General features: G+C 42.4%; 9 protein-coding genes across 21 annotated transcripts; 4 read left to right on the forward strand and 5 right to left on the reverse strand.

The window, feature by feature from the left end:
* Positions 1 to 14706: 14706 nt before the first annotated feature.
* mmachc (metabolism of cobalamin associated C) lies at positions 14707 to 18438 on the reverse strand. 2 transcript variants are annotated; one of them, XM_028588240.1, is made up of 5 exons: positions 17946 to 18438; positions 17469 to 17666; positions 16564 to 16716; positions 16255 to 16431; positions 14707 to 15382 (listed from the first exon to the last, which is right to left on the reverse strand). In XM_028588240.1, exons 1-5 carry the CDS (start codon positions 18033 to 18035, stop codon positions 15206 to 15208), a joined length of 795 nt encoding a protein of 264 aa, XP_028444041.1. In that variant the 5' UTR covers positions 18036 to 18438; the 3' UTR covers positions 14707 to 15205. The 2 variants fall into 2 exon arrangements, with proteins under 2 accessions (XP_028444041.1, XP_028444042.1); XM_028588241.1 differs by having other exon boundaries at positions 18008 to 18050.
* Positions 18254 to 28730, forward strand: LOC114562019 (cingulin-like protein 1). Of its 4 annotated transcripts, none has more exons than XM_028588238.1 (12): positions 18254 to 18355; positions 19175 to 19252; positions 19546 to 19588; positions 19785 to 19945; positions 20083 to 20164; positions 24443 to 24626; positions 24813 to 24886; positions 25014 to 25090; positions 25218 to 25318; positions 25448 to 25536; positions 25655 to 25795; positions 28514 to 28730. In XM_028588238.1, exons 2-12 carry the CDS (start codon positions 19187 to 19189, stop codon positions 28684 to 28686), a joined length of 1191 nt encoding a protein of 396 aa, XP_028444039.1. In that variant the 5' UTR covers positions 18254 to 18355; positions 19175 to 19186; the 3' UTR covers positions 28687 to 28730. The 4 variants fall into 4 exon arrangements, with proteins under 4 accessions (XP_028444039.1, XP_028444036.1, XP_028444038.1 ...); XM_028588235.1 differs by lacking the exon at positions 18254 to 18355 and adding an exon at positions 18400 to 18824; XM_028588237.1 differs by lacking the exons at positions 18254 to 18355; positions 28514 to 28730 and adding exons at positions 18401 to 18824; positions 25922 to 25948.
* A 2399-nt stretch (positions 28731 to 31129) lies between these two features.
* On the reverse strand, positions 31130 to 40792 carry LOC114562124 (mucin-2). Its single transcript, XM_028588397.1, has 5 exons — positions 40540 to 40792; positions 36767 to 36961; positions 35061 to 35606; positions 33737 to 33894; positions 31130 to 32901 (listed from the first exon to the last, which is right to left on the reverse strand). Exons 1-5 carry the CDS (start codon positions 40607 to 40609, stop codon positions 32857 to 32859), a joined length of 1014 nt encoding a protein of 337 aa, XP_028444198.1. The 5' UTR covers positions 40610 to 40792; the 3' UTR covers positions 31130 to 32856.
* Positions 40793 to 43535: 2743 nt separating this feature from the next.
* Positions 43536 to 78738, forward strand: LOC114561980 (importin-13-like). 2 transcript variants are annotated; one of them, XM_028588166.1, is made up of 23 exons: positions 43536 to 43702; positions 44052 to 44138; positions 56620 to 56745; positions 56907 to 57263; positions 58260 to 58513; positions 61424 to 61564; positions 62024 to 62165; positions 62849 to 63015; positions 63284 to 63404; positions 64581 to 64728; positions 64883 to 65064; positions 65334 to 65360; positions 65968 to 66102; positions 70234 to 70386; positions 71387 to 71467; positions 71575 to 71712; positions 72440 to 72536; positions 74573 to 74625; positions 76268 to 76334; positions 76498 to 76556; positions 76730 to 76819; positions 76961 to 77142; positions 77256 to 78738. In XM_028588166.1, exons 1-23 carry the CDS (start codon positions 43682 to 43684, stop codon positions 77350 to 77352), a joined length of 2925 nt encoding a protein of 974 aa, XP_028443967.1. In that variant the 5' UTR covers positions 43536 to 43681; the 3' UTR covers positions 77353 to 78738. The 2 variants fall into 2 exon arrangements, with proteins under 2 accessions (XP_028443967.1, XP_028443968.1); XM_028588167.1 differs by having other exon boundaries at positions 43536 to 43623.
* A 1910-nt stretch (positions 78739 to 80648) lies between these two features.
* On the forward strand, positions 80649 to 94007 carry pfas (phosphoribosylformylglycinamidine synthase). 2 transcript variants are annotated; one of them, XM_028586748.1, is made up of 28 exons: positions 80649 to 80889; positions 81774 to 81896; positions 82065 to 82200; positions 83861 to 83966; positions 84065 to 84263; positions 85742 to 85847; positions 85992 to 86132; positions 86606 to 86730; positions 86816 to 86944; positions 87049 to 87186; positions 87748 to 87876; positions 87967 to 88040; positions 88130 to 88286; positions 88392 to 88453; positions 89020 to 89181; positions 89337 to 89573; positions 89662 to 89892; positions 90119 to 90299; positions 90606 to 90689; positions 90923 to 91078; positions 91327 to 91446; positions 91545 to 91690; positions 91770 to 91977; positions 92279 to 92370; positions 92460 to 92574; positions 92662 to 92811; positions 92999 to 93139; positions 93383 to 94007. In XM_028586748.1, exons 2-28 carry the CDS (start codon positions 81776 to 81778, stop codon positions 93691 to 93693), a joined length of 3957 nt encoding a protein of 1318 aa, XP_028442549.1. In that variant the 5' UTR covers positions 80649 to 80889; positions 81774 to 81775; the 3' UTR covers positions 93694 to 94007. The 2 variants fall into 2 exon arrangements, with proteins under 2 accessions (XP_028442549.1, XP_028442550.1); XM_028586749.1 differs by lacking the exons at positions 80649 to 80889; positions 81774 to 81896; positions 82065 to 82200; positions 83861 to 83966 and adding an exon at positions 84395 to 84408 and having other exon boundaries at positions 84246 to 84263.
* A 42-nt stretch (positions 94008 to 94049) lies between these two features.
* si:dkey-183n20.15 (RING-HC_RNF170 domain-containing protein) lies at positions 94050 to 102303 on the reverse strand. 7 transcript variants are annotated; one of them, XM_028586752.1, is made up of 10 exons: positions 102020 to 102303; positions 101730 to 101780; positions 100069 to 100196; positions 99077 to 99185; positions 98253 to 98367; positions 98045 to 98071; positions 97598 to 97703; positions 95855 to 95928; positions 95654 to 95764; positions 94050 to 94950 (listed from the first exon to the last, which is right to left on the reverse strand). In XM_028586752.1, exons 4-10 carry the CDS (start codon positions 99103 to 99105, stop codon positions 94606 to 94608), a joined length of 807 nt encoding a protein of 268 aa, XP_028442553.1. In that variant the 5' UTR covers positions 99106 to 99185; positions 100069 to 100196; positions 101730 to 101780; positions 102020 to 102303; the 3' UTR covers positions 94050 to 94605. The 7 variants fall into 7 exon arrangements, with proteins under 7 accessions (XP_028442553.1, XP_028442555.1, XP_028442554.1 ...); XM_028586754.1 differs by lacking the exon at positions 101730 to 101780; XM_028586753.1 differs by lacking the exon at positions 100069 to 100196.
* Positions 101366 to 113897, forward strand: hook1 (hook microtubule-tethering protein 1). The gene is made up of 22 exons (XM_028586750.1): positions 101366 to 101639; positions 103430 to 103515; positions 103934 to 104006; positions 104522 to 104572; positions 104745 to 104877; positions 105194 to 105261; positions 105514 to 105576; positions 107093 to 107176; positions 108671 to 108834; positions 108922 to 109062; positions 109546 to 109747; positions 109870 to 109980; positions 110106 to 110193; positions 110420 to 110486; positions 110581 to 110721; positions 110899 to 110983; positions 111250 to 111281; positions 111378 to 111460; positions 111569 to 111669; positions 111810 to 111911; positions 112013 to 112081; positions 112191 to 113897. Exons 1-22 carry the CDS (start codon positions 101595 to 101597, stop codon positions 112347 to 112349), a joined length of 2148 nt encoding a protein of 715 aa, XP_028442551.1. The 5' UTR covers positions 101366 to 101594; the 3' UTR covers positions 112350 to 113897.
* Positions 113898 to 115038: 1141 nt separating this feature from the next.
* LOC114561300 (cytochrome P450 2J6-like) lies at positions 115039 to 118591 on the reverse strand. The gene is made up of 9 exons (XM_028587238.1): positions 118360 to 118591; positions 117867 to 118032; positions 117629 to 117781; positions 117376 to 117536; positions 116885 to 117058; positions 116651 to 116792; positions 116332 to 116519; positions 115667 to 115808; positions 115039 to 115477 (listed from the first exon to the last, which is right to left on the reverse strand). The coding sequence occupies exons 1-9, from the start codon at positions 118549 to 118551 to the stop codon at positions 115302 to 115304; spliced, it is 1494 nt and encodes a 497-aa protein (XP_028443039.1). The 5' UTR covers positions 118552 to 118591; the 3' UTR covers positions 115039 to 115301.
* Positions 118592 to 123519: 4928 nt separating this feature from the next.
* On the reverse strand, positions 123520 to 126732 carry LOC114561302 (cytochrome P450 2J6). Its single transcript, XM_028587240.1, has 9 exons — positions 126550 to 126732; positions 125954 to 126119; positions 125704 to 125859; positions 125491 to 125627; positions 125190 to 125366; positions 124958 to 125096; positions 124091 to 124278; positions 123841 to 123982; positions 123520 to 123743 (listed from the first exon to the last, which is right to left on the reverse strand). The coding sequence occupies exons 1-9, from the start codon at positions 126730 to 126732 to the stop codon at positions 123568 to 123570; spliced, it is 1464 nt and encodes a 487-aa protein (XP_028443041.1). The 3' UTR covers positions 123520 to 123567.
* Positions 126733 to 140795: the final 14063 nt, after the last annotated feature.

Below are 140795 nucleotides of genomic sequence, written 5' to 3' on the forward strand. Positions count from 1 at the left end.
TCCTGCCTCTGCCTCTCTCTCTCTCTCTCTCTCTCTCTCTCTCTTTGTCTTGTCTTTGGCTTCACCTCCTTCCCTTATCTCCTCTAGTCGGTTTTGGCAGGAACAGCGGTTTTATTATCCAACCTCACCTCTGCCAGGATGGGTCAGATACTGCAGTGGAGCCGCCTTCACATGGCACTTAATGTGGAGAGAGGAGGAAAAAAAAAAACACAGCTGAGGGAGGTAGAAAGAGTGACACACAGGAGGAGAGTACTGTAAATGAAAGGGGTTCAGCATAGCAGCACATGGCGTACAGTGCAATTGGTGTTTGTGCAAACGTAAAGTAGCTTAAGTGCATTTGTGTGCTGCAGCCCCACTTGGTTAGCGGTGCGTCACTGTGGCTGTGGGCTTTCTCAGGAGGGATGGTAGACTAGACATGGCACGCCGATGCCAGAATGCCAGTCCTGGTCTCTGCTGCCAGCTCCAAGGAGCCTTAATCGATCCTGACAGCTCAGTGTGTCAGCAGGTCACACCAACACACTGAGGCAGAGGAACAAGGACAAGGAACTATTCCAATCGGATAAAATGTGCTCTTCTCCTTTAACCATTTGTAACAAGAATACAAATAGTAAGAATATAAAAATGATGTGGCCTGCTATTTGAGTAAATATTCGCCTACAGCTATCAAGCCCAGGCCTTCCTATTCAGAGAGAAAATGGACTGAGAGTGTGGCTGTCTGTCTCGGCTTGTTTGGAAATTCCTTTGATGCAGTTTATCCAACTGATTATCGCTGCAGCAGCGTTAACTTCAACAAAAAATGGCTCCACTGGCTAAATGGATGATCACGACTCTGCAATACATTTCCAGAAAAACTAAACTGCTTACTATTGCGTTTTACAAATTGGACCCAGACACCAGCACAGCTTAGAGGGTAGTGCTCAGGTAAAATCAGGGGAATTCCCCCTTTGAGACAAGTGTTACCTTGACTTCAGCTTGAGGATGAGGAAAGTTTACGTCCAGTGACAAATAGAATCACAGTGTTTTTAAAAAAAATACACATATATATATATATATATACAATATACAAACATGCAAGAGACATTCAAAAGACACGCATACGTGAGGTATAAAACAAGACAAATGGCAGACAAATCTGCAGTCCCAGAGATTGTAATGACAAGTGAATCATGGCGTAACAAAAGACACAGTACTGTTTGTGCCCCAAGCTGGTCTGAAAACGATGGACAAAATGTCCCCAGCAGACGTTTGGCTTCCTGACCTCGACCTACTGACCCGCTGATTGGCCATCTGACGGCAAATCTCCCTCCAGGACTGAACCTTTGAACTTGTAGAGAAATGGGGGGGGGGGGGGGGGGCGAGGATGGCAGAAGTGGCATGCTGCCTGCGCGGTTATTTAGAAGTCCCATAAAACAGGATTCCCACAACTCACCACACCAGCAGGAGGACGACAGGGAGAGAATAGCAGTGAGAGGAGCAAACTGATGTGTAGGAAGGAAACAGGAGAAATCAGATTTCACACAGACCAAACTGTGTCACTGTGATTTTCATCCTCCGTTCAGTGTCAGGGCTGAGCTCGGATGTGACACACAACGGCAACAATTTCCAGATTTGTTTCTTTGGATCTGACTCTTTTACTCAAAGCCAAAGATCCCACTTTCCCTCTTCAGCAGGTTGTCAAAGGACGAGCGTGTATCTGTGCTGAGCGGCAGGAGAAGGTGAACCAGCCTCAGATTAAACCTCAGAATAGCAGCTCAGTGCTCCTGTAATAGCGCTCGTCTTCCTCTGAGAGTAACAGCTCATTACCACAGGACTTCCCCCAAGGACCCCACCCTCTCCCCCCCACATCACCAGCGCCTCACCCCTCTCGACACGACCTCACCCCCTGAGATGGAGAGCCCCCACATTGTGACGCATATCCACGTAAATACACCCCCCTCCTCCGCATACACTGCTAACCTTAGTCATCTCAAAGTAACTCCCATACCTCCTCCTGCTTTTGTGTTTTACCTTCCTCTCCACAATCCCTGCAGTTGCCACCACCTTATGTCAGACTTTTGACCCATCTTTCTTCCAACTAAACCAACCCGCACAGACACACACACACACACACACACACACACACACACACACACACACACACACACACACACACCCTCCAACGCCTCTGTTCCCCTCTGTTCCCTTGCAGGGTGGCTTTTGTCGACACCTTTCCTGATTTGGACATATTTGATGAGAATTCCCCACCTCAATCTCTTGTTTCCCTACTTAACCCTCCCAAGGGCTTCCCAGATCTGCTCTGACTGACACACACACACACACACACACACACACACACACACACACATGCCCACAGTGACGCAGACACACAGACAAAAACACACAAAAATGACAAGATCGTGCTGGCTGTGATGCACACACCGGCATACAAGCGTGCACGCGCACACGCTCGCTTCGTTGTAGCCTTAATGAGGTCTCATCACGTCTTTTACTTTCTCTCCTCCTCTCTCTGCTATCTCTTTTTCTCTTTGTCAAGTGTCATAATTTTTTGCACCGAGGTGTCAAATTAAAATATTAGCTCAGACAAGTAATTGAACTCCTTTTGGAATGTAGATCAACATAATAGACCATTTTCTCAGTCGTGTTTTGACAGTGTATGAGACGCTTCAAAGACATACACAAACAAACTCTGGGAAGTCATTAATAAGTTGGTCTCGCCATGAATATAAAGTGTATTTTGTTCTTCTCTGTGAGAACCGAAAGAGAAGGAGAAGTCCTGGATATGGATACAGCTACAATTTGGGGTCTCACCATGAAGGGCAGGGCCTGGATATGGAGCACCTGTGCATGAAAATATACAACGAATCCAACAAAGGTCATTTGATATGGCACTCTTGCCATCTGCCATCCTCTCTGTGAGCTGAGGGTTTAGGAATGGGCTGTGGAGCCAGCATATGAGGGAATGACCACTGTCAGGCCAGGCTATAGATCGATAGAATTCAATAATGAATCACAAATGGGAACAGTTTGACATTTTGAGAAACACACTTATTACACACACTTACTCGTCAACAGAAAAGCCAGTCGAAATGTCTCCCCGTGTTGGTCCAAAAAGTGCCACAGAACACACCAAAGAGACGAGACTTAATAAGCCTCCATAACAGCAGGCAGCGCTAATCTGTATTGTTGCCCAAAAAAATGAAAACCGGCAGCTGATTGGACAAACGCGTCACATGGTTTTGTTTTCACCGGAAATTCTAAGCCAGACTGTCATGGCGGCTCGTCCAGAATACGATCTCATATTGTACTAAAATAGTTCACTGAAACATGTTTCTGAAAACATTTTAAGCGAGAAATAGGCCGTGCAGTTGCTGAATCTGTCTTCATTTCAGCTCAACAAAGGTCAGTTTAGAAGCTTTTCGTCAAATTTTGAGAGACTCTAGTCACGCTCATTCCGCTCCCCGTTTCCGGGTGAGTCCCGACTGCCCTGCCGCCGACTGAACATGTCAGGTCGGCCAAAATGAACGTCGACAGCCCCCCAGACTGACGACGGCACGGGACACACCGAACAGATTTGAGTCACTGACCTCGCCAGACTGTCCAACGGCCGATTTTTGGCCCTGCGTGTCCCGGGCTTTAGGGGAGAAGATTGATACTTGGACCTGGACAGGTTGGAGGAGGCCCTAATTGTAGAGCAGAAGTTCCCATGATTGAAATGTGATTGGAAAAGGAACACCAAGCGAGGGTCACCTGTTCAACCTCTGAGACATGTCAAAGCATTTACAGCACGCTTACCTGGCATTTTTGTCTAAACACAAATAAAGCATAGATTCTCACATGCCCTTTTCTCAGAAACTGCTTGTTCTGCACTTTGCGGGGCTGGTTATAGTAGCTGTGTTGATGTGATGGATGGCCTCAGGAGACACTGAATATAGCCGAGTAGAAACCCACTCAGAGGAAACGCACACAGCCGCTGGAGCTCCGCACGCAGTCGAGCAGGTACAGCTGACGGCTTTGAAATGGACAACACGGTGGCGTGTGCACGTCTGTCTGCTGCAGAAAAAAAATATTTGAATAACAGCAACACTTGCAATGTAAAGCGTCCTCCCTCACTATCAATTCCCCTGTCTCAGGAGGACAGAAACTCAGTTACTCACAGTACTCTGCAACTCCAGCCCATTTACCCCTTCTGTCCAAGTCTGGGGTGGGCTGATGAGTTTGGCTGTGATCGTTATTCCTTCCCAGGGGAAACACAAAGAGCAGATTACTCTGTCTCTTACTATTATCTACCTTGTACGTTCCTATCTTTAACAACCTTCCTGAAGAGATATACCTACATGGCACAAACCCTATTCTATGACTTCAAATGAACTAAGAAGCTACTATTGTGTTACTATGTGTTTTGGGGTAAAACCACTTGAAGTAACAACTATTTTTGACATCAATTTGTGACATGAGTAGGCTTTGATGAACTTACTTTAATAAAACCAGGGGAGGAAGAGGATAGAAGGCAAAGACAGAGAAAAAGAGAGAAAGACCTTGTAAAAAGCAGGGTCAGATATCATGCTGGAGGCTGCAGTTTAAAACTGCCATTTTTGGATCAATACAAGAGAGAGCAGAATAAAAGATGGGAAGAAAGGGAGAAGAGAAGAAGACATATGATGCTGTGTTTCCTCTCCTCCACATGGGCCTCCCTCTTTTCACTGAGATGGTTAGCTATCGATTGGACATAAAAACTGAGTGCGTGCGAGCGCGTGTGTGTAATACAAACCCTCTCTCGCCTTGTTTGCAGGGGAGATTTTTTTGGAAACTCCAACAAGAAATCCAACAGCTTCAACAACTTCTTCTCAGTTTTTAATGAAAATTAAAGCAACACCAAAGATTCTTTTGTACCTTAAAATAATGTTTCCAAAATCATTTCAGTTGTTCATCAACTCGTAACAGGGTGAACGGCACTTCTGCATTCGCTTTGCGGCCCTCTATCTGCTAAAACCGCACTATGCAAATTTGCCAGATCGGGTAGCGGATCTGTAGTTCAAATGAGAACAGTTATGGACAATTCCGCTTCCAACCTGTAGGGGGACCAAAGAGGACAAGTGCTTTGTTGTTGCTTTAAAGGTCCCATGACATGGTGCTCTTTGGATGCTTTTATATAGGCCTTAGTGGTCCCCTAATACTGTATCTGAAGTCTCTTTCCCGAAATTCAGCCTTGGTGCAGAATTACAGCCACTAGAGCCAGTCCCACAATGAGCTTTCCTTAGTATGTGCCATTTCTGTGTCTGTAGATATTGAGGAGGAGAGAGGGGGGGGGGGGCAAGGTGGAGGGTGGGGGTGTGGCCTTGGCCAACTGCCACTTTGCTCGTTTGAAAGCCATGATGTCTCTCTCTCATGGGTGGGCCAAATTCTCGGGCGGGCAAAGCAGAGAAAGGGGAGGTAACCTTTCCCCTTATGACCTCATAAGGAGAAGGTTCCAGATCGGCCCATCTGAGCTTTCATTTTCTCAAAGGCAGAGCAGGATACCCAGAGCTCGGTTTACACCTATCGCCATTTCTAGCCACTGGGGGACCATAGGCAGGCTGGGGAAACTCATATTAATGTTAAAAAACCTCATAAAGTGAAATTTTCATGCCATGGGACCTTTAAGAGAGCCTTGATTAAATGGTCTCCTCTTAACGTTGCTGTTTATGTTTGGATGACATGTGAAAATCTCTACTCTTTTGATTTTTTGAAGATTTTGATTTTTTGAAGATTTGAAGATTTTTGAAGATTTGGACTAGACACTTTTTGGGGAGAGGAAAACGTCCTAAGAATAGCCTTTCTACTTTACAGCATTCTAATAAATGTGCTGGTTTATCCCTCTCTAACTTCAAACTTTATTATCTGGCTTTTCACTCACTTAAAAAAATCTGTGTATTGGATATTGCCTGGTGAAGAGTAAGGAATTCACCTTGTTAATATTTTACCTAAAGAAGAGCAATTGTCCTCTGGGACCCACTATGTCTCACACTGAAAAACATTTATTTATTCCATGCATGCTCCATGACTTATCACCAGTTTGGAATTTACTGGATCCTCCCTTAGTATTCCCTCCATGGGATTCCAGGGGTTAACACATTTTAAAACACGTGTATACCTCTAGAACCATCATTATAGATATGCTTTAACAGTTAAAGGATATTAATAATAAGAAAAACCTGTCACTCCCAACCATAGACTGTATAAAATGATACAAATATATACAAATTAAAAGTGCACATTAGTGGTATATGCAAAACTCTTTGCTATTATCTTTAATCCATTATCATCAGCTGAGGCATACAAATAGCGCCGGTGTCGGAAGAATCCCTCTCTAAGGTGCCTTGCAAGAAGGGATATTACGTAAGGTAGGTAAAAAAAAAAAAAAAAAAAAAAAAAAACTCATTCATTTATCTGAAGTCGCTCTTTGAGCATGGGTTGTTGGCCTTACAAAAAGGAGATGAGTTCTCTTCCGTCACTCCAGATGATAAAAGAGAGATAAGTCATGTCTGTGAGCAAAAGTGCTGATGGATTTAGCGCAGTGAGAGCCATCCCAGGGTAAAGCATTTGCATGCTGCAGTGAATTGCTTGTAAGTAGAACTTAGTCATATACTGTATCTATCCTGCACACACACACCCACCCTTCAACACACACATGCACGCACACGCACACACACACACACACACACACACACACACACACACACACACACACACACACACACACACACACACACACACACACACACACACACACACACACACACACACACACACACACACACACAGGTTACAGGCACCAAAACAAATCAGACCAAAACAGATAAAGTAAGATGTTGTGTCATTCCCTTTGGAAACTGCCTTTATCTCTCATGCACTAATGGGATAGAAATCCCACTAGTCTGTGAGTGCCACTGTGTCATGATGATTGTCTTGAGTTAAAAAACTAAAAGCAGTCAACTTAGCTTTACTTATTAAATATTTCCCTTGTGAATGAAAGAAGTTATGTTATGTCCTTTTGTTTCATTCTCATGCAATTTTGCGTCATGGTGCATTTCCATTCATCATAAACATCACCTGAAGAAAGCATTCATTTAAATTAAGGAATGAATCAACAATATAATTCAGTGATGAAGTATGACCATCTGAACTTGTCTGAAGCTATGCTAGCAACTTTGTAAGGCTGTCCTTAGGTACAGCGGTGCTTTGAGCTAAATGCTAACATTAGTTCAGTATACTAAAACTCTCCAAATATGGAAATTTCCTGCCTTTCTGTTTTTTATCTTATGAAAAGTACATATCTTTGGGGTTTCGGACTGACAAAACAATGCTTTTAAGTACACCACCTTGGATTTTGAGAAACTGAAATTTTTCACTATTTTCTGACATTTTATAGACCAACCGATTAATCAACTAATCTATAAAATAGGCAGATTAATCGATACTGAAAATAATTGTTAATTGCAGCCCTACAATCCATCTCTCCAGTTGTTGAGATATTTAAGTCAGGGACAAATTGGTGGGCTGACATTGCCATCCCCAGCATGGTCACAAATTGGCCAATTGGATATCCCAAATAGAGGGCAAAACCCCAAAAAACAACTTTGGAGTTAGTAAATGAGTCAATTCTAGCACAAGTCCATGTCTCTTTAAAGCTGAAATGCTGTAACTATCATATCAAAGCCATCTGTAATTTAAATGCTCACACTGGTAACTATTTTGTAAGGGCTGCCAGCTAAATGTAGGAGTAGGGCAGAGTGCTTTCTTTGTGTTGTGTCAGATTCAAGTGCTCTCAGAAGTGCGCTCCAGCTGCGTTCAGCACTGGCACTCCATTTATAAAAAAGTGCATTGAAGCGTGGGAGGAGAGCATTATGTTTGGACAATATTTCAGATAGCATAAACCACGGCAATGTGTTGCTTAAATAAGTGAGCAGAAAGGAGATGTCTGTGTGCGTAGTTACACAAAAAGACACACAAAGACACACACACACAATGTCCTGGCCTATAATCGTACCTATTTAAAATGCTAATTTCCTCTCTCCCACAGGTACCTAACTGTGGTTGAAACTAAATTGCTCGCCATAGCAGGTCATTCTGAGCCTAATGAATTTATCTGTTCTCTCCCGTAACACTTATCGACGTGAACGGTGGACGACAGGAGCACAGAGTACCTGAGGGTTTGAAAGCAAAGCCTGCAACGTCTTCTTTCTTTCTCAGATGGATTTCCACATCAGCCCGTGAATATTTTAGTATGTGGCTTGGATGAGGCTTTGACCTGTGACCATCTCCATTACAAGGGATAGTTAACTTAGTGGTGCTCACTGACACTAAACTACCAATCAGATCAAAATCACCTGTCCCCCCCAGTCGCTCCACACCAGCCCACTTCTGACTTTAAGGTCAAGCACCAAACAGGAGCAGCACTTAACTCCATATGATGGGGATTTATAACATGCATTTCTCCGTGCATCTGCATGATATATTGATTTGAAAATAAACTGGATAACAGACATACAATGTAGAGGAAATGTAGCACTCAGGATGGAGATCATTTACATAACAATATATCAACATGTGTATTTTCTCAGCCTGTAGCACTCTCCAATAATGTTCTGGTCCACTCGGGATGTAAAACATGGAATGCATGATGGTGTGGGTGGAAGGTAGGCACACATAAACACACACACACAACTTGATGCTTTAGGCCAACAAGTAATTCTTAACCTGATTCCCAAGATCTTCTTTGGTTTATAGTGTCCAGCAGCAGAGATCAGTCTGAAATGCTTCAATCCACTGCATCTAAACTCAATAAACACAGTCTGTTCTCGATGTTCACTGGTGTTCAAATCAGTACAATACACTTTAACTCAACATAGTGAGTGGGAAAAGTGTACCAAGTCTATTAACTAAATTGTCAAAGATGTCTTCGCTGCCTATCTAAACCATGCTATTACACTGGATCCCACACACACTCACACAGACTGCCACGGACCCCACAGAGAGTAATGATAACTGCGAGTGAGGATAATTTTCCTCCATAGCCCGGCAACACGACACCACAAACCGGTCTCTCTAGGGGGCAGGAGAGACGTGTGAAGAGGAGAAGTGAAAGGGAGCGAGGCAAACAACGGAGGGAAGGTAAGAGGCCACAGGAGGACATTTAGCACTAAAACGTGACCAAACATTTTCCACAGGGATCTTTGCCATCATGCAGAGCAGAAAACAGAAGGAAAGAAATACTTTAAGAGATGGATAATGTTTCTTGCGGGCAAAGCCAAAGTAATAAGGAGCTGATTTCGTATAAGTGACAGATTTAGAGTTCCTCGGCAGCTGTAATGTAATACTTAATGCACACAGCAGCAATAAATTAGCTCATAGCAGCGTGTGAGCTTTTACCACAGCAGCCCACAGGCACACGAAGGATGGAGCTAATTGCAATCATTCAGTAGGAAGCAGGAAGGAGCGAGAAAGCCCCTGCTCTGTCTGAAGTAACTTTAAGTCTCCTGTTTTTCACTATAAACAATCAATCGACCCTCTCACTCAGTTGACTAGACCTCTTCTCATGCACGTTTGTGGGGTTTTGGTTCTTATTTCTCTGCTGTGTGCAGTTTTAAAGGTGTGTTGAACACTGCTCAGCTCAGTTATTGGATGTCTCTGGAATCGAGTAGCATCTCCATTCAGAAATGAGTAAATCCACAAATAAACATTTCCAAAAGATTGATTCATTGAAACAATCAAACTACGTAAGTTGCCTATTTCTAAAGTTGCATCAACAAAGATGAAATCAAACTTCTGGTCGACACACATCTGAGTGAATAGAAATGTGCCACGAAAGGCCTTTTTACAACTTTTTTTTTTTTTTGCATATGTTGTAGTACTCCCCAACAACTGTAAACAGACTTTTTTGATGTGCAAAATCAGTGGAGTTCCCTTTTAGGAAAGGGGAAGAAAAACAATACCATACATTTTTTTAACCCTTGGAAAAAGGACTGCAGCTTGTCAGACTCAACGCTGACATTACAGCAGGTCTATAACACACATTGTAAAAAGAAATAACACATTCTTTCCTATTTCTTATTTCCATCTTTCATTTAAATACACTCAAGGGTTTTACAGCCTTGCTAGGTCTGGGATGACCAGCAGTTTATGGTGGTGAATGCTAGCTGGTGTTAGCTAATTTTAGATTGCTGTACAACTGACATTACCGAGTCAGTGTGTTGACTAATTGTGCTACTGTTACACTATGTTTTACCAACAACTATCACACAATTGTCACTTGTGGGGATACCGTTTAGTCAAACTTACAGAGGCTCGCTTTGACTGATTTCCTTACAGGCCAGCTGAAGCTGAACTCCTACAGGCCGTAACTGAAGCACAAGATGTAGTGCGTACTGTAAAACAACCCGAATGTGTCTACCAAGAAATAAAGGTTATCTCACAAAGGATCTTATGTGTCTCCTGTGTCATCTTAGAAGCCTTAGAAATAAACTGCAGAGAGGTGCAATGGGACTGTCTCTGCTATAGATCTATACCGTGAGGCTGCGATTCTCCTAGTTTTCTTTTCCAAAGGGTTACATGTATCACATTCTCCGGGGAATGAAGCCCGGTGGATTATGTAAAGGAAACCTTAGCTCGGGCTAATCCTTCCCTCCTGTATGACTTACACGGTTCTTTGATGCTTGATTTATAGTGGAGACGGTGGGGAGTCAGGTGAATGTTGTTGTGTTGCTAAGAGCAACCGGAATAATACTTTTCATTCACCATCGACACGGACAAACTGTGTGGGACATCTGCGGCCACGTACAAACCTTATACTTAATCAACACGAAGAAAATGACTGCAACATTTTAAGTATACCAGAGAGTAAGTAATTATATACATTGTGGACATAGCTGGGAGCTTGCTATTGGCGTTTTCCACTATATGAACAACAAGCCCCGTCATGCCTGCTGCACATTATCGAGGGAATTGAGGGTCTTCTGTTTGCATGTAGTCTCAGCGGCCAAACTCTCAAAAATCATTATATTTGACAGACTAAATGAGCTGTGTGTCATGTTCAAAGCACGTCTGTGTCTGTGGGAGAGATAGAGGGGGTGAGTGAGATTAGAGAACATTAAGCATTATGGTAAATAATGTCATGCATGGGATTCATCAGATGTTGTCATATTCTAATACATTTGATGTTTTTTTTTATTTTTTATAACAAGTTAATATATGCGCTGAGCGCTTGTGCATGTGTAAAAAAAAAAAAAAAAAAAAAAAAAAAAAAAGAAAGGAGGGATTTCTAGTTTAATTGCCTCGGTTGATAATGAGATAATCGGACAGCCCTCTACCCCTCTGTCCTTGGTTGACCACTCACGCTCCCATTGGCCTCCGCAACCAGAGCCAACAACTGATTGGCTGCGGGGGAATGCTGAGGCAGAGGACTAGTTAATTATGCTAATCCATGAAACTGATAAGGAGACGGTTTAAAAAAAATGTAAAACCTCTGGAAACACACGCACATGCTCTGGCAGAGACAGGCTCTGTGAGATCAGAACAGAACCGTAATTAAGCTCTTTCCTCTTTCTCATGGATCTCCATATCTGTAATATTCAAGAACTCAATGTTTCCAGTCTCCATTTATTCCCTCAATTTCAAATACCATAACAGTCCTGTTAATGCTAAATTCTGAATTTGACTAAATTCCCTGGATGCTGGACTTTTCCTCCCCCAACTCAGTGCTCAGTTCCTCCTCTGTTGCTGGTATGCTGCTGGCCTTTCCCCTCTCATCTTGTTAACTGATGTCTGTGGGCGGATAACACTGCTTCACTGATCCACATCTCATGACACACCACTCATCTTTCTTTTTCTTCTTTTTTATCTCTGCCCAAAACTATCACAGCGGCACCCGATAATTCTTTCTGTGCACATAACAGGTCATTATTGTCTTTGGATTTTGGATTCTAGTAAGCAGAGTTTTAACATCATTTCTCCTACTTATACTCCTCTAAACTTTTATTTTACGATCAGCAACCGTGCACAGGCTTTTATTGGATTTACAAGCCCCTTTTGATGTGGGATCTTTCTCTTTTTAATCTTTTATTACTTAACACTTTGGCAATATAGTCTTTGTTACACTCATGCCAATAAAGCATATTTAATTCACTAGTTGACTGCTCCATGCAGCATTTTCTAATCTCTCTCTAATCTGTTATGTTCATTGCTTAGGGATTCTTTTGAGGAAACGGTGTATAGTAATGCTGGTAACCTTCTGTGTCCCACACCAGTCAGAAAGCAAAACTGCGTCTGCAGTCCAGCAAAAAGCCAGAAAGCAGCAGAGCTCGGCAGTGCAGCTCTGCCTTCCAGAACTCGTGTTGCACTGTGGAGACAGTTGAGGATACTAAACCAAGGGGAAAAGAGGGAGCTAGATCGTCAGAGCATCCCCCACTACTAATCCCATGTCTTAGTGCTTCTTTCTCTGACATGCGGCCTAAATGTTCCACCTCTAGATATCAGTGTATTCCAGGTAAAGCTGGTGAGGCATGCTATACTCACCTCAGAGTACAAAGCTTACAGCCTTCTCACCCACAGCAACAGAGACCTGGAAACGACAAGAAGGTTGGCTTCTCACTCGGACAGATTTTTTATTTTTTTCCCAAAGAAGAATTATCCCTTCACCTTCCCAATGGCATCAAAAGGAGTGAGAAAAGGATGCACATGATGCAAGAGAGACAGCGAAGAAGATAGAAACCAAACGCTTTCTGTGCCAAATATATTTGCTGTGGTAAACAGCCTGAAAAATGGTACCTTAATAAATATAACCCAATAATATATATACACAATATAATTCCGCTTCTTAGACTTAACTCTGCTAAAAATGCATCATACCTGTCATGTAATTTGAATGTACTAAAAGAAAATTAAGAACTAAGTTATTTGGATGTGACTTGTGGTGGGACAGAGAGTAAACTGCAGAGTTAACTGGCTTCAAGGCGTACACAAAGAGAAAGAGAGAGAGAAAGAGTGAGGGAAAGAGAGGTGGGATAGTGCAATAGTGGAGGGGGATAGGGGAGAGATCGAGTAGCTGAGGGAGTGTAATTAACTCCATGGTCTGCCTCTCTGCAGGCCTGCGGCATACTGCTCTAAAATGCTGATTCAGTACACAGATAGACAGAGTAGCATGGTGAGGGAGAAGGGGGTGAGGAGAGGAGGGATGCAGTAAGAGAGAGAGAGAGAGAGAGAGAGAGAGAGAGAGAGAGAGAGAGAGATGGGGTGTTTCAAACTGAAATGTGAAATGAAGCGATAGCTAGCTCAGTGGGACAAAAAGTCCCAAATGATAAAAGCAAAGAGTAAACGGTGAAGGCAGGAGCGAGAGTGAAGCTGCTTAAATTAAAGTAATACATTAAAGATCTGTTATATAAGATTGACTTAACAGTTACAGAGGGTAGATGGTATACTTTGTAACGTGAGGCAGGTTATCTGCAGTCTGCGCTCGACTCTGATGAGCGCTGTAGATTCAGATGCTTCAGAGGCAGCCGTGCAAAAGCTCACTCTGCGTTATCGAGAGAACAGTGACATCTAGAGGCGTAACAATGGATTCGGCCTGCTCTGAATTTGCACTGCAGAACTGCTTTTAGGTGCAGTTACCTACTTTGCTCCTGTATCTAACCCCTCACTGCTTGGTGGAGCTGCCCAGTGCACATGTCTACTGGTTGTACCTTTGTTGAAATGTAAAAATGGAAGAAATACACCTGACAAACAGAGTGCGTCCTGGGTCACAGTGCTGCGTGGGGTGACGATTTACTGAAAGAGGGGTTAGTCACAGTTGAAAGTAGTCAGTCTGTCACCAGGCCGGGGAGTGGTGATCCATCTATAATGCATCAAGCTCAGTGTCAGGTAAACTGGAGACAAGGTCCCAACAATGGAGCCAATAAATACTGCAGAGAGAGGAGATGGATGGATGACACTAATACTTTTCATTCAAAGAATACTAAACAAACGTGCGGTTATCATTTTACAGATAGCTGGGCAGATTTGATTTAAGTAACAATATAGATGAAATAGTCGTGACCGAAAGAACGAGACCCAGGGTACGAAATGGGTTTTCCTCAGGAGGGTGGCTGGCGTCTCCCTTAGAGATAGGGTGAGAAGCTCAGTCATCCGTGAGGAGCTCGGGAGTAGAGCCGTTGCTCCTTTGCGTCGAAAGGAGCCAGTTGAGGTGGTTCGGGCATCTGGTAAGGATGCCCCCTGGGCGCCTCCCTAGGGAGGTGTTCCAGGCACGTCCAGCTGGGAGGAGGCCTCGGGGAAGACCCAGGACTAGGTGGAGGGATTATATCTCCAACCTGGCCTGGGAACGCCTCGGGATCCCCCAGTCGGAGCTGGTTAATGTTGCTCGGGAAAGGGAAGTTTGGGGTCCCCTGCTGGAGCTGCTCCCCCCGCGACCCGACACCAGATAAACGGACGAAGATGGATGGATGAATGGATATAGATTAAATATGAAAAGCACTGATTAATATGACCAACAGTCATTTTCACTTTCACTATTTTGCAAAACCTGTTGACGGCTCTTATGTGTTGGGTTGAAAGCAAAAAAACCTCAAGAAATGAAAAACAATTAGAGGTAGGTGAAAACATAATGTCAATAATGGGGACACCATCAAATCAAATCCTTGGAGTCATAAATGTCTGTATTGTTTATTTGTATGACTTCACTATTAAATTAAATTAAATCTAGAAATTATTAGATAAAAAAAGTGTTTGTCCTCTTTATGATAAAAAAAAAGTAAAGATACAAATTCAAGACAGGATGGTGATACAGCGTTGTTTTTTTTTTATATTGTGTGAAATTATACAATGTGCAAAGTGAAAGTCACTGTTGCTACTTAAACGTCTGCAGTTTGTGCGTTACAGTATGACACGAGCAACTAGGATAAAAAGTGCATTCTTTAAAAGAATTTGGTTTAAACACCCACACACACACAAGGTTTGCGACAGCAGCAGCAATAACGTATACAATACATTTGAGTATTTTCCGGTTTCCATGAGATGACACGGGAGCTGCTTGTACTCAGTAGTGTGAACAAAGCAATACATGTTCATATGAAAAGTCCCTGAAAAGTATCCCTTGTACCTTTAAAAGCTTCCACTAAAACCTTACAAAGCTTAGCGGTGGCGGCTTGGGCTCAGAGACGATGTGCAGCACTTCCACACTTCAGCTGTTTTCAGCCATGTGAGCGGCGGAGGTCGAATCAGGTTGATCGCTCTCCCTCGGCGGGAAGCCCCAAGTCTTGAGCAGAGCAAACCGCTGAGCAGGAGGAGTGGAAAAGTAGTCCTTCTGTTTCTGAGAGTAGATCTGGACTGGACGGATGATGTCTCTGTAGGCCCAGTCCTAATGGTGCAAAATGTCTCCGATTAACTTTGATTTATCATATATTTATTTATATAATAAAAAAAAAAAAAACATCAAAACATTAACCGGTACAGTGTTTAACGTCAGGAAAACGTATTTAGAATCACACAAGCAATCTTATTCTACCAAAATCCAGGTTAAATTTGGACCCATGAGGGGCAGCCTCTAGCTCACCCAGTAAGAGCATTCGCCCCATGTAGGTCCTGCAGTGGCGCGAGTTCAAATCCGACCTGCTGCGTCCCTTCCCTCTCCCCCTTTCATGCCTATCCACTGTCTTTATGTAATAAAAAGGGAAAAGCCCCAAAAAAATAATCTTAAAAGAAAAAATAAAATAAAATTAGGACCCATGGGAAAAGAAAACCTCCACAGATGGTCTCCCATCTGTCTGGAGGATTTTACGACATGAAATGGTTTGGTGTCCTCTGGTGTCTATTTAATGCGTGAGCCACAAGGTATTATGGACCACAGTGAGGTTCTGTACCTGCCAGTAAGGCTGTGCAATTAATCAAAATTTAATTGTGATTATGATTTTGGCTCCCAACAATCACAAAAACAGAATAATCGAGAAAAACTATTATTTAGCTCATTACGTTTTGCAAGTAAACTCTTATTTTCCTCTTGTGTTCTGAATGAAAAAATAAAGTTTCAATAGGAAAAGTGTTAAGACAAATTTCACAGATGTATGTGTTTTTTTTACTGTTGAGTTATTTAACTTTTACCACTGTTTTTTTAAGTTCAATAATTGCAACATCTTTCCAGAAGTTAATGAGTAATCGTGTCAAATGATCGTGATTTCAATATTGACCGAAATAATCGTGATTAGGTTTTTTTCCATAATTGAGCAGCCCTACCTGCCAGTGAAAGTTAAAAGCCTCCAGTAGCTGTATCCTGCCCTCTCTCGAAGGCACACAGTCAGGTGGATCAGGCTGCACCATCTCAGAGTCCACCGTCACGCCTCCGAACACCAACAGGGCTCTGATGGCAAACCAGCCCCCGAACCTCGGATGCACACACACTCCGAACATCTTCTGCAGGTAACAGAGGGAGAGGCACAAAACACAGGTGAGCAGACTAGAATGGAAACACTGCACTACAAAACATCTATCGCAACTGTTGGGAGTTTAATTACACAACAATTCCTTATAAATGCATGGCGTTACTTTTTCACCCCAGGGATGGTCTCTGACATCAGACTGTTGGTAGTAGAAAGCTGCTCCAGACACATGAGCCGCAGTCTGCGCCAAGAACTTTGGCTTCCTGCTGGGCAGCAGCTCGTAGTCATACCTCACATCCACCTCCTGTCCTGGGAAACACTGCAGGGCAGGGAGAGGAGACGGACATATTTAGGTGTCACAACCTAATCATGAAAATAGTTGGAGTTGCAATCCTATCCCTAACTGGAGTTAGGCAACATATGGCGTGAGACAATCAGAGATTTTCCATTACAGTTTCTAGTCTACTAGAACTAGTCAACTTTTCACTAGAGTTTCCACACAATTCAACACTATATATGCTGATATTGTAACATAAAAAGTACATATTCAGTAATAGAAGATTGAAAACATAATGGCCCACCCATGTCCCAAACCAAATTTAAAAACGTGCTTTTTGTCTGTCTGCCGCACTCACTCACACACACACACACACACACACACACACACACACACACACACACACACACACACACACACACACACACACACACACACACACACACACACACACACACACACACACACACACACACACACACACACACACACACACACACACACCTATCTTTGTGGGAACCCGTCATTAACATAATGCATTCCCTAGCCCCTTACCCCAATCTTAACCATCACAACTAAATGCCTAACCTTAACCCTTACCCTCAACCTAACCATAACCTAATTATAATCCTAAAACTAAAGTCTTAACCCTCAAACAGCCCTTTAAACTTGTGGGGTCCAGCATTTTGGCCCCACAAAGCTGTCGGGACCCCACAAGTATACTGGACTCCCGGTTTTCGGACCCCACGAATATAGTTAAACAAGCCCACGCGCACACACACACACACGCACACCTCGGAGACAGCAGAGGAGACGCAGTGTTTGACACACTGGTCTATGGGGTCAGACAGCTTCTGGCAGCCCCTCTCCTCCATGAAGGGCAGGAAGGCTTGTTCAAACATAGCAGGAGTGCTGAGCACCACCAGGGCCAGGCTGGCATCTGGGTAAGCCAGGCGCAGGGAGAGAGGCAGCACAGAGTTATACCACCCAACCTGTGAACATGGTGGGACAGTGTCACAGGCAGAAGCACACGTGCAGTAACAAACTAGTATCTCTATATAACATTCAAACTAATTTAGCTGGATTGTTTAAACAATAAACCGGCTTTTGATATTAAATCATTTTACCACCATAATTATATTTACTGACTTTTGTTTTTAACTTCCTAGCTAGCCGGTAAACAGGTTAAAGTATTACATTGTATTTCTCACACGTTGAAGCCCTTCTTGCTGTTAAGGCTACACACAAGAAATGAATTAGTGCATCAATACCTTTAGAGGGTAGACTTCAAATCCAACTTTTGCTAAAGAGTCCTTTAAAAGCGCTGTTTTACCTTCCACATTGGCCGTGGAAGCCGCCATTGTTGCATGTCAACACAAAGCTAAGGATTGTGGGATACGGTGTTCTTTGGTTTATCAATATCAGAAATTAGGTTAGACTTGTTTTTTTCTGCAGTGAATGGTGACAAAACTGATGCATACAATACAATATACAATGCAGTGTGTTTGGAAGAAATTCTACTCTAGCACTTCACCTATATTGTGCGAGTAAAGAATATTACGAATATAGTCACTATCTAGCTAGCTACTACAATACCCAGAATACCCCTGCGCCCAAGTCATACGCAATCACGTTACTGTTATGGGCTCCTGGATTTAAAAGTGGAGTCGCAAGGTTTTCTGTGAGTAGCCTTCTGCTAAGTCAGCTAACATAAACGTTTGTATCGTTCTCCTTAAACATTATTTATTCTGTTTTCAGAGACAGGTTCTATGTCATATTCAGAAGGTTACATTACTCAGTGTCTGGGAAACGGCCAATAATAATTTTGCCAACCATGACAGTAACGTAACGTTGTGAACGCTGTCACGAAAAAGAACGTAAAGCTGATGCTAACGTATAACTGACATTAGCTTAGGTTAACAATAGGAGAACATTGGCTATTAAACGTTTACTAAGTGACAACGCTCCCCCCCTCTTTGCTTTATCTTGACGGGTTTATTTAGTGTTTTGCTATATCTTGGCAGCCAGCATGTCGTTATCTACTCTACAAGGTTCCTTGAGCAGTGGGTTGTTGCGTCGCTTCCAGTTTTTAATTGTATCTGTTCCTGGAAGCTTGAGAGATGTTCCCCACTGGCCTGGAGATCAATAAAGTAGGCTGAGCTCATTACATTATCAGAAAGCCTGTACCTCGGCTACATTTACCTAAGTAGCAGCTGATAAGCGTCACTACAAACGTGCATTTATCCAGGCCTGCTGTAATGTAATCTCACACAAGGTGTCAGAGATCTCTACTAGGTTGTTAAAGCCACAAAACACTTCTGAAGTTACTGGTATCACCCTACCGCGGTGGGGGTTTTGATGTGGTAACGACACTGTCAGGCAACACAACACTGTCTTGCATGACGTTTTTTTAAAAAAAATTTTATATCAAGGATCAAGAATTAACCGACTAATGCTGATGAATGATGCATTTGACAACTTGATGCACTTCTTTTTTTAGTTCAACTCCAACATGAACTGGGACAATCAGCTGAGCTCTATCCTGTCCGGAGCAGATAGCAGCGTTGCAAAGATGAGGGTGAGTAGATACAAATATCTAGCCTTGCTGGAAATAACAGACACTAATAATCTAAAGAGTGTGTGGTCTAACGGTACATGTAGGCATATTTTGTTTTGCATCAGTGAAAGGGAGTATACAACATAGGAGAGCCTTCACTATGTGGCCTTGTGGTCTAGTAAGTTGTCATTAACTGGAGCTATCTGTAGATGGCAGTAAAGCTCCACTAAACGTTTAACAGGGTAATTTAGTCATACTGATAGTGAGAGTTTGGAAATTCCCTACTGTTTGAAATTATTTGTATGTATCCACAGGAGAGACTGACGTCACCAGGGAAATTTGCCAAAGGAGACGAAGGTGGGTGAACTATGTGTTGGTTTCTGAATATGACTAGGCCTATAAGGGGAAATTACCTTTGTGTGTGTAACTTCCACCCTTTTAACCTTCACAGTAAAGTGCAGATAAGGATTGTAGGGACAGTGGTTTGAACTCCTTTTGATTTGGGTTAAAGCCGTTTTTGAGCAACCTCCCTCACATGCCTCATCCTCTCCAGATTTCTTTCCAGTGAGGGAGAGGATTCGTGATTCAGATTTGGGCCCTCCTGCTCTTCCTCCTCGTGCCCCCCTTCTCCGACAGCCTTCCCCATCCCTCAGTCCATCTGTTCAGTGGGCAGATCTAGCTGCTATCCAGTCACAGCTCCAGCTACAGAGCCAGGTGTGTGAATATTTGTTTAACCGAGCCAGGTGTGCGAGATCAAATATAGTTACCACAAAGTAGTCAAATAGTATGCGATGTATTATAGTGTTGTTGACAGAATTCACAGTTTTTTTTTTTCCTAATGTGTTTTAAAGGCAATAGAGTCTCTCACCAAGAAACTCCATGATGTGGAAAGGGAGAGACAGTCTCAACAATGTCACATCCAGACACTACAAGGTAACCTACTGCACCATGACTACTTACCTCAGATTATACTGGGTCACATTGTCCCCTCAAAAATACAACACTATTATTGTCAACTAGAAGAAAGGCATTCTTATCAGGTTCAACACTGCTTAATGTGGTCACACCCAAACTAAGTTAACAGGTTGCATTTGAAAAATAAACAGAACCCAGTCAAGTATCTTTAGAGCTGCAGCGTTTCAACACCTATTCATCTTTGACACATAAGTCTGTAGCTTTCAAAATATATTGTGTTGTTTAATTGAACCGTTAAGCGTGAAAAACAAGTTGATTTGATAGTCAAATCCAATTTCCACTAACCGATTTTTTTACAGTCCTTTTTATTTTAAATCTTATTGGTGCCCTCATATCAACCGCTCTTGAATTCTGTCTTAATTTTTTATTTTCTCTCTTCCTTACCTTCTAACCTTATTAAAAAAAACTTCAGCAAGGCTTCTAACAAAACCAGAAAAGTGACCAAAAACACACTTTTACTAATTGGCTGACCTCTTGTTTTAGTTTTTTTACGTTTTCAGTATCTTATAAAACACTTTGGATCAGCTGTGTTATAGTTGAAATGCTATATATACTGTATGTAAATAATTGTAGAGAAAAAAAGACAAGGCAATTCCAGCCTCTGCTGCTACTACTTATGCATTTAGTCTGTTTAAATGGCACACATGGGCATTATGGCTCAAAACAGGAACAATGTCTCTATTTTTAGTTTGCATTAAATACACTTTGATCCATTTTCACTATGATTACTGCTTTCATTTAGCTTATCTCAGGGGAGAAGATGGGGAGTGGAACCAGTAGCAGAATCCTCAATGCATCTTAGTCTCAGTTTTGTGGACCCTCAGCACTTACAGCATCACTAGCAAGAGATAGAAACTACCAAGTTTTTCTGACATGGTCATATTGGTTGACATTAATTATGCTAAGATGTCATATTTTTTGGGGTCGGGTGCGATGCCACATGGGTGGCAGTGAAGGTCAGGGGCCTCGACGGACCAGACCCGGGCGGCAGACGCTGGCTCTGGGGACGTGGAACGTCACCTCTCTGTGGGGAAGGAGCCGGAACTGGTGCGGGAGGTGGAGCGCCCGGTTAGATCTGGTGGGGCTTACCTCACGCACAGTCTTGGTTCTGGAACCATACTCCTGGATAGGGGTTGGACTCTTTTCTTCTCCGGAGTTGCCCAGGGGGTGTGAGGCGCCGGGCGGGTGTGGGGATACTCACAAGCCCCGGCTGAGCACCGCTGTGTTGGAGTTTACCCCGTGGACGAGAGGGTCGCCTCCCCACGCCTGCGGGTTGTGGGGGGAAAACTCTGACTGTTGTTTGTGCATATGCACCAAACAGGAGTTCGGAGTATTCGGCCTTCTTGGAGACCTTGACTGAGTCCTGCATGGGGCTCCAGTGGGGGACTCCATTGTTCTGCTGGGGGACTTCAACGCACACGTGGGCAATGATGGAGACACCTGAGAGGCGTGATTGGGAGGAACGGCCTCCCTGATCTAAACCAGAGTGGTTGTTTGTTGTTGGACTTCTGTGCTAGTCATGGATTGTCTATAACTGAACACCATGTTCGAACATAGGGATGCTCATAAGTGTACCTGGTACCAGAGCACCCTAGGTCAAGGTCAATGATCGATTTCATAATCGTTTCATCTGATCTGAGGCCGTGTGTTTTGGACACTCGGGTGAAGAGAGGGGCAGAGCTGTCAACCGATCACCATCTGGTGGTGAGTTGGGTCAGAGGGTGGGGGAAGACTCTGGACAGACCTGGTAAGCCCAAACGTGTAGTGCGGGTAAATTGGGAACGTCTGGAGGAGGCCCCTGTCCAACAGACTTTCAACTCACACCTCCGGGCGGAGCTTTTCGTGCATCCCTGTGGAGGCTGGGGGCATTGAACCCGAGTGGACAATGTTCAAAGTTTCCATTGCTGACGCCTTCGGGCGAGGAGCTGTGGTCTTAGGGTCTTAGGTGCCTCAAGGGGCGGTAACCCACGAACACCGTGGTGGACACCGTGGTCAGGGAAGCCGTCCGACTGAAGAAGGAGTCTTTCCGGGATATGTTATCCCGGAGGACTCCGGAGGCAGTTGCAGGGTACCGAAGGGCCCGAAGGGCTGCAGCCTCTGCCGTGAAAGAGGCAAAGCAGCGGGTGTGGGAGAAGTTTGGAGAAGACATGGAGAAGGACTTTCGGTCGGCACCAAAGTGCTTCTGGAAAACTGTTCGCCACCTCAGGAGGGGGGAAGGGAACCATCCAAGCTGTGTACAGTAAGGATGGGACACTGTTGACCTCAACTGAGGAGGTAATAGGGCGGTGGAAGGAGCACTTTGAGGAACTCCTGAATCCGACTAATACGCCCTCTATGTTAGAGGCAGAGCTGGAGGATAACGGGGATTGTCGCCGATTTCCCAGGCGGAAGTCACTGATGTAGTCAAACAACTACACAGTGGCAAAGCCCCGGGGATTGATGAGATCCGTCCAGAAATGCTCAAGGCTCTGGGTGTGGAGGGGCTGTCCTGGTTGACACGCCTTTTCAACATTGCGTGGAAGTCTGGGACGGTGCCAAAGGAGTGGCAGACTGGGGTGGTGGTTCCCCTTTTTAAAAAGGGGGACCAGAGGGTGTGTGCCAATTATAGGGGTATCACACTTCTCAGCCTCCCTGGTAAAGTCTACTCCAAGGTGCTGGAAAGGAGGGTTCGGCCGATAGTCGAACCTCGGGTTGAGGAGGAACAATGCGGATTCCGCCCTGGTCGTGGAACAACGGACCAGCTCTTCACTCGCAAGGATCCTGGAGGGAGCCTGGGAGTATGCCCAACCGGGTCTACATGTGTTTTGTGGATTTGGAGAAGGCGTATGACCGGGTCCCCGGGAGATACTGTGGGAGGTGCTGCGGGAGTATGGGGTGAGGGGTCTCTTCTCAGGGCCATCCAATCTCTGTACAACCAAAGCGAGAGCTGTGTCCGGGTTCTCGGTAGTAAGTCGGACTCGTTTCAGGTGAGGGTTGGCCTCCGCCAGGGCTGCGCTTTGTCACCAATCCTGTTTGTAGTATTTATGGACAGGATATCGAGGCGTAGTCGGGGGGGGGGGGTTGCAGTTTGGTGGGCTGGGGATCTCATCGCTGCTCTTTGCAGATGATGTGGTCCTGATGGCATCATCGGCCTGCGACCTTCAGCACTCACTGGATCGGTTCGCAACCGAGTGTGAAGCGGTTGGGATGAGGATCAGCACCTCTAAATCTGAGGCCATGGTTCTCAGCAGGAAACCGATGGAATGCCTTCTCCAGGTAGGGAATGAGTCCTTACCCCAAGTGAAGGAGTTCAAGTACCTTGGGGTTGTGTTCGCGAGTGAGGGACAATGGAGCGGGAGATTGGTCGGAGAATCGGGCGCAGCGGGTGCGGTATTGCATTCAATCTATCGCACCGTTAGACGAAAAAGAGAGCTTAGCCAGAAGGCAAAGCTCTCGATCTACCGGTCAGTTTTCGTTCCTACCCTCACCTATGGTCATGAAGGCTGGGTCATGACCGAAAGAACGAGATCCAGGGTACAAGCGGCTGAAATGGGTTTCCTCAGGAGGGTGGCTGGTGTCTCCCTTAGAGATAGGGTGAGAAGCTCAGTCATCCGTGAGGAGCTCGGAGTAGAGCCGCTGCTCCTTTGCGTCGAAAGGAGCCAGTTGAGGTGGTTCGGGCATCTGGTAAGGATGCCCCCTGGGCGCCTCCCTAGGGAGGTGTTCCAGGCACGTCCAGCTGGGAGGAGGCCTCGGGGAAGACCCAGGACTAGGTGGAGGGATTATATCTCCAACCTGGCCTGGGAACGCCTCGGGATCCCCCAGTCGGAGCTGGTTAATGTTGCTCGGGAAAGGGAAGTTTGGGGTCCCCTGCTGGAGCTGCTCCCCCCGCGACCCGACACTGGATAAGCGGACGAAGATGGAGATGGTCATATTTTATTCCTTCCTTGATGTGTTTTGCGTTGTACCTCAATTGCACATTGCTTGGAAACACATGTTTGCTAAATGAATACATGTACAATTATCTATTGATGTATACGATGATGCCTCACCACTGTTCTAAGTTTTGGATCCCGCTAAAGGTCTCTCTCCCCTGCTTTCTCCGCTCACTGCCCACCCTTCTACTGTCTGGAAAAAGCCAACTCAATCAGCCAATTCATTTATAATTAAAGACAATAAATAATTTGGATTTGTCCTCAAGGCTGCTAAAGGAGAGAAAAAAAAAATCCCTTCTTCGCAGTAACTTATCTTATTTTCCAGAGGAGGTTCACAGGCTGCGTGAGGGGCTGAGGGAGAGGGAAAGCGAGAGGGCGGATTCGAGGAGGGGACAAAGTCCAGGAGCAGAGAGAAGGATGGAGCAGTGGAGGAGAGAGGTTGGACGTGAGCTGAGCAATCTGCGGGGACACATCACCAGAGCCACGTCGCTAGGCAACCTGGAGGAGAGGTGCATCAGGGGTAGAGCTGGGTGGGGGTAACTGCTGATAGGTCCAATGTTTTCACTTGGGTTGCTGCTAGTAAGGTGTCTGGGTGACATTTTCATTTCAGTTATGACAAATAATGAAATAACAAAAACAACTTCATCACCACCACGTCTTTTTATTATTATTATTAATTTTTTTTTTTTTTACAGTTTCAGCTCAAAGCTCCGCAGAGAGGAGCTGGAACACCTGCGGAGAGAAGTTGACCAACTGAAAGCACAACTAAGTGAGCCACGTACACGCACATAACATCATGCCCTCTCATTGATTCTGCACCCCATGCTGGCATCCAAAGCAAAGGCAAGCACAGTCTTGTTCACAACGTCGGCTCGTTCTACTTTTTCTCTTAACAGGGAGACAGGGGGAGGATGTGTTCCTCCAGCAGACCGAGGCCAGAGAGACCAGGAGACAGTACGAACACAGCTGCAAGGTATACACACACACACACACACACACACACACACACACGTTGTATCACGCAGGTTATGTTTGCTTCTGCATGTGTGCTTTTGTATTCCTTCAGATCCTTAACCTTTCCTTTTGTGTGCTTTGATCAGACACTGGAGGAGCTGACAGACAGCTACAGAACTCACAGCACTGATCTGGCAAAGACTGTCTCTGAGTATTCTCACACACAGCAAGAGGTCCGCCAGATCAGGTATGTGTGTGTGTGCGTGTGTGTGTGCGTGTGAGTGTGCGTGTGCGTGTGTGCGTGTGTGTGTGTGTGTGTGTGTGTGTTTGCCTTTCTGCGACTAAGCTTACCTTGCAATGAATCTCTTTACGACAGGACAACTGTGTCCGAGCTGAAGGAGGAGGTCAGGAGACTCGTTCTCAAAGAATGTCAACCAACACCTTTGCAGTCAGCACACACGTCAGGCAAGTCTCTGGCTCTCTCTCTCACACACACACACACACACACACACACACACACACACACACACACACACACACACACACAGCATGATATTTAACCATGTCTTTTTATTTGATTCAGGGGCATCTCCGCTCCCGCTCCCTGGCAGCCACAGTAGAGGGGCCAGAGTTGAAGAGGCCGACTCTGACTCCGAAGACTTTAGCCCGACCCCGAGCCTGGCCGAGGTCAGCTCAGATGATCTGTCATGGCTGGAAGACCCTGGTAAGGACAAATGTTCTCTGACTTTAAAAAAAAAAAAAAAAAATGCACCCAAGCATGGTTGCCTACTAGGGCTGCACAATATAAAGATTATTTTTGGGCTTTTCCACCTTTTATTTGATAGGACAGCTAGGTGAGAAAGGGGAGAGAGAGGGAGAAGACATGCAGGAAATCGTCACAGGTCGGATTTGAACCCTGGACTTCTGCGTCGAGGCATAAACCTCTCAGTGTATGTGCGCCTGCTCTACCCACTGACCCAACCCGGCCACACAATATATTGTTTTTTTTTATTGTCATCGCGCAATAGCCATATTGTGAAATATATCATTATAGTGGTGCCTCTTATATATTTAATTCAGTCTTCAATTTGTTCAATAAAAGAATGTTGGAAATGATTTCCTTTCATTTTTTTAGATTATTTTTGGGGGCTTTTCCCTTCATTGTGTAGAGACAGTGGATAGACATGAAAGGGGGAGAGAGATGGGGAATGACACACAGAAAAGGGCCGCAGGTCGGATTCGAACCCGCGCCGCTGCAGGACTCAGCCAACAGCTTTAGTTACTAGTTACTAGAGCGAACGCTCTTACTGGGTGAGCTAGTGGCCACCCCTCCTTTCATTTGTTTTAAATTCAACAACCAATTTGTTGTGTTTTAGCAGAATACTGAACGCTGCAGAACTGAGTAACTTTAATTACACTGTTTATCACAAGTAATATCGTTATTGCGACATTCGACAACGTTATCGCATATTTTCCTCATATCATGCAGCCCCATTGTCTTATGCACCTACAGGTATTAAAGTACAGGGTGCTGAGTCATCAACAATACCATGTGTTTACATCATATCATTTCCATAAGCCTTCTGTCCACCAACAGTACGTGCACAAACATGTTCTGACATTTGAATCAGACGCTCCAACCAAGAGTAAATGTTACACATGGCACCAAATGGACTGATGGCGGTTTTAGCAAGATGGGACATGTAGTTTCCCCTCTCCCACACATCTGGCTCAACCTTCACTCTGATTCATCCCAGTAGATCTGACTCAGCACTCCTCTGTGTTTGCCATTGGTAAAGGAATAGCTTGACATGTTGGGAAATATGAGCGTTCGGCAACGTCTTTTGCCGAGAGTCCAATGAGAGGATCGATACCACTTTCTGATCGAGAGTTTCTGCCTGTTGGCTTGCAGCCTCACGGTGACAGCGGGAATCCAGGAAGTCACCGCTTCCAGCAAAGAAATAGTCCTGCACCTAGTCCCTGTAAAACTACGGTTGTTTTTACACTTCAATTTTTTATGGATTAAACAAAGGTGATCTAACAGTTTAATTAGTGAGGTGCTGCTAGGTGGGTTAAGTATTCAGATCCTTTACTTAAGTAAAAGTACCGATACCACACTGTAAAAATACTCTTTTACAAGTAAAAGTCCTGCATTGAAAATGTTATTTAAGTAAATTAAAGTATCATCAAGAAAATGTACTTATACTATTTATAGTAAAAGCAGAAAAATCCTCACATTTTAGAAACTGGAAGCGATCAAAACCGTTCTGTCCATCAACTAAGTGTTTAATCGGTTTAATCATTTCAGTTGGACTAGTAGGACTGGATATTACTGGGTAGTTAATTTTACAATAAAACATTGTATTGTATAAACTACATGTGTTTTGTGTGCAAAAATCTTATTTGTAACGGAACTAGTAACTAAAGCTGTCAGATTAATGTAGTGGAGTAAAAAGTACAATATTTCTCTCTGAAATGTAGCGGAGTAGAAGTAGAAAGTGGGCATGAAAAGAAAAGACTCAAATAAAGTACAAGCACCTCAAATTTGTGGTAAACTACAGTACTTGAGTACATGTACTTAGTTACATTCCACCTCTGTTGTTACCTTTGGACAGAGCCAGCTGTTTCCAGACTTTATCTCCTGGCTCTGGCTTCATGTATAACAGACTAACATGAGAGTATCGATCTTCTTATCTTGCTCACAAATAAAAAGGGAATAAGTGTATTTCCCAAAATGTCGCACTATTCCTTTAAATATATCACTAGAGGATGTTCTCAGATGACGACACAGAAGTGAAAGAGACTAGAATGAAAGAAAATGTCAAAAATGAGGAATGTAATCTAGAGATGTACAGCACCATTGTGAGCAAGTCTGTAGACCCACCGTGTTCTTCCGTCTGCAGATAAAGCAGCAAAGCTCTCATTTCCTCTTCAACAGTTTCTGCAAAGCCAGTGATTGCTTGGGTAATTTGGAACCCTGTGTGTGTGTGTGTGTGTGTGTGTGTGTGTGTGTGTGTGTGTGTGTGTGTGTGTGTGTGTGTGTGTGTGTGTGTGTGTGTGTGTGTGTGTGTGTGTGTGCGCGCGCGTGCGTGTGCATGCACGTCTCACCCCTGAGATTTACTGTAACAGAAGGTTGATGTTCCCGGATGAGATTAAGATCTCTGCTTGTTCTAAATGTTTCCCAGAGTGATTTGGGCCCATGAAGCCAGGCTAATTTGACGATTGTTTCCGCACACACACACACACACGCACACACGCACACACACACACACACACACACACACACACACACACACACACACACAATCATAATGGTACACCGTTGTTAAGGGAAAACATTTGAATGTCTTCCAGACTAATCCCAGAAGAGGCACTTAGTTACACACACACACACACACACATAAACAAAGTAACGCTCTTCTCTGGTCTTCACCTCTGCCAGCTCTTCATCAGAAGCCACGAGTGCGTCTGAGCGTTCAGTCCAGACGGAGCAACTTTGCTAGTCCGGGATCAGATTTGGAGGACGACGATGACCATGACGGTGACGGTGATGATCTCCTCGATGAAGATGTGAACCCAGATTTTGGATCTGACCTAAGTCTTAATGACCTCTGACCTTTTTTTATAAGGTGACTTATGTAATTTCCTTGGGATGATTTAGCAAAATGAAGACATTTCTTGATCAGTGCAGTTTTTAGAGTTACAGAACTATTCTGAAAACCAGAACCTTTGAAAGTAGAATCCGTCAGGATAACTATAATGATAGGGCTTATTTTCATTGTAGTCTCAATGGAAAGGAAACAAAGGACGGCAAACAGCAGACTTGGCATGGCAACAGAGGCACATACAAGTAACAAGTAATTAAGTTATCCAACTTAATTTTATTACTTTTTATTGCTTAACAGACCTGCTTAGATGTGTGATCCATAGTTCGAGCCAGTGTGGAAACTTTCTTTTAGTGAGGGGAATTCTCAAATGCTACTTTTTAAACACGCTATTTGTAAGAATACCAGAAGTGTTGGGGAACTCGGGATGGCTCACGCCTGCTTCTTTTTAAATTGATTTTCAATTGCTTGTCTAATTATTCTGTAAACTGTCTGGTCCCACGTGACACTCCCAAACTCCTGCTACCGCAGTATGCTGAAGCAAACCACCAAAAGAGTCCACATTGTTTGCCCTCAGTCTGGTTAGTGATATCTGCTAGAGGCAGAGGACTGTGATAGCCACAAATCCTCTTTAAATAATCCGCAGTAACTGCCCCCACATGCACAACAAACTGAGGAGACAGGCAGCTGTTTAAGCAAGATTCTTTGTGAGAGGTTCTCAATCAGAAACTGTTTTCATGATGGTGGATAGCCTTGTGCCTGCACAATGGCATTTTTCTAAGTAGCTTTATTTCTCACTGTAAGCTTGACTGATATAAAGGAACACACCGACTTATTGGGACTTTAGCTTATTCACCGTATCCCCCAGAGTTAGACAAGTTGATACATACCCTTCTCATCTCCGTGCGTGTTGAAACTCTGTCTGACGCCCCCAGCGCTAGCTAAGCCTAGCACAGCTCCTGGAGGTAACCGGTTCCAACTAGTCTACTGCTCTGAATAAGTGACAAAATAACGCCAACATGTTCTTGTTTACATGTTGTGATTTGTGTAGTCACAGGGTGTACAAATAACAAGGTCACTATGCTTTTACTATCTAGTAATTGTTGACTTTGGATATAAAGTTTTCTATTTTTTGCCACACCCTCTGCACCCATTTTGCAAGTCACTGAAGATGAATTATGGGTCCCGCCAGAGTGAAACACATAAGCACTGTGATTGATCCGCTATACCACAAGGTTTGGTTTCAGGCAGAAGATTTAAAAAATAGTTACGTTTACGGTTGTTATGATTACAGATTGTTGGGGTTAGGTATGTTTTGGTGTAGTTTAGTTCATCTCTGCTTATAACTGCTGTGGGATGCATGAAAAAAAGCTAAATAAGAGCCCACAGTACGCTTATATTTCCTTAAGTCTGCATTTTTGAATTAATTAATTTATTCTTTAATTTCATGAATATGCACCTTGGCCACCTTTGATCACTTGAAATACAGTAATAAATCACAGTAAGCTTTAAAGTTCTTGTGATCCTGTGTTCTATGTAAGCTACACTCTAAAGTGTTGCAAAGTAATGGATATGTAATGGCCTTTTGTTCCTGACATAATGCACTCTTCAATCCAGGAGAAATCTGATGAGGATTGGGTGTTGATTCCCGTTAATGCAGCTGAAGTGAAGACAAAGAGGAATAAAAATATAAAAATCCATTAACATTACCAAGGCAGCAACACCCTTAACCTCCACTGCTTTTCTTTATATACAGTAGTCCCTTTTATGCTGTCATGTCTGACATGAGTCACACTGTGCCATGCTTGGTGTCAAGCTGTTAAATATTTCATTATCCAGTCACCCCCCCCATTGAGGATCCCAGATCACAGTGCAGAGCCAAAGGGGAGCTGACAGGCAGGTTAGGTGTTCAGTGGCGTGTGGGTATGGAGGCTTGGGTGGTGAAAGGGACTACAGACACTATCTAGTTCGTCTAATGAGACACATTTCTCTCACTGGTCAATAAAAGACTTTTTGGAGAACTGTAAATGGCACAGAGCAGTACATAACAGTTTTTAAACAGACCTCTTCTAACACGCTCTCCTTGTATAACTGTTAATATTGTGGTCGAAGAGATATTAGAGAAGGAAGAAAAGGCTCATTTATTTGTTATTGTGGCCAGATAATGGCTGATGAATCAGACCCTTCTACTGCACTTTAATTGTATTTGCCAAGGATTTTGCAGTAAAGCAGTGCACTGATTCATTCATTGAACGTCTGTGAGAACATGTTTTGTGTTTTGTCTCCAACAATAAAAGTCTGTGTGAAAGTTTAAAAAAAGGAGCTGGACTTTCTGTTGTTGCTTCTATAGATCAGTGTTGTGTTCTGATGGCACTTTTGTTGTTTTGTTGGTCCTGCTGTCAAAGAGCAGTTTATAACAAACAGTTGATAATTTAGATCGGAAATGCAGAGGATGGTTTCAAAATACTTTTAATCATAAAACCCCAAACAGTCAATATTCCACACCTGCCAGCAAAGCCTCATTATGCATTCAGGATACTTACAATTTTTAACAGTAATGTCAGAAATCTCAAGTGTATTAATTTAGAATTGGATGTACAGACAAGTGACAAAAGGAAAAAACGTGGGTTCAAAACCTCAAAAAAGGGAATAACTTTAGGTGTTTATCCTTCCAGTAGAGACTTATATAATATGCAATGAAGCCCTCTGAAGACTCACACTTTGTGGCCCAACGCCTTACTGAGACATTTTATGCTGATTCCCCTTCAATTTGTCACCCATCTGTTATTCATGGCACATATAGTAAACACAAGACACAATTGATTTCTATCGACGTGGGTTTTTCCTTTCATCCTGTATGTATCTCATTTCCACTCCGATTCTCCTGCACATTTGCAGAGCAAATACACAGCGAGGCTCATGCACAGCATAATCAACGGGATATTTGTGAACGTGCCTCGTGAGAGAACAAGGTGCTGTCAGGTCAGTCCATGTAACATCTTCAATAGGTTTGTATGTTTTGTGACTGGTGAACACGAAAGATGAAGAGTTTCATAAAGTTGTCTTTGCATGATGCAATCAGTAGTATTTACAACGCACAGGACAATGCCAACTTTGTGTGGAAAGGCCTCTGGCCAATTTTAGTCTGCAACTGTCATTGTATGAATGAGAGCCTAATGGTGAACACGCTCAAGGCTAGTGTTCAAACAGGGGCAAGTCAGAGCAGCTCCCTGGCCCTGAGTGTGTTTAAATGGGTATCACACAAAGCACCGGGAATGACTGGTAAATCTGGGAGTTAGTTGGTTTGAATATATAAATACAGTATACAATAAGAGCTGTTCCTATACTGTGTAAGGCACTCTCTCCTGGACATGAAACTCCAGGAAAGAAACAAAAAACACACACTGCACATATCAAAATCAGGCCAAGAGGCAGCAGGAACACACAGAACAGAACACAGAAACAGAAAGAAAAGAGAGAACACTTACATATCTCCTGCCATGCCTTCAAAAATCCACACATGCACCTTTAACAGACTCACACACACCTACAAATGTACACACTGCTATGCCTGCACTTTTTCTCATACACAAAACATATTTGTCCATTTATTTCCACTGCTGAAAATGTAAAGTGCAACTTTTTTTTAACACTATAATCAGGCCATTTGTTATGTTAATTTCTTTTATCTGGCCTCTTAGTCAGGGTGCCAGACTTTTTAACACTAATTAGACGAGTGCCCTCAGGTAAGAGTCTGGCAGGACGGGCTGAATCTGTGTCCAGGTGTGTTTCACACCGACCCTTTTCAACGCTAGGGAAATCCAAATATATTATACAACTCCCACACCCCAAAAAATGGGCTGAAAAATATTAAGCATACAGTATTCAACAGAGGCGTGCGCCTAATTTGTAATTACAGGCACCAAAATGGACTTTTGCGACAACAAAAAAACGACCCCAACATGGGCCATATCTTCATTGTCCATTGCGGATTCAATCATGTCCTTTTTCCTACATGTCAGTGGGAGCTAGGAAAATGGAAGCGATCCAGATGTTTGCTCACACCTACCCAGAATTCTTTCTGTTTGGTCCAGATTAAAGAAAGTTCGGCAACCGCTGCAGCATCAGCCTGGATTCAAGGAGAGTATTTGGTCGCCAACATTTTTCAATCATGCCTCCATCAGTAGCTGTACATGGACAAGGGTGTGTCCTCCATCATATCGTCCTACACAATGGAAAAATGGAATAACACAACTAATTATACACAGCTAATATACATACTATATGCCAACACGTTTACACAATCTACTTGGTCGCAAGTGATACATTTTTAGACAATACTATCGATTTTGTGGCCCTCCTAACAAGACTGTCATTAAGAGGCTGTAGCGGGCTCCGTTTTAAAGCTATAGTAAAGATATTGGTATCATATGAAACTAGATGATTTATGGCATCCATTGGTACCGTGTCATGCTAGCTTGTAAGAGGGGGCCTTAAACAGCCCTGTTTAACTTTACACGAGTGGATGCTCTTGTCAAAGCCACCACACTCCTTTGACAAAAACAGTAATTTTACCTCACAGTTTTTTTTTTTTTAAAGAGAGCATAGGCATAGATAACAGCTTCAATTCCCCCAGTGTAAACTTGAACAGGGCTGTTTGACAGCAAGGCAAAGTGATACAATATTCTAATTATAGCATACACTTAAACTGATATAGAATTTTTTTTAGTAGTTTAGTTGTTCTTTCTGTGTTAAGCTAACCAGCGACTGGCTGTAGCTTCATATTTACCATACAAATATGAGACAAGTTTCAATCTTCTTATCTAGCTGTCTGCAGGAAACGGAATTAACTTATTTGTCCATTATCCATTACTGTAAGTCTGTACTAAGCGAGGATCCTGCTGGAGAAGGATCAACCCAAACTTGAAAAGGTTGTTCTGTTGTTGATCTTTAAATCATTATGACATTCAAGGTCTGGTAAGTTGTAACAGTATATCTGTGCTCAACAATATCTGACTGAGTGAATACGAGTGTTGCCTGGATGTCCTGGAGGTGCTCACCATAGGTAGGTCCTGCAGCCTGTGGAACTGTGGTCGGTTGTCTCTCTGGCGCAGTTTGAGGAAGAGGAGCAGAGTGATGATGACAGCAGTGATGATGAAGGCTGACACCAGGCCAGCCAGGAGGGGGTCTAATGTGGGCGAGTTATGGACCATCGTCGCTGGAACAAAAAACACAGGAGATACTTGAGCTGGGCACGTTCCTCCTTTAACACGCTGTAGCCCAAGTAAACAAGCTGGCAATGCACCGTTAAAGATGGATTTCACTTTGATTCAACGTGGTGCAAATACTGGAACTTTAGCTTCTTAAAGACTTGTTTAAAGCTGTGACTGGAACTGGACGTAGACTTGACAGCAGCAGCATGTTGAGCTCGAGTGTTCATCGTGTAGCTCAGGAAAGAAATGTCAAACACAGGATGGCGAGGTTAAGCTTTCCTGCACTTGAGCTCTCTGTTGAGCAAGTGGATTTATTCATAGGGCAACATTTTAAATACATTTTTATAATTAAAATCAAGCCGTTTATTTGTGCATACACTACAGTGCACTACCACACACTGCAGTGTGTTTTAGTTTGCTTAAGGTTGCTGTTTAATCTCTAACATCATCACTCCTGACCTTTCTATGTTGATGTCTCTCTGTGTTTGTATAGTTTTTTTGTGCAGGAAGAGTTGCTGTTCCTATTCCTGTATATGGATGTTGCTATGGAAGACTATTTTGTTGTAAACTTAGCTTCTTTTTATTTTTTATTTTTTTAAATCCTCTGGTTGAGAGTAACAACAACCACAGAGCAGTGAATGCTCCCTGCTCCTCTGGCTAATGGAAAGAGGCGAGGTGCCAAGCGTGGCCTAATAAAACCACACGGAGTGAGAGAAGCAGAGAGAATTTTATCTTTCAACTGTATCCAACTGAGAAGAGTTGACCCGGTTTTGCTTCTTTTGTGACGACATCCTGGTTAAAAGGCCTCCTAAGAAGGAGTACAGATAGAGAAACATACCGTAGATATATAAATCATTGGGATGACAGACAGAGGGGGAGAGAGACAGAAAACGAAAGAAAACAAAGCATTCTTGAGGCCTCGAGTCCCATGACTGCCTCTGTCTCTTCCCAAACAGAGCCATAATTGTGGAGTGCTTGGTGGTGACAGTGCTTGTAGAAGATTTAGACAGAAGGAGGGGGGGAGGCGGTGTTTGTGTCTGTGTGTAGAGGCTTGTGTTGGAAAACAAAAAAAACAGTGTCGCCTTTGTCGTTAAGACAATTTACTTCTGGCTCTGTCAATATCCGGGCACGACAAATTCCTACACCAACACAGGAGATAGCTTGCACTTACGGTCTCCCCCATCCTTGAGCTGGGAGTGGGTTCCATTATGGGGATTGGCCTGCGAGGAGGGGCTGCTCGGCGGGTTGATGGAGGACTTTAGGTGGGCTTCGCTGGAGGTCTCAGGATGTCCGTTGGACTGCGAAGTGTGTCGTGGAGCTGTCAGCGTCGGCGACTCAGAACTTGGGGGCTTTTGAGAGGGGATGGAGCTGGATTTTGAACTGGACTGGGCGACGACAGTGGTTGTGTTAGTTTCAGGCTTTGACTTCGGGACAGGAGTGGATGGGTGTGTTACGTTGTGAGTGGGCTGGTTTGGTGGGGTAACGGAATAAGGTGGAAACGTAGCGGGATGTGTTCTGGGTGGCGCGGTGGTCGGTGTATCCACAATGGTAGGGTGAGTTGTGTGTGCGGGGACGGCGGCGGTGGGGGTAAGGGGGGTGTCAGTGGCCGGGGCGTGGCTCTCAGAAGGAGGGACTGAAGGCCGTACAGTCGACTGATCTGTTAGGTTCACATTGGTTTCAGGAAGGGCAGCCTTTGTGGGAGAGTGGAACTTGGTATCTACACAAAGAGAAAGACAACATCAATATATAAATACTGTAGCGACACTGCATTGAGGTTTCTGCCATGCTGAAATACTGTATGTATGTAATCAGCAAGCTAACATGAGCCTGCTGAACAGTGTTTTGTATGTATGTGAAGTTTGTGGAAGTGCCTGCCTGACAGCAGAAGGGTCAGTTCACCTAAATTACAAAAAAACACATTCTCACTTCTTCTGGTGGTATCTAGCCATGCAGATCATATTGGTTTTATTAGTCCAAGTTAGGGTTATTGCTCTCTGAGATTTCTGCCTCCACCCCAATACAAAGGAGAACATTGAAAGAATTACACTGGAACTTCTTTCTACCCAAGAAATAGTCCCTGTGAAAACTGTTGCTTCTATTTCCTTTGGATTATTAGTAAAAGGGCCATTTTGTCTGGAAACAGATGGCTTAATGGATGGCAGTGTTTGTTGGTCCAGACAGAAACAACTTCTAGATGGATAGCCATGACATTTTGTACATTTATGGTCCCCAGAGGATACATTTGAATGCCACAGAGCCGCTAGCGTGGCTGCAGACTAATGTTACAGTGTTACTTTCAATGCTGTGGGCACCACAAATATAAATCAATTCACCTCAACTGTATTGGGTGGAGGCAAGAAACTAAAAGTTAAACAGTACTCTTATATGAACTTCTCCCTCTCCACACAAAAAATACACTAAGTGCCTAAACATGTGCCTTGTCTGTGAATATGTTTGAGTCTAATGTGTGAACCAGCACTGGTGTGTGTGTGTGTGTGTGTTGGGGGGGAGGTATATTTCACTTCTACCGTTGTCATCCCCTTGTGAAAAGTCACACGGCATTTAATCATTTAATCACTTCTCTCCTCTCCTCAACACCAACCTGAACTCAGTGACCCACTTCTGGACGTGGAAAACAGAGATAAGGACTTGGTTAAATATAGCTCCTTAACTCTGAGCCACCCGCTGCTGGGCTCCCTATTAAATTATTCTTACTGTAAGTGTGACAAATCTTCTCCAATGGCAAAACCTGCTACTACATCAGATCACCTTTGTTTACCACACCCCACTGTTGACTAGTCAAGTAACTCATTCACATCAGTTTTCTTTTTACAGTGAATAAAACAGGATTGTAAGATTACGGAGTTGCATGGTTACCGTTAACTGGTTCGGGTGTCGCAGAGATAGTCGTGTTGCTGCTCGAACGGTTGGTGCCTCTTGAACTTGGTTTGGAAAGTGTGGTAGAACTGATGGGGTCCACGGTAGAACCGGGTACAGGCTCTGGAGCCTTCGGAGCCGCCTCACCACCAGAAGGACTTTTTGAAGCAGAGGCTTCAGGAGCAAGGTCACCATCTGATGAGGATAGTCCAATTTGGATAATGGTCAGTGTCTGGTCATGTCCTCAGAGTCTTTAACAGCTTGTTTGCTTATTATTCCAAGTAAACATGAGACAACAGACTGTGTGCGCACTCCAATCAATTTAGAGTCTATCAGTCAGCACAGTCCACTGTTTACTGTATCTAAACAATTATTAAAGCTGAAAAATGTCCAGCAAAGCAGTGCAGCACTTTTATAGAGTCACATGCTCAGTACACCCGTAGTCTTCTATCGATCAGTGAGCAGCTTCATTGGAGCAAACAGGAGTTTAGTGCTTTGCTAAAATGTTGGACAAGAAGATAACGTGTCATATTTACTTTGCAAATCCTGATGTTCTTTTGCGTCAGGAGCTAAATGCGGTGGCTCGTGACTTTGTGAGTTGTGAGTTGTGAGTTGCCTTTGAGTTGTGAGCATGTTTTTAGAGGCCTGAAAACTACCCTGAGTTCCCATTTCAGAAATGAACGGGGAAAATTAGTGTTGCAAAAATATGCTTCTTACTTCCTATCTTGTTAATCATGTCATGATTTCTCGGATTTCTCTTAAGACCTCCTGGGGGACCTGGCCTATAATGCCAGAGTACTGAACAAACAAATAAGGGCTGACTTTTACTTTGACGTGACATACAGCGTACAGCCCTGATGAGACATGAGGAACCTTTGGTCTTTGACGTAATATCCTTTTACTGTAACAAAGACCTTCCATCTTGCTCTCTCGCCCTCCATCTCTTCCTGCTTTGGTCTTGAAATCTTTAGCTCTGCGGTCTAAGTCTTCATTTCTGTTCCAACCTGCTGCTCCCCCTTTGATAAAGACCAGAGCACTGTAATGTAATGTCATTACCGTTCAGTAACACACTGCCATGATGCCTTTCATTACCTCCATAATCACTCACTTCAGAGAGAGTTTGAACTCTAAATGATAAAAAAAGACACTATACACTGTATAATACTGTCCTTGTTCCCTCACTTTAGCTCCATTAGACATGCGTAAGTCAAACTCGGGATTAGTATGTTGCACATATGTGTGTGTGTGTGTGTGTGTGTGTGTGTGTGTGTGTGTGTGTGTGTGTGTGTGTGTGTGTGTGTGTGTGTGTGTGTGTGTGTGTGTGTGCGCGTGCAGAGTAGATTTATAAAGAGACCCACTGTTTCCACTGTTGCACACTCCTCTCACCACAAGATATTACAGGCTTTTCCTTTCCAGGCCAATGCAGCATGTACCTGGGGGAAGTAGCTCATGCTCATTTCTTGAACCCTGCCAGCGAGAGGAACAGCCAACCGTTTCTCTGCAAGCTGCCGCTTCAACACTCAATGCCGGATGTGCCTATCAGTAATACCTTCTGTGTGAGAGCCATCTAACTGCAACTGTAAAATCCCATAAGCCCTGGTTTCACAGCGCGTGATTGAAAATGTTGAAGACAGCTCCGTGCACGCTGTCCTTGGCTTTTTTTCTTTCTTTTTTTTTATCTGAACTTATTTCAGATGTTTACTGCCAACTGTTGTTTGACCTCTCAAGCTGCATGTCATGCCTCTAGGGCTATTATCTTCTTTTCCGGTCCTAGGCCTTATTACATTATATACACGTGAGAGCCTAAATTCATTATAGTTAGTTATGTTATTTATGGTGTCATGCACATACATAGTACCCAGCAGACGTGGACTCAAAAACACCAAAAATACTGTACATTTGTTAGAAAAGAACATAACTAATTACATATAACATTATAACATTGCATTGCGAACAAAGAACCAATTTGTTTTAAAACCATCCAACCAGAATAACTTATTAGAAATAAAGGGCACATGTTACTTTAAGGTGTAGTCTTGAAATTGTTATATAACCTGATGATGAAACATGAAATGGGCTCCATCTTCAGAAATAACAGACACAATGAGACAATAAATAACAGAGTTTGAACTTTTTTTTTTATAAATGTATTATATGTATATAATAATATATATAATATGTATATGTTGTTTTTAATCATTGTTTCCACATTGTATGCAATGTAATACAGTGTGTGACATTTTTATCTAGGTTACTGAACATTTGCAGTTAAGTTAGATAACTTCTAGAAGAATAAAAATGTGATTGATTAGTTAGTAAGGCGGCCGGCTAAGTTATAAGAGAAACAAAAAAGGCTTTTGACTCTATAACCTGTAAGAACAGAGAAAGATTGGATTTATTTTGTTTATGTTCTTTGCTGAGAAAAGCTCAGAGGGATTTCTTTTTCTGTACAGAAATTTTAAGATGTTAAGATGGTCTAGAGAATTAATGAATATTTGAATACAAGACAAAAGTTCTCCCTGACTGACACCCTGGGTTTTGATTCCATCTCTATACTGAATATGCAAATACAGCCCCATACAATCAATATACTTGATAAAGTCTGACGGCATTGCACTGCTTTAAAGTCAGTTCATAACGTCTACACACTGTACTACAGAGGCAAGCCAATTAGCATGAACCCAGTACAATGACAGTGTGCTGCTGCACTTAGTTAGAGGTGTCATTTATCACAATGTACTTCCCTTCTCATTTACAGCCAATAAATGTCCTCCGGTGGAGCCACGCTGTTTTCTATTCATTTGTATTTCAGCTGCAGGAGCTGATGGGACAGCGCTGCCCAATAAAATCTTTTCAAATGTCAATAGTCTCCTTTTATGTGAGAGGCACTGATGGAGAAAAAGAGAGGAGATGGGAGGAGGACAAAAAGTGTTATGAACAGGTAGGAGAGAAAAGCGGAAGTTGGGTAAGAGTGAAATACAGGATGTGGGGTGCGTGAGAGGAGTGTAAATGTAATCCAAGCAGTAAGAGGAAGAAGCAGGGAGGGGGAGGGGGAGGAGGGGGAGGGATGTGAAAGATAAAGTGTGAGGCTGTTAAAACAAATAGAAAATGGAAATGAAGCTGTGATGGGGTGCCCGGATAGCTCACCTGGTAGAGCATGCACCCCATGTCCAAAAGCTCAGTCCTTGTCACAGCGGCTGTGGGTTCAACACCAACACCTTGCTGCATGTCATTCCCTCTCTCTCTCTCCATTTTCACATCTTCCCTCTCTTTCCATTTTCACATCTTCCACTGTCCTATATAATAAAGGCCTAAAATGTCCTCCAAAAAATCTTTAAAATAAATAAATAAAACTGTGATTTGAAACAAAGCGAGTATGACTATCTGAAACATATTAACTGGAGGTGGGAGATTTCGTCTGCCTCTTACCTCAAGTAGGGTTTAAAGAAACCATACACAAGAGGAACACAAATGCTCGCGCTCAACAACTGAACAACTGTCTCTTTATGGTGTAAGTAAGTAGACTTCATACTGAGAACTCACTTCAGCTCTGTCAGTTCAAATCTCAGGTGCCTGGAGGCAGGTGAGATTGGTGTGTGTGTGTGTGTGTGTGTGTGTGTGTGTGTGTGTGTGTGTGTGTGTGTGTGTGTGTGTGTGTGCGCGCGCGTGTGTGTGTGTGTGTGTGTGTGTGGGTCAATTACTCAAATTGGAAACCGGAAAACAACAAGAAGTCAAGCGATTAAATAAAATGATAATAATAAAAAAATACCTACTATGATCAGCGGATCCCGAGTTAAGGAGCAGCAGCGCACAAAGCGCAATCCACACTTTGGTCCCCATCATCTCTGTCCTCCGGCTACACAGTAAGAAGATTACCAAAACAAATCTCGTCTCTTCTTCACCGTCCGATCCCAGACTTTAAGGAAAGGTAGTTTCAAAACAATCCCAGGCAGCATAGGCTACTGTACAACCCAATGCAGACAGCAGCTCTGCCAGTGTGTGCGTGGCTGGAGGGACTGAAGGAGGACTGTGATCTCTCTCTCTCTCTCTCTCTCTCTCTCTCTCTCTCTCTCTCTCTCTCTCTCTCTCTCTCTCCAGAAACAGTGCCACGTGTTGCCTGTCCAAAATAGTCAGTGGGTCTGACTCTGTGCCATGCCAATGACGCTTTTTTAGTAGAAAGACCATAAACTGTAAAAAAAAAAAAAAAAAAAAGAAAGACTGACAACAACCCACACGGCGCATAACGGCATGCATTATCAAAACAACAGAACAACATCTAACTATAACACAGTGTAGGCCTGTTAACGGTGCATCCACACACATTACAGAGTCTTATCAACACCTCGGACGGTCACAACAATTAAATAGAAAACACTGAATTTACACCTATTTCAAATGTTTATTAATCTTATAAGCATCATGAAAAATAGTGCAAATATACTGGTTTTCAGAAGGTGTTCATGTTATTTTGTCCACCCTTTCTGCTTAGAGACTTTATTGTGACTGTAGCCTGACGAGCCTATTTGTTTATTCACAAAATAGGCTACTCAAAAGGTTTGGGGTTTAATTGGCCTCTATATAAATCATATTTTTTAGTAATATATTATATTTGTATTATATAAGGGTCTGCAATGACTTCTCAAATTGATTAAATGATTACAATAGTTATTTGGCATAATTGTGTATTATAATGTCGTGTGGCTACATAGGCTATATGAAGAAATGAATCAGTAAATAAAAGTGAGAGTGTACATCCGGGACAGCATGAAGTGTTTGTCACGCCTGAGTTTTATTGGTCAACAATTAAAGAGCCAAACATTTATTCTTTCAAGTGTTTGACTTGATCCGGAAGCTTAACTGCATCATCCTCACTTGTTGTTTTTGTTTTTTGCATGACTGGCGCTTTCTGCAGGGCGTTTTACTGGAGTGTGCTGTCACTATTGGCCCACGCGGGGGCGCTGTTGCTCTAAAGCTGATTCTTCTCTCGTGGAAAACATGTTTGGGGAAAGGAGTGTCGAAACTATATTGCAATACATCTTTGGAGGATGCAGTTTCAATGAGATGACAGCCATTAAGTCGCTCTACCTCCACTGAGTTCCTGTGAAAATGATACTCAAAGCTATAATGAATCTTAGAATTGGAATATCTTTGGAAGATGAGGGGCTTTTTGCATATGGATTAAACATTTTCAAAATACTATTCTGCAAGGCTATGAGTTCTTTATTGCACATTTGTTGTTTATTACATTAGCATATGTTTCCCCCCTTTGCCATTTCCCAGTATGTGCAGGAGAGTTCTATGAGCTAGACACAATAAATGGAATATAAAACCAACATTGATTTTTATTTATTTGCTGTACATTAGTGAATTGGACTGTGTGATGAATGGTTCCGCTTTATTTGTAGACATTTCATTCTTACAGTACTAGTAGTAAAACATTTATCCCCACTTTTATAATACTCCAAATCTCAGGAAAACATCCCACATACAGAATAAGATTAGACTTTTGAAATATATCTGTATGAATTTTATTCTTTTATTCTTGATCTCATCAGGACATTACAGTTTTGAGTAGTTTAGTTTTCAATTTAGTGGGGGTTGTTAACGTTATTGTTTGTATGTGACATACTTTTAATAATTAATTGAAGAACGAAAGAAAATCAAATAGGCAATGACATTTGTGAGAACATTTAAAAATATTTGCATGTGTGGATGTTTTGAACTCCTCCTGCTTCATATTGGCTTACATATCAACCAGCAACAGTGAGCATCACAGCTATGCGCGCACAGGTCTGTTTAAATTGCAGCATCACTGACGCACTGTATGTTAAATATACACCATGTGTGTTACTGCTGCTGTGGAGCACTTTTGGTCGGGAGTTTTACTTGTCATTAGTTAACTTGGTCTAGTTGATTTGTCACTGATTTTTCGCTGTGAACCGATATAATTGCGGTCCTACTCTGTAGCCTAGGCTACTGTGTGTTCTATTTTACTGAACATAAGAGCGTATATAGCTGTGAATGCAGATAGGCCTACTGTAAATGCAGAGTATAATACGTGCCAGGTGTGTGCGCATTTTGATTTGGATACAAATATGAGCTAGCACAGCCCATTTCCCTGCGTTGTTGTTGTTGTTGTCGTCGTTGTTGTTATTATTGTTGTTGGGTTCCACCCATAAAGACTGGTTTCACCTACACCAACAACCCGGTTGCCCCCTTCCCTCCCTCCCTCCTGACTTCTTCCGTAGGGGTGAGGTACCTAGTCTATTTTTACATGTTTTGAAACATCCTTAATATTTTCAGGTAACGTTAACTAAGACGCATTTCAAAGGTTAATGGGGTACGTGGAACAACAATGAACATTCTTTTTGCTAAAGATTTGGTAACAACATTAGAGATACGGCAACTATCCTACATATTCATAATGTGAGGATGGCATTTCATTCGATATAGGGGGAAATGCCGCATTCATATGTTGTTCATATAGCCTACGAGATTGCCGAACAGCTTTTGGTCGCAAAAATGGACAAAACGAGCCTCAAACATAGGATAGCAGCTATTTGTCTAAATAACCGAAAATGTACGAAGACTAATAATGCATAACTAAAAAATAACGCATTACAGTACATTCTGTTACATTTTCAAGTTTTAATATATTCTCCACCTTTAATATTTTGGGCACTTTAGAAATCGCTGTTTCATTCACCGTGTTATTGGATGGTCCTTGACCAGTTACGCTGTGATTACGATATTTCCCACAGCGCCTGAATGTAGCAAAAAGCTCTCGGTGACGGAGCAGAGACAGAAAAGCGGCAGGGAGCTGCAAGCATCGTCTCATACCGTCGCAGGACAGAAAGGTGTGAAAATATTAGTCCTCTCGACAGCCTAGTACACGGAGACGGCATTGTTTTGATAATGCTGTCACACTCTGAAAATGTTAGTATGTCTGTCTTGCTTGGCTACATTTGGCACTGTGGTAGCGTCAAGTTACATGTATTGCTACGTTAGCTAGTTTAGCGCTAGCATAGTGGCGCTAGCCGTTGCTATAGTATTTTCCTATAGTGTATGTTAGCGTTAGCTAGCCTGCTCTTTAGTTAAGCGAGCTAACTTTAGCTTGCCGGTTAGCTTCTCGTGTCATCCTTATGTCTAAATCTATGATATCGTCGTGCTAACTTCCTCATTCCAACTGCTACTGTGGGAAAATATTTTGAAACTATCGATGAAGTAAGGTGTAAGGCTGACTGTCAGCTCCTGAATGTGTTGCTCCTCTTTGATCATTTGACAGCTCCGTATCAGCGGAGATATGGAGACGCTGGGACGGATAGCAGCAACACCGGACGCCCTGGACTTCACGGTGGAAAACGTAGAGAAGGTGAGTTTTGGGACCACTCAGTCCTTGTCAGAAACATGTCAGCGTATACAGCACCGGAGATTTGTGGACTAAAGAAGTGGTCTTCTTTAAAAAGAAACAGACATATCTGCCGTGTAACGTTAGCCACATCATATGTACTATAATAATAATAATAATAATAATAATGTTTACAGTACTGATTTCGTCTGGAGAGATGATGTCTGCAAACAGGAATTTAGCTTATCTGTCTTTACGTCTTTGAATGAGTCTTGACTGAATGGCTAATGTTTAGAAAGAATGATCAGATGATGATCATCATAATAACAGGTTGTAGCCCGCCAATTCTTTACAATCTCTGTTATTGTAAAATGCTTGTATGGGTCTTGTTTTTCTCGGTTGGGTATATTTGTGTGCGTACGTGCGCGTGCATGCGTGCTTGCTTGGCAGTGTTGAGTGTGGTTGCCAGGTTGCTGTGATGAATCTCCCTGCTGGGTGGCCACTGAACACGAGGGGATGGGTGGGGAGACAATGGGGAGGATGGAAAGTGAGAAAGGTGCTCCTGTGGAAGAGCAGAGTCGATTAGATGGATGAGGGGAGGGAGGGTTGGGACAGGGTCGACGTCTGTGACAGGGCTAGTAAAGAAAGGGGGGGGGGGGAGCTGGGCGATGCGACAGAAATGATTTAGAGGCAGGTTTCAGGGAGAGAAGCACATTACTGCTGGGGAAATAGCTTGGCCTGATACTGGGGTTTCTGGTGTAATGAAGGAGGGAGAATAATGACAATGACATCTAGGTCCTGTGTCACTGTGGATAATCTCCTTATTCGTTTGTTCATGTTTCATGTCTACAGGTGAAGAAAGTGGTGCTCTGTTATAATTTAGGGGTGGCGAATGCATGATGAAGTTGCTAAAAATGTCCTCATTGTTCACATTAATGAAGTCAGAGAAAATACTAGAACATATATTGTAAACATACCTAAGTTAGGGCAGGCACAGATTTAGAATGCAGAGGCCCCTGGGCACAAAATCTTGGAGGCCCCCCCTCCCAGAACTCATGGCCCAAACTCACACAGCATCTACATTTTTAAAAACAGTAAAAGTAAGCTGTGGGTTTTTCTTTAGTTTAAAACAAAACTACTTTCTCCAACTCCATTTCTTGTGATGTTAATTGTGACTCTATAAATATCTATAAAACAAAGGACAAAATTGAAACTATCACAGAACAAAATCAACAGAATTTATTGCAATAAAGCAGATTAAAATCTATGAAAACACAGCCTAAAGAACTGACTTTGGAAAAACAGCTGATTGTTGAGCACCTCTTTTACTCTCTCTCACTGTTTCTCCCCTTCACGGAGAAACAGATGATCAACATCTACTAGCCTAGTGTAACAGAGCTGTTTCAAATATATGAATGAAAATAGGTTGCGTATAACTTATATATACGTATAGGCCTATACAGCTCACTCTCAGCTTGAAATGTAGTTCTCAAAGTTAAGTTGCACAACTTAATGTATGGCAACTATTTTATTCTATGTCATAATTTCCTGATATGTAATGACACCTGACAATGTAACGCCATTACCGATGTTGTTCAGCTCTACATCCCCACCAAATTCATCACCACGGCAACTCACTCCACTTTGACCATTGGCCTCAGTGAAATTAAATCATGGATGCAAACCAACTTTCTCAAACTTAACTGTGACAAATCAGACACGATCATCATCGGTCCCAAATTCCTCTTGCATACATCGCACAACTTTTGCTTCACCATCTGTAAATTCACTCTGTCTCCCTCCTCACACATCCACACCATCAGGAGTTAGTTTGGACAGCAACCTCTTCTTCGAAAAGCATGTCATCAAAATCACCCTAGGGGTGTCCGGGGATATACGCTATATATATGCGACAGCGAGGACCGGTTCCACGGCTTGGTCAGCGACATGAACTCGTAGCGGCCGGTGAAGCTTCCGAGCACCGGGCTTCAACCGCTGCGAACGGGGTTTTTAGCTTTAGGAGAAGGCATTTTATCTGTTAATCCTACCGACGGAGACACTTTGGCGTAGTTGACCCGCGGTGGTGAATTGTCTGCAGTTCCGGGCGGGTTGTTGCCGTGTTCTGATTGTTCTCATCTCATCTCCGCCGAGACAAAATAGACATGCCATTTCAAAAATCTTTCATTTATTGTCAGAAATATCATGTTTTCAAAAGAATCACTTTCATCAAATTTTTTAGGGGCATTTAAACAGGTGTCTGTCACTCCAGCCGGACTGTGATTCTCTGTCTGTCGTGCTGCTGATGCTCAGGGTGCTGATGTTGTTCTAATTGTTCATCTGAAATAGCCAGGCTGGATGTTATGATGCTAAACTCCTCATCGCTAGCATCACCGCAGGCGCCGCCAGGCTCTTTATTAGCGTCGAGACGACTTATGAAAAAAGTGGAGATGGTTGGAATATTACTCTTAATTAAATCCTCTCTGCTATCCTTCTCCCTTTTAGCTTTCCGTTTTGTGGCTCCGCTGCTCCACCGTTTTTTATCCATGTTGTTTGTTTTGATGTCTCGATCAGTCTAATACATTGATGCCATCAACACAAAGTTTAGGAGCGCAATACTACTGATTTAGTTTGAAGTTCCTGTGACGTGATGTTTACAGTCTATGGTTCAGACTCGGACACACGGAGCTCTGAAACAGACCTGTTTACAGCGCAGCTTCAGGTTATAACGGACGCGCTCAGCTGTTGGCATGCTGTGGCAGATGTGTTGCGTTTGTGCTCTGTGTATTTCTGCAGTAGATTCGGTTTTCCACCTCCAATGTAGAGCGGTGTACAGCCATATGGTACAGCCACTTCCCTAGCTTAACTCTTTGTCTCATTCAGACACCCAAACGGGGCTCTGTGTCTGGTAGAAGGTCTATTCTACCTTATCAGCAGAGCAATCACGTAATGCACAGCAGACTAATGGTGCAGGTAGCCGATAGATTATTTTCTGAAATATAGTGACTTCTTGTAATAGCCTATTATAACTTTATTTTTCTCAAAATCATGACATCCAAATCACAGAGAACACAGATATACTGTATTTTGAATGTGCACAAAGTTTTGGACATTGCTCAAACACTTGAAATATTACAGTCCAGGGGTTTATTAATACATTAACAACAAAAGAGCAAAACAGGAGGGAGGAGTAGGCTAAATGATGCCTAGGCTACATGTGTGCTGACTCAGATATAATTAGAAAAGTCCATCCAAAGGAGAATAAATAGTTGAAAGCAATACAGAATGCCTGAGAGCCTTACTTCAATATATTCCATTATGTTTTTATATTTGGATTGTAATCTATGTTTGTCTTTACATAAAGATATTTGCAGCATACATTGATTCAGAAAAAGGTAGAAATATGTGCATAAAAATTCACCAGAATGCAGGAAATGAAGTGTTTAATGCTCAAATCTTTCAATAAATTTAAATTCTTTTGGTGTTATTGGAATAAATAACACTTCAAAAAATCTTTTTTAGAAAGAGGAGCCTATGATCAAAATAATGAAGTTACTGTCTTTGTCTATGTCTGACCTGGGATGGCACATGTTCATGTTAAAAATAGTGTGCGCATGCACAAGCACTACGGTCACGCGTAAAGTGTCCCGGTTTCAGCTACCAAAAATCTGGTCACCCTAACCTAAGTGAATGTATAATGCATGTAACTGGGAGGATTATTAATATTTTGTTATCATGTATTAGGGTAACCTTTGTGAGTGAAGAGTCGTAAAGATACCCAGCCTTATAGAGAGCCTTCCTACTAAGCTGTTCACATGGCTAATGAAAATGAATTTTCCACTAATATTTCCATTTACATGCAGCCGTGCAAAATAGGATTTTTGTCGAAGGTGGACTTGTTAGACCGTGTGCACACACCCTTCCTCTTTCATTTAACTTCCGACCAGAAATGTGGCTTTTTTTGGGGGGCATGCATTTCTACCCCAGCCTTGCAAAGTTTTGGTTTTGGCTAGTTGGTTTGTGTACAACAACCATAGCAACGCACAGAGCTGACCCTAAGCCGTAAACAAGCAAGAGGCCGCAAACTGCGGTAAAAAACCCAGTTGAGACACACTTCTTAGTGTGCATGCAAACGTAGTCACTATTGTTCAGTGGGATGGTGGAGAGTGTGTGCGTGTTGTATACAGTAAATGGTGGTGGAGATGATGGTTCCTGGCCCAGTATTTGTATGTGTCCAATAGAAAGCTCTTTGTTCAATCTTGGGACTGTGAAACAATGTACCACGTTGTCACTATCTTTGTGTGTATAATGAATGGGTATGTGTACTGCATCGAATTTCCGCTCAAGTATAATTAGTCTAGTCTAGAACCACTATTTCACTATTCCAAGAAAGTGGATTTTAGATTAATTTGGAGCTCTACACTTTGCTGTGAAATAGTATGCTGTTAGAATTTAGTTATTTTGCATGTGTCCCCCAAGACAAACAACTACTAAAACTACAAATAACTCCACCTAGTCTCCTCTCTCTACCCTCACAGAATGCTTTCCATAGGAGGCTGTTGAGGTCCATTCATTAGTGTTTAGCTCCCAGGCCCTGCCTTTTTGGAAACTGTGTTAAGTTAGGATAACCTGTATGTGACAGCAAGTGCTGTCTTCTTATGAAATAGTTTAATGGCATTTAAAAAGCAGAGGAGATGGGTTATGATGCATGGTGTATTGAGTAGTCTTGTAGTGGCTGGAGAGGCTGTTTCAGAAGGAAAAGAGGGATTGTATATGTATGACCTTGTACCTTGTATGGGTTCTATATGTATTATCAGACCAATAGCAACCACAACAATTTGTAGTTAGCTTGATAACAATTTGTTATAATAGACCATATAGTAGGGCTGGGCGATAAAACGATAACGATATGTATCGCGATAGACACATAATCAATATCAATAGAAAATGCAGTCGATAAAACGTTCGATAACTTGTTTTTCTTCATCAGAAGAAACCAGAGGTTGTGAATCAAGTTTGGTTGCATGAACAAAGGCCCTCACTCTCTGGCAACCTAGCAACGTAGGGAGTGACACCGACACTCTAACAGCCAATCATGTAACAGTATCATGTTTGGTTGCGCCACATCGCTGTCTCGGTTTCTTCAATAACAGAACCGGCGTGGAGTGGAAAGTGAGTGCCGCAGCGAGCGAGGAAATCGTTGATAAAACAGGAAAAGTCAGTATGGCAGTTTTGGGGATTTTATAAGTCTGACCGTAGTCAGACCAATGTCGTCAGACCAACAATGGTACTACTATGGTAGGGCGATATGGTTGAAAACTGTATCACAATATAAGTTTTTCATATCGGTCGATATCGATAATTATTGATATTTTTTATGACCTATTTAAAATAAGGACCAGGAGAAAAATATATTAAATTTAAACATTTTTATTTTAAACTTGAACCTGCTCTGATTATAATCCCCTCAGTTATAAAAGCAGAAATGTCAACACAACCATGGAAAACACTCAAATAATTAAAATGTAAACAGGTCTAAAATCACAATGAACACTTAACAATTATCTCTTAACATTAAGGGGCAAAATTAAAGAATAAGTAAGAAATGCTTAATAAAGTGTCATAAAATAGTGCAAAGTGTAATATAAAAAACGGAGAAGGAACTATTTTCTGCAGGTTTAGTGCTAGGTTGGTAACCTGGCTTCTGGACAGTGCTCAGCATGTCTGCCTCCGTTATTTCTTTGTAGCGTTTAGTAAGGCGCTGATGCAGAGTACCTCTCCATGGCGGTCTGCTGCTTGTGCCGTGTTGCAGCTGCAGATGTTGTTGGACGTTGATGGCGAATACGGCTGTATGAGCGCGGCTAAAGTGGTAAAACAAGTTTATGGTATTACCAGTGTTGGTCTGATGACATTGGTCTGACTACGGTCAGACTTATAAAATCCCCAAAACTGCCATACTGACTTTTCCTGTTTTATCAACGATTTCCTCGCCGCTTGTGCACTCACTTTCCACTCCACGCCGGTTCTGTTATTGAAGAAACCGAGACAGCGATGTGGCGCAACCAAACATGATACTGTTACATGATTGGCTGTTAGAGTGTCGGTGTCACTCCCTACGTTGCTAGGTTGCCAGAGAGTGAGGGCCTTTGTTCATGCAACCAAATTTGATTTACAACCTCTGGTTTCTTCTGATGAAGAAAAACAAGTTATCGAACGTTTTATCGACCGCATTTTCTATTGATATTGATTATGTGTCTATCGCGATACATATCGTTATCGTTTTATCGCCCAGCCCTAGGTACTACCATAAACTTGTTTTACCACTTTAGCCGCGCTCATACAGCCGTATTCGCCATCAACGTCCAACAACATCTGCAGTTGCAACACGGCACAAGCAGCAGAGCGCCATGGAGAGGTACTCTGCATCAGCGCCTTACTAAACGCTACAAAGAAATAACGGAGGCAGACATGCTGAGCACTGTCCAGAAGCCAGGTTACCAACCTAGCACTAAACCTGCAGAAAATAGTTCCTTCTCAGGTTTCTTATATTACACTTTGCACTATTTTATGACACTTTATTAAGCATTTCTTACTTATTCTTTAATTTTGCCCCTTAATGTTAAGAGATAATTGTTAAGTGTTCATTGTGATTTTAGACCTGTTTACATTTTAATTATTTGAGTGTTTTCCATGGTTGTGTTGACATTTCTGCTTTTATAACTGAGGGGATTATAATCAGAGCAGGTTTAAGTTTAAAATAAAAATGTTTAAATTTAATATATTTTTCTCCTGGTCCTTATTTTAAATAGGTCATAGGTCAAATAGGTCAAAAAATATCAATAATTATCAATATCGACCGATATGAAAAACTTATATTGTGATACAGTTTTCAACCATATCGCCCTACCATATAGCTACGTTACTGACCTACCTGGGACAGCATCGTGGCTCTGCTCGGGGTCCTGCAGGTCACACAATGTTTCATTGTTCTACAGAGAGAAGACGATTATTAATACAGCTCCATTGAGTAAGGCCTCACTAAGCCTACATGATTCCCATGGCAAATTAGCTCAGTAACTTAGCTACAAGTTTTAGATAACGTTAGCAGTTAGCTAATGTTAAATGCTAACTTACACAGCTTTACTAGCTAGCTAGTAACTTAACACAACGAAACAACAAACGTCTAGTAACCATGCTTGCAACGTAGATCACAGACAATATGTACGATCAAGACTTATTATTAATCTTGTAGGAATCCACTGTGGAGTGGTTTGTGTGTCCTCCAAAGTCTAACGTTAGTTGCACTCACTGAGCTGTCACTCAGATGCATTCCAAAAACTCATTAGCCAATGGGGACGCACCCCTGAAAGACCCGCCCATGCAAGATGTTTGTGCCAGAAGACTTTGGAAGCGCATACGAGAAAACTGGGAGCCAAACAGTGACCGTGATGGAGAGAGCAAAAGACTGATCATTGAGAAAGAAGCAGAGGGAACTGTAAACAAAAGGACATAATATCAAACAAATAAAATACCAACAGTTTACGACTACACAGATGTTTTGTTTGCAAGTTTTAAGTTTTACCTTTTGAGGTGACCATTTTTTTGCTTGAGTTAGTGTTTTTTGTTTGATACTTGAGAAGTTTTGCTTGGAATTAAAGTCCCAAAACTAATCCCATAGGGTTCAAGGTGGAACACATGCTTTGTAAGTTACATGATACTCACATATCCTAGAAGAAGCATTTTTTGCTTTATTGTAGAAGGCTTGGGGACAGTATCATATATCCATTGATTCAGTCACTGTAGGTGATCAGTCTTCTGAATTGTTTGGTGGAAATTGTTCATGTAACTGAGGTTTGCATATTGAGACACTTGGTGCAAGTGTTTGTTGTTTGCTGTGCACGTGCTGAGATTTTATCACTATTGGCAACATGGTATTCTTGATTTCTGCCTTGGCTGTGTGCTGTCAACCACCCGCGCACACTCTCTGCACAAACATTAATCATCATTCCTCTGCATATCTTTGGTTCTCACAGTTATAGCACAGTGTCATGATGGGTCAGTGGTGTGATGGTGCCTTCTGCAGCACAGCAACAACACTGCCCTCCCATTACTACAATGACTTTGAGTGTGACACTCAGTGGACAGATGGTTCGAAAAACACACTGACGGCACACGCACGCACACACACACGCGCGCACACACACAGACCTATGGCCGTGAGATGCCATTACCCGCTGTGTGTGAACACAGGGTGCAAAGACAAAATGTGTGTGTGGGCTTCTGCACTTATGCCTCATGTGGGGAAGGAGACATTTTTATAATGTTTACAAAAAAGCCATGCTGCCACCTGTTTCTCTTCATCTACATCTCCTTTCTTGCACTTGCTAATCATTTTAATAAGGTAAACCATCTTTTTTTTTTGATAACGGCTCCTATCTCATTTCTGTGCTTCATATTTGTCCTTGATATTTTGTATAGTATAGGTATTGTAGTGGTCTTTGTTAACGCAGCTCAGCACCTACACTATAGTTATTCTCCTGGGCTTGGCAGTGAGCACGCAACACAAGTGTATACCATTTACAGTAAATCCGTTGTTGTGTGTGAGCAGATGGTGCATCAGTCTAACTGAGCCATGTTTTTTCATTTGCATCCTCCTCTTCCTCCTGTTGGAAAGGGACTGTAGAGGAGGCTAATGACCTTTGACAGTGTCTGCCAAGAGAGCATGCCATCCTGAAGCCAGGTGGTTCAGGCAGGTTGCCACCATCTGTAGATATAATTAGTTGTTTCCGTTGCATTGGCTGTTTCACTTGCATTAGTTGCTTCTGGTGCAAATAAGCACTACTGTTTATAAGGGTGTGCATGTGTTTTGCTTGTTTTAAGAACCAATTAAAGTTAGTTGAGATAACTGCTGCATGTCTGGCGTGATTTCTAGGAGGAGACAGGCGGTGGTTCTTTGTGAGAAGATTAAAGCAGCAAAATGAACAGACTGTTTAATGAACAGACTTTTTTGTGCCTCGTCTTTTGATAATAAACCCAGGAGGGAACAGACATGCTCAGAGACACAGACACATCGCCGTTTGGGATTGGATAAGGAGAGGCCTGCGATCACACAGTGGACCGTGGTAATGATCCACTGCTGCTTTGAACTCCGATATCACAGCTTCATTTACAGAAAGGGTAGAGTGAGGTAGACTAACAAAAAACAACCTAATTCTTTTTAAAAAGAAGGCATGATAATGATCCATAGAAAGACCCTGCCAAATCGTAACAAAAGAACCCATTGATATTTCATCGGTTCTGTCATGCAGCTCTGTCTAAAGAAATCTGTTAACATTTAAATAAAAAAAAGCCTATTTTCGTAGGTGCAGGGGTTTTTCCTTCAAACTGCTGAAAGTGCAACAATTCTCATAAAAAGCTTAACATGGCTGTGGTAGATGCTAGACTACTGAGACCTACCAGCTAAGTCAAAGCTGCACATACTATAGCTGCACCTATAGATGTCTCTCAGGCCATGTCCACACGAACACGGGTATTTTTATAACCGTGACTTTTTTTACGCGGTTTGGCCTTCCGTCCACACGAAAACGCAGTTTCAGGGCACTGTAACCGAACATTTTTGAAAACTCCGGCCAGGGTGAGCATTTTCAGAACCGCCGGTTACAGTGTTGTCGTGTGGACAGTATAACCGGGTTTTTTGCCTTGCGACGTCAGAGTGTGCGCCGTTATCCGCTGTGTTAGACGTCATATTGTGCGCCGCTAACTGCTTTGTTGATGTTTGTTGACGATTCTTTGCAATGGCGGATGAGTAGGATGTAACTTTTTTCTAGGCTTCTGATTGGCCAACGTGACTTTACGATTTGGGTTATATCGCCGCCTGCTGGTGTGGCATGCTCTTGACAGCGCTTGACAGCGTGTTTTTGCGTTTTCATGTGGACGGAGATTTATTTTAAACCGAGCATTAGTGGACGGGTTTTTTTTTTTAAAACGGAGGAAAAAAAACTCTGGTTATAAAAATACCCGTGTCCGTGTGGACTAGGCCTTACACACATATGTTCAAATGCCACCTGACTCTCTACGAACTATCGTCCGAGTCTGGTACAGTAAGTGGAAATTCATCTTTTCAGATTATTTAAATAAAAAGGTTGTAGATTGATTATATAATCATTTTCAAAACATTCAAAACTGTTACAATGTTATTTCTGTTTAAAAAGGCAGCAATACATAACACATTCAAATCTAGAGTGTACATGTACAGTACATGTAGTGTTCATTTCATACATTAGCAGTGAAATAAATTAATTCATAATAATCGTGAAACCGTGATTATTTTTCAGACTATAATCGTACCAACAAACTCTAGAATTGTTGCATCCCTATCTGTGACCCATCGTAGCATTATTCATCCTACATTGTCTGACAACCTACAACATCTCTGATGAGGTAATTAGGGGTGTGTAAAAAAATTTATTCACATTCGTATCGCGATTCAAGCTTCACCGATTTGAAAATTGATTCATAGAATTCCAAAAATCACTTGTTTTGTAATGAATGCTATTGTCCTGAAATTAGTTTAGCTCGCCATTCCCATAGATGGCGCTGCGTCAAATTCACACTGACGCCTGGGCACTCTTTTCATAATCAGAAGAAGAACGAGTGCAGCAGAAGTAGTTTAGTCGGCGCAAACAATGGCAACCCTCACAGAAAGAATGATTCAACCTGCTTCATCCTCATTGAAGGCGAGAGTTTGGACACATTTCGGCTTTTATAACCTCGAGGGGAAGACGGAACTTGAGAGGAATCATGCTACATGCAGGCTTTGCAAAGAAAAGTTAAGTATTTTGGAAACACAACAAACTTGAGAACTCACGTAGTACGGCATCACCCGGAGATTAACATTAAAGACGTGGACGAACAACAACCTAAAGTACCTAACATGCCAGTCAACCAACGCATTCTCTTTCAGTGCTCTAAACTCCCACTGAACTCTGAACAAAAAGCTCTTTTTATTTAATTTTTATTTGATACTTGAATTAAATACCGAAAGAACGAGATCCAGGGTACAAGCGGCTGAAATGGGTTTCCTCAGGAGGGTGGCTGGCGTCTCCCTTAGAGATAGGGTGAGAAGCTCACTCATTCGTGAGGAGCTCGGAGTAGAGCCGCTGCTCCTTTGCGTCGAAAGGAGCCAGTTGAGGTGGTTCGGGCATCTGGTAAGGATGCCCCCTGGGCGCCTCCCTAGGGAGGTGTTCCAGGCACGTCCAGCTGGGAGGAGGCCTCGGGGAAGACCCAGGACTAGGTGGAGGGATTATATCTCCAACCTGGCCTGGGAACGCCTCGGGATCCCCCAGTCGGAGCTGGTTAATGTTGCTCGGGAAAGGGAAGTTTGGGGTCCCCTGCTGGAGCTGCTCCCCCCGCGACCCGACACCGGATAAGCGGACGAAGATGGATGGATGGACTTGAATTAAATGTATTTGAAAGCTGGCCAAAGCTTGGCACTTTGCAGTTTTTAGTTTCAAAAGTTTTTATTTTTGTATGAAGACATATAAAGTAATATCAAACTACATTTAATTTGTTGTGTTTCTTTTCTTTTAAATTGTATGTCTACTGCAATCACACGGGAAAAGTAACTACATTTGCATACTGTGAATCATCTTTTGAATCGAGAATCGTTTTTGAATCGAATATTGAGCCTAAAAATCTATATTGAATCGTGACATTTTCTGAATCGAGGGAATGGGGAGAAATGTGGTTTTTAGAAGGAGAGAGAGAGCTGAGGGTTAGAATGAGGTTGGAGCGAGGTGAATTGAGAGAGCGAGAAATGAGAAGGACGAAAGAGGAGAGAATGACTGCTGGGGGAGGAATTTATGTGAGCGGGGGTAAAGACAATGATCGGAAGCTTGCAGAAATGATTTTTTCCCTGTGTTGCTTGTCAGACACTTAGTGCTTTTGTGTGTGTGTGTGTGTGTGTGTATATATGTGTCTCTCTCTCACTCTCTCTTCTGGCACTGCCAGGATTAGAGGTGTCGGTTTAATTTATGCTCCCTTTTACCCTTCTTTTATTTCCCTCTCTCATACTCATCCTTCATCTACCTTCTCTTTGGCTTGCTGCCCCTTCTTGTTCTTCCTGCACTCAAGTACTCAAATTAGCCTGAGCTGTACTTCAGAGAGTGCTGTTTTCAGGTCATTGCTTTCACCATTGTTCAGGTTTTACGAGGTAAACTGTTCACTATGTGTCTGCGTGCTTGCCTGTTTGCAAGTGAGAAAAGATGCTCTTTTCTCAAGGTAACCAGCTCTTTCCATCAGCCAGAGCTTAAAGGACTGTGTTTCTCTTCTCTCTGCGTGTCTGGTATCTCTGACACCCATTGTTATGAATATTTGTTGTGTATTTGTGTAGTTGCAACCAGTTCTCAAATGGAATTTGTTTGTACAAAGTTGTTTAACCATCCATAGATTGTACATAGTCTTTGACTTTCTTTCTCTCATTGTTCTCCTCTTTCTTCTTTATTCCTAGGCCCTTCACCAGTTGTACTACGATCCCAATATAGAAAACAAGAATCTGGCCCAGAAATGGCTTATGCAGGCTCAGGTCTCACCTCAGGCCTGGCAGTTCTGCTGGGCCTTACTGAGCCCAGATAAGGTATACAAACACAAACACACACACACACACACACACACACACACACACACACACACACACACACACACACACACACACACACACACACACACACACACACACACACACACACACACACACAAAGAATTTTGTGTCATTTGCATTCATCTTATCTCTCACAGGTGCCAGAGATCCAGTACTTTGGTGCTAGCGCGCTTCACACCAAGATCTCTCGCTACTGGTCAGACATCCCCACAGACCAGTATGAGTCTCTAAAGACACAGCTGTTCTCCCAGATTGCCTGCTTCTCCTCCGGCTCCAAGATGGTGCTTACCCGGCTATGTGTGGCCCTGGCCTCTCTGGCACTCAACACAATGCCTGAGGCCTGGCCTGGTGCAGTGGCAGAGATGGTACGGGTGTTCCAGGAGGAAGGGGGAGGGGTGGATGGGCGGGCACGCTGCCTGGCATTGCTGGAGCTGCTCACCGTCCTGCCAGAGGAGTTCCAGACCAGCCGCCTGCCGCAGTACAGAAAGGGACAGGTATGTACCTTCTACCAACTGTGCAATATTCACAGTTTTGTTTTTGATTAATTGGTTTGTCAGTATGTATCGAACCTCAATACGTTTCGAGAACCTACTAAAATGACTCTATAGCACCGAGTACTGAAGATTGTCAAGTACCTGAAGCTGGCAGTGAATGCTTTGTCAGCTTCTCGGTCTTGTTTACTTACTCTTTAATCAGATATTGTCAGATAAACAATTTAAATCTGCTATTTTATGCTGGAAATGTTATTGAACCGCTTTATTGTACAGTTTCTAAAAGGCCTGGGCTAATGTGGTCTAGCATGACTCACAACACTCATGGTTCCCTAACCTGATCCTCGTCCCACTTCACAATCAATTGGAACAGTGTTGTGTGGGTGTCTATTGAACATGTTTGAGAAAAAAAGCACATTACCCTTTTTCTAGTAGGTTATTTCTTATTTTACCAATATCACCTTATCACCTTATTTTAGTTTTTACTCACTAACTACTTTAATCAGCTGACCTTGCTTTTACACACACACGCACACACACACACGCGCGCGCACGTGCGGTCTCTGTGTAGACGGTGAGTGCGCGCGCGCGTGTGTGTGTGAGTGTGTGTGTGTGTAGCTATGTACAGCGTGCTAACCTTGACAATTTGTAGCAACGCTCCGCATAAGTGTTCAGTGTCGCCTGGCTGGGTGTAACATTGATTTATAGCTATCCTTACTAACTTGGCTCTTACATGCTTGCTAATAATGTACAACACACATACTAGTCCGTTGTTAATGTGTTTGAGAGAGAGAGAGAGAAGAGAGAGAGCGCAAATCAATGTGCAGCTCTAAGATTCTACCCAATTTAAATAGTAAACAAATCTATATGTGGAAGTCAATGTTGATACTGTGGTGTGCCGCCACAAATAAATCAGCATATGGAAAACACTGCTTAAGATGAGCCTTCTTACAAAGCGATACACTAGGAGTCTAACCCTCATTATCACCCTTCCTCTAGGTTCGGGGCGCCCTGGGCCGTGAGTGGGGGTCAGTGTGTCCCTTACTGCAGCAACTGCTGAGAAGGACAGATAGCCCCGGGGCGGTGAAAGCTCGCGTGCTGCGCTGCCTGTCATCCTGGGTGCTGCTGGATGTGCCCCTCAACGAGAGTGAAGGCCTGGTGCAAGACTGCTTCAGTGCCCTGCCTGACCCAGAGCTCTTTGACACAGCGGTAGAGGCAATCGTCAACGCCATCTCACAGCCTGACTCCCAAAGGTGTTTACAAATGGGTGACAGTGTGCACTCAAAACCCAAGAGAAGGCACAAAAAAGAACAAAATAATGATACTACTGAAAGAAAGACTGCATGAAAGCTTGTTATGGTTTTGACTGGAGAAATTACACTGGTGCAGAATGGAGATGAGAGAGGGTGAACAGAGGGGGGAAAAAAGATGCATTAGCCAAGGGCAGGAAACGGACATGGTGGGCACTGGAAGGGCATCAGGGAGGGAAGGAGGGAGGGATTGATACCGGGTAAGTTGACAGCCAGGGGGAGGAGAACATAATTTCTTGGTTGGCTGGCGTTGCTATGGTTACAGAGCTGGGGAGAGATGTCATCATGGCCTGGTTGATTCAGACTTGGCAGGCAATTATTACCCCTCTGAGAGAGAGAGAGAGAGAGAGAGAGAGGTTGATACCAAAAGAAGGGAAGGTGTGAAAGTGTGCAAGTGTGAATTTGCTGCTGACAAGTCAGTTTAAACGCGCTCACATTTTGCAGAGCAGATGGTTGGAAGACGATTAATGGCAGTGGAGTAACAGGTAGAAGCAGCAGCAAGTGTTGCTGGGCTCCTATAGGTAAGAGTAGCTTAGTGAGAGATTGATTCTGCCTGTGTTGGTCAGGTCCTCCCAAAATTCTTGACTCATTAGTAGCATCTCTTGAGACATATTTGGCATCTGTTGTGTCTATCATTGTGTGATTTATGGGTTTATATTACTACCTACAGTATTGTGTGTGTGTGTGTGTGTGTGTGTGTGTGTGTGTGTGTGTGTGTGTGTGTGTGTGTGTGTGTGTGTGTGTGTGTGTGTGTGTGTGTGTGTGTGTGTGTGTGTGTGTGTGTGTATCTATTAGAAAACCTGGTGCAAGGTTTTTTCCTCCATTCCTTCTAGGAAGTTATAGCCCATCTTTTCCATCTATAGATTCTAATGTCTTTGTTTATTCTTTTTTATCTTGTCTCCCACTCCGCCTCGGTTTCTTTGTGCTCTTCTTTTCCCCTTTCGCTTCTCTCACCATCAGTATGAAGCCCTCCTCCCTGTCTCTTGTTCTCTCCCTCTGTTTAAACACATTACAGTCAACTCATTTGGGGGGGTGGGGGGTGGGGATTGCTATTGGTCCAGCGGCATCCTGTTGCTAGGCAACCCATTTCCCCTGTCTCGGAGTGTTGCGGTAATTGCAGACAGGATCAGGGGGAGGTGGGGTGGTGGAGGGAGAGAATAAAGGAGGAGTCAGGATGGAGGCAGAAAGTGTATAACAGTAGGGCAGAGACCAAAAGAGGAGAGGACAGGCAACTATGAGCTAGAGGAGAGGAGACTGCAGCAGACAGTCTCAGAAGAATCTGCAGAATGTCTTCTTTCATGAGGGAAATGGGGAAACGCGTACAAATCTATTCTGCCTTTTTGTTGTATCACATACACACCCAGGCCTTTTCCCAGGCTAAGAGTGCATGACCTGCATTTGCAAAGCACCTTGTTAAAAATGAATGATCTTCTGAGTGCATGAGTGCAGTCTGCTACTCCCATAAATTGCCGTCTGTCCCTGTGCTGCTCTAGAGAGTTACTCAGACACCCTGCACAGAGGATGTAGGCCAATACACACACACACACGCACACACACACACACACACACACACACACACACACACACACACACACACACACACACACAGGTTACTGGCTTATTTGATGGAGGCCAGATTCATACACATCCCATCTCAGCAGGGTGGAGCTTTCGCCACTGAAGGCTGAATCAGTGTTGCTTGTTGAGTAGGAAACTCAGCTTTATGACGCAGGACCATAGATCTGCCTTCTCTGCTTATAAGGTGTCCTGAGAGAATTGCTTCCCAGGGCTGTGGTACAACATGCATTTAACCTGCAGAGCAGAGAATGCTGACCACTATTTTTCTTGACTAGTACTGTTCTATAAGGTAATTCACTAATGCCAAAACAATTGATCATTCGATGGACAGCAAAGGAATCAACATCAGTTTTGTTTATTGTATAATTGTTAATTTATTAAGCAAAAATGCCAAAAGCCCTACATTAGATCATCAGAGAAACTGTGAGTTACAGTGGTTTTTTTCAGCCTGATTTGTTTCTTTTCAAAACCTTGCTGTGTCATTGACGAATATTCATTGACTCTGACCCAGGTCCTTATTGACGTTCTCATGAAAGATGAAGCACCGCCCGCCTGCATACCACAAAACCCCTCTGAGACTGACACACATATAATATGGTTTACATTTATAGCATACACATAAGCACATAATCTCCTCCGTGACATTCAGGCGCACATACACGCAACGCCCTTCATCTCAAAATGTCACCCCTTCACTTGCTATCATTAAGGATGACAGGAGGATGTTGTCTGATGTTGTCACAAGAGTAGATTTGAGCCTATGTTGAGGAGTGTGTGTACCAATGTGTCTATGTAGGTTTGTGTGTGTGTCAGCACATGCGTGTGTTTTAGCCGGAGTGAGGGAAATATTGACGGCTGAGACCACAGGAAGAAGACAGAATAATAACTGACAGCAGCGAAGCTCTGAGCTGGAGCTTTGAATAGATTTTCTGGTTCCCTGGTAGATGTGTGGGTTTTTTAGGGTGGGTGTGCTGGATCAGAGGTTGGACTGACTTGGACTGATATATGATTTGAAATAAACACTTGTCTTGAGACGGAGCAATAAATACATCAACCTAGCTGTTAGCGGTGTGAGTCAGTTTGACATTCACCAGTGGATGCTCCCTGGCTCTGCATGCTATGTTCTTCTCACTTGTACAGCACTGTGTGCAATGCTTTTTTTTTTTTTTTTTTTTTTTTTTTTTTCTTACTTGTTTTCTTTAAATGAACTGAACTTCTAACAGACTAACTGTCAATTCTGGTCTTTCTTTGTCTGTGTGTGTCCATGGGTTATAGATATGTGAACACTTTGCTAAAACTGGTTCCTCAAGTGCTGGCCCTCCAGGAGCAGCTCAGAGAGGCGGTTCAGAATGGAGACATGGAGACCTGCCATGGTATCTGCCGTATCGCTGTTACACTGGGAGAAAACCACTCCAGGTGTGTGTGTGTGTGTGTGTGTGTGTGTGTGTGTGTGTGTGTGTGTGTGTGTGTGTGTGTGTGTGTGTGTGTGTGTGTGTGTGTGTGTGTGTGTGTGTGTGTGTGTGTGTTTTCAGTAGGCCTGTAACAATGTAAAGATAATTTAGTACATTTATCATCATCATTCATCTTGTCCAAAATGATTTCCATACACGACTCAATTATTATTCAGTCTTAGTATGGTAATATAATGATACAAATGTTGTTCCGTTTTTGTATATAAGCTCAACAAAATAGCCAGCTATATGAGAGAAACCGGTTTCTTAACTTTAATTTGCATTGAAACAAGTCATGCCATATTGTGTCCCATGTCTTGTTTTCATGTGTTGCTGTGTCTACTGATTGAATGACACAGAGAGAGAAAGGTGCTAGTTTACGTTTTCTCTTTCTTTCTCCCCCTCCACCCACGTCCCTCTCTAGGACTCTGTTGGATCAGGTGGATCACTGGCAGAGCTTCCTGGCTTTGGTCAACATAATCATGTTTTGTACAGGCATCCCCGGCCACTACCCGGTCAATGAGACCACCAGCTCGCTCACACTCACCTTCTGGTATACACTACAAGTAAGGAATGTTAAAATCCCATCCATCCCGTAATGTTAAAGTGTTGCTGTCAGGGTTCTGTCTGGTAGATTTGCTTCAGTCACCAGCCACAAAAACAATGGTAATCTACTGAGTGGCTGGTAACATTTCAACATTCGCTAGCCATTTGGCTGGTGAACGAAAAAGTTCATTTTAAAACCTGCTGTGGTAGTTTAAGAAATAAATAGGACTGTATATTCTCCTACTGGCTTGATTTACCCACTTTTTCTCTCGCCTCATCTTTACTAGGCACGTAAAACCCATCCACATAATAAGCTTTGCACTTTGTAGTCAGGCTCGATAGGCACTGGCTTGAAACCGTCATCTTTAGAAAAACATTTCTCCCTGCACATTGAATGAATATGCTACTCACTGGTCTTTGTCTACAGTTTTCAAATAATACAATATGGCAGCTTGTCTAAAGACATTAGCATTATTCTCTTCTACCTTATTCAACATAAGTTTGAGCAGGCAGACAATGTTACATCTTAGATGATCGGTCGTTTTCTTAGCGAAAAATTAATTACAAATACTGTAAAATGCGAAATTCACTTGGTAATAGCCTGTATGAGTCGTAACCGATGTTTTTGGTCTGCAAAGTGCAGAAATAATGTTTCTATAATAATAATAATAATAATTTATTTTTCTCTTTACTCCATCCTCAGGATGAAATCATGTCATTTGAGTCGGATAAAAAGGCAGTGTATCTGCAGGTCTACAGGCCAGTATATTTCCAGCTGGTGGATGTTCTGCTACACAAAGCCCAGTTCCCCTCTGACGAGGAGTATGCATCCTGGTCCTCCGATGAGAAAGAGCAATTCAGGATTTACAGGTGTGTATGTGCACATTTATATACCTGACCTTGTCCCTGTGTTTTTGTACATGAGTTTTTCCGCTGCACACTGTTGTTTGCAAGTGTTTTAGAAATGACTCGCTGACAGGATGATTGGTCAGCATATGAGTGTGTTTTGCTCTAATAGACTCTCACTGGACTGGCAGCTGAGAGGGCAAAAACTGTCTGGCAAATACAGTGTGTTAACAGATTATGTTCTAAGGGTGCATGCTCCTAAAATGACTGTTTGTGCATGTCTGTCCTTCAGAGTGGATATCTCCGACACACTCATGTACGTGTATGAGATGCTGGGAGCAGAGCTGCTGAGTAACCTGTATGATAAACTGGGGAGACTGTTGACTAACACAGAGCAGCCCACATCATGGCAGGTGGGTGAGACAAACACAGACGAGCAAAGAAGAAATGTGAAATATTCTCTGTTTCTTCGAGTGTTGCACGGAAGCCAGTACTGAAAATGTGTCCTACCATTTGATAAACCATTGAAGATCACTACTTTGTTTTCTATTTTTAACATTATTATTAGAGCTGTAACAAATTTCAATTTTTGCTGTACAATTATTTAATTCAGAAATAATTGCGATTAACAATGTAATTATTTATTTTTTAACAAATTGAAGTTTTGAATGAATTCCAGAATAAATCTTTTGTTATATATCACTGTTATATGACCCACATAATGTAGTAACACAAATACACAGCATATAAAGTAAACCTAGTGTTAATTTTGTCACCTATTTTTAATTTCTTGTCTAAATGTCATTTCTAAATTACTTTTTTTAAAATAACAAATTATTTCTGAGATTATTTCTGATAACCATTTTATTTCCGATAAAGATTTCAGTCAAACATGATATATATTTATATATTTTGAAGGCGTAACAGCTGAATATTCTATCTCATGATGAAAAAGTAAAGACGATTGCAGACGAAAATGAAGAGAGATTAGTTTTTATTTTATGCAAAACATTTTACTCTCGTCTTAGTCAACATTTTTGGACATTGGTGCAGTCTCTTCATTGTCTCGTCTTAGTCATGATAAAAAAGGTCGTTGATGAACATATTTAGTCTCGTCTGACGAAATTAACACTAAGTAAACCACGCCTCTTTATTATCATAAAACATTTTTTTTTAACTGTATCCCCCCCTTGTCATTTTTGTTGTCATGAACGTGTATAATGTCAACAACAAACAATTGAAATAGTAATACAAAAATCTAGTCCGACCAATAATCACTTATATAATTACAATATGGCATATCTAAACAAAATCAACAATTACCATGAGTTTAAAGACCTTAGCTAATGTTAGCAATAAATTGCATGAGACAATTATGTAATAATTGTTACAGGCCTAATTATTATACTGATGTTAAATAAACCTAGATTATTTTTAATGTTGATTTTGGGTTATTTTCACTTTATATGGTAATTGTTTTTTTAAATTAATTATTATTAATTATTTTCTGTCATTTTCTGTCATTGCTGAAATTCCATATTTATCAACTGGTGATCAAAAAACCCACTGATGTCCTTCTCCTCCTCCAGCACACAGAAGCCTTACTATATGGCTTCCAGTCCATAGCAGAGACGATAGATGTGAATTACTCTGACGTCATCCCAGGCCTGATAGGACTCATCCCCAGAATCAACATCAACAACGTCCAACTAGCAGACACAGTGATGTTCACTATAGGTGAGAGTCATGGGTGGATTAAAAGCATTCTCAGCACAAATCAGAAAAAGTTCAAATAAATGTACTGTAATCAAAAGACACCACAGGTAGAAATGGGGATTGTTTAAGTCCAGTTGTTTCTCATTCAGTATCTGAACTGTTAATCTCCCACTAGGTGCTTTGGCTGAATGGTTGGCAGACCACCCAGTGATGCTCAGCAGTGTCTTGCCCTTGGTGCTCCAGGCTTTGGGGAACCCAGACCTTTCTGTATCTTCTGTGTCTACACTCAAGAAAATTTGTAGGGAGTGCAAATATGACCTGCCACCCTACGCAACCAACATAGTAGCTGTCTCTCAGGTACCTGTGTACCCCTTTTTTAATATGCTATTTGCTTTTTTCACCCAGTTGTTCCAAGTATGAGAACCAATAACAATCGATTTGATTTAGATGTATTGTTTTACTTTAACGGCTAAGGTGTTGCAGACTTCTGTGATGTTCCTGCTTTCCAGAAATAACATTTACTCTTTGAAATCACTTCAGTTGCATTATTTTGGAGTTACCTTTTGTTTGTAAGTTTTGTTGTGCTTTCAAAATAATAGAACCATCACTTTCTCTTTTCTCTCAAGGAGGTGCTTATAAAGCAGATCCACAAGGTCAGTGTGTGCTTCTTTTTTGGTCTCTGCACTCAAGTGTAGAGCCCGACCGATATATCGGTAGGCCGATATCATCGGCCGATATCAGGCATTTTCCAAACTATCGGTATCGGCATTTATAATGGCCGATTTAAAAAAATAAAAATATATTATTATTATTATCTTTTAAATATTCATTCATCAGAATCATTTATAATGACAAATGATTCTGATAATTGAATATTAAAAAATTAAATAAAAATGGACGAAACACCCTTTAACCATGTTATGAGTGTTGGCATTGCATAGTTTGTCCACCAGAGGGCGCTCTACAGTGTCCCTGTTGGCAACACTCTGATTTTTTTGTTGTTGTTGTCTTTTTGTTCAAAAGGACTTTAAGTTTAATATCTGAAGTTACGCATTTCTGGATTTTTATTTTATATATATAAAAAAATTTGAGGATTTCAGTCGGGCTCTACTCAGGTGGAATTTTAAAAAAAGAAACGCTGTGAACGAATTGTGTAACATGTTTTCAGCTGTAGTCTAAAGAAGAAGTGTTGTGAAAAATGACTTTAAGCTCACCGCTTGCTTGAACTGAAGCTAAACCTGCGATCATCTTTTCTTGCAGACGAGTCAGTGTATGTGGCTGATGCAGGCTCTCGGCTTCCTGCTCTCAGCTCTCCCTGTGGAAGAGATCTTAAGGAACCTTCACTCTCTCATCACCCCCTACATTCAGCAACTAGAGAAGTTAGCGGATGAGACGGTACGTACACAGGCCAACATGTTAACAGCACTAGGGCTGTCCTAAACGATCATTTTTTAGACAATTAATCTAGCGATTATTTTTTCGATTAGTCGACTAATCTAACTATTAATTTTGCGATTAATCTAACGATTAATTTTTCAATTAGCGATTATTTTCCCATTGCTCAATTATTAACAATTTACACAAAACAAATTTCAATAAGGTTCAAATCTCTATTTATTAAAATAGTTTAACACTGCACTGTTCAAGTAAAATTAATTTGTAGTGCAACCTGAAGCCAGATGTAGGCTATCAATCCAACCACAAAATAAAGTCACTTTCAGGAGGAATACAAAAATAAAAACTTAAAATAAACAGAGCAAGTGCAAAAAGAGTAGCCTGTATTTGCTTTTTTTAACAGTAGTAGGTAAAATAATGAATGCGCTCTTGTTTAACATCCACGCTCTTCTTCCTTTACCTTACAGTAAAAAAGTGCAATTTTAGCAACATATGAAATCAGATGTATCAAATAAATTCAACGTAAGGCAAGTTGCAGAGTGTCTAAGTACTCGATTGGGTCACTCATGATGATGGTAAACCAAAAAAATAACACTGCAGACTGACAGCCTTTGATGATGCTTAATGTTAAGTCATAGCGGGGCATTAAAACGAATCAGCGGACTACTACTGGGAACACATTGTGTGTCACTATGTTGTAGGGGTGGTACGGTTCACAAAACCCACGGTTCGGTTCGTATCACGGTTTTCGGGTCACGGTTTTCGGGTCACGGTTTTCGGTTCTGTACGGTTCTTGTTATTTTTTCTTTTAATCTTTAACACAGAAATATACTTCAGCATATGATATATAGCTAAAATTAGCATATTGAATGCATGTTGCACAATACATGCACACAATGGCAGTTCTATCTATTGTTTTATTTCCGCTGTCATCATAGGTAACACGAAATCCAAAATGTTCCCACTAGAGGGTGACAAGGGAATCAATTGTCGCTCCCATCCCATCCTGATCCCACGAAAATACTCCCATCACATCCCGATCACAGGACTGCCCCCCCCCAATGGCCAAGGGAGCGAGAGCAGCTCCTCTGTTCTGCTGCGCTTATGTTGTTGTGTGAATGCAGCGCTACAGAGCCGTGTGTCTCTCACTGCTGGGGGGGTTAGGTAGTGACAATTTATCGAGACTCCCGCGGGTCACGGTATTCCCCATCAACAAACGTAAGTCACTGCATTGCAGCGTCATTTCTTAATTTAATCTCTGATTTGCTTGATCCATCCCGAACACGTTACCGACAGTGAAATTGACACCCGTACCGCGGGACTCCCGCGGGAATGACGTGACCCGCGGGAGTCCCGAAAAATTGTCACCCTCTAGTTCCCACACACCAGACTATATACGACGCAGAAAATCTTTTAAACTGACCTTTGTCGATCAAAAAAACAGACCGATTCAGCAACTGTAAAATGTTTTCAGAAACACGTTTCGGTGAACTATATTCGTAAAATATGACATCGTATTCAGAACGCGACGCCATTAGAGTCTGTTTTGAAATTCCGGAGCAGCAAGACCCACGTGACGCGTTCGTCCAATCAGCTGCCAAGTGTTGCGTTCATCACGCTTATCCCCCTCGTCATTTCCAGTAAGTGTTTTAACATAGGTGTCGAAAGTGGGCACTAAGACAGTAAGTGGTTAGTGCACATTAACCGTGTACTGACAAACCGTGCAACACACACACGCTCCGAACCGAGCGGTTCGGATGTTTTTTCATGAACCGTACCACCCCGACTATGTTGATAATCGCACATGCTTGGGAGTAAAGCTTAGATCGGGCACAAAAAAATCAAGCCCAACCCTACCCGAGCCCATGCACGTTGTGTTCTGAGCCTGCCCCAGCCCGACACATGAACTGGAATTATGAGCCCGAGCCCGATTTTAACCCGACAATTTTTTAATACATAGGCCGTTATAACTGACGTTATAAAGGACTCGTGAGATATCTGAAACAATCTGGCCTGGTTGCGCAATTATCGAAGACAGTGCTACAGATGGGGAGACACCATTTAACACAGTTTACCTCACACTCAAGTCAGTGCAGGACGTATACCCAGAGCTACGGGAGAAGCTGGCGAGGCATAGCTTTCTCCCCACCCAATTAAGCTAATAAAGTAATGATTAAAAAAACACAAATGCTTGATCAAGGGACCGGCCCGGCCCCTGGGATAGTGGCATGAAATATTGGCCAGACCCGGCCTGTGGGTCAAGTTAGGGCTCGGGCAGAGAATCTAAACTCTACTTGGGAGGGAAAGGGACAAAAAGGTGAGCAGAACTTACAGTGTTTTGCTGCTGTGATGCATTTTACAAAGTCTACAGACTACCACGGAATCCATACTTGCGCTGTTGCTGGAGTCAGCTATGTTTTTTGTTGTTTTTTTTTTATTTCTATGCGTGACAAGTCGAAGCAAATTATTTGTGTCGACGCATTTACGTAATTGATTACGTTGATTACTTCGACGAACCGTCCCAGCCCTAAACAGCACACACGCATACAAACACAGAGCAGGAACAGCTGGACTCTGGCCAATAGGAAGAGGCATTGTTTCTGTGTGGTGTCACTGCAGTGGAACATTTCTCTGCGGGACCAGATTGGATTTGACCCTGCACCATGGGCTAGTGACTCACATGGAAGTAGCAAAGACACACTTTTTCTCTCACTTGAGCAAACAAACACGCATACACCAGAGCAAGAGAGAAGACAAATTGAGCTCAGAAAAAAAAATTAAAATGCCTACACACACTTACTTAGTAGGTCATTCTTTTACATGTGCATGCACACAGTCATGCACAATTATTTAAATGTCAGTTCTAATGGAGCCTGGATTTTCTGTCTCACTGTCACGCTGGATGGTACAAATGTGGAGCTGATGTTATCTCAAAATAAACCGTTTGATATCTACTGTATGTGGTACAAAGTAGATTTTCTTCTGATCCCTTCTGCAATCAGTAAAGACTTTGGGTGGGGGTGTATAGAGATGTCAGGTTAGATGAAGCTTCTCTCTGCGTGTCTGTCTCTGTCCCTGTCTCACCCTTCACACAACACACACACAGTCACACACTGTCTCATACATTCATCCTCTCCGACTTCCTCCTTCTCTTATTGTTTTCCGTCTAGCTTTTTGATGTATCGGCATGACATCAGACTAGTAAATCAGCTGCTGGGTCTGGAGCCGGACAAATAGTGGCACCTAGTGGGAAGAGCTTCAGGTTACATTACATCAGGGGTGAATGACCATTACTGTATGTCTGACGGGGCTGACTGCAAACGCTGATGGAGTCACTCTGATTTGGCTTCAAGCATAGTGTGCACGCACTGTTCTTGCTGTAGGATGACTGTACAGTAACAGCAGCAACATTGTGAGAGGAGGTAGTAGAATGAAAGCGAGATGAGAGATGTGGATGCTCTTTGTAGTCTTTGGCTCTGTTACATCACCATGGAGACTGAGCAATGGTTAAACACTGCTCGTGAAAACCCAGCTTATGATTTTACCTGGCGTGCGTGTGCATATTCTGATGTGTATCAGTAAGAAAACTGGTATGAGAATGATTTCTTTCTTACTGTCACATTGCTGAAATACCTGCCTATTGACATGTTTTTTTTGTTGGTGAAATGAAATATGTTTTCTCTACCGATTTGTTGATTAAGTAATGATAATTATTTACTCTGTTGTTTACTCTAAAAAATATATAATGACAAATGCCCCAAATTGTAAAAACGTGAGCTGTCTTAAAACTGCTTACTTTGTCTATAACCAACTAAAAGAAATAAAGTATTTAATGTAACTGGCGTAGTTGATAAACCCAGTGACAAAATTGTGACTTATCAACATCAAATTTAACATATTTTTGAGCTGTTGTAGGCACGCCATCCGTCCAGTTTCAAAACTGTTCATCCTGTTCAGGAGTAGCTTGCTTTTAAGGCTCATTTGTTTGCCTAAATATTTTAGCAGTTCTTTTTCAAGGCGGGCACTATGTTCTAAATGAGCCAGAGATAGTTGAGCCAGAGTCAGAGTTGGGATTAGTTTGTGGAGGAAATTCCCAAATACAATTATCTGTGTCTTTTTTTCTTCTTTCAGCCCAATCCCTCCAATAAATTAGCGATCATCCACATCTTGGGGCTGCTGTCCAACCTCTTCACTACGCTCGACATCAGCAAGCAGGACGATGAGTCAGCAGACGGCTCAGCACCACCTGTCAAAACAGCCCCCCCTCCGCCTGGACCAAACCCAGTCAGTCACCACACACACCACCATTATTGTCATCTGTGGGGTTGAGTGGTTGGAGGAATGCTGTTTGCTCTTTGCTTTTTACTTACTTATTTATTTATTTATTTTAATTTTAATTTCTATCCATATTTTTAATTTAATACATACTGTGTACATATACTTATATTGTTTATACCTATACTTATATTGTTTAATATTCCATTTAGTGAATGTGTGATGTGCACCAACAACACCAAAACAAATTCCTTGTATGTGTTAAAAAACGTACTTGGCAATAAAACCCTTTCTGATTCTGAATACATTAAATATCAGCAACAGGCTGAATATATGGATGATAGATATTGGCCATATGTTCAATCTTAAGGCTTTGTAATCCAGCACACTTTATTTGTGTGCTGATCCGTCATTTTATAGTTTTTTTTTTGGTAGTCGTGAAATGCAATGGGGCACATGGTGCCCGTAGCCAGGGCTGTCAACAGGAAACATTTGCCCTGTCACTAGAGCTGGGCGATATGTAGAAATCAAATATCACAATATTTTTGACCAAACACCTCGATATCGATACCGCAACGATATTGTAGTGTTGACTATTGGTGCTTTCACAAAATATTTACACAATGAGATTTTTGATAAATAATCATCAGTAATGTGGATATAATGACTAAGTGGGTAAAGGCAAATAATAGAACAGTTACAACAGTCTGGTAAGTTCAGAAAATGACATCACTTTACTGTAATGCAGCCTTTAAAACCAGGAAAAGACAACACTTATGCCACATTACAATATCCAAAATCTAAGACTATATATAGTCTGCTATCACGATATCGATATAATATCGATGTATTGCCCAGCTCTACCTGTCACTCAACCATAGTCATTAGTAATTCTGCTGATGACCATGCACCCATGTGTAAAATGCTAATGTCTAATGCTACTGCTTGCTTATAACTTTTTATTCATTAATTTTTAAAGTGTTCTAATTTGTTGATTTGCATTTTTCAGGTGGTGGTGGTTTTGCAACAAGTGTTTGCTCTCATACAGACTGTACTGAGTAAGTGGCTCAATGACTCGCAGGTTGTAGAGGTGAGTCATCGTCATGTGCAGCCACTTATTGTCAGAACTCTTTTTCAAATCAGTTGACATAATCAGATATGACATTTCAGTATAGCTGATCTGATGCTCTCCCTCAGGCGGTGTGCGCCATCTTTGAGAAGTCAGTGAAGACTCTGCTCCATGACTTTGCTCCCATGGTGTCTCAGCTCAGTGAGATGCTTGGACAGATGTACAGTACAATTCCCCAGGCCTCAGCCCTCGACCTCACACGACAGGTACACACTCATACATGTGCACCTACAAACACACATTGGTATTCTTCCTTTTAATACTTAAGTGCAGAGAGATTTGTACAAGCTAATCAGCTACACTCCAGTGAGCCCAAGGTTAATGAGGGTACAGTAAAACTGTATTCATGACTTAACTCTCAAGCATTTGTTTGTCCACATGAACTAAACTTTACCTATGTCATAAGTTCCATAAATAAAATTAACTGACCCAGGTAGATTTCTGCTGGAGAAACCTAATTGCTTGTACACGTGGATCAAAGCGGTGGATCTTTGCATTCAGACTAATTCAATCCAAAAGCCAACTGGAACTGAAAATGATGCAAAAAAAAAAAAAAAAAAGTCTAAAGTCTGAACAGTATCTTATTTGTAAAATTCAGACACATTTGCACACAAAAAAAAGTCTGGGCTCTCACTACAGAGCTTGTTTGCTCACAGTGCTGTCAGTCCACAAAAAAAAGGAAAATAAAAAGAATGATAAAAGGATGCAGCATCATAAATCACCAATATACTCAAAACTAGCCATATTTAAAAAAATAAAGGCAGAGGTAGGAGAAATATCTGATACTAATCCGCTGTAAGTTAACACAGGTTTTACAGTAAAGGTTTTGGCAGCGTATGTATAGAAATCCTTACAAGTTTTCCTTACAATAACCTGGTTTCTTGTGTGCAAGTAAAGTCCTAAAGTGCCTCATGTGAAGTCCTGCTATTTCAGATGGTGCATATCTTTGCCAGCGAGACAGACCACTTCCCACCCATCAAGGCTCTGTTTGAGCTAGTTACCTCGGTAACGCTGTCCATCTTTCAGCAAGGTACAGTAGGGGGTCCAGCAGGGGGCGGGACTGTGCATACTGTCAAATGTTTCTGTTCAAGTCAGCGGTAGACCTTCTGAATGTTTCTGATCATATTTGATTTTGCAGGTTTCAAAATCATATCTTGGTATAGCATAGGACAAAAGTGAAGTTAAGACGTTTGTAAAAATAAAAGTAAGTTGTAAATTGTTTAAAAATGCATATTATGGTGATATACTCCCATTTCTTTCTACAATTGTAAGTGAAGACTGACGTGCTGTTGCATTTCTAGACAATATAACCGTTTTGTCGGTCTGACAAAAGGTTACAGGTCACTGGACGCTGTTATCACAGGCGACCTTTAAACGTTTGCTCTGATTACTCATTAACGCAAATGGAATCACAAAGTGGTCCGTCTGCTTGATGTGTTGAAGTAACAAAGTCTCACATGATCATTTTATCGATGCAGGCTTCTGTTTTCACTGACCACTGTTTCAGTCATTGTAAGACTATTATGGTTTGCTTTAAACCTATGTAATCAACACGTTGCAATGTTTTCTATTTTTATCAGCCTAATATTTGCTTTTTTTTTTTTTTTTTTTTAGTCCATTTGTTTGAATTTACTGTTTCAGTGTTGGGGGGTGCATGAAAATGACTTTCATTTTGTAAAGTGTTCAATGTTGAGCAGAAGTTTCTTAATGTGCGTGACCCCCGTGGCCAGACTTAGGTTCTGATTTTCACTCAACATAAGATGGACATGAGTGAGCTGGCTTGTACCAGCTCTGTCTGCCGCTCCCCCTCCCTTTGCGTTGTCCCTTCTTTCCTCTCCTCCTTTCCTGCTTTGACTGGTTAAGTAATGGCTGCCTCTCCTCCTGCCTCTAAACTCTTTCTTTTCTGAGCAGGTGCCTTTAAGTAGAGACAGTATCAGTACAGGATACAGTCACAACACAGAGACCACTAGCTTATTCTGTTGGCTGGCATATAATATAGCAGGGCGGGGCCAGCTCAATAGGGCTGCCGCCACTGCTGTGCTAGGATTGTAGCCGTGCTCTCCATCACAGCCCTCTGGAAAAAATAAAAAAACCTGTATTCTCTCGAGGGGTTGTGTGCGGATGAGGGCTGGAGGCGGGGGGGTGTGGGGGGTATTAAGCAGGAAAACTTGTTTGGAGTCTGGGAACAGCTAAAGCTGGGCGCTTACTACAGACGTTTGTTCTGTTTCGTTACAAGTTTGCTGTTGGAGTCCTTCCAACATCAATCTTAAGCCATCGGAGAAAACCATGTTTGAAAGTCAGGAATCTTGATGTGGACTCTTCAGTCCAGAAGCTTCTACAGGAAATGTGTTTAATTGTGCATCATATGCAATGTGCCATACTTTAAAAAAAAAAAAAAAAAAAAAAAAAAAAAAAAAGTCTTGTAGTCTGTGTCCAGCATAAAGGGGGAGGGGGGGGGGGTAGTGATATATCAGAACCTATCCTGATCTTTGAGTGTGATTCATACGGATGGCTATGGGTTCACCTTTGAAGCAAAGGGGATCTTATTGGCCAGCTGTGAATGGACCCTTTACAGAGTCCTCCTCCCCCGAGGCACCGTCTGAGAGGAAATGTGTTGCTTGTTGTTTGACCACCCCGATGCCAGCGGTGCCTCGTGGGAAGGAGGTTAAAGGGGGTTCATTCAGGTTTGGTGCCTCTTTTCCTCCAAACTGTAACAGTAACAGAGGTGCCTCCTGGGTTCCCACTCCAAACCCACTTTTGTTTCTTTAGGTTTGTTCTTTTTCTCTCGTTACTTCTTCCTTTTTTTTTCTCTCCAAACAGACCCATGTCTTTGTCTTCTGCCTGTTTTTTGTTTTTGGTTGGTCTGTTCTACCAAGACTCTGCCAAAGCTTCATATGCCCCCTCCCCCCTCTCCCCTTCGTTCCTTACTCACGTGTGAATTATTTCAATGAAATATTTTTGAGTTCTCTTTTATTTCCACATGACTGTTGAATCTATTCAGTTGCTGTTTGTATATTATTCTTATTCTCTTATGATTTGTTAAGTTTCATCTTTATTATATTTTAGGACCCAGGGATCATCCTGATATTGTTGATTCATTTATGCAACTCCAAGCTCAGGTGTGTTTTTGGTTTCTTATTTCATTCACTTTGGGTTTTCTCTCTCTCTCTTTCTCTCTTTTTCTAATTTCTCCCTGTTTCTCTGTCCTCTCCTCCCTCTCTACCTCTTTCTGTTCTTTGTTACTGGGCCCTGAGGTGTCCCATCACATAGACGAGGCAGTGGAATGAAACGTGAGGGGAATGTTTGAAGAAGAGACGCCTGTCTCTCCTCAAATGCTTTTGATTCTAACAGTCACCTCACCACACACGGTTCAGACCTGCATGTAGGGTTTTCAGTTTACCTGCAGAAACCACCTAAATCAGTCAGATATGCTTATGAAAGTATACAAAGCATAGATACCAAGCCAAGCCTTATCTTGTATGTTTATCATTCTTACTTGTAATACTAATACAGTTCAGTTAATTAACCAATGGGAAATAACACTGGCAGAGATCTTGAATGGCCACTAAAAATCCCACTGCTGTGGCAAGGTGTTATGGACTCATGATGTGTCAATTATTATTATATCAATTTCTAGCAATACTATTATACATGTTGTCACAGTTAGATGAAGACCTTATATTTCCAAAGTCTTTTCACTAGCTAAAAAAAGTATTGTTTTTCTAGATGACGGTGCATATTTTTAATAGGTTTTGGAAAGATTTCATAAACCTAAGATTCAATTCTCATGACTCACAGAGGGACATCCCATCCTTCTTTGAATAATCATATTGATTTAGTATACTGCTCAGCAGGCAGATATTTTATGCATGAAGATTGACTATTTTAAGCACTTACATTTTTACTCAATCTTCTCCCTTTTTTTTCTGTAAAGTCAACATCGGGGCACATTCGCTCCTTGGAAAAACATCAGCACACTCGGCGCCTTACATGAAATATATTTTCTTCTTGGGAAGATGATGTAACGTCATTAGTATCGCGGTTGTGGTCCCAGGTGACTGGTTAGTCTCTGAGCCCAGTTCTCTGAAGTCATTCCAGCCCAGAGCCAATCAAAGCCCGAGTGAATTAATATTCAACTAATATTAATCAGATCAGAAAAATTGGCTGATGGCTCTTCTGTTTTATATTTTTGTCTTCATTCTTCTTCCTTTTGTTTTCTATCTTTGGATAGATCTGGCCTCCATCTCTCTCCCTTTCCCTCTCTCCCTCTCTCCTCTCCTCCATCCTGAATGAGTTCATTATTACAAGATGATTATTTCTCTTTATCTGCACATGTTAATTACGTACACACTTCTGTTGCATATTCAATCCAGTCAACCAAAAACAAGGAAAAGTAATGTTTCAAATACAATTGATTTCAAGAAACGTAACCATCATTGTCTTTAGTTTGACTTAAGTTTCCAATGATTTCAAAGTTTGATTTTTTGCAATTTGTTTGTTATACCTGCTGAGTTCTGCAATGGAGGATCTCTGTATGTGTTTGGATATAGTTTTTCCTAAACAGATGGAGAGAGTACTATAGCCTGGTAGGCAGATCTGTTCCCAGTCCTGTGTTGCTGTCAGATCCGGCTACCAGGCTGAGCGGGTATTGTTGATAGCAGAATTTTGAAGGAGCTTATGCAGTGGAAAGTGGTGAAGCAGTACCGATTGGGTCGAGCCATCACAAACATACTCTGTTTAATGCCTTTATCTGCCTCTTAGGCCCTCAAACGGAAGCCCGATTTGTTCTTGTCTGAGAGTCTTGACGTGAAAGCAGTGTTCCACTGTGGTAAGTTTGCACATCGTTTACACACACCCCCACACACTGTTCTGGGTGTTTTTTGCTACAGTTCGTGAGAATGATTTGCCTCTCAGTACAGACTGCAACTATTAGACACCATCCGTCACTACAGTTGTTTATTTATGTTTCTGACCTCCTCTCCCACTTCCAGGAGTTCTGTCTCTCAAATTTCCCGAGGCGCCAACAGTCAAGTCAACGTGCTTGTTCTTTGTGAGCAGAACACACACACACACACACACACACACACACACACACACACACACACACACACACACACACACACACACACACACACACAGTGTTAAACCCTGCAAGAATAAGCATGTTTATAAATGAGTCATTTAGCGTTGAATGTGCTGATTGTCTCTGTGTTTCTGCCTTAGACTGAACTGTTACCCCGCTGCTCAGATGTGCCTCCAGTGGCCAGAGTGGTGCAGGAAGACGGGAAACTGTTGATCCAGGCCGTGCTGGAGGTGAGAAGCACCGCATTAAGCGTTTACAGGTCACAGCATGTAAAGGCTTCATCATTTCACTGATGCTGCAGTCCCAACTTTTCCTCCTCTCTTATTGTAATGGAAGTCCCTGTTGTCAAATTGCTTCCCCGCTCTCTCCAGGGCATCGGGGGCGGGGCATCTCGATGCCTGATGGACCAGTTTGCAGAAGTGCTTTTCTCTCTGAACAAGCACTGTTTCTCTCTGCTCGCTGTGTGGTTGAAGGAGGCACTGCAGCCTCCTGGGTACCCATCATCACGGGTCACGACTGAACAGAAAGACAACTTCTCACATCAGATACTCAGGTAACACTGCCCGGCATTTGTTTACAGGCTTAACGAGTCCATCCAGTCGGCCATAGTTATACTTTGTAATTGTATGTATTTGTCCCTTCTTAACTGCCTCCTCTGTCGTGCAGAGAACGAGTGAACAAGAGGAGGGTTAAGGACATAGTGAAGGAGTTCACACTACTGTGCAGAGGGCTCCATGGTACAGAGTATGCTGCTGAATACTGAAACTCTACTCTTGAACTCTCACCCAACTGGACCTCTGCCCTCAGCACCAAACAGCTGGATGCTACAACGAAACAGTTCTCACAAACCCCATCAGCAAAGATATCATGAAATGATTGTAATAATAAACCTGCCCCCCCCCCCCCCACCCCCAGCAGAACAAGACATGGAACCATTCCAGCACAGACCTGCCATCAGATTAATGGACAAACATTAAATCCCTGGTGGCTTGAAGGGAGGCTGTCCTCTCTGCTCTTATAATTATAATTTTTTGTTATTAGATGGACTGTTACTCTTATTTCTTTGGAAGAGCTTTGAGCAGCCCTCCCAGCATGCTGCCTCTCGCCTCCTTCTATCTCTGTCGTGTTCTGCCTTTCTAGATCTTCCTGTGGTTCCTAGATTGTTTCCTGGTGATTAGCATCCATATGAAATGGTAGTGGTATCGTACGTAGCTACTTGACATTATTTTTCAAAAATGAAATCAAATGAATTATATAAATGTATACGTATACACATGGAAAGATGGTGGTCGTCAGTCCTGCTGCTGCTAATGGGAAAATAGAAGGACCAATGTCAGGAGGGGATTCTGCAGGAAAAATGACATTAATACAATAATATTTACTCACAACCATGCCCGTGGTCTCTGCATTTGCCAAATGGTCTTGAAATGTTCTGTGAATTTGTCCTTTTTTTTTTTTTTTTTTTTTTTTTTTTTTTTTTTTTTGTTGTTGTTGTTAAATATGCCTTGTGGGGGCTATAAGTGGAGAAAGAGACAAAAACCACATCACTGGACTATAAACCGTCTGCCCTCTTGCCCAGCCCTCCATGTACAGGGCTGTACCTCATGTACATACACTCCCACCCAGTCATACTGCAGTCTCCTCGGATTGTAGAGAGTGGTATTTATGCATTGGTCTCTTAGGTAAAGCAGGACTGTGAAGGCTGGAGTGGGGAAAGGAATTAATAGTAGCTGGCAGTGAGAAAGAGACACGAGCTGGAAACTGAGAAGGGAACTGAGTGTTTGGAGGGATGAATAATCCTGACGAAGGACTGCTTAGTCACTGTAATCGTGCAAAAATATTAATCAAGTTGTGCATATTAACAGTTATTGCTGAACACTTCTGTGTATTTGAGTGTATGCGTGCGTGTGTTCATACCTGTATGTATGAGAGGTTGTGTGTGCACAGATGTATCTTTTTCCACTTGTTCAGTGCACTTATATTGGACCTACAGTACACACCCATACCTTTCTCCTATCTTTTAAACAAAGTGCTCATCCATTGCGTCACACCACACTCATTCAGGCTTAGGGTTGGGGCATCGTTTGGATTTTAACAATTCTGATTCCAATTCCGATTCTTCCTTTCGATTCCGGTTCTTATCGATACTGACTCTTTGAGGGGTGGAGTTGAAATGGGTCAAATGCCTATTTTCACAAATAAGAGAAAAGTTTTATTCTGATTCAATGGTGGTTTGCAGTTTGACAAGGCTTTTTCAATCTAAAATAAAGCCAGTGCTGCTTACTGTGCTCCAAGGCTGCAATGCAACAAGCGCCATATTAAATTGGGAAGCGTTGATCGGATTTGAAACCAAATCCTCTAAACGATTCCAATAAAGAAAAGATTCTACTGGAATCGTAATTTTTGAAACGATTCCAAGTAGGAATCGGTTCTCGATGCCCAATCCTATTCAGGCTTCTCTTTTCTTTTACAAAACTGATCAGGCACGTCCAGTATTTCACCTCTGCTGCTCACCGGCAATCGCACCCATCTATTAAACCTCCTTATCATCTGGAATGACCAGCCAGTGATAATCATTGACCAGACTCATCTATCTATCTGTTTATTGACACCAACTATTACTCTTAACAAAATGCTAGTGAACAAGCCACTCAATAATTTCATCCATATGGGTCACTGCCTTGGAGATGACCAAGAAGGATTAGAGAGTTCAGTAACAAAACGTAACATCTCTGAGAAAGTTGTTAAGCATTTACAACAAGAGTTAACACTGACATTCTGTGCTCATCCATTACGCCAGTGACATTAACGGTGAAGTGATGTGACGGCTGTAAAATACACTGTCTAGTGAATCAGCAGGATCAGCATCAAAGTGTACTTTGTGGTCTCTGATAAATTTTATCTCAGTCTAATCCTTCTGTCTAATCCGAGGTGCCTGCAGACATGTAGCATGTATATGTGTTTTGTGGGGGGTTTCGGGGTTCAGGGGACAAACATATTCAGTGTGAGACACTGCAGAAAGACCAGATTTAGACTGAGACCAGAGGCAGGAATCGGCTCTGGAGTGAGCTGTCATTCCTCATAGTCTAACATGAACAGAGAATGATTGGACGATCCTCGGTCTGTGTTGTGGTCTCATTCTAAAGTGGGAAAATAAAACTGTCACAGTTTAAAGAAAGAGTGGTAGGAGGGGAGGGGATATGAAATGTACATTGTTTTTTTTTGTACCTTGGCTTTAATTTATTAAATATATCTTAAGACTGCAGCTACTGACTCTTAAGTGTGTGGGAGTAGTATTGTTCTGGTCTTTCAACACTTCAATCAAGAAATGCTGTCTGCACACCCTGCGGATATTTTCCCAAAATCTATGAAACAATGAACTCAAATAGAAACATGTAAAAAAAAAAAAAAAAACTATTGACTTTTTTTTAGATTTAGCCACATCCAGCCAGTTTATTGAAGACAATTTAAAAAATCTGGAGTCTGCTAGTTTAATAAATATGAATTTTGCTCAGTATCATCTGGGCTGTAACCAGAACTTTACATAGCCTATAAAGTCATTAGTCCAAGTGGTCCCACTCTCCAAATGTGCCTAGAAACATAAAATATCAAGTTAGCTGTTCTATTATATTATTTTATTATTATATTATATTTTGTGTAAGTTATATTTTCTGTAAGTTTTATAAAATTAAATTAATTAAATTATTACTAAGTTGTATGTTAAATAAAACAGTACCATATCATTTCCCATCATTAAGATCTAAATGCTGTTTCAAAGCCCTCTCCAGGCTCACAGGAATACACTTCTGGTGGACAATTACCGAATCCTTTTTTATTTAGTTGGCCAGATTTAAATACTGTATCTTGACTCTTAAAACACTGAAACCAACCTAATTGGAGAAAGAAAAAAACAGTCACATGAAAGAGATGTTGCGTCCCAGTCAGACGATTTTAATTTAAGAATTCAAAGTCTTTTTAAACTTATTGAAAAGAGTGATAATAATTTGCCCAATTAACCATTTCCACACAATCGCTAAAAAGTAGAGTAGAAGCTGCGCATGCGCACACAGTTGAGCAGCGCACACGTGGGTTTAGGTCTATTCCTTTCCTGTCAGTGTGCTGCAGACCCAGACCTCACCAACCAACCAACCTTCAGTCCATTCAAAGGCAGCAGAAGTTTCTCCAGGACGCCAGGAGGCAGGAGCATAGCCATAGAGATACTATCACTCAGGCCAGGAGTTGAGCAGCATCTCATCTCTTTTTACCCTAAACAAACACTCAACCGCTGAAGCTGCTACACGTAAGTTATGCTAACGTTACTAACTAGCTTTGTGCTAACTATGGGACCTTTTAGCCACTTAGCTTCCTGACAGGCAGCTAGAAAAAACAAAACAAGCAGCCCAAACTTTTTGTTAACAAATAGGAAACCACGGGCGAAAAGGGCGTGTGCGTGCTTGCGTGCATGCATGCGCGCGCGAGTGTCTTCTCTATGAGGTTAACTAAGGACTAACCGAAAGCTCCTGATCATGCAGTGTGTGACCTGCAACATGCACATAATCAGTGAGCTAACGTTAATAGTTAGGAGGCTGAGTGTGTTTAGTTTGGATAAGTTTGTCTCAGATACACATTCATCTTGGTAATGAATAAGGCATGTTTGTTTTGTTTTTCCTGACCGGCTATTGTGAAAGTGATAAATGAAAACACTAATGATATTTGATCAAAATATGAACAGTTTTTCTGAATATATATATAGTAATGAGACTTTGGGTTTCTGTATGCTATAAAGTATTTTTGAAGTCAAAAGTATATAAACTAAGATTAGGGTGGTTTACCATGAAACAACATAGCCTCAACACATGTCCTCAGTCTGAACAGACTGAGATCTTGGAGAGATGTCTTTGTCTGAGAAACCTGCAGGCTATGCACAGAGTCATGAGCGGCCTGCTGCTATCAGATTATTGGTTTGCCTTGACCTGAACTGATCTGAAGGTAAATGTTGGGAGATGCTTTACATTTTATTAATGATCTGTATTGACCTTTGACCTCTGGTTAAAGTGATCCTTTACTTCAGAATATGCACTTTAGTAAGATGGGGTAAATCAATGTCATCGCCTACAGTTCATCATCTTTGATATTCTGCAATTGATTTTCATTATTGGATTTCTTTCTCTGTCTCTCCATCAGTCATGGCTGTAGTGAGGTTCTACAGTAATGAAGTTGTGAATGGGCGAGCCTTACAGAGGGCAGCCAAGCTCTACCCCCAGCTGTCCATCACCACTGAGCTGTGCTACAATGTGGAGCTGACAGGTGAGTGCTCGTAAGGTGGTGGGGTGAATATACTAATAATTGAAGATGCAGAGGTTGTAAGAGATGCATATAAATTTACCTTATGTCGCCTGGAGAAAGTTTCCACATGCCTTCTGCTTTTCCTATATATGGATTTTGCCATGTCCTCATTGTTTCCTCCTGCTGCAGGCTGCAAGAGTCTCAGTGCCGAGCAGACGGAGGTTCTCCTCTGGTTGTTTCGTCCTCCCCTGCAGGCAGAGCCGCTGTCTGAGGAAACCAACCTAACAGAGGGCAGCGGGGAGAAACTGGTGGAGATTGGACCCAGGTACCGCACTCACGCAGTCTGATAAGTTAGCTCTGGTTTTGTCCTATTTGGGCTTTATGTTCTTCATTAAATTGAGTAACTTTTTTTAAAACTGATGAACTAAGTGGTACACAAAAAAGGCTTGTGAACAGTGAACACAGGTTTCAATAGGTGTGAAAGTACATTCCTGAAAAAATCCCAGTGAAAGCATGTCACAGACTTCATTAGCCGATGGACTTTGCTGAATTGTTATCGAGGTGGTCAGCACGTGACCTAACAAAAAAAGGAACTTTGGTCAACATCAATATGGTTTGGGAATTTGCGATGGGTTGGCTTAAACAAGCAGGGCAATGTGTCAATGGTGCAGTACATTTATAGAGGAGGTCTGCACAGATCAACAAGTCAAAAAGTCATGGGTTAAACTAGCTATGTTATCTGTTGCCTAATATATAAACTTTGACATTAGGGTGGCGCTAAAAGAGTCCAAAATAAAAAAGGGCCATCTGTGTTAGGGCTTTGACTTTTGCCCAAAAATCATATTTGAAGTTTGTTTGTTTATTAATATTAATATTCGAATATTTATTAATAATATTTTGACCATTAAATGCCTTCAGTTTAAAAAAAAAAAAAAAAAAGTCAGACCCTGGATTAAACACAAACAGTATGCTTTTGACAGGAAGTTCGGAGCTTTCACCGTAGCCTACGTAAAGTGGTCTGATGTTTATACTCGTGTGCTGGTGTGAGTGTGTCAAGCCAGTGTGTGTGGGCGGTGTTGCCAACTTAGCGAGTTTTTTTCACAAAAGCGACTGGCGACAAAACTGCCGACTTTCTTTAGAAAAGACAGCGACTTTCTGTAAAATGCAAGGCAAGCCAGCCTTCTTTGAGAATTAGGGGGGAATGCAACGCTACCAAGGCACGGCCGAGAGACGTGCGTCGCTGCGACGTGTAGTTACATTTTGAAATGCAGGAAAAAGCCTCGGAATCTGAACTGAAAACAACGTTTACAAGCAAACTCATTTACAAAAAATAATGCCCATAACAGGTTTGAATATTAAGGGCTGGCTAATATTCGTTCGAATATCATTATTTTTTTTAATATTCGAATGATATTCGAATAACGAAGTTCGGAGTCAAAGCCCTAATCTGTGTTGTACAGGACGCGTACTAGGGCTGCACGATATGAGGAAAATATGCGATATGCGGTAACGTTGCGATGGCAATATTACCGATAAATAAACGGATATTAAAGTGTACTCAGTTAAGCATTTCTGCTGCTTTTCAGTATTGTGCTAAATTACAACAAATTGCTTGTTGAATTTATAACCAATGAAAGAAAATAATTTCTATCATTCTTTTATTGAAAAAATGTAAACATTAAATTGAGTATAAAAGGCACCATTAAAAATGAAGGTGCATTTTTTTAACTGACATTTTCAACTTTCAACTAACTTTTCGTGATGTCGCAACCTTTCGCATTGTGTATTGCCCCAGTTGATTTAAAAAAAAAAAAAAAAGATATATTGTGCAGCCCTAACTCGTACATTTATGAAGGGTTGTTTATTGATACAATTTATAATATATCATTTTAGGTTATTAATGATTTCAAGAAAATCAAGAGATTACTTAATCATTGACACTGGAGGAACCAGTGGGTTATGTTGTTGCTGTTTTTGCTCTTCAGGTTGAACTTCTCCACCGCCTGGTCCACTAACACTGTGTCTATCTGCCAGAGTGCCGGCCTCACTAACGTCACACGGGTCGAGCTGTCTCGCAGATTTCTAATCAAGGTTTGCACACGCAGAAAATCTTTCTCTAGAGCACTTTATGATTGGTTTTCACTCCATGTCCCTGCCTCAAGATGAGATCTGTGTCTCTTCCTCTCCAGCCAAAGAATGGAGAGAATGTTAACAAACTCAATGGAGACACAAAGAAGCTGATTGAGTGTCTGTATGACAGTATGACAGAATGCATCTATCAACATCCCATCACCTCCTTCACCGTGGAAACCAAACCGCAGCCTGTGTTTGAGGTGGACATCCTGGGGAAGGGCCGTGCAGCCTTGGAGACGGCAAACGATGATCTGGGTGAGACTCTCTTAACAATTTCTATATTGGGTTTTCTTCTTAGCGCTATTCAGCTTCTGCCTATCTCCGTCTTTATACTTTTGTTACTGTTAATCTTGCTCTCTTTTCTCTTTCTTTCTTCCTCTTTTCAGTCTTGCAGCTTTCTGTGAGTACACTTAGTCTGCTGGTGGAGGTAATAATGTCACATGATGCATGACATTATCACTTAACTGGTTGAAGTCACAGGACAGCAGTGATGTCGCAGCTTATCTTACACGTGCATGTGTGCGTTTAGTGTGTCTGTGATTGTCTGTGATGAGAACGCAAATGAAATGTGAGAGGCTGCCTCTATTTAATGGAACGTCAGATATGACTATCCCAGAGGGATGTCTTTAAATTGTCACAAATATGTTAAGTTTAATGCCATAAGATGCTGAAAAGGAGCAAATCCTTACAATTTGAACAATACTTTTTTTTTCTCTCTCTCTCTCTCTCTCATTTGTGCCAAATTTGTGATTTCACTTCTTTCTTTCTTTTTTTTCCTTGTTTTTTTTTTTTTTAAATAATTTTATGGGCTTTTCCGCCTTTAATGTTTGACAGGACAGCTAGGTGAGAAAGGGGGGAGAGAGAGAGGGGGGAAGACATGCAGGAAATTGTCACAGGTCTGATTCGAACCCTGGTCCTCTGTGTCGAGGCATAAACCTCTCAGTATATGTGCGCCTGCTCTACCCACTGAGGCATCCCGGCCACAAATGTGTGATTTCTCTTGATCGCCATATCAACAACTAATCACCTCAGCTCTAACTGTGATGCAGCGAAACTACAATACATGTCATTTTCACGTATTGACAGCAACTGGTTATTCCTCTCTTTATGGGAACAGGTTTCAAACCGACTCTGCCAACCACAACAGAACGTGGTGTGCGTGTTTATGTTCACACACTGCTGATTCAATTCTGCCCAGCTCCATTAATATTCACAAGCTGCCCAAATAGGTGAGAATAATTTCACTAAGTACTTTGTAGGCTCTGCCATGCTCAAACCGGTGAATTGAGGAGATGATTAAAAAGGGCCCATCTACCTTCTTGACACTATAGCCACTTAATTCCCCCTAAGGTTTGATTTCACTTTCACTATTTTGCTTCTCCAGCTAAGTTAAATGTGCTGCTGTAATAGAAGGGACACACATTGTTATAGGTGACATGACATCATCTTAAAGCAGTGTATCCCTAACGTAATAATCCTTTTATAATACCAGTTTCTCTGAAGTTGAAATTATAAAATGTAACTGTACATGCAGAGGATACTGGATTATATTTGAATACAGAGCTTAGTGTGTGCGTGTGTTTTTGCTGATTGATTTATTTTGCATCCTGTGTCTGCAGTGCTGTTTATAATAACAAATTGCAGAAGAAGGAAAACATGCACATGAAATGTCTTTCCATCTTTGGTGGTGGTTGCTTTTTGGTGGCAAAATCTCCTAATGTGTCTTAATGCAGGTCTGGCCTTTGATTCCTGGGATCTGGACTACTACACATCGATGTTCCAGAGGATTCAGAGGAACCCCACCAGTGTGGAGTGTTTTGACCTGGCCCAGTCCAACAGGTGCGGTTTGTCTGCAGCGAGCAGATTAGCAGGACTGCTTTGTGCTGTGCATGTTGCTCGGTTCTGAAGTTTTTGTTTTCCGGTGTTGATGCTATTTTCTTTTTTTCTCCAATGTTTTTTTTTCTTTCTACCCCGGTGTCCCAGCGAGCACAGTCGTCACTGGTTCTTCCGAGGGCGGATGAAGATCGATGGGCAAGAGCAGAAGGAGACTCTTTTCAGTCTTATAATGGACACCCAGCAGCACAGCAACCAGAACAACGTCATCAAGTTCTGCGACAACAGCAGGTGTGTGTGTGTGTGTGTGTGTGTGTGTGTGTGTGTGTGTGTGTGTGTGTGTGTGTGTGTGTGTGTGTGTGTGTGTGTGTGTGTGTGTGTGTGTGTGTGTGTGTGTGTGTGTGTGTGTGTGTGTGTGTGTGGTGTGTGCGTGTGTGTGTGTGTGTGTGTGTGTGTGCGCGCGTGTGTGCGCGCCAAAGGACGCTCAAACACATTAATAACAGACGTATATGTGAGTGTGTGTTGTACGTTATTAGCAAGCAAGTAAGAGCCACGCTAGTAGGGATAGCTATAGGTTAATGTGACCCCAAAGACATATGCGGACCGTTGCTACAAACAGGATTGTCAAGGTTAGCATGCTGTATATAGCTGCTTGCGCACACACACGCACTCCCCCTCTTCGCAGAGACCAGACGTGTAGGTGTGTGTGTTTCTGTTCACACTGACTCAATGTGGTGTGTGTGTGTGTGTGTGTGTGTGTCCAGTGGTATCAAAGGGATGGAACTGGAGTGTGTTTACCCAAAGGATCCATCCCAGGCCAGCCCGTATGAGACGCGGCGCTCACTAAGACACGTCATCTTTACCGCAGAGACCCACAACTTCCCAACAGGTCAGGACACCCAAAACATGCTGTTTATTTTTTTTCTTGTGTTATTTTTCCAAATAATCATTATCAAACCCAATTGACCCTGTAGGTGTAGCACCATTCAGCGGTGCCACCACAGGCACAGGAGGTCGTATCCGAGATGTCCAGAGTGCTGGGCAGGGAGGCCACGTCATCGCCGGCACCGCGGGCTACTGCTTCGGCAACCTGCACATCCCAGGTCTGCAGCAGCAACAGCAGCAGCAGCATGCTTCACTTTCATGGCTGGAAATGTGAACTCTTTCTTAAATCAATAATATCCGTTGTCCCTGTCCATGGCTGCAGGTTACGTTCTCCCCTGGGAGTCTGAAGGAGAGGGCTGGGAGTATCCTTCCAGCTTTGCCCCTCCGCTGCAGGTGGCAGTTGAAGCCAGTGATGGAGCCTCAGACTACGGCAACAAGTTTGGAGAACCTGTCCTGTCAGGTAGCGAACCCTACTGTAGCATGCCTGGGTTTACTTTAACAGTTAATTGTTTATTTATGTATCTCAATTAATTGTTTAGGCTATAAAAATGTAAACATAAACTGGTACAAAAATTCCATTAACTCTCCACGCTCACGGAAAATGCCTTAAATTAGCTTGAAAAACATATTCAGTTACCGGTTACTATTATTTATTAGTCGCTTCATTTATTTTTTTAATTGTACATCTATCGTGTGTTGTACAAAGGTTCGACCCGTGTGTCATGTTAAGGTCTGTTCTTTAGTCTGATGAGCTGCTAAAAAAAACCCACATAATTTATAGGATATATAAATCAAGAATATTACATTTCAGCATCTTTGAAAGTAAAATCAGAAAATGTTGCGAGTGGTGTTTCTACTCGATTAATGACACAAAAGTCACGGTTCGGTATGTACCTCGGTTTTAGGGTCACATTTCGTATGATTTCGGTATCACTGGAAAAAAATAAGTAAAACTATTCTCTATACAATATTTTTGATTGATATTGAATTTTTACAGCATTTTTGTAAAAATTCCCTCTAGGTTTTGCTCGTTCTTTCGGCATGCGGCTGGCTGACGGAGAGCGGCGAGAGTGGATTAAGCCAATCATGTTCAGCGGTGGTCTCGGTTCTATTGAAGACACACATGTAAAGAAAGAAGAGGCAGAGACTGGTAATGTTTTAACTCAGTGCGTGTGGTATGTCTTTTAATCAATGCAAAGGCCATATTTATACATATCAATCAATGACTCCTGTCGGTCAGGAATGGAAGTGGTGAAGATCGGAGGGCCGGTGTACAGAATCGGCGTGGGAGGAGGAGCAGCCTCCTCTGTACAAGTACGGTCGCCGCAGTAATTCACTCAGCAGCGAGCTCGCCTGGTGCAGACGTTTCAGGGGTAGGTATTTAAATACGTTTTGGCTTGCAGGTCCAGGGTGACAACTCCAGCGACAGGGATCTGGGTGCAGTGCAGAGGGGAGACGCGGAGATGGAGCAGAAGATGAATCGCGCTCTCAGGGCGTGTCTGGAAAGAAGCGGCGGGAACCCAATCTGCAGTATACACGACCAGGGGGCGGGAGGAAACGGTATGAAACACAGGAACTTTTTATTTTTTTTATTTTATTTTTTTTTATGTAGAGCTTAGATGATCCAACAAAAGTTAACACATCAACTCACATCATCATCTTCAGGTAACGTGCTTAAGGAGCTGAGTGAGCCAGCGGGGGCTGTAATCTACTGCAGTAGATTCAAGGTAATCGGCACACAAACACAGCTACAAACACAAAGAAACACTAAAGCCTGTTTTACAGTTCTGCGGAGGCTCCACGCAGAGCTTTCGCCGTAGCCTACGTTAAGTGTGTGTGTGTGTGTGTGTGTGCGTGTGTGCGTGCGGCATAGAGTGAGGGATCAGTAAGAGAGCGACTGCGATTAGCTTTGGAGCGAGTACCGACTCTAGAGTCGTAGTAAGAGAAACAAAGTGTCTCCCCTGTGTTTTCTGACAATGGTGGGAAATCTGTAGCAGGAAAAGTTAACCCTCTCCATGATTTCATGTTGTTTATGGAAAAGGAGAAGCAGGAAATGAGTCAGGGGAAATGCAACGCTACCAAGCCACGGCAGAGCGACGTGCGTCGCTGCAACGTGTAGTTACATTACGGCGTAGGGTCCGGTGCGGAGGGGTCTGCGTCTACGCCGGACCCTGCGCCGTCGATTCTACGCACAGCTATAAAACGAGACACACACACACACACACACACACACACACACACACATTCTGCCATTTCTTATTGTTTTCCTCTTCTCTCCATCTTTGTTTTCTAGAAAGGAGACCCCACACTGAGTGTGGTGGAGCTGTGGGGGGCAGAGTATCAGGAGAGCAATGCTCTGCTGCTCCGTCCATCGGACAGGGGCTTCCTGGAGAGGGTGTGTCAGAGGGAGAAGTGTCCTGTTGACTTTGTGGGAAACATCACTGGAGACGGCAAGGCACGTTTCAGCCTCAGTCAAGTTGATAAATGCACATCCGTTGTACTGATCAACCCGCTTCAGTGATCAGTGGTTGTTGGTCGAGTCATACTGCTAAACAACCTCAAGTGTGGGAAAAAAAAAAAAAAAAAAATGGATTTGGTTATCTCCCACAGATTGTGCTGATGGATGATGATAGAGACAGTGGGGATCAAGCAGACAGGGGGCGCTGTCCTGTTGACCTGCAGCTGGAGTGGGTTCTGGGGAAGATGCCGCAGAAGGAGTTTGAGATGGAGCGTCTGGCCCCGACCCATCAGCCTCTGGCTCTTCCTGCCGGGCTGAAAGTCAAAGACGCACTGGACAGAGTTTTACGTTTGCCCGCTGTGGCGTCCAAGCGCTACCTGACCAACAAGGTGGGTTTTTCTTCCCCGTCCTCCACCGTCTCTGGCTTAGTAAGTCCAAGTACTTTTGTGCAGACACTTCACTCCATCCCTCTCTCAGGTGGACCGGTCTGTGACTGGGTTGGTTGCCCAGCAACAATGCGTCGGCCCTCTTCACACCCCATTGGCCGACGTGGCTGTTGTCGCTCTGTCACCGTTCGGCCTGGAGGGAGCAGCTACTGCCATCGGAGAGCAGCCAATCAAAGGCCTGGTCTGTCCTGCAGCCGGGGCTCGCATGGCTGTTGGAGAGGCTCTGACCAATCTGGTGTTTGCCAGAGTCACAGCTTTGAAGGTGAGCGGATGATGGAGAGTGTGAGGAAAATCACAAATATACCTAAATACTGTATGTGATGGTCCTTCTCAGTGGCTAGAGCATACATACAACATAGACATATTTGTCCCTACTAAATGAAATAACAACTCGGTTGACTAGATCTTCTACAGATTAGAATTGGTACAGATGATTTCCTTTTAAATAAATGTCCAGGATTTTGGTGAATCTCTGTGGCGTGTTTCAGGACGTGAAGTGTAGTGGTAACTGGATGTGGGCTGCCAAGCTTCCTGGTGAGGGAGCCTGTCTGTGGGAGGCCTGCAAAGCCATGTGTGAGGTCATGGGTCAGCTGGGAGTGGCCATTGACGGGGGCAAGGACTCTCTGAGTATGGCCGCTAGAGTGGGGAAAGAGACGGTCAAAGCTCCAGGTACTCTCAGTGTGTGTGTGTGTGTGTGTGTGTGTGTGTGTGTGTGTGTGTGTGTGTGTGTGTGTGTGTGTGTGTGTGTGTGTGTGTGTGTGTGTGTGTGTGTGTGTGTGTGTGTGTGTGTGTGTGTGTGTGTGTGTGTGTGTGTGTGTGTGTGTGTGTGTGTGTGTGTGTGTGTGTGTGTGTGTGTGTGTGTGTGTGTGTGTGTGTGTGTGTGTGTGTGGGTGTGTGTGTGGGGTGTCTGTCTGTAGAACTGTGTCTGCGTATGTGTCTCTGTTAAGCTTGGCTTTCCCGCTGCTTCTGTTTCAGGTGCTCTGGTTATTTCGGCATATGCCGTTTGTCCTGACATCACGGCTACCGTGACGCCTGACCTCGAGGATCCAGACGGCAAAGGTATTTCACACACGCGGACTCAAAATCCGGTTGCTCATAATCGGTGAAGAGCATATATCCGATTGCCTTTTTTATTTATAGTTTTGTTCTTAGTTGGCAGAAAATGGGACTTCTGAATTTGATATATCCTGATCCCACCCAGACTGCCCAAATCTTTCTCTCTCTACAAATTATATATTAAAATACACACGTTCCAAAAATGCTAACTGACCCTCTTTTCCTCTGACTTGCAGGTGTGTTGTTGTGGGTTCCTCTCAGTCCAGGCCGTCATCGCCTGGGAGGCTCTGCCCTGGCTCAGTGCTACAGCCAGCTGGGAGACAGCTCTCCTGACCTGGAGCAGCCAGAACTATTGACTGCCTGCTTCAACACCACACAGGCACTCATACACGGTCAGCTTGCACTCGCAGGCAGAGAGCTCCCTGCCTGAGTTTAGCATTGTTTTTCTGTAATGTAATTCAGTCTGTGAGCAAACTTTCATTAGCTTTATTTTCTCTAATTGTAAGACCACAGCTTTGTACTATGTCACACAGCCACTTAGTGGTTTTACTGTGCATTTTCAGTAAAAAAAAAAAAACTGTGGATATTTGATAAGAAGAGACCGACATTAAGAGTTTTTTTTTTTTTTCTGTTCTTTAAGATCGTCTGCTGAGTGCAGGACATGACATCAGCGATGGAGGCCTCATTTCCTGCTTGCTGGAGATGGCGTTTGCAGGAAACCGTGGGATTGATGTTGAGCTGCCATCACAAGGAGCTGGAGGTTAGTGAGCTGATGCGCCTCACACATGCAGGACACAAACTGTGTAGTTGTTATTATGAACTCATGCAGTGTTGTGGCTTCATCTCTTGTCTGCACAGTCACGGAGCTGTTGTTCAGCGAGGAGCTGGGTCTGGTTCTGGAGGTTTCACAGCTCGATGTTGAAACGGTGTGTCAGAGATACAGTGACGCAGGCGTGCAGTGCCACCGCGTCGGCAGAACCTGCGGCTTTGGACCAGAGGCTGTGGTGAGACGTCAACCTCAGTATGTGTCTCCGCGGTTTTCATCTCGTCTGTGGTGTTTTATTTCCCTCACTTGTCTTTCAGGTCAGTGTTTGTGTGGATGGACAGGAGGTACTGAGAGAGCCACTGCCTAACCTCAGAGCATTATGGGAGGACACCAGTTTCCAGCTGGAGCGCCTCCAGTCCAATGAGATCTGTGTCAAACAGGAAGAGGAAGGGCTAGCCAAGAGGACACAGCCCTACTTCAAACTGACCTTTGACCCCTCCGAAATGCCCAGCATCCGCCAGCTCAGTAAGGCCAAACAGGATTGGTATTAGTGTAAACAACTGAAACTATTGGATCAAGTAATCCTTCAATTATTCATTGATTACTATATTAATCATTTGGTCTGTAAAATGTTAGAAATAATGACATAAGCTTACAATTTGCCAAAATATGTACCAGTTAAATTGGTCTGACCAACATAAAAAAACAAGTAAAAGTATTTAGTGCAGTGTTATTAAAATTCATTAACACAGTCATCTTTGAGTAGTTATAACCACTAAGTTGCTTGACGTTTTTATAGTCTCTCTGATGTGTGCTGTTGTTTCAGGTGCAGGTCAGCCTCGTGTAGCGGTGGTCAGGGAAGAGGGCAGTAACGGAGACCGAGAGATGTCTGTGTCTCTGTACATGGCTGGCTTTGAGGTAACGATTTAGAGCTTTAATTACTGGATACATGTCGACCTAAGCTGTTTTGCTGGTGTGCGTGAGTCTATGTGTATATTTTTGTGTAGGTGTGGGATGTCAACATGCAGGACCTGTGCTCTGGCTCCCTAACGCTGGAGTCTTTTAAAGCAGTCGTGTTCGTAGGTGGATTCAGCTACGCAGATGTCCTGGGATCAGCCAAAGGCAAAAGAAAACACCCATACATACACCCGCTTATAGGCCACTTTAATATACAAAAAAATGTTGTATAACATCATTTATCCATCATAGGTTGGGCTGCTACTGTTGCATTTAACCCCAAGGCCAAAGCTGAGTTTGATCGCTTCAGGCAGCGGGGAGACACACTGAGTCTGGGAGTGTGTAATGGCTGCCAGCTGCTCGCCCTGCTGGGCTGGGTGGGAGAGGATGAGGATGGAGCAGGTAAGAAGAAAAGGCACAGAAAGTCATGCCTATAATAGTAATACAAAGAAAAACCATACTGTAGTAGTGAACTGAGACGATGCAACAGCAGTATGTGAAGAAAGGAACGCAATCATCCCAGAGGGGACCTTCTGCAGAGGTTACGGAGTTTAAAATGCTTTCGAATCAACTCCAATTTCCCCTCCAGAGACCGAAGTAGTGCTGACCCATAATAAGTCCGGCAGGTTTGAGTCTCGGTTCGTCAGCGTGGGGATCCAGGAGTCCCCGTCGGTCTGGCTCAGAGGCATGGAGGGCTCGGCTCTGGGAGTCTGGGTTGCACATGGAGAAGGTACAGTGCTGTGAAGTCAATCATGTCCTTTTGTTTGTAGTCCTCTGTTGTTCAAGCTCTGACACACTCATGAGTCCAGGACAGGAATGCAGCACTGAATCTTCTTTGAGCACAAAAAAAAGTCACTCAGTGTAAACTTTTTAACTTGAGCAACAATGACCCATTCTGTCACAGGTCAGCATGTTCCATAAACAACAGCTGTGCTTGATAATTGATTTCCCCCCCCCCTTGTTTTCTTCACAGGTCTGATGCAATTCCGTAGCTCCCTGGCCCAGGACCAGATTGTTTCTTGTGGGCTCGCCCCCGTCCGTTACCTTGACGACCAGGGTCATCCCACTGAAGAGTACCCTCTGAACCCTAACGGCTCCCCGCAGGGCATAGCAGGGCTCTGCTCTAGGGACGGGAGACACCTGGCCATGATGCCCCACCCGGAGCGCTGCACCCTGGGCTGGCAGACGCCCTGGGCCCCGAGGGACTTCAGACCTTCTCTCACCCCTTCACCCTGGCTACGCATGTTCAAGAACGCAGCTGCCTGGTGCAGCAACACAGAGTGATAATACTCCGATTTCTGCCAAAGTAGTATTATTGTCTTTTTGGGGTTGTGAGTCAAGTGAAACTGTAAGGCCTGTTACATTACGTTTACATTACACCTTTTTACTCACTGTGGTACTTTGTCTGTTTGCATTCTTACCTATGCCTGCTGTAATACTTTATAACTTTGAGACTATTGTGGATTCTTGTTGACTCGCTGTATACGTTCTATAGGTTTAATTCTGGCAATCACTGTATATTTATCAGGTCTGCTGACATCAGTGTTGCTCTCTCTAATAGAGATGGGATTTGCTGATGAATAAATAATTAAACATCAGAAGCATGTCTAGTTTATCAAATGATAATAAAATAATTAAAGTCAATAAATATACTTTATTTTACACAAAACATGAATTCATACAATATCAAGTATTTACACAGATGCCATTATATCAGTACTGACATGAACACTTGTCTCACACTTGCTGAAACAAATTGGCACAGCTGCTGCCCAGTTTGGAGTAAAAATGACAGTGGACAGTTTGTCCTGGGTAAAAAATATGGATTATAATTAAAATATAAAAAGGAGGAAATGGCAATTTAAACTAACAATTTTGCTTATTTAATATGGATTAAATAGCTCTAAGCCACACAGTCAGGCCTTAGGAGTTTAAGGAATACAAATTTGTAACCACAGCTAAACCAGCACACTGCATAACATTGTATTTTAGATATCACTTTTGCATAGGCTCTGTAAACACTCAAACAGGCCTGGAGTCTGAGAGGCTCAGGCGCCATGTAACATCGTGGCTACTACATGGTGTGCGGCTGTTAATATTCTTGCATCCACTAATCCAACTAGCTACAGCCAAAAGAAAGAAATCCGATGAAAGTCCACGTCAAACAGCTTGTGCTGACACTCCAGCAGCATCTGTCTACAGTGAATTCCCCATTACTCCTTGTGAGGTTGTAGCATTTGCAGAGTGTCCTCCGCTCTCTGGGGCCATTTGCTGGTTGATGTTGATAACGCAGATAAGGAGCAGGATGACCACCACCAGGTCATCTAGGACCCCCAGCAGTCCACACAGGGAGGGGTCTGTTTCCAGCTGATTTGCTGATAAGGAGACAGGGTCCAGAGGAGGGTAGGAGATGGACAGCACGGTCCCCACACTGCACAGGGCCACCCTGAAGAAAAACAACCACACAAGTCCTCCCATGGTGCCCAGGCTGCGGGCCAGTAACTGCAGGAGAAGGGGCACGTCACATAGATAGTCTGTTACCTGGAGGGGTCAGTATGCAGAGAGGAAAACATGAAATGGTTCTGGATATGAGAAACATGATGTATGATTGTACAGTACATGATAATAATAATAATAATAATAGGTAGGGAGAATCTGAATGTTGTAGACAACAGCACATATACACGGTCACTCAATATTACCTTGTATAAGTTCCTGTATTTAGTTGTAGTAAACAGATTTTGTGACTTGAAAGTGTGTGAAAAAAGTTAATCGACATCTATTTAAACTCAAAATTCAGCTGCCATACTTTGAATTTCAGGAACTTTTAACGCCACCTTTTAGTAAACAGCCCCATCACTTTATTCGTTTATTATTTATTTTTTAACAAAAGAGTATGTGAAGGAGATCCATATGGGAAATCAGTATTTGAAATGAAATGCAACCAGGTGTGTGTCAATGGGAGGTGTGTTAACCAGACACCTTCATTGTCTGGCACTAGTTGTTGTATAGGGCAATACATTATTGAGGTTGCATAAGTGGTATACTGTTACTAAACCTATTAACAGAGGAAACGGTGGAGAAATTCTCATATTCTCCACGATCTGATGTTGCATTCAAGGCTGTGAGAGAAAGTTGCACCACCTGATACACTGCAGACACAGGTAAAGGGTGGAGAATAATGAAACATTACTGTGGAAATACTTTAAGAATAGTTTCTCATAAGGTTAGATAGAGTACTGACCCTTCGTGGGGCTCCAGAATAACGTTTGTTGTAGTCTGTGATTTCCCCAAGAACTTCCTTTGACTGGCGGTCTGACCGACTCTCGTTAAAAAGGTTGCACAGCACGCTGACCTTGAAAATCAGAAACATGTTATTCCATGTTCACGCTCATTCTGAACTGGCTGTTCAGACGTTGCTTTGATGGGATCATGCATACGGTACCTTCTGTCTGCAGAGAGGGCAGCTGATTGCATCCAACCAGGACCCATGTCTCCAGTAGGCGATCAGACAGGGAGCTGCAGAATTAAACACATGAACCGACACTTTTTCATCAAACATTCAACAGTTTATACCATAATGCCAGTGGTGAAATGTAACTGAGTACATTTACTCAAGTACTGAACTTAAGTACAAATTTGAGGTACTTGTACTTGACTTGATTCTTTTCTTTTCAGGTCATTTTCTACTTCGACGCCACTACATTTCGGAGAGAAATATTGCACTTTTTACTCCACTACATTCATCTGACAGCTTTAGTTACTAGTTACTTTACAAATTAAGATGTTTGCACACAAAACGCATAAATAAAACTACCCAACAATATACTGTATAGGCCTACAAGTCCAGCTGAAATGATTAGCCGATTAAACACTTTATTCATTGACACGTCATATGTCACGTTCATTGACATAACTGTTTTGATTGTTTCCAGTTTCTAAAATGTGAGGACTTTTCTGTATTTAGTACTTTTACTTTTAGAACTTTAATTTACCTGATGATACTTACATTCAATGCAGGACTTTTACTCGTAAGAAAGTATTTTTACAGTGTGGTATTACTACTTTTACTTAAGTAAAGGATCTGCATACTTCTTCCTCCACTGCATAATGCATCATTCTAGCATAATTTATTTGCCACTGTTAATAATAACAGACAGAAGTGTTTGGGTGATCAAGGGTCTAAAAAGCTCTGGGTAAGACACAGGTAAGTGGGGGCGGGGTACAGCGGCCACTGTTTTAGGTGTCTAGACATGGGCATCGGAAGCAAAAAAGTAGGTGGGTCCTCCCATGCTAGTCAGTGAAGCTAACCTGGGTGACACATATGAAGTGGGGGGGTAATTTTGAGCGTCAAAGACTTAATTTCCTGCATTCTGATACATTTTGAGGTACAAATTTATGGGGAAAACTTCTTAATTTATGTCAAGGAAATTACAAAATTCTGCAGGTAACAATTTAAAAATTTGAATTTAATGGAATATAATGCAGTAAGGGAGGGGGCTTTCGCATCCGACTACAATTGACCACAATGTACAGTTCCTTTGATTAGTATGAACACAGCATAACCATATATGTCTCCCCCAAGGAGCACATTTTGCTCCTTAATTGAAATAATTAGGAGTGACTTAGGCTACATAAGGTAACAGCTATTACTGTTGTAGTTAGTTAAATATAAGGCTGCCTTGCCTCACTTAATATTTTGGCGTCAGGTGCAGTAGAAAGATTGGACTATCTAATAAGTTTAACCCAACTCAATACAAATGTGATGATGATGTAAAACGATCAGATGTGAATTTGAACTTAAAGGTTAAATTGCATTTGATGTTCACCTCTGCACAAGTGTGAACTATTGATTGAGTTTGTGTTTGGTGAAGAAGAATGCTTTGAGTACAGCTGTCAAGTGAGAGAGGCAGAGTTGGAAAACCATGGCAACAGTTAATTATTGAAAGCCAAACAGACAGGCCTCAACGCTCCAGACACACTGATGCTACACTGATCAGCCAATGAACGAAACGATATAAACACATGATGCAACACGTGAGCAAGTGTGAGGGTGAATGAACAATGAATGAATCCAGTCTCATAGATGAAGGAGTAAACTAATACATGAATAAAAGAACCAATCTTGTCTGCTCTGATACTTGCGTGTCAGCCTGGGATTGTTTTGAGCGTGTGTTGAATCTCGTACCACAGAACAAATGGCCGCAGTTCGTCTGGACTGGGAAGCTGGCCGTCTGCAAGCAGACTGGACAATGCCAGTCTCGGCTTGTGGATGGACATGACTGTGTAGATTCCTAAAAGAGATGAGAAGAGAAGAGTTAGGAGTTAGGAGACGACAGGTGGGAAACCGGAAGAAGGAAATAGGAAAAAGAGAGGAAGAATGAAATACGAGGCAGAAAAAGAGTTTAACATTTAGAATTCCTGATACTGTCTTTCATAGAAGTTCAAAGAATTATAATATCTACATTGTGTAGCTATTACAGTATAATTACATGCCAGGGGACTGATTTGGCCAATTATGGAATAAGACATGTAAACAGTGAGATTATTATCATTTGTGTGGCAGCAACTATCTCCACCAGACTGTGACCCTAATAAAAGAAATAATAATAATCATCACACTGGAGTGCCTTACATAATATATACAGCCGGTCTGTCTGTCCTGTTGTCGTTTTGTTGAAAAATCTCAGACATAGAAAAAGACAAATACAGAAATAACAACTCAAGACTGAAGAACCTGCAAAACAACAGCAGCTTCACTTGTGTGCCTACTGTGTGTGTGTGTGTGTGTGTGTGTGTGTGTGTGTGTGTGTGTGTGTGTGTGAGTGAAACTACAGTGTCACCTTGTAGCGGCTCATTAACTTTGATGCTGAATGCTCAGGCGTGCACAGCAGCAGCGATGTGGATGACCCGAGGTGGCCATGACCAACTGGACCTTCAGAGTGGAGATGGTCCAGTCTGCAACGTGACGCAACATGGCGACAATGATAAACACGGCGTAAATACTGCATATCTGCTTGTGAGGAGATACTGACACAAACACAACGATTTGTGAGATAAGGTATATTGCACTCAGCTCTTTTCGATTTGGGGATGACAGATGCTGAGGCTCTGATATAGACAGATTAGATGCTATATGTTACATCAACAAGGACTGTCATTTGCCCAAAGGATTCCAAAGCGGACCCTGCATTCATTTGTAAAAAAATTATATTTTTGATGAAACGTTAAAACTATAATTGTAAGAAATAATGTAAATAGTCATATAAAAGCCAGGCTGCATCTTCAACAACCTTAGCATCACAATCTGTCTTTTGTCATCAGATTATATTCACGGTGATTACAGTTTATGAAATCAGTTATTGAAACAGATAAGCAGATCAATAATACTTGTCATTAATGTATCATACATGCATACACTTCACATGATCAAACATGTTTCTTTTTTATGGTTTGCTTTGGTCTAAAACTTGTTAGTTTCATATTTTTTGGAGCTCTTAAAACACAGTGATCAAAAAACAACACCGTTTCGAATCTAGTGGATTACAGATCAGATGGAAATTTCCCTAAACCCAAAACTTAAACTATATTAAAAGTACAGTTACAGTATACAACCCCACAATGGACACAAACCCTTTAATTATGCCAAATGTATGATGAGACTCACCTGGACTGAGAGCTGTGGTAGGGGTGCATAGTTAGATAGAGCAAGAAACAGCCGCTGACAGGTAGTCACTGTCCCCTAGAAGGAAGTGAAGTGTTGCCTGGCAGCATCACTGTACAAAATAAATTGGAGTTGCCTGTCAATGATCAACTACACCCTCCAATGTCAGCTGATCTCTGAGTCTTCCTGCTTTAAGGGAGCAGCAATGCAGTCAGATCAATAAAGCAGTAGTTTGTACACAGTCGTGTTACTCCAAAAGAACACTTGTGAAAATAACAATAGACTTGTGATCATCAATTTACTTGTTTAACATATTCAAATAATTACATCTAAAAAAAGAATGAAAAAGAAAAGCCACCTCCTTCAGTCTGATAACAGGCAAACTATTTGGTTATTTGACTTGCCACCAGATCAAAGCCATGCTGTGTTTAAATAGGTTAGATCTGACCTTGCCAATCATTTACCCACAATTTAATCTGCCAACAGCCCAGCTTTGCATAATTCCACTCTTACCATAAACTATTGGTTGTGAAATGCATGTGTATATCCCTGACCCTGACATTAACACAGTTCTTCACTAAGGGTCATGGCGAGGCACCTCAGCATAAGATAATCAACCCGGCAACAAAAAGGAGGACTCGCATAGATCCACTGTGGTATAAAGGTAGATTTCTGTATTCTGCAATTTCTCAACTAATATCATACTGTGCTATTCTTTCAATATTAATTTAAAGTAAAAGTGCAGCAATAAAGTAGCAAATAAAACGACAAAAAACAATGTGCTTCAATTAAAAAAAAAACTCTTTTCCTGTATCTGACAGTGAGTGAAGATGTGATAATCTTCACATAACTCACCATGTCAAATATTTACACAGGCCCACTTCCAAGAGGAGCTAAAGAGATTGGGAGGGATCCAGGTTATTTAAAAATAGCCGCCATCAGTCAGTGAGGGTCAGGGTCTCAGTGATCAAGAGAGGACAAACAGAGGTGCTCACCTACTGACAGTTAAATACTGCCCAGAGGACGCCCCTGCAGGCCACATGGGTAAAGTCCAATCTCACGCCATACACACCCTGATTTTAGGGTTGTGTGACATATCAGCATGATCACTTAGTTGTTTGCCCTAAAGAGTGACGTAAGGATGCCTTGTGTTAAATTCAGCCAAACTCAATAGGTATGTAATAAAGCCATACATACTGTATGATCTTCTTCTACAAGCTTTGTTTGGAGTTTTCCATATTGTGGCTCAGAGAGCATATGACACATGTGAGATCAGTTAACTTGGAGTGACTAAAAGCAGTCAGTATTTATAACACAATGTAGCCTTTGAATTATAATAACACACACCCTCATGTGAGATAGTGGATCCCGTAACAACATTTATTGCATTTTATGAGAAATGATTCAGAGAATGATTGGCATGCTGCCAAGCTTTTAGGGTGATTACAGAACATTCTTTTTATTTCTAGTTAAATGTTAAATGTTTATTTCGCAATGCTAAATGGATTAACATTCCATTTGTATTCAACTCCAACTCCATGCAATACCAGCAAAACTGGCTGTGCAGGATTATTAATTACTGTTGGTATTAGGGTGACATCTGAGGATATGTAGTCTAGAGGCTAGAAAGTCCAACAGGAAACAAACTGCAATTAAGATTTATTGTTGGTTGAGCAAGTGCTATCACTTGTGTTGTTTGCAGAAAAAATTATCGAATGAATATATTTTTTTATAAGTAGTACTAGTACTGTAAGCAAAACTAATTTTCTTGAAATTGTTAATTTGATGTTTGCTGTATATGTAACTGTTTGGGGTGTTGGTCATGATTGCATTTTTTGCACAACTAAGTAGCCTCACATTTATTTATATGACTTTGGTTTCCATACTATATGTATATCTTTCTCTACTGTACAGTTGGCCTATCATGACTTTGTTGACTGAATGTGGGATGACAACTTCACTGGGGAGACAAGTCCTATTGAGCTATTTGACAGCAGATGGAATGCTGTAAACTACCAAAATAGTCTCTTTCATGAAATCTGATTAAATCATACACATTTGACTGTGTTCGTTATATTGGATTTACTCAACATTACATATATCCATCAATAATAAGGGGAAGCCCTTGAAAATTACATAAATGTTTTGATTTTGGAAAGATAATAGGGGCGTATGTTTATCACACATAACGCTCACTGATTGGCTACAGCGCGGTTTACCAGCTGTCAATCGTCAGAGATCTCAATACTGATTGGATACGGCTTGTATCGCCCTCACTTCTTCTCAACTCGAGCCTGCAAGTCAGCAAACGCCAAGAAGCTGCGCAATTCGCGATTTCGCGTACATCTTACGTTATTTTATGGCGGAGCAGCCGGCGTGTCTCTCTAATGTACGCAATTGTCGTTAGAGAGCCTACCTCTCTTTACAGCAGGTGAGGTCAAATGCAGAGGAAAGGAGCGGAAGGGCTTTGCTGACAGGTGGAGGAAAATACTTAAGTTTTGAGCTAAAAAAAAAATAACAAATGGACGACAATAACACGATACTGACCGAGAGCCTCGTAATATGGGTGAGTTTTTTTTATTATTTGTTTTATTTTAGCGTTATGGGAGTGTGTCGCCTGATACAAGGAAACCATGGAGGAAGCAATTTGGTTTACCTGTTCGTAGGTTCGTAGGTGGTGGGGGTGTCAGCGAAAACACTAACCTAGCTAAGAGAAAATAAGGCAAATATGAACGAGAGCAGATAGTCGTGAGTAAGCTATAGGCTACTAACCGCACATCGTTATTACGAAAATTAGCTGCAGCTGTTATTCATTTCATAGGCAGAGTCTCTGCAGCAACAGTGTCAGTCCACCGGTAATGTTACGACATGTAGGGAACTGCAGGCTAATAAACATAAAGTTACCAGTTAAAGTCACAAAGATAGCAATGTCCTTAAGTTAGTTACCTTGCCGGATATAAGTAGTAGCCTACTAGCTAATCCAATTAGCTAAACAGTAGATATTTGTGGAATGTCGCTATTTTGTTAACCTTATAAATGATAAAATGTAGCTAGCGAACACCAACAATAGTTAAGTGCCGTAATTAAGCTAGCGTTGCTGCACCTGTTCCTCTTCGTGATTGTTAATAATAGGCTAATTAGTTCTCGTGACAGTTTCATCTGACATTTAAATCCTGCAACTACATAAGCCACATCAGTTATCTTGTTGAACATCAGTGTTGATGTCTTACAACTAAGTAAAACTAGCCTAGGTTTTGTGCTAAAAAAATAGGGAACACAAAGGTCCCAGCAGTGCTGAAAGAAGTACGTTTTTTCTTTAAGGAAACGAAAAGCAATTCCACTTTGTAAAAATGCTCTGTTACAACTCCTGCATTTAAAATCTTACCTAAATAAAAGTACAAAGTCTCAGCTTAAACATTTACGTATTAGTATCAACAGTAAGTAGCCTACTTATTATGCAAAATGGCTCAGTATCAGACAGAAATATTACTGGATTATAATTAGTGATTCATTCATGTTTAAGCATCACTAATGTTGCAGCTGGTGAAGGTGGTGCTGGTTTTAGCCACGTTCTATACTACTGAATAGGTTAATAAAAAACAATAAATCAAAAGTTATTCATGTGTATTTTGTATTATTATTATTAGTAGTAGTAGTAGTAGTAGTAGTTGTTGTAGTAGTAGTATTTTTGAATCTCAAAAGTAACTAAAATGGTTTAATAAATGTGGTAGAGGAGTAACTATTACAATATCTACCTTCAAAATGTAGTAGTAGAAGTCTAAAGTAGCATGAAATGGAAATATCCAAGTACCTCAAAATTGCATTTGCGTTAATGTACTTGTTTACATTCCACCACTGGACATCAGACACATAACTTCCAAAGTTGTCCCCAAAGAGTGGACTTCATTTTAATGCTAGCTGTCAATATTTTCGAGTTGTCTCATTTTGGACTAAAACGTTCAGTGGTTAATGGGAGTGAATGTCAAACTGGTAGCTTTTAGATAGGTTTGATATTCACCAGAAACGGTAAGTTGTGTACAGGGCGACACAGTTGTACAGATCTTGTTTGAGAAACAGGATGTTAGCCATAAACAATTCCCCTTACACACTGGCTACTACTTAAATTATTCACATCTTCACCTCTCTCCTTTTAATTATTCTTCCATCTTAGTGGTTTGGATGTGAGGTACAACAACTCGGTACATCTGCAGTGTTGTGAAGAATCTCTCCACTGATAGCTTGGATATTGCAGTGTGCTTCAGCATATCACCACCTCCCTAACAATGTTTTGTTCCCTGTACTCTCCATGGATTGTTGGCCAGACCTCATGATGATGCTGTGTTTTGTGCTTCTCAGCTGCAGACCTTCAACACTCCTGCACCCTGCAGAACAGTGGAGGAGCTGACCACTGGAGCGGCAATATCACAAGCACTGCATCAAATGTGAACACACACACACACACACACACACACACACACACACACACACACACACACACACACACACACACACACACACACAAATACTGTCCAGCTCTACCCTAACTTTTACTTTGGGGATACAGCTACGGTAGAAAGAAAGGCATGTTGTGTTATAAGTGAGACTGGTGAGACATTCCAAAGAAAAACTACTTCTGAGTTGCTTTTACTATCACTGTTACTGTTATGTGCAATGCTGAGCTGAATAAAAGAATTCTCCTGTTTTCTAGAAATTATTAAAACGTCATTAGCGTACGTAAAAGAAGGATGAGCAAAAGCGAACCGCAACATTCATTATCTATAAGAATTTGACATTGAACGGCACACAATTGATTGAGAAGTGATGTGTAGATGAAGTGTTGTTCCCCTCTGTGTGCTGCAGAGACCCAGCGTGGTTCACTGATGGATGGCTGGGTCGTATCAAAACAGATGTTGAGGATAACTGGAGACTGAAGGTACAGAGCTGGGTGTCTTCCCCAACCCCTATCCGTCCTCTCTCCCTCTGGTTGCTTCAACCCTGCCAAACAGTCCTTAACACTGACCTCCTGCCTATCCCAGGGGTGTTGCTCCTGGCTTAGCCCGCACTCTGACCCTGCGCTCTGACTCCTCTGGTGAAACGTGTACATGTATGTTGGTCCGAATATGTCGGCTATATGTAATGTTTCGGTGGTTTAGAAAGAAAATGCATGCCATTCTCTCTCCCTCTGTTTGGCTGTGACTGTCTTTTCACTGTTGCTATACCTTCCCAAAAGACCTCTTTCACAAAAGACATTTTGACATGCCACAGTATGAAGCGCACAGGTGTGAATACTAAAACGAATTGTGTACATTTGAAAAGTCTTGATTTTTGTCATGTCATGAACATAAGTTAATGTTTGAAGTACATCTCTGTTGTGAGTGTGTCCCGTTGGTCCCCGCTTTGACTATAAACTGAGTTCATAACATTTTATAATCTTGTGTGTGATCTCAGATGAACAACCTGAAGAAGATCCTTCAGATGGTGATTGATTATTATAATGAGGTAGGTTGTGGTCATGTACATGTATAGCCTCCTGGTGTTTGTCACATTTATTGGATGATTGGGAGAAATACCTGCTGTATGTGAGACAAAACTCTGCCTACCCAGGTGTTTACAGGTTGAGCTTTTAAAATCAGTGCAGTTCACTTACTGTTATCTGTCTCTGTACCATCAGGTCTTAGCCCAGGAAATCTCAGACTTCCCCTTGCCAGATCTATCTCTGGTGGCAGAGCATTCACACTCCGTGGAGCTGGGGAGGCTGCTGCAGCTCGTATTGGGCTGTGCTGTCAGATGTGAGCGTAAACAAGGTATGCGGCTGCTTCTGTGTTGCACACAATTTGTGTACACAAATTAGACACAAACGGATAACTACATTATATAGATGCTGTACAGAGTAGATAGGAAGGGAACTGTTACATCCAAATCCTATTAGGTGAAGGCCTGTTGGCTAAACAATGTTTAATTATTGCCCTGCCAGGCCTCTGACAAAGGCAGAGCCCATCGGGCAGCCTGGCTGGGAAATCAATGGCAGCAGTGTTACATTTGGAAGTGGGACACAAGTGCTGAAAAATAACAATGTCGTCAATGTGTGTAGTTTATGAATCTCTCTCATTCTATCGACAGAATACATTCAGATCATCATGACCTTGGAGGAGTCTGTGCAGCATGTTGTCATGACAGCCATCCAGGAGGTCAGTCCATCTTAGTACCAAGTGTCTCCCTCATTCAGATTAGACATGTAAAAGATATCCAGAAAAGCTTGGCTGAGCAGTTGTAAATTTTTGAGTAATGCAAGCTCAAGTGTCTTAAAGGGACTTCAACAGCAGTAGTTGTTGAGGGAGGGAAGAGGGTATGCTTGTGTTTGGGTAAAATAGGTTGAGGCTTTGCAGCTATTCCAATGAGTCTGTGTGATCCATTAACCCAGTGACATTTTTCCTCTTCAGCTCATGAGTAAAGAGATCATGGCCCCGTTTGGAGCAGAACTGTCAGGGGACTTGGAACAGCAGGTTAGTGTTCTTACCACTGAGATTCACAACTGGGAACATTTTCAACAGTCAAAAAAGATAAAGCCTTCTAAACCAAAAACTACACAACCGGACATTATCCAGCAGGAATGTGATCCGACATTTGGGGAGAAATTAACAACATTGGTAAACTGCCAAACTGGTACTTTTCTGATTCCTAAACCGATTCTTGAAAAACTCAAATGACATCAAAGAAAGGCTTTTTTCTTAATTGAAAATTATTTCCATTTAACAATATATTAACATTTTAAAGTACTTAAATATATAATAAGTAAACCTAAGTCACCTAACAAACAACTACAATAATGTAACATTAAATAACCATTACACTATTAACAAGTAACAACAAAATAAATGTTAAGTTGGTATGCCAACTAAACCAGCTTCAAACTTTAGCAGTTCTTTTGCAGAAAAATGACCATATTTGCCTTCTCTGGCAAGATCCGAAACCTCTCCTGACTTATGGTATGTCCTGCACAGGAGAAAACTCTCTCAGACAGTGTCCAAGATGCCTGTACACACAGCTATGAGTTTGAAAGGGCAGACAATTTGGGGAGGCTGTCCCGCTTCCCCCACCACCAGGCTTCCAGGGTCTTGTCCTGAACGATAGACTAGCAAAGCAAGTGTAATATGTTTACTAGCGATCACGTGCAGTGAATGGTTAATATGCTTTTATGTCCGTTTTGTTGAGCCTAGAGGGAAAATATGGCATGTAGTCTACAGAGAAAGTGTGATATTCTTAAGTCCGTTTCAGAGCGTGTACAATATTGGAGAATAGCGCGGACACACGCTTCACACCGCAAGCGGGCAGGCACGCCACTCGGCAAGAAAAGGGAGAAAGGGGGGGAAAAAAAGAGTCTGCCACTGTCCGGAGTGACCGAGGCAAATATTTCAGTCGACACATTAAGTGGAACCGAAATTTGCGTTCTAATCCGGTCCGAATACTACCGTTTACGTAGGAACCAGTTCCATAGTGACATCTGACATTTTAACATTCTAGATATGACAGAAAAGCATAAGTCTTTAAGTATTTGGTCTGTATATCGTCATAACATTTAAAATAGCTTAGTTTGTCTCACTAAAAGTCAAAAAGCCTAAAGGTGTTCAGTTTATTATTATATAAAATTAAGAAAGGCAAATCGATTTTCACCAGCTCTCTTTTGAGAGCCCGCAAATGACTGAAAAATTTAACTGATGATCAAAATGGACAGTTAGCATCACAGCTAAAGTTAACATTAGCATTTCAAAGGAGTCACTCCAACCTTGAACAGCTCATCACTTAGGCGTTTATTCTTCTTTGACCACAGTAGAGAATGAGTCCTGTGCAACAGGCTTGACAGTGGATAAAAATGAAACATGGCGATCCATGAAGAGGAGGTGACGGTTACAGGAGGGTTTGAAAGCCTGAGACCTCTGACCTAAATATTGCAGCAGAACCACTCGATAAGGTATGTGAATGTATGTGTGAGTTAATTCTGCTTTTCCTTCATGTGTCCAGTTGAAAAAAGCCCTAGAAGAACTCACTGAACTTCTAGCAGAGAAGGAAGCGTTAGCCCAACGCTGTCAAGAGCTGGACATACAGGTGAATACAAAGCTTAGACACACACAAAAAATATACATTAATATGACTCAGCTGTCTAGCCTCTGTGCTTTCTGTAGGTTTGCCAATATTCAGATCTCCATGTCTTCACACACACACACGCATATGCATGACTGTGGTACAGTATAAACAGGAGTTGTGTAATTCGCTGTAAAGCTTGGGTCCATTGTCTGGAGCTGCTGTGGCAGAAGGACTGTGGGCTTAGAGTCTGGGCTCTGCTGGTCCCACTGTGGCAACCAGCCCATGCTGTGCCACGGCTAGGCCTCACGCAATACTGTGCAGGCAGACTAGATGTAGCACAGGCACTGACCAACTGTTTAACTGGACTCTCGACAGATTGATTTGTTCTGTCCCCAGTCTTGCTCCTCTCTCGCCGCGGCAAGGTAAGTCCAACGTGGCAAAACTAAACGCTTCTAAACCAGCTGCTCGAATGTTAACTCTAACTCCGCTAACAGACGGCTCAATCAGGACTCTGTCCCAGACGAGTCACGCAGTGTGTGTTTAATATGTTGTGGTATTGTTCCAGTAATTCGCCCAGGACCATCTGTCTGTCATAATAACCATTTTATCATCTTCTTTTGGTAAAAGCAGTCACATTGTTTTGTAATGCATCTTGTTCTGTGGCAGACTTAAAATAGAAATAGGACAGTGGAGTTAAAGATAGGTTGGGCAAAAAATTCAATATTATTCTTGTGATAATGATCATATCTTATCATTTAAAAAAAGGAAATCCCTAAAAAAAAAATCCCTTGGTGACAACTAGTGTGAAGGTGAATGATACAGGTCTACACTGTTACACCTTAGTTACGGTAAACGTGTAGTTTCTAATGTTGGGCACTGATCCTGGAGGTTGTTTTTCTCTAGTTTGTAGACGTGTATGCAGGACATTTAAACAATGGCAGGTCAATCTCGACTAATAGTCCCGTGTCTGGTGATTTTAAAAAGTTCACATCAGGGAAGTGATGGGTGAGAAGTCATATTAACTAACCATGTATTAACATGTTTGTTTAAAGTGCACTTTGTCTGTGCTCTGCTTCCAGCACGGATTAACTGCACTGTTTGCTTTAACAGCTGGAATAGGAAAAGGTGTGTGTGTGTGTGTGTGTGTGTGTGTGTGTGTGTGTGTGTGTGTGTGTGTGTGTGTGTGTGTGTGTGTGTGTGTGTGTGTGTGTGTGTGTGTGTGTGTGTGTGTGTGTGTGTGTGTGTGTGTGTGTGTGTGTGTGTGTGTGTGTGTGTGTGTGTGTGTGTGTGTGTGTGTGTGTGTGTGTGTGTGTGTGTGTGTGTGTGTGTGTGTGTCAAATGTGACCTGCTGCTTTGCCTGAAATAATTGACCAAAGAGATTTAACTGCACCGATTCTTCCTGCTGACTTGACCCAAATATATGTTTAAATATAAGTGTATGTTAAATTCCTCTTAACTTTTGTTAAAATTGTATCCCTTGTGGGAGCGGCTTTAAACCTTATTGTACCTGGACAGGTGGCTGTTCTGCAAGAGGAACGGAACAGCTTATTGGCTGAGAATGACGTCCTAACGGACCGAGCCAATCAGCTGGACACATTCGACGACCCAAGCACCCCGTCAGGAAGGAAACACAGCCAGTTGCAGCAACAGTTCGAGGCACTGCAGGAGGAGAACTTCAGGTGTGTCACGTTCTGCTTAAATGTACCGCAGCAACCTCCATTATGGTTGTAAAAGTCTGAATGATTGTGTGCATTTGCATCTTTTAGGCTGGAGGCTGCTAAGGATGACTACCGGATCCACTGTGAAGAGTTGGAGAAGCAGCTGATCGAGGTTCAGCACCGTAACGACGAGCTCACCAGCCTGGCAGAAGAGTCTCGAGCCCTCAAAGATGAACTGGACGTTCTGAGGTTTGTGTCTGTGTGGGCAAGTGCAAATCAGGTCTGACGAAATATTTTCTTTAAACAATGTCATGAACTGCTACTTTCTTACACCAAGGAGCAGCATACAGACAGACATCATTGTTGCCTCAGAATGAGAAATAGCCAGTTAGTCCTGAGCCACCAGGTGGAGAGGAAAGTTTATGATTTCACGGTGTGCTAGTGACTAAAATTATCTCGTGTTATGTTTGGCTGGAACAAAAATCTGCATATAAATTGCTCCCCACTGGCCTTGAGAGAGTAGGTAATCTTGCATGAGCACAAAAAAAAACAGCAGGAAAACAACATCATCACAACTCTAAAAAAGAAACAACTCCCTCATCTGTGCAAGTGGAGACCACGGATTAGACCCTAAAGAAATTATTCCTGTTGCAATTGGAGTTAAAGTTATTCATTGATAGCTTTTTGAACTGATATATTTTTGTGGATTTATTTTGTATTCATATATTGTAGGAACTGCTCAGATCGGGTGGTGATGCTGGAGGCCTCGGTGGATACATACAAACGTAAACTGGAGAACCTAGGTGATCTGAAGAGGCAAATGAAGCTGCTGGAGGAGAACAACATGACTTACATGCACAACACTGTCAGCTTGGAGGAAGAATTGCGCAAGGCCAACGCTGCCCGCGCACAGCTTGAGACATACAAAAGACAGGTACCTTCTATGCAAAGCATGGTTGGATAGTGAAGGGAGTTCATATGTTATTAACCATATTGCACAGATTTTATAACCTTTTCTTTAATTTGTTTGTATGTGTCTCATCCTGTGTCTGTCAGGTCCAGGAGCTACACAGGAAGTTGTCTGAGGAGTCGCGGCGAGCAGACAACCTGGCCTATGAGATGACCAAATTAGAGGAAAAGCACGAAACCTTGATGAAGGAGAAAGAGGTGAGGCAGCTTTTGAAATGTGTCAGGAAGAATCGTCACTAGGATTATTATTTTTCTCTCTCGCCGTGGTAACATCCTTTACTAACATTTGGATTGTTGTTTTAACATACCTTCCCCTCCATTAGAGGACCATCGTCGAGAGAGATTCTCTGAAGGAGATCAATGAGGAGCTGCGATGCACTCAGGCTCAACAGCACCAGCTCTCCCAAGCAGGTATGGGACTGGATTGTGTAATCTGACTGTAGTGTTTTATCTGATGTTTTGATTAGCTGGGACAAAAATCTGCATATAAATGTCTCTCCACTGGCCTTAGAGAGTAGGTGATCTTGAAAAAAAAAAAAGATTGAATTGGAACTTCTTTTTATGTGCGCTGCTTTGCCACTTGTCAGGTTGATATTCTAAAGCGCATTTTTTTTTTTTTTTTTTTTTCTTCGTGTAGGCATTCTTCCTTCTGCCAGCCCTAGCCATGATAACCTGGCAGCTGAATTAATACCCATTGAGTACAGGTAATAGATAGTGCTTCTGACAGTGTAGAATTAGTTCACTTTCTGCTCCAGTGTGGTGTGTGAACACTGACTTTGTATGTGCGTGATTGGTCAGAGAAAGGTTCATCAGGCTGCAGCATGAGAACAAGATGCTGAGAGTGCAGCAGGAGGAGTTTGAGAGAGAGAAGATCGCCACACTGCAGGCCCAGCTGGAGGAAGCACATAAAACGCGCAGTGAACTGGACACCGAGAACAGGTTAACCGAGTTAATCTCTCCTTGTAAATCAGCAACCGGTTGACGGGATATTTTTCTCCATAGTCAGTGGTTGCTTTGCTGTTTTTAGCTCGGTTATGCTTTGTGTGCTAAAGTGTATTCTGTCTAATTGTGTCCTTTTGTTCAAATGCCTTTCTCGTCATGGCGATCAATGTGCAGATTGAGTCGAGAGCGGATCAGCGAGCTGCAGCAGCAGGTGGAGGACCTACAGAAGGCTCTGCAGAGCCAGGCGGCCAAACCTGATGTGAGTGTGCCAGGAGTGCTGGCACCCATACAGACAAAATGTCCCTCAGAGTTAATCTTATTAAACTGTTTAGACTTGCGCTGGCATGGCATTGTGGAAGGAAATCACTTCCGATTTTATGTTTTCACTTTTCAGTCAAAATTGTTAAACTGATTTAGAGGTAATTTTTTTCAAATGTGTTTATTTTGCAGTGCACAATTAATCGATTTTAACAAATGTAACCTTTGTACTGTATTTGTGAAAGCTTTAAAATGTCTTCTTTCCAGTCAAACCTGAAGCGGAAACTCGACGCACACATGTAAGTGTGAATTATGTGTCAATTCTTGTACAAAAGTCGAGAGATGTAAAATGAAATGTCCAGTAGAGGGAGGTAAAGAGACATTTGTTTCCTCAGGGTCCAGCTGAACGAGGCTCAGGACGAAATCATGAAGAAGAAAGAGCTGCTGGAGGACCTTCAGCCTGACAACACGCAAACTTGTAAGTCTGATTTTCCCCAATATGACACCATTACTGCAACAATGCATCAACACACAGCAGCACAATATGACTGAAGTGAAACCTCATGACTTCTTGATTGGCTCCAAGCCTTGAAGCTGGATGAGTTGATGGCTGCTCTGAAGAAGAAGGATGACGACATGAGGGCCATGGAAGAGAGGTACAAAATGTACCTGGAGAAAGCTCGCAACGTGAGTGCTAAGATAATATAATTTCTCTTTTTTTTTTTTTTTTTTTTTTTTTAATTCTTGTTTTGTTATTCTTTAAAACACGAGGTCAAGTCCAGTAGTTTGATCTGACTTCAGAACTGCCCTTCCTTTTGTGCTTGTAGGTTATCCGAGCGCTGGATCCAAAGCTAAATCCAGCCACCGCTGAGATCCAGGCTCTGAGGAACCAGTTAGCAGATCGGGAAAAGCAGTTTCTCAACCTGGAAGTAAATCTGCTTTTTGACTCGTTCACAGTGAACATACAGTATTTTTTCAAAAAGGATTGGTTTTCAAACGTAACTCATGTTTGTTTGTTTTCACTCTGTAGCGTCAATGTGAGCAGGCCAAACTGAGAGAGTATGAGGAGAAGCTAATCGTCACTGCGTGGTATAACAAGGTAAAACGGGATCCAACTATCTGATGTATATCCTGCCTTTTTATGATGTTATTGACAAATTATTGATTGAATGTTATTGACTTCCAAATTTGTCTTTCTTCGCCCTCAGAGTCTAAACTTTCAGAAGCTGGCGATTGAATCCCGTCTCGGTGGCTGCACCTCCTCCGTGCTGTCCCCCGGCCAGTCCTTCTTGTCCCAGCAGCGACAAGTCTCAAACGCCCCACGCCGTGCGCTTTCCATCAGCGTGCCTGCCACTACCTCAAAGTAGACCTTGTCATAGAGCCAAATGGCTCCCGTTTATTCAGTTAAGGGATGCATACTCTCCCTCACTCCCTCCCTCCCACCAGTGAGCACTCAAGTGACCTTAAACACACTCTGCTCTCGGTGCATGTGGAGGGGTCACGGATGAGCTCCTTGGGATCAATGAGCACTAACTCATCAAACACAACCGTATAGGTCACCCACCTGAAACTATAGCATACTGTCCCACAATACACTAACTACAGGCTGACCTTTTTATACAACCTGTGTTCAGCTCACTAGCTAAAGTAGGGCACACTGTCCCAACCTGTAGACTTGGAGCATATTTACTAACTGCCTCGTGGGTTTGCTTGGCGAACAGGAGACTCGGCTAAATCCTTGCTACAATCAATTTAGCTTTCAGTCTCCTGTCTTGTTGTGTACTTGAACAGTTATGAGATAAATGGAAGTTATTTCCTTTATTCAGAATTGGAGCCCATAATATATATGAATGTGATTTTCTTTTGAATTGTGATTTTTCTACTTGAATGCTAAAGCCAACTAACTTCAGATGATTGTTGATGTATGGAGAACTATACCATCGCACTATGCAGTTAAGGGGGTACTAATGGAGTCATCTTGCAGACTGAGGAAAAGACAAACATGCTTCAGATGAGAAAATGACCGCTATATGTGGTGCTGGCCACCAACTGCTTTCTAAGCATCAAAGATTAGTCACCTATGATTTTCTTTTTACTAAAATGGAAAAACCATTATTATAAACCATATTAAGTGATCAACCTCTGAGGTGCTGCAACAACAAATCCTACACAAGAAATTCAGGACTAGTGTATTTATCATGTATTTTCTATACTTTAAATTGTGATTTGACTTCCTCCCTGGCAGCATGCTCTAAATGAAAAAGGGCAGGCCTTATTATTCACTGAATATCTTGAATCATATTTGTTAGTAAGAAATAAAGTCTATGAAGTTGTACAATTGTAATGTTAATAATGAATTAACACCAGCTTCTGATCCAAATGTCAGATCCAGGTTAAGCTTTCATACAGTACCTGACAATTGTAACTTGAGAATCTTAATTACTTGTAGCATTGTAGTTGATATATTTAATCATGGATGTTTTCAGGCTGTTTTAGTGTTAATGGAAGTTCAGAGTGAAGAGCGCTTTAGAAGCAGGACTTTTCTTTCTGTCCAGTCTTAAGTTAAACTGCACTAGTTTCACAATTTGAAATGGCTGTTGATTGCCTTGTCACTCTGTAGGTTTGCAATAACACTAAAGAGGCATTCTGTTACAATGGTCTTGCCATTTGTGATCTATAGATGTCGTCAAAGCGCTTTTATTTTCCTTTGCAGTGGATGATTCTCGTAGATTGCTGATTTCAAAGCAGTGTCATTTATATGATAAGTACAATCAAAAGTAGCATAGAGACTACATACGTAGTGTTATGTTTGTGTGTAAATGAAAAGTGAGGAAGGCATTATGAATTTTCAGGAATTTAAGGAGTTACAAATGCAATGCCTTTTTGTTGTGAATAAATAAATTCTTTTTCTAAGAGTGTGTTTTACATTCTGTAGCATCAACCTCCATTTGGGTGCAATGATGAGAAACATGGAGGTCTCCAGTCTTGGAAAAACTAATAATTAATAACTAACTTTTACAGGTAATTCCATGTCCTCTGCGCCTTCACATGATGTGACAATAAAGCAGCAATTTCCAAATTAACCCTTTCAGGATTGCTCAAATCATACAAACTGTAGGTAACATACAAGAGACAGAAAGAGATCTAAATCTGGCCTTTCGGTAACATTTTTTTTTTTTATAGTGGCCAATAGTCCATCTGAAATCATATATTGTGTCAGGAAACGTGATTATGTGGCAGGGATCATAAGGCAAAACCAAGCATGTTATAGTTTGTAACAAATGAAACATTCCCTTGTGCCAACATCAGCTCCAGTGTTTGACATGTTATAAAGGGAAATGGACTGTTTTTTTATAGCGCTTTTCTAGTCAAATACCTTTTACATATTACAGGAACCATTCACACACTGTAGCCAAGGCTGCTGTACATGGTGCCACCTGCTCATCATCGGGGGCAACTTGGGGTTCAGTGTCTTGCCCAAGGAGACTGACATGGGTATGTATTGTAGTGGAACATTTTATAATTATGAATTATGCTTACTTGAAACAAGAACACTGTTGTATTGGAAGAAGGTTACTAAGAGCAAACGGAAACTTTTTATTTATTTATATTTAATCGCGTCAGCATCTGCATAACAGACACCGCTTGTTCTATGGTTCAACCTAAGGTCATGAGTACTGCATGTTCAGGCTGTAAGACTAAGATGGCTGTGAGACATTATCATACCCAGACACAAGCGTGCTTAGGCAGTTCCTGTTTTTAAAGTTTCAACTTATCATGGACCATTTTGGGTGTTCCTCTTTACATTTTCCTCTTTCTGTGTATAAAGGATGCTGACATTCTGCATGCACTTTGAGAGCTCTTTCTCTGCACTCTGCAGCAGTGCGGTGAAACCAGCTGTCAACTCTCGAGCAATAATACTTACGACTCTTCCACATTGCACTCTGATGTTTTGTGAAAGTTGTGTTTCTGCTTGAAAGTAATAAAACAAACAAAGACGATTTGATTTTCCTCATCTATTGTTATTGAAGACATCTTTACTCACTCTGCTGCATGAAACTTCCACCACAGCAGGGCCAACCTTCCAACTGGCAGGCGACCGATCTACCACTGAGCCACAGCCGCCCATTATAGACAGGACATACAGTTGAATGCTGCCTCAAGTGGACTGGTTTAAAAACTTGAATGGTACTGGCATTTTTGTACTGACAGAAAAATTAGCCACGGATGCAGCATGTGTCATCTTTGTATAAAAGATGTATAATCTTTTTTGGCTTTACTGTATCATACAGTCTATAGTAGAGGACAGGTTGCAGGGTTTAGCGGGCGTGGGCATAGATCTTAAAGGGGTATGGTGTGCGTGTGGCTCCAATGACTCCCTCTGTACTCAGCTCAAGTCCATCCAGAGTGGAAAAATTAAATTTCTGACACAAGCTGACAACAAACAAGAACAGCTCCATTCTTGCCAGGCCTTCGCCCAGACATGCACGCTTTCCTGGAAAAATAAGCATAAATGCAACAAAGTGAAGGCAAGTACATGGAAAATACTTCCTTGTATACTCTCATTTAGCTACTGCAGTAATATATTCATCCTGAATTATCTCTTGTGGTGCACATTTTCAAAAGTTGATTCTTTCAGTTTAGTTAATCAAACCCATAATTATCAATTAAATGTGAATGTTACCTGCCGAGAAAGGTACAAATGCATCCCTCCTCACAAACTTCCCTTCAGCATCCAGGAAGTGTCCAGGGTTGAAGGTGTCTGGAGTTTCCCATTCAGTCTTGTCAAACAGCACAGAGGTCAGGTTGGGCATCACTGAGGTTCCCTGCACACACACACACACACAGCAATCAATGAAATATTGTTCATACAAAAGGATAAGAGATACACTTCTAGTACAGCCACATCTTGTTGGCAGTTGATAAGATGTGTGAAGGGTAATGTCTTAGTGGGTATTAGTCTATATCCTCGACCTTCCACTTCTGGGATTGCCCCGTTGCCGCTTGAAATCCTGCCGTATGTATTTATTTTCGACCGGATTTCCGTTACCTAATGCTTCCTTTGTGTTGGAATTCTAAACTAAGCACGTTTTTCTCCCAACCCGGAACACTATGTGGACTAGCCAGACCTTCCTGTGCAGCGCTGTGGAGGCAAAGCGAGACTAAGTGGGTATTGACACTGTAAAGACGTGGCTTAATCACGATGCCACGGGCACAGTTCTGTTTTTAGCTTATCAGTTATTCGTCATGTCAGATTTCATATCATGTTCTCTCATCTATTTCAGTGGATTTTTATTTGTCATTTTTAACATACACTGAGCAGTTACTGCTATATATAAGTAGATGCACCTTGGGTATGACGTAACCACCCAGTCTTGTGTCCTTGGCGGCCATTCTAAGTCCATTGAGAGGAACAATGTTTCCCATCCTCTGGATCTCATGGATGACAGCGTCGGTGTAGGGCAGGTTAGGTCTGTCGGACATTCTGGGCTGTCGGGTCTGTCCGATCACTCTGTCTATCTCGGCCTGGACTTTGTCTAGGAGGTGAAATAAAAGTTATGATTTGATCAATTAAAATGACTTCTTTGATCGTCAACATTTTGTATCCCTGGTGTCTTTTAATCTACTTCTTGTGCTGCTGATGAGACTCCCTTATCTGAACACCCACCCTGGATATGAGGGTTCTTGATGAGGTAGATGAGCCCCCACTGCAGGGTCTTCGAAGTGGTTTCACTACCAGCCAGGAACAGATCCAGACAACACAGAACCAGGTTGCCATCATCAAAACCAAGTTCACTGTTTCTGTTGCGCTGTCAGCCAGGCGGAAGGACAGACAAACATACGGTCAGTTTTTGGTTCTCATACATATTGATTGGCTTACTGAACATTGTAAACGCCATACTTTCTCCTCTATCAGGAAAGTGTCGATATAATCTCGGGGGTTGCTGGGATCCAGATCCAACTTGTGCCTCTCTATCTCTGCCCGGATAGAAGCCTCCAAACATTTGGAGCTGCTGAAGATGCCATTGTGAGGCCCCGGCAGGCGTTTCATCAGTGCTGGGAACGCCTCGTATAGCTGTTTGGAGAGACATGGCAGATGTTCAGTGGTGTTGTTTATATCCATTGGCAGATACATTTCTCACTTAATTTCTCACTTTCATTAAACAAATTGCATTTTTTCCCTGTATAAAACATTTGTTTGGTAACTTGATTACACTTTCCTATTGGCTTTCTTGATCAACGTTATACTAAGCTAACACATTGGTTCTGATTCATGTTATGAATGGATGTAGCCATGTGGGGTTGTCAGTTGTGTCTTGATGCCTTAGGAGTATAGCTGATGTGTGCTTAGAGCCTCACAAAAGGGAGGAAGGATGCTTCTTCGCAACTTACTAGAGCCCATATAGATCCCTCCAGATAAGCCATCTCAGTCAGGTTCTTTAGCATGGTCTGGAAGTTGTGGTCGCTGTAGTCAAACCGTCTCCCAAACACTATCTGGCAGATGATGTTGGCCACAGCGTCATTTAAGAGGGGCACAGGGTCAAAAGGCTCACCTGAAAAGCAGAAATGTCCTCAGTCTGAATATATTTAGTATTTAAATTCCATAATTTTTTGCACTCTTTTCCGTTCTGTTCTTTTTGCCAACCTTTTTCCTTCTCCATCGCCTCCTGCAGATGATGACTCTCCTCACAGATGCTCTGCTCCATGGAGCTCTTGGCCAAGCCGAAGGTACGTAACGTGGCCATGGCAAAACGCCGCTGTTTCCTCCACACATTGCCATTACTGAAGAAAAGACCCGCTGAAAGAGAGAGACCATACAACGTTACTCAGGCAGGATTTAGAAGGCGGGATTAGAACTTTAAATCTGATGTACTGGGATTCACCTGAGTTCCCTGAATAAATCCTGGTCACCATTGGGCTGTAAGGCCGGTCCACAAAGTTTTCAGCCTGTGTGACAATTGCTTCCTTCACCATCTTCCACCCTGACACAAACACTGTTTTTTGTCTTCCCAGACGAATGCAGAACACATTCCCATAAACATCAGCTAGCTGTGGATGCAGGAGCAGAGAATAAGTGGCCTGTTGTCTGGCATGTGACTCTGATAAGATGCATATTTCAGGACAATCATTTCTGTGACACTGTGACTTACCATCAACAAGTTTTTAGCATTGTTTTCTATAATAAACCTTTTAATATTCTGTTTGAGCAGAGCCTCATATGATTTTTTTTTAAATGTTCTCTTGTTTGAGGATCTGTCTCTACTGCATGCAAAATTAGGGAAGTACAGTATATACAGAGTAAATCGGAATCTTCCTTCCACTTTTGCTCAAGTTTTCGCAAAAACTCTACTGCATAATATGAAGATACCATCTTACCTTGGTTAAGTAAATGTGAGGCTGTTTAGATTCAATGTTGAATATGTTTCCTAAAAGAGGAAGAGATGGTGGTCCTGGTGGGAAGTTGGGTGGATCCTTTTTGTTCAGAAAATACACTACGAGGAGAACAGCAAAAATAAAAAGCAGCATTCCCCTAAGATCAAGCCACAGAAACAAATCGCACAGCCACATTGTGAGGCAGAGGAGAGGAGCAAAGGACTGAAGAAGATTACTTGCTTCATCATCAATTTCTAGTTAGAGATGGGCTGGCCTGGTACTCTGCTGACTCACAGCTCATGCAAATATAAAGACCTATGTGTGTGTGTGACAGCGAGAGGGCATAACAAAGCAACATCAGAATCCGTGGTGTAATGGGTTAGGGTTATGGGTTAGGCGTCACTTTTTGACAAAGAAGAAGGATGTGTAAAAAAAGTAAAAAAAGATCATCTCTGGTTAATTTTATTATGAGTGCTAACAAAGTTGAGAAATGGTTCATGAGAGATTGGTATATATTTGCCCCCTTTAAAAAAAAAGTGTGTGTTTCCTGCTAGGAGGGACTGCCGTCCTAATCATCTCTTGTCTCACCACTTACATTTCTAATGGCGTGCAAATACCTCACCAGCTATGAATGTATGTTATGTTGTGTTTTTACTAATGAAGTAAACTAGCTTTGTGACTAATTAATTAAAATAGTTTAATAATCATTAACAAATGTGTTGAAATAGTTTATCAGTGATTTCAGTGTATTATTAACGAATGGCTTATGCATAAAAAAACGTAACCAATACAGCTTGAATTTAATTGTTTCATGAAATCTCTATACATTTTGTCAATAGTAACTACGAGGACAAAGGGAAATGTCTTATAAACAGTGCCACATGACATTGGCCATAACATGTGATCATGGTCCTGAGACACATGAAGAAATGAAAACAATAAATGAAAAACAACTAAATGGGACCATCTCTGCAAGAAAAGCTGAACAGAGTAGCCCTTTCCATTTCAATTCTCTGCATGCTCTATACGTAGGCGGTGCCTGGGAGCAGGACGGGAGATTCGATCCGTAAAAGCTGCTCTCCAGGTGGTCCTACGAGGTCAGATTAGAGATAGATAGATAGATAGATAGATAGTTTATTGATCCCCAAGGGGAAATTCAAGGTCCCAGTAGCTTAAAGATATCACACACAACATACACATACATCACAAACAGCATGATAAAATAACAAATCCACATGAATAGCATTGACAATAAAAGAAAAAGATACGGGCTAATATGGGCTAATAAAGCCTGTAAACAGTGTAAGCAGTAAACAGTGGGCCAGTGGACAGTCAGTACAACAATGTAACTGTTGTTATAGGAGGTAGTGGAAGTGGTGGAGAGGGAGGAGAGGCAGACAGACTATGCAGAGAAGTCTATCTCTCCTCTTCCTTTTTCTTAAGAGTTGTAAGGCCCTGTGGACAAATGACTTTCTCAGTCTGTCAGTTGTGCATGGCAGTGTGCGTAGTCTTGAGCTGATCATGCTCTTCTGCTTTGTGATAGTGCTGTGGAGTGGATGACAGTCATTGTCCAAAATGTTGAGCAGTTTGTTCAGGGTCCTTTGATATGATATTGAAGTGATCCAGGTCAGCGCCCACGACAGAGCCTTTCCTTACCAGCCTGTCCAGTCGCCCAGCCTCCCTCTTCTTAGTTCTTCTTCCTCAGCATAGAAGAGGCTGGCAACAACGCTGGTTGTGTCAGAGGAAGTTCTTCTTACAGTCCTCATGGAAGTGAGGGGATTATTAATTCTAAGCCCATGGGCCATGTATCGTCTGATTGCAAATGTGGATCAGTCCAACAAATGAAATATTAATAGTTTGAAAATTATTTGTTAGTCACTTACAATCGTTTGTAAACAAGTCACCAGCAATGGGTGTATTTTTTGTTGTGTTTTGACCAAATACTTAAACCATCACTTAGACAATCATTTAATGTCATCAACAAATGTATTCAAGTTTTATTAATGATTTCAGGTCATTATTAACTAATGTCTTATACGTTACAGTGTAAAGGACTCTTAACAAACACAGCTTGATTGTAATTTTAAAGAAAGGTGGTTTATGAAATCAAGGACAAAAGGAAATGTCTTACAAACATTGTCATTATTACAAGATGTTTTTAAAATATAATGTAATGCGTGTGCAGGTTAATTAAAGATGAATGTCCAAAACTATTTTATCAGCAGGCAAGAGTTTTATTCAATTCACAACTTTAGTTGGTCTTTGATGGCGATACAGGTTAACAACGTTAACTACCTCAAAACAGTGGCATAGGTCTTTAACACTCTGCTCCAACTCCCCCTTAATACAACAAAAGAATAACACATTTAAGGATACAACCAATACCATGAAACAAACAATATACACCCATAACCAATAGACAAAGACGCGTACTGAGATATTCAGACGAGCCTCACCACGTCCGCGCACCTTCACACTATACAGCACTAACAAACGTTTACACACTTAATACTCAAACCGACTAAACAACTTTTATTACACAAAATTATATTACTGGCAGAGAGAATAAACCGTAGGCCTACATGAGACAATCAAACAACAATGAAAGGTTAATGAAAAATAATTACAGCTTTCTCTCCTAAAGCATTCTGTAACAATAGACCGTAAAAATAATGGATGTAGCAGCAGTGACGTTTGTCTTTTCGAAACTTGACGTGACAATTGCTGGATAAGATGGTGGAGCGTTTCTAGGACTTGAGTAGATCCGGGGCTTAGCCCGGACACTTTATTTCCTGCATTCTGGTGAATTTGTATCCACCTATTTATACCTTTTTCTGAATCAATTTATGCTGTTAATATATTTATGTAAAGGGAAACATAGATTACAATTCAAATATAAAAACATAATGGAATATATTGCAGTAAGGCTGTCAGGCTTTCTGTATTGTTTTCATCTATTTATTCTCCTGTAGATCGGCTTTTGTAATTATATCTGAAACAGCACACATGTAGCCTAAACATCATTAATGACACGGCTAACAGTGCGCTCCATTTACCTCGGAACTCGGAAGCTGGAGCCGGAATGACGTCACACCCGATTTGAATGCGTTCCATTTACGAATCACATTTTCATTGTTTTCATTCGCTGTAGCCCGGTTAGCCATTGTTAGCAATACCAGTTGATAACAACGCATTACGCCGTTTTTTTGTGCATACAAACATGTTACAAAGTGTAACATGTCCACAGATATAAGCTGAACATGCCTGTGTGTGTGTTACTACTACAGCTTTCACAACTGTTAGTACCATAGACAGGAAAAGTAATGGACCAACAGATGCCGTTGCTCTGGACGGAGACCAGTGAAGGATATTAGAAGCACTTTTCCGCTGAGCGTTGAGCGTTACTGCGCCCGACGTGAGCAACCTGCCTGAAAGTTGTAAGTCTTCTGGTAGCTGTGCCAAGAGAAATCTCAATCATTCCAAATCTTGCAGAGACGGAGAGCGTAGGTATATGTAAGGAGATAACATAGGCACAGGCTAATTATTGCTAATTAATGCTAGTTAACATTAGTAATTAAACTTAAACAGCTAATGTGAGTCAAAACTGCCTGCAAGCTTCTCCTGTACTATACGATAATTCCTCTACTATGTGACAGTAAGTCACGTGGTTATGACACAATCGTTAGCCTATATTTACTAAAACGTCTGCTACGGAGCCATAACGTGAGGTACAAGGTAATGGAGCCTTTTATATATTGTTGTGTTTCTTAAGAAATAAACAATGGACAAATAGACTCTGTAAACGCTTCAGATGTCAAAATGAATGGCAGTCAATGGAATGCTAACGGCAGATTGGAGTTCTTATTAGCATCAAAATGGCGCCATAGGAGGTACACGTTGTGGAGAGAGGCTTACCCCCTTGGTTAGTACAGGGGGCAGCCATGTTGGATTTTGAACTCGGGCTACTGCAAGGTTGTCCGAGTTCCGAGCTCGGAAATCCGAGGTCAGGGGGCGTGTTTCCGACTTTGACCTCGGAAAATCCGAGTACACATGGAATGCACTATAAGCCAGTGTCGCCTGTGGTTGCAATGTTTCTGCAATAAGCTAAACGTTAAAGAGGGAAAATTGCAGATTTTCAACCCTTCTGAAGCGTTTCGGTGGAGTTTTACGTGTGGGTAAATGCGGACCTCCAGGTACTGGCGCCGTTCATCTGCATGTATAGCTAGTTAAACAAAAAATTGGCAAACGTTCCCTTAAGTTAGAAGCTAATGCTAGCGCTAGCTAGCAGAGGTATCAAAAGTATTCACATTCATTACTCAGCTTTAAAAAGACTTCTGTAGAAGTTGAAGTATCAACTCAAGCTTTTTACTCAAGGAAAAAAATGCCATTAAGGACAAAAGCTTAGGCCACGCCACAGGTTCCTATAGTGCACCACCGCACCTCCCAAAAAAAAAACATTTTTCTAAAGGCCATAATGACTATAATGTTAATGTCCAACCATTTTGAAAAAATTCTTCCAGGTACGGTCAAGGATGTAGAAGGGTTGGCTAGTCTTCCTGGCTACCAACCTCCTCGCAGGTGCTTGTTTGGGACATTTCGCTTGAGTTCTCTCGAGTCTCTGCCACGGACATCTTTGTACTAGGCTACATACGTCTGCTATTTGTGATTTGTGTCATGTGCAGGTGCGATAGATCGCGTACAAACCAATAGGGTGTTGGAATGGTATATGTTTATACTTCTCATCCAACAACAATCAAATTCACTTTATCCGGATGGCACGATTTATCTGGATAGTTTTTTTTTGTTTGTTTTTAACGATGACAAGCCGGAATGAAAACAAGCCAAACTGAAATAGGAGGATATAAAAAGTATAACTAAAAAGTCTGCTGTAAAATAATTACTCCAGTAAAGTATAGATACCCAAATGTTCTACTTAAGTAAGGTAACAAAGTATTTGTACTTTATTACTTGAAACCTCTGCTAGCTAGTTAGGCTCAGTTGGCAAGGTGCTACCGAACACTGAACAAGACATTTTTAGGCGACCAAATGTCCCCCCCCCCCCCCCTGCTGGAACTTAAATAGAATGAAGGTTTAAGGCAATTCTGCGTTGGCTTCACTTTTCAGACTTGGAAGCTCCATCCATTATTTTTACATACTATGTTTGTTACACGTTGTGTAGATGAAAAATGATTCAGTGAGATATGGTATAATTCAGCGAGCCTTGGCGTAAACATTGAAGGGGTGCGGTACACGTGTTATTCCAGTAACTCCTTCTGTACTTAACTCTATTCCATCAGGAACGCAGAAAGAGAACTTCTGTAGTAAACCGACCAAAAACAGGAACAACTCCATTTTGGCAAGGCCTTCTCCGAGACACATGCGTTTCCCTAATAAGTCCACAAACACACATTTGGTGTAACGGCTGAGAGTAAAACATATATTCTGGTTCACGTTATGCGTAAGATTGTGGTGAATGTGGTTTACCTGCAGAGAAAGGCAGGAAAGCATCTCTTTTCACAAACTTTCCCTCAGCATCTAGGAAGTGTCCAGGGTTGAAGGTGTCTGGTGTCTCCCATTCAGTCTTGTCAAAGAGCACAGATGTCAAGATGGGCATCAAGGACGTACCCTAAAAAAATAAAAAGATCCATAGGTTAACATCAAGTAATTCTGCAACAACACTCAAATTATAGAGATAATCCTCTTCAGACTGAAAATGACTGTGTACTAAATGCACCTTGGGTATGATGTAACCACCCAGTGTTGTGTCCTTGGCAGCAATTCTAAGTCCATTGAGAGGAGCAATGTTTCCCATCCTCTGGATCTCATGGATGACAGCGTCGGTGTAGGGCAGGTTAGGTCTGTCGGCCATTCTAGGCAGTCGGGTCTGTCCGATCACTCTGTCTATCTCTGCCTGGACTTTGTCTAAAAAAAACAAGAAAATTAAAGGAAAAAGCAACAGGCCGAGAAAAAATGTATGTGAATGACATCTTAAGCCAAAAAGTTTGTGTTCACTGTTTATACTCACTGGCGTGTTACATTCTGCTGAAGTTTTATATAATTGAGCCTTTAATGCGAAATGCTTACATGCTAAACTAAGATGATGATGAGGATGTTGGCATTGTCATTGTGAAATGTTAGCATACTGACATAAACCTGTTAGTTGTGTGTTAGCAAGCTAAAACACGTGGAAACAACACTGCATAGCCTTTGAACTGATCCACATTCCACTACAACACAAGTTGGATAATGTCCAAATGCTTTGGCCTAAATAACAGAAATATAGTTAACCTTAAACGCATAACATTAGCTTATTGTCAGGATTCCGTGTTCTTCCCATTTCCGCTGATTCCTCATGTCTGCATCCACTCTTGTTTTCAAAGGCTCAGTTTTTCCGGTCCAGCAGCTTGTAAGAACCTAGTTATGGGGTATTTACCATGTTGGTAGTGCATCCAACCAACAGCTTTTAGGCTTTTAGGTTTTTTCTGTTGTTTGCTTGCTGAACCGCGATACAAAGTCATTAGAGAGCAAAGAGTTGTTTTCCCCTCTAGTGAGGGTGGGACTTAAAATGCGCTCTGTCTCTATGGCCAAACATGTCACCTACTCTGAATATCAAGGTTTTTGATGAGGAAAACCAAAGCCCACAGCAAAGTAGTGAAGGTTGTGTCTGATCCAGCCAAGAATAGATCCAGAGTGCACATGGCCAGATTAATCTCAGTGAAGCCCAGATCAGTCTCTTTGTGCTATTCAGAAATGCAGAAAAGATACAGTATTGAGTGTCTGGTAGATTGACAGGAAGGGCTACACAGTGTTGTGCAGTGCAACTGTTAACGTACATTCTCCATTTCAAAGAGGAAAGCATCAATGTAGTCCCTGGGATCGCTGTGGTCCAGGTCCTTCTTATGACTCTTTATCTCCAGATTGATGAAGTCTAGGATGGCGTAGTTGTTGCTGAATATTTTGTTTTGAGGACCTGGCAAGTGCTTCATCACTCCAGGGAATGACTCATACAGCTGCGCAGAAGAAAACAGTATGTCATCACCCTTTTTGTGATGAACTTTGAACACAGACATGGGCCTCACCAACAATCCCACCAGAATGCTGTGTCTCTGAACCAAATGGATATTACTGACTTACCGTAGCCCATACAGAGCCCTCCAGCCTAAAAGCTTTAGAAATATTCTTCAGCATGGTCTGGAAGTTGTGGCCGTTGTAGTCAAATCGTTTCCCGAACACCAGCTGGCAAATGATGCCTGCTGGATTGAAAGGTTCACCTGGAGGAGAGAACGCCACTGTTTAGACAATGCTTTACTGCTGAAGAGATGCTCATTATGAGCTTATTTTGCAAACCTTTCTCCTTCTCTATCTCCTCCTGCAGATGTCGGATCTCCTCACAGATACTCTGCTCCATGGTACCTTTGCCCAGGCCAAAACTACGTAAGGTAGACAAGGCAAAGCGTCGCTGCCTCTTCCATTTTTCACCACTGCTTGTGAACAGACCACGACCTAGACACAAGCATAAAGTTAAAATAGAGTTAAGGACTCAGGGGAACTAATTCCTGCATAGCATGAGACAAAAGAAAGTGAGAGTTTTGTATACCTGAGTCTCCTGAGTATAACCTGTCAACCATTGCACTGTATGGTCGATCCACAAAATTCTCAGCTTGTGTCACTATGGCTTCCTTCACCATCTTGTACCCAGACACAAACACCATCTTCTTACCGCCAAGGCGGACACTAAACACATTCCCATAGATGTCAGCCAGCTGTGGAAAATGCATTTAGAAACAAACACTAATGAATCACAACACACCAGTGTCTGCATCATGTACATTTTTAAATTGTTCAAAAACAAATGCGCAATGAGGAACAAATGGGCAACCAGGTTAACAAAATCTGAATTTACATTTACATTAACAATTTAACCACCAGATGTCAGTATCAGCCATGAGTTTCTATATAAAAATAAGTAGTTTAAACACAACCGCACATTTCCTGAAGAGTCTAAACAATGTAAAGAACATGACTTAAATCTTTTTAGTACATTTGCAAACTTGTCCATATTGTTATTGTTATATTGCATGATTTAACATTTACATAATACACATAATAGTTTGAATGTATTAGATTATGTATTATGTATGTGTTAAAACTAAATCACACTAATATGAAAACATGATTTTTATTATACCTTACCTTAGTAAAATAAATGTGTGGATGTTTCATGTCTACACTGAAGAAACATCCAACAAGGGGAAGAGCCAAAGGTCCTGGAGGATAATTTGGAGGATTCCTGAATTTTAGGAAGTCTGCTATTAGGATAGAAATAAAAATAAACAGGAAAAGCAAAAAAACCAGCAAAAAAAGATAAAGCCACATTGTAAAAGGGAGTTAAATCTGCAATAAGAGTAAGGTCTGATCTTTTCAAGACCTTACACTGCACTACACACTACTAACATTACAGACGACTTAAAAACAAAGGATTCTACTTACATAACCAAATAAAGACACTAGAGCCCGACCGATATATTGGTGGGCCGATATTAGGCATTTTCCAAACTATCAGTATCGGCATTTATAATGGCCGATAAATGAATATTTACAAAATAAAATAAAAACGGACGAAACACCCTTCAACCATGTTATGAGTGGTGGCGTAGCATAGTTTGTCCATCAGAGGGCCCTCTACAATGTCCATGTTGGCAACACTCGTTTTTAACCATTTCATATCTTATGTTTGTATTTTTATACATTTTATTTATCAGAACTTTAATATATTTTGATTTTACTCTGTTCTGTTGTGACAATAAAACAAACTTATTAAACTGCATTATCATATTATTTTAGTGAGGACTCATAAATAACTACAAATAACTAATGTTAGGGAAATCTGTTTATGTTTTGTTACGTGTTTCTGGATTATTTTTAAAAAATATATATTGGCCGATATATCGGATTTTTAAATCACCAAATATTTGTATCGATATCGGCCTTAAATATCCTTTATCGGTCGGGCTCTAAAAGACACACCTACCTTTACCTTGGCAGACAAGATCTGTGCATTTATGATAACACACACTAAGTGCAAAACCTGTCTTTCAGTACCCTTGGACTTTGGAAATTCATCGTGTCAAAAAAGTGCTGTAGGAATAAAAGGCAACTAACAGATCTACTGTGCAGTGGCATGCAATAAAGTCACCCTACCAGCCAGGACGAATCCAGACAACATAGAACCAGCCATAGTTCACTAGTACTGTTGTGCTGTCAGGCTAAGCAGCCAAGCATACGCCAAGTAAAAGTTAGTTTTTACTTCTCATACTTATTGATTGGCTTAGTCAACATTGTAAACAACATTTTTTATTCTCTATCAGAAAGGTGTCTATAAAATCTCAAGGTTTGCTGAGGTCCAGAGCCAACGTGGCCCCTCTATCGCTGCCCTGATAGATGCCTCCAAACATTTGGAGCTGCTGAAGAAGCCATTGGCAGGCCCCGGCAGGCGTGGCTTTGGGCAACAGCTTAGGATATGTTGCAGGGATCCTTTTGTCTGGCACAGTGGAAATATTGGATTTTCTGCAAGCCCTATAGCAGAATATGTTGGATAGGCTGGGGAGGACATCATAGATCAACCAAAAAACATCAATATTATGAATATTACGTATTTTTATCTTCTTATCCGCCGAGCGGTACATACTATGTCATTTCTGTGAGTCTTCAGCTGATCTTTTAAAACGTTATTACGGTGTATAACTTACTGGAACAAAGCTAAGCAACTTGTGTTTCTGGTGACAAAACCACTGATTATATATATGTACATTGAAGCGATACTGTCGTTAAAGACCCCCTGATCACTGTCCGATTCTCTGATATGAATGCCCACATTGCATTGTGGGATATGGGCTTCGAATGCATCCTGCTCGGATCATATTGTAATGTTCTGTTTTACAGCATACTGTAATATTTCACCGGTAATAAGACCAAAATTATATTATTAAAATAAAGAAATGAATACCATGATAACATCTAAATACATGTTGATAGATGTAGCATTATAGTTTTAAAATTATTAATAAACAACAAAGCAATCCAGTAAATACCAATAATAAAACTGCCACAGATTTTGAGTTAAGGGGCCGTGTTTTTTCTTTCGCTATGCCTGACGGTGAGGGATTAACATGAATGTCTATCTGACGGACCCCCACGTCGAAAAACAACAAAAGGTACACTTCTTTCGTTGGAACTCAATGCCAGAGGTCCTTGCGTCGGACATTTGAAGAGTAAGGAGTGAAGCAAACTGCTGATGGTCATTCCTTCTTGTTTACCTAAAACACTATTATAATAATAATAACTATTACAGGAAGTCATATCAACAGTACAAATACAAACAAGCGTGATACAATGTTCATACAGAAATATTAATCGCAATGTATTTCAATGACAACATCTTTTTGGGAAAGCAGCATCAGTTCACTGCACTATGATTACAGCAAAATTATATTACTGGCACTGTCAAAAATGTGTGTCTATGCATGTTCAAGTGTGTAGGGATGACTATTGAATTGAATTTAGACTGACCTAAGTTATATTTGAATTAATTGAACATCACTGAAATTAGCTCAAATTAATTCAAAAAGAAAATTGGAAATGTAAAAAAGATCCCACACCATTGGGACACATTGGCCAACCAAAAAGAAACTTTGAAGTCATTCAAATGACAAATGCATGTAGAAAGAGGAGCTTTTCCAATAAAAAGACAAAGAAAAAAAGGTTTGTACCTAATACCAAAAGTAAGTGAGTGAAACATGTATTAATAACAAATTGGTTACTTGCAAAACCAAAATCCATAATGCCTAAACAGTAATTGTTTTCTACTATTTCTACATCTGTCATGTATCTGTTAGAAAACAGATCACAAGGGAAAGGAAAGGTTGATATGAAAAATAAATAAATAATATTAATTATGATGAAATAAAAAATGAAGCATGCACTTCTGAGGCATATAAGTTAGATATTAATAAATAAATAAAATACAATATTGTATGTTCCAATGGTTTAGAATATTGTTTTCAAAAAAATAAATAAAAAGAACATTGAAAAATACAATAAAACAATTCTTGCAGAACAAAAATCCATAGTGCCTAAACAGTAATTGTTTTTCTACTAGTTCTTTAAGGCAGGGCTCAGTAGGCAAATGTCCACTAAACTAACTGGAAAGTAAATTTAGTATATCAATTGTGATTAAATAAAAACAAGCATCATATGTCATATGAGGCAGAGAATAATAATCAAAATAATAAATAAAAATGAATACCATGGATGGGTCCATAGTGTATATGTTTACAATGTTAAGCCCTAAAGCTTTTTACATGGTGGCTAATATCCAAGTCTTGGTTGAAGCTGCAGTCGCCCTGGACTGAAACTCATGCCAACGCTGTCATTTCAAATGTGTTATCCCGACATTTAGCTCAGTTTACTGAGCCTCACTGAAATGAAGGGTTATCCTTGACTTTAAAGGAACATGGGGTTAGACTCACCTGATTGACTTCAGGTTAGAAGACAATCACGTGAACATTTGTTTCCCAATCATATCTTTTGACAAGGCTTATTTAACCAAGTCATATCTTTTTGGCATTCTAAAAGACAAAACCTTCAGCTTTTCTAAATTTTAACGCTTTTCAATAGGGTTTAGGCCAAGTTTACACGTGTAAACATCCTTTAACACACATACCAGCTGAAACCCCACACTAATAATTAATATTTTTTGGATTTGTTGTGTCTTCCAAGTAAACAGATAGAGAAGGAAAAGGAAAGGATGACATGAAAAATAAATTAATAAAATAAAAGATATCAATTGTGATGATATGCAAAATAAGCATACACTCAATCAATCAATCAATCAATCAAAGTTTATTTATAGAGCGCATTTCACAGATAAAAATCAACAAAGCGCTTTACAAGGTACATACAAACATACATAGGGTAAAGAAAATACAGCATGACATTAGGAGAGACGAGGAGAAAAATGCAACTCCCAGACTATGCCCCTGATAGGGGTACAGTGTGGGAACAGGAAAAAAACACCTCAGCAACATAAGCACATAACCAATACAAGGGCACACAAGACACGCAATGGGGGAGGGGGGTGTTGGGGTGCAGGTAGTCCAGCACAGGCAAGCAGACATCTGGTCCTGCAGCCAAACAAAGGCGCTGGTCACAGACCTGCCCGCCTGACTGGGGGTAGAAGCGGAGAAGGCGCTGGATGAGGGGTGGTGGGTGATTGCATATCTGTATATACGTAAGAGTTTGTGTGTGTGTAGGCCTGAGTAGTCAAACTACGTCTGGCCCCCGTAATCTGGTTGTCTCAGTCCGCACAATTGTCATTGCGATACACAGCAGGTTGACATGGAGTCAGCCTTGAAACAGGACCCAGTCTGAGCCAACAATCAACAGGTGTCTGTGGGAATCGGGTAAGGAACGCAAAAGTGTGCCTCGTTGCAGTGCTCCAGGGGGAGTGATTATTCAACACCGGCCTCGGCCAAGGCCAGCGCTGGTTCAGGGAGCCGAAAGATAGGATTGGAATTTGTTTTGTCTTAGGGCCAGGAGCCGACTTCTCTGAAATGTCCCCTCTGGTCTCCGTATCGATCGAATTTCCTTGCCAAAACCGTGAGTTTCCCCAAGATGTTGTCCAGCCTATACAGAGCTGACATTGTCCCCAAGATGGTATCCAATTTGTGGCTCATGGTGTTCATAGTCACAATCTGAGTTCCGACAGCTCTGCCCACAGCTTCAACCATGACGGGCAGCCTGGTATTTTGCTCGGTACCCGTCCTCTTCTTAATTTCTCAATAAACCAGGGCAATGCCTGAGCCAATCAGCAAAAGACCTGTTATCATGGTTCTGAATAGGTAGATATCCTCAATATCCTCCATGGAAAGAACCGCCAGACACACGATCCGCCACCTCTCCCACGCGTCCATCGTGTAGCCAGCTGCGAACGTTCCGGCAGGGCAGTCAGGTTCCCCCGAACCCAGGCTTCTCGTCGAGAAGTTTGTTGATCAAATCCATAATTCTTAGTTAAGGAGCAGTGCAGAGAGAGAGACTCTCAAAGTACACAGAGACAAAGACTAGACGAGAGATCAAAGCAGGGCAGGCAACGGGAGGAGAGGGAGAAAATGGGACCGCCTTCACAGAGAGCCAAACGAGAATGACTGTTTGAATTATATGAGGTATATATCAATTATCAACGTACTAAAATAAATTGGTGTCCTAGAGTCATAGTGTCCATTACGACTGTTGGAACAAATTCCGAAAGTCGAATATAATTCGAATAGTAAAAAAAATCTATACTATTTGAATGCTGAAATTACTATTCAAATGTGATTTTTTTTTTTTTTATAAATAGGTTGGCTAATGTTACCTAACCTCTGTCTTCTCATGTCACGTCTGATGAACAATAACTTTCAGGAGTGAGAAACACAAGGCATTGTGAGCTAAGGTTATCAAGTAAAGTTAGTGGGAGTGAAAGGCAGAGTAGTGTAGTACATATTAACAGGCTGCATTTGAGCATTAAATATTCAAATATTATTTGAATATTTAAAAAAAACAACCACGTGTCCATGGTTGGCACAAATGGAAACTCTTTACAGCACAGTGTCATTGTGAAGATGTAAGGGGCTGTAACATGGTGACCTTTGATAGGTCCAGTAGCTGTAGATCTGCTGCTTCCAGGTATCTGGCCAGTCTTTGGTGTGAGGACAGCATCACTGTTTTGACATGGAGGAGCAGAGGCCTTAGAAGGGAAAACAGTAAAAAAACATTATGCCTCACATTCCTAATGCAAATACCAATCACAGTAATTCCAACAGTGTTTTTTGTTAGTGGTTTGGTCCAAAAAGGATCTTGAAATAATTGTTACCTTTACAACTTGTTTAGGGAGAAGTGTGATGCTGCTCTGCGGAAGAACTGTCTCTGTGACAGTGATGACGATCAGCGTAAGTTTGGTTCCCTGCATCAGTACACATGATCACTTGCCAAAGGTCAACAATAGTTAGGCTCTACTAAACTGTGCATTGGATGCACAGATGTGGAGGTAGGAGAATCAAGCGGGTCCTAACAAGAGAAAACAGAAAGTTGTAAAAAACTGCAGACATGTAAACAACAAACATGTTCAAAAGTTACATAATCCACAATAATGATTTACCTTTGTGGGAATCCAGCTGATTTGTGAATGTATTCGCATCACAGGGTCAAGTGACCTGTTGTCAATCTGGAAGTGATAAAAAGCTTACCACTGCGTTGTGTGAATTTTCCTGTCCGGTTGTTTTTTTTTCTCCTTCAATTAATTTATTGAAAACATTTGCAGTTACAAACAACACATACAAGTACACATACACACAACTAGAAAATAAATACATCAACAAACCATATCCCAGCAAGGCTAATCAACAAGCAGTCCAATTCATAGCATCACTTACAGTTAAAAGAGTTGCCATATCATTCAGTCATGTGATGTCACAAGTGTTGAATATATCTGTGGAGCTTTAGAGTTCTTTGAATATCTTATGGCGTCCAAATATTCATTGACTTCAGTCTCAAACACAGGAAAGAAATGTTTAGAGCCCCTGAACTTACATTTATATGTTATTTTTACCTGTCGTGAAGGGTGATAGCCAGAGTTCCCGTCCTTCACGTAGGGAACTGGAACAAACTGACAGTAATGCCTATCAACTGTTCTAGCCATGTGGTAGCAATTAATGTTTCGATTAAATGTTATCCTTCTGTGTTGCTTCTGCAACCGCACGCCGTGCACTACTTTTATAGGATGTTCTTCAACCTGTAGTTTCTTTAAATAATATATGACCTGACATTACTCACCTCAGTGAATCCAGGGTTAGCTTCGAGATTTCCCCCAAAGATAATCCAGGGAAGCGCTATAAGGTCCAGGGAGCCTTCACTGCTTCCGGCTTGGACTTGGTGGAGCAGAACTACCCAGTCCAGACGCTCCACAGACGGCACGCTCATCTGCGGAAAATTCCGCTTCACCCCTTCCACAAAGCACAACCTCTAGTGCTAATAGGGTGAGATCATGTTCACCTCATCACTGCCATTGAACCGGTGCGCCAAGGTGCCAAAGGTGGCCCCATAGCCATCCACACCGCCCTCACGTGGGCTCTACAAGGTGCAGAGGGGTGTGATCAAAACCAAACATCAGTGCCTCAGTGCCTCTTCCTCTCTGTAGCCAGTATGAAGGATCTCCTTTACCGAAACGTCGAGAGATTATGGCAGCTCGATGTCCTCCCTTATCAAAGCAAGAAGGTGGTTACCCCCTCCAGAGAGGATCAGGAGGCCATAATGCTTCTTGAGGATAGAACCCAGTGGGTCAACGTCGGGGGATTTCAACGTTATGCTACTCCTCTCCTGCGTAAGTCAGGTGCACCCAAGCTAAAAGGTTCCATCCAGTCGGTTACAGCTAACTTGAGGAGCACAGAGAAAAGACTCAAGAAAGACCCAGAGAAAGCGGCTGTCTATTCAGCAGAGATTGCCAAGCTTGCCCAAGCAGGATACGTCACTCCTGAGGAGGTAGATCAGTCAGACGATTCTTGGTACCTTCCTCATCACTTGGTACACCACAACAGCAAACCAAGACTGGTCTTCAACTGCTCATTCCAATACCAGGGAATGTCGCTAAATGAGCCATCCCTGCTAGGAGTCCTCCTGCGATTCTGACAGCACCAGGTCGCTATCGGTGGGGATATCCGTGGAATGTTTCACCAGATCCGTCTGCGGCCTGAGGACAAACCCCTTCTCAGATTCATCTGGAGAGACCTGCGCAGCAAGGACCCACCCGATGTGTATGAATGGCAGGTGCTGCCATTTGGTACAACGTGTAGTCCCTGCTGTGCCACTTTCTCTTTGCAGATGCACGCTCGTCATTACCAGGACAGTCATCCAGAAATTCCACCGTCAGTGGAGCAAGGCTTTTATGTGGACAACTGCCTCAAGAACCTTCCCAACATACCTGCCGCCAAGGATCGAGTGGACCAACTACGCAGTCTACTGGCAGAGGGAGGGTTTGAGCTAGTGGGCAGTGGGCCAGTAACTGACCAGCGGTAGTAGCTCATCTGCTTACTGAGGCAAGGTCAGTCGCTACAGACCAATGGCTAGTTCAGAACAGAACCAACCCATTGGAACCTGCTCTAGACCTCAGGTGGAACTGTGCAGAAGACACTCTTGGATATCATCACCGGCCCATGGATCATTCAGCACTGACAATGAGAAAGGCCTACCAAGTTTTAGCCAGTCAGTATGATCCTCTGGGGTTTATGGTGCCATTTACCACACTGTGCTCATTCAGCAGCTTTGGTGAAAGAGAAGAGAGAAATGCATGGAGCACCTGGGAGTCCGAGCTAGAGCACCTCAGCACAATATCCATCCCACGTTACTACTTACCCACTCGTGAAGATGGTGCAAATCTGGAGTTTGACATCCACGTGTTCTGCGATGCATCGGAACGGGCCTATGGCGCAGTAGCCTACCTGCCAGCACAAAGGGAAGGTACCATTGACACATCATTTGTGATGGCTAGGTCAGGCGTCGACCCAAAACGACAGCAATCGATTCCCCACTTGGAGCTCTGTGCTGCGCTAGCTGGAGCTCAGCTGGCCAAGCTTGTGGAGACAGAGATGACACTTACCCTACGCCGGACGACACTGTGGACTGATTCCACGACGTTTCAAGGTATTTGTTGGAACACACGTGTCAGAAATTCAAGAGTTATCAGATACCTGTGATTGGAGTTATGTCGACACACAGAACAATCCAGCTGACTGGAGTTTGATGAACACCCAGGTTACATCCAGGAGTGGAGCGAGTGTATGCAGAGCTTCGGAGGCAGTACTGGATTCTGCAAGCACGTCAAGCTATCAAGCACCACCAGCTCAATTGTTCAGCCTGTCAGCGATGGAGAACCCAGCCTAATGTCCCGCATATGGCAGATTTACCACCGGAGCATCTCGGACTCCTCTGTCCGCCCTTTTATTCAACAGGCGTTGATTGTTTGGATTGGCCGGAGGAACGAGAAGCGCTGGGGTGTCCTTTTTAAATGTCTCACCACTCACCCGTCCACATTGAACTCCTAAACTCCATGGACACAGATGCCTTCCTGCTCGCCTTACGTAGATTAATTGCCAGAAGAGGTTGACTGAAGGAGATATTATCAGACTGTGGCACAAACTTCCATGGGGCAGATTGGGAACTTCAGGTAGCCTTTGAGGCTCTGGAGCCACAACTAAAATCGCCGTTGGCAGAATACCAAATCCTCTTCAAGTTCAACCCACCGGGAGCCCCCCACTTTGGCAGTGTGGGAGATGGAGGTCCGCTCAATAAAGAATGCCCTGCAGGTGGCAATCGGGAGCCAGGCTGTCTCGGAAGACATACTGTACACGGTCTTAGTAGAGGTAGAAGGCATTCTGAACTCTAAACCGTGTTGAGTTAAATAAAGTTGTAACAATGTTGATTTTAATAACTATGTATGTTTTATGTTTTAAGTAATAAATTGTATGCTGTAACCGGGTTATGAAAATAGGAATGAATGTATATGAATGTAAAGAATAGGTCCAGACTGATCTGGTTATCACAATCACCACCTTTTGTCTCTGTAAACAATAGGTAAAGGCCCCGTCCACACGTACCAAAACGATCTTTTTTTTACCCGTCTTCCCTGGATTCGTTTCAAGAATAGTTGCGTCCAAACGAATCCACTTGTAAATGACTCAATACGCTACTTCATATATCAGGCCTATAGGTGGCGCTGTTTCTGCTACAGAAATTCACCAAAAAACGGAGAAGAAGAGCATGGTCACTTCCACTTCCCATCATAACATGACTAGCTAGATTATAATTTTCTCTTAATACGTCCGTGGACTATAATAACTTTCCCCACTGCTCATTTTATAAAGGCCGCTGCAAGAAAATGTCTTTGTTTACGTTGTATAATGTGCTGTTGGATTGCTTTTTATTTTGCATGATTGCAGCGCAATAGCAGCGAGCTAACGTTAGCGCGCTAACGTTCGCTAGCTCTAACATCAGCAGAGTCAAACAAACATCAATGATCCATGAATGATGTCTTTTTAATAATCTGTACGTTTTTCTTGCAGTAGCCTTTCTACAATAAGCCGTGGTAAAAGTTACTATAATCCGTTCAAGGAGTTGATAAGCAGACAGATTAGCTAGCTAGTTGATAAGTTATCTACTTACACTTTATAAACAGATAGCCATAGCAGCTAACGTTAAGGTTACGTCAATGGTTACTTTGCTGCTGGAGCAGTCAGCTACTTTAGCGATGTTTAACGTTGGCTACATAACGTTAGCAATATATCTTGTGTAGAATCCAGAGGGAAGGGTCAGGGAGCAGAGACAGTATTTAGATATAGTGTGCTGGTTTGACCACGGAGATGGGACATGCTCGCTTAGCTTCACTGCAGTTGTGTGCGTCAGCGGCCATGGGAGAGGGTGTAAAAGAGGGGTGTGGCGATGACATCATCAATACGAAGCCAAACGAGACCTGGTTTGAAAAAAGTGCGTTTTCAGGCAGTGCGTTTGCACGATTCGTCTGGACGGTCGGCCCAAACGATGCAAAACAATCGTTTTCGTGTGGACGGCCCCAAAGACAGACCCTTTTTCTCCCCCTCTCTTCCTGTTTTTGGTTAAATTGATTAGGTTAAAACCAACTATTAACATATGAAGAGGAACGTCTCTTTGAGTCTCCAACCTCCTGGTGCCAAGTCTGGGTTAGAACAAAGGAAATGCAAACTCTGTAAACTTGAATATAATCAACACTCCCATGATAAACAACTTTAGTCTGTGACTTGAAATTCAGAGGTGTGTCCTTATCCTGAGAGACAGGAATAAATGTGGGAGCAGGGGAAAGATTCAAGACTGTTTCGATGTGACTCCACAAGGAAATGCATGGATTCAGTCCGCTGTCAGCTGCAGTGTAACATTTGTTTTGTCATGTCACGGGACTGCGAACTGTGACCCGAAAGGGGAAGCATGTTTCCAGTCCGCTGTTTACAGTGTATATGTTTTGTCTTGTCGTTTTCATGCAGTTTCATTAAACCTTTTGCTTAACTTTCAATTCAACCCCAGCCTCTCCTCCTTCCTCCAGAAATCAGAACGAACAGGTCTTTTAGAGATTTCTTAACAACCGCTAGGCTACGCCTCAGCAGATGTTGCCGATTCTGATCCCATCACTCCAAATATTCTCCTCATGGGGCGGCGGGATGCATCTTTACCTCAAGCCGTTTACACCCCAGCTGTCATGGGGTGGCGGAGGTGGCGTCACAGCCAGAACCTTGTGGATCAATTCTGGGTCCATTTCGCAAGGAATTACCTGCCCACTCTCCAAACTCGACAGAAGTGGCAGAAATCTTCGGGAAACCTGAACGTTGACTCCATCGTCCTGATAGTGGATCCACAGTTCCTCAGAGCTCAGTGGCCCATCGGTAGGGTCACGAAGACCGTGACAAGTCGAGACGGATGTATCAGATCAGCAGAGGTCCTTGTCATGGGTAAAGTCTACACAAGACCAGTCGCACGTCTGATCCAACTCCCCCCTCTCAAGGATGACATCCAGGACACTTGATGAATTCCCTTGATTGCACATTTGCTACTCAAATGTGGGGGCGGAGACTGTGTAGGTTACAGTGGGTGTAGTTATGGCTACGTTAGTTACGTGCGTAATAATTACGTTGCGTAATAAATCGCCGAGATCGATTTTCTTTTCCTCACGGCAGTTGCTTGTTCAGAAGTCAGAGACGATGTAAGTTTGTACTCTTTACTCGTTATTTTGGCAACAGATTAAGCTATTCCTCAGTTGTTTCAGTCTGAAATAAGTACTGAATACTAACCGTTTTCACCCTGTAATGTGAAGCTGCTAGCTAGTTATCTGTGTTTGCTAGCTTGCTAATATAGTGGTATAACTGCCATACATATTATTTCTGTTATTATGTAACATGTTTGCTAAATTTATTTAATCATTAAGGAATACTCAGTATTGATGTTAATTAGGAACTAAAGTACATTTTGCGTTGCACACGGACACCTTAAGGTGCAATAGGAAAAACACATGGAGTGAGATGTTTCTTTTGCCGTGTGTGATAAAAAGAGTTACTAAGTAAGAAGATGTTTTTCATTTTGTGTTTTTTGAACCGGGTATTTGTAAGTGAACTCATTCCTTCTAGGTTATATGCAGCCATCGAGGTATGTGTATTACATTCGTATTTCCAGAGTATATTTGTATATACCTCTTTATAGTGTATGTGAACGTGTTTATCTTTTATATTGTCATACTGCTGTTTGACGGTGGATTTCATTGACGGTGAATAGCCAGTGACTGTACGTGATGGCGGAGAAAGGGATGACAAGTACAATAAATCCATCAGTAACCAGAACCATGATGTCGTCTATTTCCTGGAGGGAGTGATAGTCAAACTCGGACCTGCGTCAACGTCCCCGAACTTGCTCGTGCCGCTCGGACCTGCTGTGTCACAACTCGGCAAGACGGGATGTAACGTTACACAGATCTGCAGTTCTATTTCGTATAGGCTTCGCCCTCTAAGCCACGCTATGGGTTTATCCCTTCGCGCATGCGCAGTCGATTTTCTTTCAGAAGATTTTCTTTCCCGCCCTTGCGTGCCGCACAGGCTTCAACTACGTCCGCAATTACTGTATAAAAACAGGGCGGACCCGTTGCTCTGCTCCCACTTTTTCTTCAAGCAACAGCAGTTATGAAGAAGGTAATGAAAACTACCAGCTCCAGCGGCGTCCGCCTCTGCCCCTCCTGCGAGGCCGGCTACATCTTCTCGCCGGACCTCCACCCCCGCTGCGAGACCTGCCTCGGCGCCTCTCATGCTGGCAAGGCTCTCACCTCCGACGCCTCCTGCCCGTTCTGCGCCCGCCTGCCTTCTAAAGAGCTTCAACGGCGGGCGGACACTTTTCTGGCCTTTGAGGTCGACGGAGAGGGGGACGGCAGCTGGGCGGACCGACGCGACACCGTCGACGCCCTAGAACCGCTGGAAGAGGGCGTCTTCGACGGGAACGAGTCCGATGACTCTTCTCCCCCGAACGACGACTCTCACCGGGGGCACTGCCTCAGCGGTCTTCCCCTCTGCCGCAGGTGGCTCCACCCTCCACCACCAAGGCTCTTTTTATGGACCTACCGGAGATCATAAAAAGGGCGACGGACCAGAGGGGCATAGCGCTTCCAGTGGAGCCTCCAGCCCCCTCTCGCGGCCTCCTGAGCGGTGACATCTACTCTCAGGAGCCGCCGTCCAAACGGGCCCCACTCTTCACGGAGCTTCGGCCGTTTGTGGAGGAGGCTCTCTCTCAGCCAGGGAAACTGAGGGCGCCAGTCTCGCGCTATGCCCCGTTCACACGGGTTCATGGCGACACAGAGGCAGGTTTTCCTTCGGTCCCCACTCTGGAACAGAGCCTGGCGTCGATCCTGCTTCCGAAGGCTACCTTCTTCGGCCACCGGAAGCCAACCCCCCCTCCCCCCAGGACCAGGTCACTGACCGGTCTCACCAGTGTGCGGCCCAGGGCTTAACGGCGCAAAACAACATAGCCTTGCTAGCCTCCGCCGTCTCCGCCATGGCCACCAACCCGGAGGCGCTTCCTCCGGAGCTAGCTACGGAGATCGGCAAGGCTATGACCGCCATCCTCACCCTCAGCACGGCGACCACGGTGGCGTTGTCGAGGATCCAGGCGTGATATCTGGCTCCACATGTCACAGCTACCCACGGAGGTCAGGCGCGAGCTTCTGTACGGTCCCATAGCTCCCGATGGACTATTTGGACCTCGTCTACAGACAGCCACATCCCACCTCCACCAGGCAGCCGAAGAGGCGGAGCGGCTACGGCGGCTTGGCTCCTGGAAGGCGGCACCTCAACAACAGCGCCACCACTCCACCAACCGCCATAAGAGGAAACGCCCCACAGCCTCTGCTGCGGCTGCGCCCTCCCAGGCTTTGACCTCCGCCCCTCCGCCTGCCCCACCGCAGCGACAGCCGGCCCCCGACTGGCAGGCTTCACGGGGTCGAAGGATCATGAAGGCGGCCCCCACCTGGTCTAACCCGCCCCCGGAGCCACCCACCAACCAGCGGCGACGGTGGCAATGACGGGGCGCGGGGAACGTCTGTCCCTCCACGGTTGAGAATCGGAAACACAACGGCCCTTTTAAGGGCCACTCAAGTCTTTCTAAAGAGCAGTTTCCCCTCAACCTAGCAGCCCTTGTTCCCACTGAACATTACGCTGATAATATGACAGATGTTCCCCACACAAGCACACACAAGGTCACCGCTGCTCGCGGAGCTGCACCGCTCTCTCACTATGCAGACAGCGGGAGCAGACGCCATGCCGCTACTCTTAGCGCTGCTCAGTTCTCCTCCT

Source organism: Perca flavescens, chromosome 9 (genome assembly GCF_004354835.1).
Source record: "Perca flavescens isolate YP-PL-M2 chromosome 9, PFLA_1.0, whole genome shotgun sequence".
Lineage (NCBI taxonomy): Eukaryota > Metazoa > Chordata > Actinopteri > Perciformes > Percidae > Perca > Perca flavescens.

Excerpts from the sequence above, each read along its gene's own strand:
- mmachc (XM_028588240.1), bottom strand. The coding sequence starts at position 18,035 with ATGGCGGCTTCCACGGCCAATGTGGAAGGTAAAACAGCGCTTTTAAAG. Across the intron at positions 16,717-17,468 it reads TCTCCTCTGCTGTCTCCGAG|TGTTTCCCAGGACAGGAGGT; the intron begins GTGTGCGTGTGT and ends CCTGCCCTGCAG. Across the intron at positions 16,432-16,563 it reads ACCATCCCTGGGGTGAAAAA|AAGATGTTCGGAGTGTGTGT; the intron begins GTAACGCCATGC and ends TGTTACCTGCAG.
- LOC114562019 (XM_028588235.1), top strand. The coding sequence starts at position 18,795 with ATGTTCCCCACTGGCCTGGAGATCAATAAA. Across the intron at positions 19,946-20,082 it reads AGCTCCAGCTACAGAGCCAG|GCAATAGAGTCTCTCACCAA; the intron begins GTGTGTGAATAT and ends TGTGTTTTAAAG. Across the intron at positions 20,165-24,442 it reads TCACATCCAGACACTACAAG|AGGAGGTTCACAGGCTGCGT; the intron begins GTAACCTACTGC and ends CTTATTTTCCAG.
- LOC114562124 (XM_028588397.1), bottom strand. The coding sequence starts at position 40,609 with ATGATGGGGACCAAAGTGTGGATTGCGCTTTGTGCGCTGCTGCTCCTT. Across the intron at positions 36,962-40,539 it reads CTCGGGATCCGCTGATCATA|ATGGTGACCTTGCTCCTGAA; the intron begins GTAGGTATTTTT and ends TATCCTCATCAG. Across the intron at positions 33,895-35,060 it reads GCTCAAGGATGGGGGAGACC|CGACGATGGTCCATAACTCG; the intron begins GTAAGTGCAAGC and ends TTTTTGTTCCAG.
- LOC114561980 (XM_028588166.1), top strand. The coding sequence starts at position 43,682 with ATGCTGTCACACTCTGAAAAT. Across the intron at positions 63,016-63,283 it reads GAGCAATTCAGGATTTACAG|AGTGGATATCTCCGACACAC; the intron begins GTGTGTATGTGC and ends TCTGTCCTTCAG. Across the intron at positions 70,387-71,386 it reads CTCCGCCTGGACCAAACCCA|GTGGTGGTGGTTTTGCAACA; the intron begins GTCAGTCACCAC and ends TGCATTTTTCAG.
- pfas (XM_028586748.1), top strand. The coding sequence starts at position 81,776 with ATGGCTGTAGTGAGGTTCTACAGTAATGAAGTTGTGAATGGGCGAGCC. Across the intron at positions 89,182-89,336 it reads ACATCACTGGAGACGGCAAG|ATTGTGCTGATGGATGATGA; the intron begins GCACGTTTCAGC and ends TATCTCCCACAG. Across the intron at positions 92,575-92,661 it reads TGTCCTGGGATCAGCCAAAG|GTTGGGCTGCTACTGTTGCA; the intron begins GCAAAAGAAAAC and ends TATCCATCATAG.
- si:dkey-183n20.15 (XM_028586755.1), bottom strand. The coding sequence starts at position 99,105 with ATGCACCCCTACCACAGCTCTCAGTCCAG. Across the intron at positions 97,704-98,044 it reads AGACCGGCTGTATATATTAT|GAATCTACACAGTCATGTCC; the intron begins GTAAGGCACTCC and ends CATCTCTTTTAG. Across the intron at positions 95,765-95,854 it reads GCCCTCTCTGCAGACAGAAG|GTCAGCGTGCTGTGCAACCT; the intron begins GTACCGTATGCA and ends CTGATTTTCAAG.
- hook1 (XM_028586750.1), top strand. The coding sequence starts at position 101,595 with ATGGACGACAATAACACGATACTGACCGAGAGCCTCGTAATATGG. Across the intron at positions 105,577-107,092 it reads CAGGGGACTTGGAACAGCAG|TTGAAAAAAGCCCTAGAAGA; the intron begins GTTAGTGTTCTT and ends TCATGTGTCCAG. Across the intron at positions 111,912-112,012 it reads AGCAGTTTCTCAACCTGGAA|CGTCAATGTGAGCAGGCCAA; the intron begins GTAAATCTGCTT and ends TTCACTCTGTAG.
- LOC114561300 (XM_028587238.1), bottom strand. The coding sequence starts at position 118,551 with ATGTGGCTGTGCGATTTGTTTCTGTGGCTTGATCTTAGGGGAATGCTG. Across the intron at positions 118,033-118,359 it reads CTCACATTTACTTAACCAAG|CTAGCTGATGTTTATGGGAA; the intron begins GTAAGATGGTAT and ends CTGCATCCACAG. Across the intron at positions 117,059-117,375 it reads AGGGATCTATATGGGCTCTA|CTATACGAGGCGTTCCCAGC; the intron begins GTAAGTTGCGAA and ends CTCTCCAAACAG.
- LOC114561302 (XM_028587240.1), bottom strand. The coding sequence starts at position 126,732 with ATGTGGCTTTATCTTTTTTTGCTGGTTTTTTTGCTTTTCCTGTTTATT. Across the intron at positions 125,097-125,189 it reads TCCTCTTTGAAATGGAGAAT|CACAAAGAGACTGATCTGGG; the intron begins GTACGTTAACAG and ends ATTTCTGAATAG. Across the intron at positions 123,983-124,090 it reads GTGGTTACATCATACCCAAG|GGTACGTCCTTGATGCCCAT; the intron begins GTGCATTTAGTA and ends TTATTTTTTTAG.